Source organism: Felis catus, chromosome F1 (assembly GCF_018350175.1).
Source record: "Felis catus isolate Fca126 chromosome F1, F.catus_Fca126_mat1.0, whole genome shotgun sequence".
Lineage (NCBI taxonomy): Eukaryota > Metazoa > Chordata > Mammalia > Carnivora > Felidae > Felis > Felis catus.
The window spans coordinates 51,415,404-51,559,582 of NC_058384.1; the positions used below are offsets into that span (position 1 = coordinate 51,415,404).

General features: G+C 34.6%; 2 long non-coding RNA genes across 3 annotated transcripts; both read right to left on the reverse strand.

Annotated features, from left to right (window-relative positions):
* Nucleotides 1–45,900: 45,900 nt before the first annotated feature.
* LOC123382901 lies at nucleotides 45,901–84,425 on the reverse strand. 2 transcript variants are annotated; one of them, XR_006592040.1, is made up of 3 exons: nucleotides 84,300–84,425; nucleotides 79,451–79,597; nucleotides 45,901–46,692 (listed from the first exon to the last, which is right to left on the reverse strand). It is a non-coding gene; the product is annotated as an uncharacterized LOC123382901 (long non-coding RNA). The 2 variants fall into 2 exon arrangements; XR_006592039.1 differs by lacking the exon at nucleotides 45,901–46,692 and adding an exon at nucleotides 74,966–75,633.
* Nucleotides 84,426–125,398: 40,973 nt separating this feature from the next.
* Nucleotides 125,399–138,649, reverse strand: LOC123382800. Its single transcript, XR_006591770.1, has 4 exons — nucleotides 138,441–138,649; nucleotides 136,945–137,103; nucleotides 134,961–135,109; nucleotides 125,399–125,789 (listed from the first exon to the last, which is right to left on the reverse strand). It is a non-coding gene; the product is annotated as an uncharacterized LOC123382800 (long non-coding RNA).
* Nucleotides 138,650–144,179: the final 5,530 nt, after the last annotated feature.

A 144,179-nucleotide genomic window follows, 5' to 3' on the forward strand; every position in this document is an offset into this window, starting at 1 on the left:
ATGGTATCAACTTTACCTAATACTGTTGATGCTGGGGGCCCCTGGGTGACTCAGTCAGTTAAGCGTCTGACGCTCGGCTCCAGCTCAGGTTGTGATCTCACAGTTCGTGAGATCCAGTCCCACAGAGGGCTCTGTGCTGACATCACAGAGTCTGCTTGGGATTCTCTCTCTTTCTCTCAAAAATAAATAAAATTAAAAAATCCGCTTGATGTAGTGATCTCCTGGCTGCGATAGTGTTTGTCAAAACTGTCCACTCTAAATTTACTATTTATTTTTTTCCTATTTCCATTCTCTTTGGAAAGAAGTCACTATGTGCAGCTTTATCTTACACTTAAATAGTACATAGTTACATTTCCCCCACCCCCTTCAGTGAAATCATTTCATATATGTAATATGGTTGGATTGTTTTGATACATTTTTAATTTCTTCCTGACATCCACAACCTCCTAAATTATGTTTTTTTTTTTTTTAATTTGCATACATTAACGTTTATCCTTTGTTGCTCTAAAATTCTGTGGGTTTGGACAGATGCATAATGTCATGTATCTATCATTACAGTCTCATAAAGAATACCTCTCTGGCTCTCAAAAATCCCAAAAAGTAGATTCGGATTTTAAACAGTTGAAAAATGCATCGCTGACTGCACTTATTAGACTGATTATGTTTATTTTAAAGCAGTAAATTTTCTTCTCTCCTGATATTTAGTTGTCTCGAATTTTTTTAAATGTTGTTACAATATTTATAATAAGTCGGTTAAATTACTGCTGATATTGTTCATTTGGGAATTTTTCATAGTGCAAGTTTATCAACAAGTTCTGTAAGTTTAGTGAAATGTTAGCTAATACTTTTTAGAAAGAAAATCACATAATATTGAAACATTTCCAGACAATCATCGTAAAAGTGTTCTCGAGAGCACAAGAGTTTTCAGGTAAATGCTTTATCATCCATTATTATTATTATTATTTTAAGTAACATCTTTATCTTGTAGAAACAAGTGAGGTGTGTTTCTCTTTTCAAAAATCATTGCAAGTTACTGCAATATTGAGAACTATTTGCCAACAACAAAGTACTGACCCAAAAATCCATGACATTTTTTATTTCAAAATACTTTGAGACATTTAACAAGGAAATTATTTGAAAACAAAAGAAAAAAAAGAAAATTAAAAAGCCTCTGATCAATAAAAATATTTTCACAATTGTTCCACCTCTTTTTTAGACTTTATTTTTAAAAAAGCCTTATTAAAGTATAATTTCCCCACTATAAATTCATCTATTCTATGTATGTAATTTAATAATTTTTAGTAAGTTTACAGAGTTGAGCAACCAATCATCACTATGTAGTTTTAGAACGTTGCCATCGCCCCCAAAATATTTCCTGTGCCCATTTTCAGTAAATCTCTATTCCTACTTCTGCTCTAGACAAAAATTAATCTACTTTCTAAAGTCTAAAAAAAAAAAAAAGAGAGAGAGCATTTTTAAGTTCACAGCAAAATTAAGAGGAAAGCACAGAGATTTCCCCTTGACCACACACAGGTATTGCCTCCCCCATTATCAACATCCCCCACTAGAGTGATAAATTTGTCACAGTTGATGAACCCACATGTACACATCGCAATCACCCAAAGTCCATGTACATTTACATTAACATACACTTTTGTTGTCCATCCTATGGGTCTGAATAGATGTAAAATAGCATGTATCATCCCTATGGTGTCACACAAAGTATTCTTGCTGCCATAAAAATGCTCTGTGCTCTGCCTATTTGTCTCGCCTCAATACCCTGCTCCCAACTCCTGGGACTGCTAATTTCTTTACTGTCTCCATAGTTTTAAGTTTTAATTTTTCCAGAATGTCATGAAGTTGAAATATATGGCATGTAGTCTCTCCAGATTGACTTCTTCCACTTTAGTAATGTAAATTTGTTTCCTTTTTGTGTTTTCATGGCTTGGTGGCTCATTTCCGTTTTAGCACTCAATAACATTCTATTGTCTGGATGTATCATGATTAATTTAATCATTCATCTAACGAAGGACATCTTGGTTGTTCCAAGCTCCATGTGTGCAGATTTTTGCATGAACATAGATTTTCAACTTATCTTTCAACTTATTCTTATACCAAATCTACATCTTTTTACTTAAAAAATAATATTGTAGGGGCGCCTGCATGGCCCAGTTGGTTAAACGTCCCACTCTTGATCTCGGCTCAGGTCATGATCTCACGGTATCATGAGTTCGAGCCCCACATCAGGCTCTGTGCTGACAGCGTGGAACCTGCCTAGGATTCTCTCTCTCCTGTATCTCTGCTCCTCCCCAACTCATGATGTGCTCCACCTCTCTCTCAAAATAAATAAGCATTTTTAAAAAAAAATTTTTAAATAATATTATAAATATTTTGTTTAAATAGAAGTCAACTCCCATAAGGTGCATGGGAGAACTAGAATGTACACATTAAAAATTAGCAAATATTATTTCTCTCTTATTTTTATATAAGTAAACAATAGTCATGTTATTTTCTTTCCCCACTCAGCAGATTTACTTGTATAATCCACTGTGGGGAGCACTATCCTCTTCTGGAGTACTTTTCTAAATTCTGTCCAGGTTCTCTAACAATGTGTTATCTTGTATTTTTTTTTATCTCCTTACATAGTTTAAGAGTTTCCCAATCTTTTGAGTATTACATTTAATCCCTTTAGCTTAGCAAGTAATGGTGTGCTTCTAAAATTTTTTTTCAAGTTGTTTCTTTCCACTGACCTATCTGAAATTATCCCTTACATCTTTGACATACCATTACTTACAGTTTCCTCAAAAACACTTACAGCTCTGGGGCACCTGGGTGGTTCAGTTAGTTAAACGGCCAACTCTTGATTTCAGCTCAGGTCATGATCTCACGGTTCGTGAGTTCGAGCCCCACATCAGGCTCTGCACTGACAGTGCAAAGCCTGCTTAGGATTTTCTCTCTTTCTCTCTTTCTGATCCTTCTCTGCTCATGTACATGCTCTCCCACTCTCTCTCAAGATAAATAAACACACATAGGGGCGCCTGGGTGGCGCAGTCGGTTAAGCGTCCGACTTCAGCCAGGTCACGATCTCGCAGTCCGTGAGTTCGAGCCCCGCGTCAGGCTCTGGGCTGATGGCTCGGAGCCTGGAGCCTGTTTCCGATTCTGTGTCTCCCTCTCTCTCTGCCCCTCCCCCATTCATGCTCTGTCTCGCTCTGTCCCAAAAATAAATAAACGTTGAAAAAAAAAAATTTTTAAAAAAAAGATAAATAAACACACATTAAAAAAAAAAAAAAAAAAAAACCTCTTACAGGTCTATTTTTACATGACCTTTGTTCTGCCAGTAAACTCTTCCTGCCTCAAGAATTTCTTCATTTAGCTTCTTTTCACACTAGAAAGAGTTGTTCAGTCATCTAAATGCTTCTAAGACACATTTCCTGATACCTGCATGTGAGTTAACTGTTGACAATCTACCTTTGTATCTAACTACCACAGTTTCTAGGACATCTGCTTGGGTCAGTGGGTTAAACGTTGGACTCTTGATTTGGCTCGTCATCATCTCACATATCATGGGATCGAGTCCCCCATAAGGCTCTGCACTCATGGCATGCAGCTTGCTTGAGATTCTCACTCTCCCTCTCCCTCTGCACCTCCCCTGCTTGCTCACGCACTCTCTCTCTCAAAAAAAATAATAAACTTTATAAATAAATAAATAAATAAATAATGAATGGATGGATAAATGAATTAATGAATACAAAATAAATACTACAATTTCTTTATCCATGCACTTAGGACAGTAAGCTATACCACTCAGGTTGTTTCCATATCTTGGCTATTGTGAATAATGCTTCAATAAACATGGGAGTACAGATATCTCTTCACGATACTGATTTTATTTCCTTTAGATGTATACCCAGAGGTAGAATTTCAAATCTTATAGTTGTTCTATTTTTAATTTTTTAAGGAACTTCCATTCTCTTTTTCCTAATGATTATACCAACTTACATTTCCAACAGTGCACAAGTGTTCCTTTTTCTCCATAACTTTGCTTAACTTGATATCTATTTTCCTTTTGATAATAGCCATCCTAATATGTGTGAGGTTATATCTCATTGTGGTTTTTATTTGCATTTCCCTGATGATTAGTGATGTTGAACACTCTTAGTATACTGCTGGCCATTTGTATGTTTCCTTTGGAGAAATATCTGTTTTTTGCTATCACGTTATAGGAGTTCCTATAATACATGCATGCTTAAAATTTGCGAAGAGAGTAGATCATAAGACAGTAGGTCAATACACACACACACAAAATGGTAACTATATGTGAGGTGATGGTATGAGCTTGATTATGGTAATCAATATATATTTATATAAAAATGTAGTACACTTTAAATATATATAATTTTATTTCTCAATTATAGCTCTATAAAGCTGGAAAAAGATAAAATAAATTTAAAAAGCACTATAAATTTATTGATGTAAACATGTATATGTATATATATATTCTACATGGTATGTATTTGCAATATGGTGGAACTAAAATATATTGATATAGTGATTTTAATATAATTTTTTTATTTTTAAGTTTTAAAACACTGTACTGAATTAACTGCAGCATATTTAAACTACACAGTTATTTTTTTATCCAATTTTACCACTATTGATAAAATGATACATATTTAAATGTTTTGCTTTGATACATTGTAGTCGGTGAATTAATCACATAACTGATAACTTTTTGTCGGAAAGTTATAACTTAAAAATATCAGCTTAATCATGTAAAACTATTTCATGTCTCATGTTTGATTACTGTGTTATCTGTCATAGATGGTGGCATCTTAATTCAGGGAGAAAATGTTGTTATTGCAATTTTTTGTGTCAAAAAAGTGCCAGGAGTGAGGAGTTTTTCCTGATAAATTGAATTCTCTGTTTCTATGATTCCATGCATCATGCTCTTTTTTCACAGCTGCTGACATAGTTTGTGATAGATATTCTATTTTTTATTGTGCCTTTTCTTCTTTTTCTTTTCCTTCCTTAATACCTGTAAGACAGTTTTCCAAGCCAATGACTCATGAAACTAAAGTGTCTACTTCTGATCTAACATACGATTTGCCTGTTGTAGTCTGGCCAATTTAGTATTCATCTCTTACAAAATCCTCATGAAGAAGTCATTTTGCACACTTGAATAATATGCATCTCAGCTCTCTGTTGGCATACCTTACATCCTAACTTTCAGTGTGGAATGTAATTTGTTCCTGAGCATTAGCTCTTGAATTTTATTTTCAATATATTGGCCTACTTTCAGTAAAAGAGCAAAGTTTTATCCCCATCCCACCCCAGGAGGTAAACAAATGACATTCAGAATAAAGAGAGAAACTCAGTTCACAGTTACTACACATTCTATATTGTTTAATTCTCCAGTTAATCTAGTATTTGTTTCTGAAAATGGTACTAATAAGCAATTGGCACAAGATAATGTTACGTGACTAATACAATATCCAGCTCAGAATAACAGGGCAAATTCTAAACTGTCATAATTTTAATTAAAAAAAAATTTTTTTAACATTTATTCATTTTTGAGAGACAGAGATAGAGCATGAGTGGGGAAGGGGCAGAGAGAGAGGGAGACACAGAATCTGAAGCAGGCTCCAAGCCCTGAGCTGTCAGCACAGAGCCTGACATGGGGCTCGAACCCACGAACTTCGAGATCATGACCTGAGCCGAAGTCAGACGCTCAACCAACTGAGCCACCCTGGTGCCTCCCCGCCATTCAAAAAAAATTTTTTTTAATGTTTATTCATTTTTGAGACATAGAGACAGCTAAACTGTCATAATTTTTAAAAAGCCTCTTCTGGTCCAATCATTCATTAATGAATACAACTCGGATATTTTAATAATATATTTATTTATCCACTGTCTTATGTATGTTCTTGAAATTTTATGTATTTTATTTTTGTAACACATTTGTAATATGTTTTTAATTTGTTAAATACTTTTTCTTAAATTTAGTATTTTTTACAATAATGTTATAAACTAGTGACATCTTAGTGGCATAAAACAACCATTTTACTATGCTCAGAAAATCCATGGGTCACTTAGGAAGAACTGAATAGCTGAGGGCTGAAATTTTCAAGACCCCCGGATACACCAGCTGAAGAACCTGCTTCAGTCAAGTGTCTGTCAACGGGGCTGAGAAGGCTGAAGAGCCAGCTCAGCTGGAGTCTGGACCGCAGTACCATGTTGCTGATTCATGTGATTTGGATGTCTCACAGCATGCTGAGTTCTGAGATGGCATATTTGGAGAGGGAGCCTCCAGGAAGTGACAATACCAAGATGACCACGTGAAAGCTACATGCCATTTGTGATGTAGCCTCAGAAGTCATTTAACATCCTTCCTTTACGACCCATTTTTTTAAAGCAATAAAAAATGAACCCAGATATAGGATATGGGGCCAAGAACCCACAGCATCATGGAGAAATTTTCATATCTGTGATCTACAGACTTGAGACATTGGAGAGCTAGATGCTAGCTTTCCTTGGATGAGGGTAATGGGGCCCAGAGATATTATTAGACTTCTCTAAAACAATTGTACAAGAAAGGTAAACAGCCTCATTCAAATTCTGGTATTTATAGCTCCAAAGCCTTTTTTTTTTTTTTTTTTTTTCAGAAAAATAAGGTTCAGAGAATAGGTTTTGACAATAAATTGTCAAAAATTGCATAGATAGCATTATAACCCAGCATTACACTCACTATAGTAGCTTCCACAAATCTTTGGGGAATATGTTCCAAGACCCCAGCACATGCCTGAAATTGAAGATAGTACCAAACTATATACTATGTTTTTTTTTCTTCTATATTTACATACCTACGATAAAATTTCATTTTTAAATTGAGCTCTGGGGCACGTGGGTAGCTCAGTGGGTTAAGCTTCTGACTCCTGATTTTGGCTCAGGTCGTGATACCAGGGTTGTGCAATTGAGCCTGGTGTTGGGCTCCACGTTGAGAGTGGAGCCTTTTTAAGACTCTCTCTCTTTCTGTCTCTCTCTCTTTCTCTGTTCCTCTCTCTTTCTTCCCCTCTCTTCTGCTCACACAATCTCTCTCTCTCTCTAAAATAATTTAAAAAAGTAAGAGATCAAAAACAATAACTAATAACAAAGTAGGTCAATTACAACAATGTACTATAATAAAAGTTATGTAAATGAGTGTTTCTAAAATTATCTTATTGTACTATATTTGCCCTTCTTCTTGTGATGATGTGACATGATAAAATGCCTATGTGATAAGATGAAGTGAGGTGAATAATGTAGGTATTGTGACTTAGCATTAGACTGCTACTGACTATCTGACAATATGTTGAAAGAAGGATCATCCATTTCTGGACCACAGTTGACTGGGTAACTGAAATTTTGGAAAATGAAACCACAGATTAGAAGTGGCTGCTATACATGACACAGACACCCTGCTCATAATGATTGCTTAGTTATGCATCATGTATGTCTTGCTCCACGTGCTCAAGATCAAGACTAATCATATTGTTTTTATTTCTACAAAGTGAATTACAATGAATTATAGCTGCTAACTGCCAGAGAAACAGCAAATTCATTGTCATCCTCATGAGGATCTTCTCTCTTCTGGTTATAGATGGTTAAAATGACACGCTTATTTCTATTCCCAAAATGTGGCAGTAGCAGGGGCTCTCACTGAAGTACACCTGTCAGTACTCATTACTTCCACATAATCCACCACATAATCCATATACCACAGTCACCTTGGAACATGTCTCTAGAAATTCTGCTACCTGTTCATTCAATTGCAGCTCAGCATGGCAATTTCAGGAAGGAAAGTTCTACAGGTTGCACCCAAAGTTCGGTGCTTATTTCAAATGAAAGTACATCTGGTTTTGGCAACTCAGCTGCAAATTTTGGTCCCTAGATATTTTAGGTACTCTTCTTTGACTTAAATTCCTATATTTTCTATTTTCCTAACTCTTATTTTATTTTATTTCATTTATTATTTTTTAAGTAGTCTTCATGCCCAGCACAGAGCCTAGTGTGGGGCTTGAACTCATGACCCTGAGATCAAAACCTGAGCTGAGATCAAGAGTCAGATGCTTAACAAACTGAGCCACCCAGACGACCCTACCTGTATTTATTTTAAAAATTAAATAATAATATACTCAAAAATAAATCAAGTAATAATCTAGCTTAGTCTTTAAAGCCACATCAAGGAATAACTTTATCAACTTTTAAAACTATTTGGTTTTAAAACCAATACCTTTGGTCAAACAAAGGAAGATTAACATCAGTCAGCAGGCAATGACTATTTTATGGATGGGGATTGTAATTTAATAACATTTCAAAGTGACTAATAGATTACAAGTATTGTAGGGGAGCCTGGGTGGCTCAATTGGTTCAGAGACTTACTCTTGGTTTCAGCAGGTCATGATATCACTGGTTAGTGGGTTTGAATCCCCAGTTGGGCTCTGTGCTGATAGTGTGGGGCCTGCTTTGGATTCTCTCTCCCTATCTGCCCCTCCCCAGCTCACTTGTACATTTACTCGCTCTCGCTCTCTCTCTCAAAATAAATAAATAAACCTTAAATAAAAAAAAAATTAAGTGGGGCTCCTGAGGGGCTCAGTAGGTTGAACATCTGACTTTGTCTCAGGTCAGGATCTCAATGGCTTGTGAGTTCAAGCCCCGCATCAGGCTCACTGCTGTCAGCATAGGGCCCGCTTCGGATGGATCATCTGTCTCCCTCTCTCTCTCTGCCCCTCTCTTGCTTGTGCTCTCTCTCTCAAAACTAAATAAACATTAAAAAAGAAAAAAAACTAAAAAAAAATGATTGCAAGTATCATAACATAATTCTAATCTTCTAAAGTCTATTAACTGTGAGGAGTATGATTAAAGAGAAAAGGGTGAGGCTAAAATTGAATTTTGAAAATTCCCCTACTTTGAGTTCCCACTCATTGTTCCTTACCAATTTAGGCCTGTTTATGCCTCTTAAACTTTAATACCTCACAGATGACATACAACACTGGTTAGTACAATTTAAATAACGATTTCAATATTGAGCTCATTCTTCTTGACTCTCACTTCAAGAAAAGCCCACTTTCTTATCTGACACATTATCTAGGAGGTTAAAGATATTGTCCATTTGGGTTAAAGACTTAAAGTCCAGCACCCAGTTATTGCATTCAGCACACCCCATTATTTTCCTCCTCTATTTCTATTGGATCATCAAAAGTAGAATGCCTATCAAACTACTCTTTTAAAATCAAAATCCTTTATATGATCAAGGATAAGAAGGAGTGATAATTTATTCTCTAAATATCTGTGAAACATGCCTAGAGGACTTAAGAAACAGTTAGCATTTAGAGTGCACAATCTTTGACAACCATAAACAATATAGCATAGTCTATATTAGTAAGATATTGAAAATGAATGAGAATGATATGTTGAGAAAACAAAACAAAATTTTATATTTTATTCTGCTTTATGAAGGTTATTTCTCCCCAAAGATTCTTATATATTCTTATGGAATTTAGCTAATTGTCACTAAGTTAATAATAACCTTTAGAATAGTATTCTAATCCCATCATACGTAGATTTTTATTTTAGTTTCTAAAACATATCAATAAAATATAAATAAATAATAGTTTGTCATCATATAATGTCAAGTGATTACCTAATTTGTCTGAAATCAGATATAGGGAAAAATAATTCAGTAAGGATAAATAATGAAAAATGTATTTTAATTCAAATATATTAATCTCTTGACATTACATTCTCATTATCTCAATTTCATTCATTAAAATAAAAATATATAGGGGCACCTGGATGGCTCAGTCAGGTCAGTTAAGCATCTGACTCTTGATTTTGGCTCACATCATGATCTCATGGTTTGTGAGTTCAACCCACATCTAGGTCTGCACTGATAGCATGGAGCCTGCTTGGGATTCTCTCTCTCCCTCTCTCTCTGTACCTCTCTCCTTCCTCTCCTGTCTCTCCTTCAAAATAAATAAACAATTTTTAAAAATAAAATTAACAATGTCGTCTAAATTAACTCTGTAATATCACTCAACAATTATATCAAAGCAAGTAATATACATATTAGCTAGAACTCAGTGTTTCTTAAAGTATATTACAAGAGCATTTTCTTTATCTCAGACCATGTGTTAAAAGTAATTTTTATCTTTTCTTTGGTTTGAACCAAGCACCTCCCAAAAAAACCCTGAAAACATCAAGAAACCCTGAAAATATAAGTTTATGTATGCGTGTGAGTAGATAATTCCTTTATGTGTGCACAATCAACTTAAAAATTTTTCACAAAGCTGGGTCCTCACTCTTTTGATTCAGGATACTTGAAAATGCTTGTACTATGCCATTTTTTTAAAAACCACATTTCCAAATTTTATAAACATGCAGAGGAATAAATTAATTGTTAGAATTTATTTATTTAAATCTGGGAGGATATATATTTGAGCATATGGTGAAGACCGGTTCTGCCACATGAACACAATTAGATATGCTTTAAGGTAAGCAGACAGTTGGCATATTTGAAACCTTTCATATACAGAATGTAGGTTTGAAGCCATTCACAATAAATCACTGTGCCCTGTTCAATAAAATATTACCACTTAAAATTATACATAAAGTCACTTGCCTGTGCCTACAGAGTAAAGACGTGTATTATTTACCTCTAGAACCTAGCTTATTGCCATATACACAGTGGCCCTCAAAAATAACACATTACATTATCAACCTTAGTTATAGGATAATCAAGGTTATTAAATCCTACCCTGGTTCCAAATCAGAGTAAAACAGTCCTTTTTCTCTTATATCAAGGATTCCATGATATGACATAATATGACATGATAGTTGCCTTTGCTGATTTTATCTTGACAGAATAGCCATCATTAGGTATGTTTTTCTTTTAAAGTACAAAGCAATCAATTCCAGTCAATGATCAGCACTTATAAAATCCCCTCCCCCTTCCCTTGTGAATGGATATTACAAATATTCCTGGGCAGCTAAATGTGTTCTCTTAACATTCCTGTCTCTCATTCAGTTAAAAACTTATCCAGGTACTGAGGTGAAAGGATTTGGCAGATGAAATTGAGGTTACTAATCAGGTGAATTTAAAATAGGAAGATTAGCCAGGATGATCCAGGTCGGCCCTGCGTAATCAGTTGAGCCCTTAAAAACAGAAAAGTCGGGGCTCAGTCGGTTAAGCATCTAACTTTGGCTCCGGTCAGGCTTGTGAGTTCAAACCCTGCGTCGGGCTCTGTTCTGATGCTCGGAGGCTGGAGCCTCTTCAGATTCTGTGTCTTTCTCTCTCTCTCTCTCTCTCTCTCTCTCTCTCTGCCCCTCCCCCATTCACACTCTGTCTCTGTCTCTCAAAAATAAACATTTTAAAAAATAAATAAATAAAACCGAAAAGTCAGAGTTGCACAGAGTGGAAAGGAAAAGAAAAATGAGGCACATGGGTATGTCAGAGAGATTTGAGGTATGGCGACTTGACTCAATGTCATTGGCTTTGAAATGGAGAAAAGGACTACAAACCCAGGAATGTGGACAAGCTATAGAGCATGAGGGTGAGTCCTGGCTGTGAGGCTCACAGTTAGCAAGAAAATGGGGACTTCAGTTCTACATCCTGGTGAGGTTGGATCAGATTCTTCCCTAAAGTTTACAGCAATGAGCACAAACTTGCCTATACCTTGTGAGATCCTGAGGACCCAGCTCTGCCTGCTGGGACTTGGGATTTACAGAACTGGGAGATAACAAATATGTGTTCTTTTAAGCTGCTAATTGTTAAGTCAGCATTAAAATATAACAACACACTATGAGTGTGTATGTACACACTTAGATGAATCCAGAAAGATACTTACATACACTTTAATAGTGTATGTATAATACTCCTTTAAAGTAGTTTATATTATATAAGAAAAGAAATAGCGGGATATGCTATCTTCTTTCATGAGAAACACACTTTACACATTCTAAAAATGAAGAGGAATAAAAAGAGAAATGAAGAAACACAGATATAAAACATACTATCAAAGCAAAAACAGTAGTAGGCAAAGTTAATCGGACCAGGAAGGCTTTATTTAAGATGACTGCAGAATGGTAGACTGAACTCTACTGAAACAAAAGGCAGGATGGATTTTAAGCTTTCGACTGAATTAGTGGAAAACTTTCGGAAGATGTTAGTGGGGAGGTTGGTCAATGGGATGTGTTAAGGGATTGCAGCGAATTATTCTGATTTACACATGATTTTCTCCACAATTAGGTCATCTGTCTTTGCTCATTGATAGCCATCAAAATTAGTCTCCTATCCTCCCATGGATACTGGCAGATGGAGTCCCTATCTACTTTGATGTTTGCATTTCATAGAGATGGTTTCCAGGTTATTAAAAAATACATTTCTTGAGTTGTAAAATTATCAAGAAGGTGGGAGAAGATATACATACATTTCAAAGGTGCAGGGAAGGAATTTACAATTACCAGTTTTCTAAAGTAGAAGCTCTAAGAAAATGAGGTCAGTTTTCAAGACTCAGGAAGAAACCTATGTAAAGGTTAGTTAAATTGAGGAGAACCATCCTGATCAATAACTTAAAGTGTCAGTACTGATCTAGGCACTTAAATTATAACTATATTTGTGCATTTACATGTTATACTTTAATATAAGACAACTATGAACTATAAAATTATTTTCAGATCTAATTCTGAAAATATAACAAATGTAAAATTAGAAATTTGGGGAAATAATTCATTGCGGTTAGGTTTCCACCCCTTTTCAACACAACTGTAGTATATTACTAAATATAGTAAACTATGATGAGGCTAAAAATGCATCTGTAGTTATTATTGAAGTGTTACTGGAATGTTATCAATGAGTGTAGTCTTAGGAAAACTGGCCAAACAGTCCTACTATATTGCTGACCCAGTAGAAACAGAGTAGTTCCTGGAGGAACATGCAAGGTTCTATCTAGTCTCAGTTAACCATTCTGTTTGGTGGGTGTTTCAAATTTTTAAGTATTTTGTTTATTAGTCTTTCTAGTGACAAAAATCCCTCACAAGTTTTTATTTTATTTTATTTTAAGTTTATTTATTTTGAGAGAGACAGAGACAGCATGAGTAGGGGAGGGGCAGAGATAGAGGGAGAGAGAGAGAGAATCCCAAGCAGGGTCAGCACTGTTAATGCACAGCCTGATGTAGGGTTCAAACCCACAAAACCACAAGATCATGACCTGAGCTGAAATGGAGACCGAGATGTTTAACCGACTGAGCCAGGCTCCCCACTCACAGAATTTTAAAATGAAAGTGCTGTAAATAAAGTTCGGTACTATCAAACATGATTAAATGAACACATGCTATAAATCTGTCAAGTCAGCATTTAGAATTCAAATATGATCTGTCTTTAGAAAATAGAGTGTATTACTCTAAAATAAATGTGTGGATGTTTGTGAGCACATGAACATAGGACTAAATTATCATTAATTTAAATATGACCAGCAAACAGTTGAGTATCGGTCTAAATTCAGAAGTTAGAATTTTTGTTTTTCACATCAACATACATTAATGAACTTATTGTATTTGGAATGACTGTTAATCCAATATTATGAAATGTGCAGCGCATGAAAAGAGTTTGTAAAAAGAATACATTTTTCAAACAGTAACTGTACCTCTTAAAAATGATGCAGATGGCATTTTATTGTACTTATGGCCAGCATTGTGGATTTAATTATTGATGCTAGTTATATGTTACTATTATAACATATAACTTAGTGACATCATGTTTTGTTATATTCAGAAAATATAGCCTATAATGAAAAGCGTAATATAATCTTGTTCTCATTCATGTTATTCTTATACTTTTCCCCATGATATGTAAATCATTAATATTATTATACATGCCATTTCCAATATACTGGTAGTCAGGCATTCTTGAGTGTATTTTATGCACACATTCCAAACATCTCCTTCAACCTAAAGCTGTGCTGGTTCATCACGGTAGCCACTAACCATTTGAGACTCTTTTATTTTAAAAAATAACTTAAATTTATATAAAATTACACATTATGCTTCTCAGTTGCACTGACCATTTGACTACTTTGCAAGTGCTCAGTAGCCAAATGGCTAGTAGCTACTATATTGGGCAGCACAGATTAATCAACATTTTCTTCACTGATGATAGTTCCATTAGACAGTGTCAGTTTAAAGAATATGATTGTTGGGGCACCTGGGTGGCTCAGTCAAACATCTGACTCAATTTTGGCTCAGGTCACTATCTCACGATTTGTGAGGTCAAGCCCCACATTTGGGCTCTGCAGGTCAGTGCAGAGCCTGCTTAGGATTCTCTCTCTCCCTCTCTCTCTCTCTCTCTCTGTCCCTCCCTGGCTTGCACCCTCTCTCTCTCTCTCAAAGTAAGTAAATAAAAAGTAAAGATTTTTTTTTTAAAAAGTAAAGAATGTGATTGCCAAATCAATTTGATAGTGACCAGAAGCATACAAAATACAGCCTAACACTTTGTTTTCCATAAATATAATGCAAAACTTAATCAAAATGAAAATATAGGTGAGCTTTATTCGTGCAGTTAAACAATTTTACTGATGTTATTTTTGTTGTAAGTAAAAAAAAAAATGCACAAGAACATCTGCAACCAGTTGATACACCTATTATTCTGTGAACAACTGCTTCTGTCTGAGCAATAATCACAAATACCAGTTGTTAAACTCCCAAGAAATATATCACAAATGGAACCACTAACACTCGTATTCTCATAATATTTTTAAATAATTTAATTAACATTTCCTTATTGTTTTTTAAAACACGAAAACGTGAATTTTTGCCTATTAAATGAGCCTTCATATTTTTAATTCTATGTATCAGATCATTAAAGATAGCACATGTGATAGCATAGCTTCACTTAATTCATCTAAAACGGCAATTTAGTGAGATAATAAGCTTATATTTAAGCTTTTCTCGTCAAAATCAGCTACTTAAAATTCCCGGAAAACGCTGTGTTTGGCACTGTAGTTAACTTCCCAAATTTGTTCACCCTATGTCATGGAGTTGTAACAGCAAGATGTGATTTAGAGAAATGGCCTTGCCTCAAAGGCAAGGAAGCATGTCTTGTTCTAAGGGAATTTACATAAAGGATGCCATAATTTGTTTAAAAATACATGTGACTCAATATGGGCTGATGATGACTTTAAGGACAGATTCCTGTGATGCCTCAGAAAGTTTTCCCTTCATCTTATGAGAAACAATTGAGAAATTAAAGTGACTTTTGGGGCGCCTGGGTGGCTCAGTCGGTTAAGCGTCCGACTTCAGCTCAGGTCATGATCTCATGGTCCGTGAGTTCGAGTCCCACGTCAGGCTCTGTGCTGACTGCTCAGAGCCTGGAGCCTGCTTCCGATTCTGTGTCTCCCTCTCTCTCTGCCCCTCCCCCGTTCATGCTCTGTCTCTCTCTGTCTCAAAACTAAATAAACGTTAAAAAAATTTAAAAAAAAAAAGTGACTTTGTGACCCAAATAACCCCATATCCTTCTACTATCTGTGAGAGGAAGTGGCCTAGATATAGAAAGAATACGAGTTTATAAAAACAGAATTGACATTAAATTCATTTGCACTGAAACTCTGCCTACCAATGAACTTTGACATCTGATAATCAATGTCTTATTGTATAAATGGTTTAGTTTGGGTTTCTTACTAAAACCAATAAATAGATGATAGAAGGATACATGGATGGATAGATAGATAGATAGATTTCTCCTTGCCTCTCTAGTCCTCATTTGTTCCCTCCTGGAATGCCTGTCTAATGTCTTTTACTACTTAGTTTCTACCCATTCTTCAATTTGTGCAAATGATAATTTTTTTGGCTCTGCTTTGAAATCTATTTAAATACTTTTATCATGCTAACAGAATGTAAACAAAACAAACAGAAATATGTTTTTATTTATTTTAAAATCAATATGAATTAATAATGACTTTGAAAACACAAATCAAGAGATATGAGGTATGGGAGTTTTGAATAGCAAAATTAAAAAGAATGACTTTATACATCCCAAAAGAACAAAAGTAAGGGAGGATTCACTCACATAGCAAAACATAAAATAGTGTGCTTAAGTAAATTATTTTATAAACACATTGCATTTAATGATATTTACAAAATTGTATTTTATCTGAAGAAAGTCTGTAAATTTTTAAGTTAGAAAATAAACAAGTAAACAAATATATCCATAGGCTATGCTGTCTGCTTACAACACAGTAAAGCTAAATATCAAGCAAAGGAGCCACTTCTAAAATGTATTTATTTGAATTAAAAATAATTTATGAGTTTTCATAAATAAAGTCCTAGTAAAATAGAAAACTAATATGAGCTGCTGACTCTGTCCTCTAAATCCACAGGATAAGTCAACAAGTTAGAGGAGATTGGGGCGCCGGGGTGGCTCAGTCGGTTGAGCGTCCGACTTCATCTCAGGTCACGATCTCACGGTTCATGGGTTTGAGTCTCGCATTGGGCTCTGTGCTGACAGCTCTGAGACTGGAGCCTGCTTTGGATTCTGTGTCTCCCTCTCTCTCTACCCCTCCCCTGCTTGCTCTTTGTCTCTCTCTCAAAAATAAACATTAAAAAAAAAAAGTTAAAGGAGATTGACAGTATCCCAGAGTCTAACATAAGCACTAAAAGGCCATGTTCGCTGAACATAGAAAGGACAAGAGTCATGTACCATGGATGAGGCAAAAGATCATTCAGTCATTCAAACTTTTATGCGTGTGCCCTTCTTCCTCCCTATCTGCTACACAATTAGGTTGGGAAAGGTGTACTATCTAGGATATAGAGTGACCCCCTAAGGCATAAGTCACCAGTTAGATCACAACAAATTATAGCCCTAGAGATTTGAAACATGCAATATAGCCCTACCCTACATCCTGAATTCACTTTGAGGGTCAAGGCCAAGAATCATTTTTTACACCTTCCCGCGGGTATACATGGCCAGCTAGGAGTGCAGATGCCCCTGAAGTCATCCTTTGTACTGCTGTTTAGAAGAGCTATGTGACTGTACATATCCATGGGACAAAGCTCCAGTTCCTCACTGAGAATAAGGCAGGCTTCCTGACTTGTTCTCCAGCTCACAATTCATCCTGTTCTCGTGACTTCTCACCCTGCATTTGTGGCTACAACTGTATTGAATCCCTTTGGTTCTTAAAGGAAATTGTCTTTCTTGGTTCATTTTGACTCTTTGGACAGCCCCTCTCCTACCCTCATGATTGATGGGCTTACAGATTGCTTTTCAAAATATGTGTTCTGTGATGTCTCCACTAACAGAACTGAGGGTTCCTTCTAAGTGCATCCCTGCACCTAGTTTGTACCTCTATTATTATACCTGATAATTTTCTATAAACCCCTACAAGATAAGAGAATTTCCATAAACATTTTTTATCCCTTGTATCTAACGTAATGACTCACATGGAGTAGGTAATAAATAACATTTTTTACTGGAATGAACAAGATTTAACTCTGAAATACTATCAGAAAAAGACATACGAGGGTACTCAGTCAAATATTCCTGTTAATTTTATATACATAATCGAATTTCACTCAGTGCTTATAACACTATTTAAATTTTAGGAAATTTAAATTTATAAAATAAGTACAAATTATTATATTAAAAATAAAATCCGGGGCGCCTGGGTGGCGCAGTCGGCTAGGCGTCCGACTTCAGCCAGGTCACGATCTCGCGGTCCGTGAGTTCAAGCCCATGTCAGGCTCTGGGCTGATGGCTCGGAGCCTGGAGCCTGTTTCCGATTCTGTGTCTCCCTCTCTCTCTCTGCCCCTCCCCCATTCATGCTCTGTCTCTCTCTGTCCCAAAAATAAATAAAAAACGTTGAAAAAAAATTTAAAAAAAATAAAATAAAATAAAATAAAAATAAAATTCTTTGAATTTTAGGAAACTGAAACTCAAGAGGTAAAATTTTAGAATTATTTCTCTTTCAATGTATTTATCAACATATCCATACTGAGAATTTGTAGCTATGTTATTGATGAACATTATTTTGGATAAAATTTTCCAAGTTAGATGACTTTATACTTTCAGTTAGTAACACCATGTGAAGAATATTAACATTGTTCATCAATGTCCTGTCTGCCTTGTCACCCTGATGATTTTTCATGGAGAATCCTAATGATTTGGGTGCCCTGTTATAATTCATTAATATAAGGTGTGCAACATATAAGGTGTTCTCACTGTACTTGAAAGGTGGGGCCTGTTGCATAACAACTGCATCCAGAAAACAGACTCAATGAGGCGCCTGGGTGGCTTAGCTGGTGGAGTCCCACCGGTTCAGGTCATGATCTTGCAGTTCATGGGTTCCAACCTGCCAGGGACTCTATGCTGACAGTTTGGAGCCTGGAGCCTGCTTTGGATTCTGTGTCTCCCTCTCTCTCTCTGCCCCTCCTCCACTGGCACTCTGTCTCTCTCTCTCTCTCTCTCTCCCTCACTTCCTCAAAAATACACATTAAAAAAAAAAGAAAAGAAAACAGACAATGATGATTTACCTTTCTTTGAGCCCCACACAGAGCCCCATGTGGAGCAGATGCAGGGCCCCAGGAGGGGCCTCAGGCAGGGCCTCAGGCGGGGGTTTTCAAACCCACCAACCTGGAGATCATGACCTGAACTGAAGTCTGACGCTTAACTCACTGAGCCACCCAGGCCCCCCTGATGATTTACCTTTCTTAAACAGTACATTGATTCATTTCTGCTTTTCCCTTCTAAATTACTTATATATCTAATAACCCCTGAAGTAAAAATTCATTTAAATAAATAAGTAATTATAGTTTTTGGAATTTTGTTTTAATGCTATAATTGTTTAATCTACAATTATTAATTAAAAGATAAAATATTAGCGAAGTTCAAGATATGCATATAATAGACAGTTTGAATAAGTGAAGATACAGTGTACAATATAAAAAGAATATTGCAATAAATGTATGTCGAAACATTTTATTTGTACACTTTAGGCTAGTGATGAATTCCGTGTCCTACAAATTACTTCAGGATGAAAGACAGTATTGACTTACATTATCACCAAGTAAACGAATGGAATCTGCTTGATATGTGGCTTGACCAAGGTTCAAATTAAACGGGGTGTTCCTAAATCTTACTTGTCCTGCCGTGTCTGTCTCTTTCTTGATTGCTTGGCTCTGCTTTCTTCTACGTTAGCTTAATTCTCAAGCAAGCTTTCTCCATGTGATGGAAGTGCTCTACTATTTTTGTCCCCGTCTTTAATTTAAAAGTTAAGTCTTAGATATTTTGATTCTCAGGTAGACATTCTCTGATTTTCTATGAAAAAAAAAAAAAACAGGGAAGGAATATGTTGGCTACTAAGATACTGTCAATTCAAAGCACAATGTGTGGGGCAAGTAGCAAAGTTGCTGCAATGTCAGAATTGCCAGACCATAGGAGACTGCCCCTCCCCCCACTTGCACACGCTCTCTCTCAAAAATAAATAAAATATTAAAAAATAAGCAACCTTAGAAACTGAAAACTCAAAAATGATTGTAATGGTATTCAATAATATGATAATATCAATTAAATAAATATTATTTAGAAATGCCCTCCCTATCATTCATAGTGATTCTATCTGGAAATATATATTATTACCAGTAACCACATCTTTAATATCTTTTAAGGTCTCCTCACTTGTGCAGCTGCTGTCCTTCGCAGATTGTCTTAATTTTAACCAAGGCTTCCAAACTGGTCCTCCAAAATTCCATACTTCAACCAGAATTATCTATCACACATACTATAACCATTGCCTAGAGAATGTACTCCAAACTGCTTTATGTAACAAATTCCTTCATCCTTATTCTACTTGGTACACCTCTGTACACATCCTAACACCACATACTTCACTACAATTAGGTCTCTGAAAGTATTATGCCTTTTTCACACATGAGCATCATTTCAAATTCTGTCCATTTTGCCTGACTAGTCCTTTTTTTTTTCTTTTCCTTCTCTTCTTTCTTTCCACCAATTTTGCCATTTTCAGGACTTAATTATGTATGAGTTTCTTAAGAAGCATTCCTTATCCTTAACCCTCTAAACTGGATTAAATGACCCTCATGTGCTCCCATAGCATATGATGTTTTGTACAAAATAGCATTTGTCAACTAATGTTTATTTTCTCTTCTACTAACCTACTAACCATGTGAGGGAAGGAAGCATATACTGTACCTCACATTATATTTTAGAACTATGTTCTGCTATCCTTAACTGAAAGTGGAAAGAACAGCTAAATCAGTAAATAAATTGTTTATAAATAGCAAATTTAATTCTAATATTTTTAATTAATATAACCAAAGACTGTTGCCTCTGACTTGGATGTTCTTCTAAAAGTATTTCCTTGGAAAATTGAAATTCCTTTATATGCTGAATCTCAATATAAAACCTAATATGAGACTTACCAAAACAAATAAACAAAACAATATAATACAAAGTTTTGTAAAGGCAGAAATGAGTTTCCTTTCCAATGTACCCACTCTTGAAGTGAATATGAATTTTTTATAGAATTTAGCAGAATGCTTTCCAAGATGATTTGTTTGCATTTTCAGCAGTTTTGTGTGAGTTTGCTCCCTTTCCCATCCATACCACTACTTGTGTTATCACGTGTTTTTAATTTAGTCTTAACAAGCATAAAGAAATACCATGTGTCCACACTAATTTACATTTGATTAACTGTTGGTGAGTGTATGCATATTTTCCTATATATTAGACTTGCTTATTTATAATTTTTCCATTGAATGCTATTTAACATATGGTGGATTTCTCCAGATAGGACTTTTTCTGTCGTCATATCTTGTACTCTCGACTACTTTCGCTGTTTTCTAAAAGGACTTTTCTTTGTGAAAAGATCAGCTTGCCTCATTCATACATCTGATGTTTGGATGGTTGCCGGCTATTTGCTAGCTGGATCACTTCAGTTCTCAGGAAGTGCCTCATAAACTTGAACTTATTCCAATGGTAGCCTAAGGTTTTCAGAAGATAAGCTTCACTTTTCAAGTTCATTTCAAGTCTCTACTTGTGCCATATTTTTTCATGTCCTCACAGTCAAAGCAAGTGACATGGTCAACCCCAGAATCATTGTGAGAGGGGACCACCCAAATACTTTGTGGGAGTTGTGAACAAATTAGAACCCAATAGAGTGCTGATTTACCATAGTGAATAAGATGGAGACCCTTTGAATAACATCTGCTTCATTCAGGCCATCTGGAATGGGACTAAAGGGAAAATAATCTATACTGAGGATGAACAAAGGAGATCATAAGTGATTATTACACTTTTAGGAGAACATATACTAGGAGAGACCATAGCTTAAGTTATCTACCCTCTTGCCCTGAATCTTATTGGAGATTGAGGTCAGCAATTGAAGAAAACTTTGATTTATTGGACTTGTAGCATCAATCTTGGAGCATATGTGAGTGCACTTTTTTTTTCCCACAATAAGATAGAGACCCCAAACTAATATATTGGAGACATAAAAAGAGTGCACAAACATATCAGTGGTGTAAGGCATGGGCACGATTATCCACCACTTCAAATACTCTCTGGCCCATCAGTCTACAGAATTTAGCTACTTCTTCTAGCTCAGGTAACTGCTGTGGCACAAGACTCATAGACTCTGGCCAAGATCACATGCATACCCCAACACCTCTTCTCCTCACCTCAGTCTGAGTAGTGTATCTCTTTCCATCTGCCAGAGTAATCATGTTAATGTTGAGCTGTGACATTCAGAGGCTACACATAAGTAGCCTCTCTTGAAATACAGAGAGATTGACATAGTTTAAAGTGGCTATTTTATATGGCCTTTTGTAGCAACGTGGATGGAACTGGAGAGTGTTATGCTAAGTGAAATAAGCCATACAGAGAAAGACAGATACCATATGTTTTCACTCCTGTGTGGATCCTGAGAAACTTAACAGAAACCCATGGGGGAGGGGAAGGAAAAAAAAAGAAAAAAAAAAAAGAGGTTAGAGTGGGAGAGAGAGCCAAAGCATAAGAGACTCTTAAAAACTGAGAACAAACTGAGGGTTGATGGGGGGTGGGGGGGAGGGGAGGGTAGGTGACGGGCATTGAAGAGGGCATCTTTTGGGATGAGCACTGGGTGTTGTATGGAAACTAATTTGACAATAAATTTCATATAATAAAAAAAATAAAAATAAAAGAATAAAGTGGCTATTTTAAATCTGAATACAAATTTTTTAAATCAAATGTTCTGTGCATTATCCAGTAAATCTCTGCTGGGCCTCACTTGCTAAAACTTTGGGTTACCTTTACAACATATTGTAGTTGAATTTAAAAATATGGTTTTAAATCATATCTTATAACTCTTATAGTTTATAAAAACACACAGTATTACAGAAACTATATGAAGTCATTTAGAATGTGGCCCTGCACACAGAGCCAAGTCACAATGAAAAATTACACTAATTGTCTTTGTCATAAACATAGTGATCATTTCAGTACAAATATATGTGTAGGTGCAGGTACAATTTAAAAAGACTCTCATTATATTTTCTTTATTGACATATGTTTTTTGGTTTTGTTTTAAGTAAACATGATGAAAAGTAGACTGCATTCACGGGGTTAAGTAGAGGAGATGACAAAATATTTTGCTTGAATTTCTGTTGTTAATCTCGGCCCATATGTAATCATTTTACAGATGTAGATAGATGGCTAAATCTTAACCACAACACCCTTTTAGTTTGCAAATATGAATTAAGGGCAAATTTAGCATTTTATTATTTCCACCATTGTCCCCAAATATACTATTTTGTTGTACTACTATGGGTAAAGGTGGGTGTTGTAAATTACTTGCATGTTATTAATTAATCTAAGACTACCTGCAAATGTAAAATTATTCATTACTTTAAACCAATTGGGCCCCTGGGTGGCTCAGTCTGGTAAGCGTCCGACTTCGGCTCAGGTCATGATCTCACTGTTCGTGGGTTCAAGCCCCGCGTCCAGCTCTGTGCTGCCAGCTCAGAGCCTGGACCCTGCTTCTGATTCTGTGTCTCCCTCTCTCTCTGCCCCTCCCCTGCTCACACTCTATCATTCTCTCTCTCTCAAAAATAAATAAACATTTTAAAAATTAAAAAAAATAAAAACAATTGACAAGCCATCTTAAGCAAAATAATAGCCCAGTAAATCAAATCACAAATGAATCACCACTAACAATTAATTACAAGTTATTTTATTCAATTTATTTATTAGAAGTCAATGAAAAGAGAAACTTTGCATAATAAAGAATTAAGATTTAATTCACTCCTGTTTATCCACCTTCTTTCTTCACTTCACTCCTTTCTTCACTTAGATTTTAAGCTCTTGGGTAAAAGATCACATTTTTTTTTTCCTTTTCATTTTCTTCCCCCCCCCCCTCCTCTTTCCATCTGTCTCTCCTCCACATCCTCGTCTTCTTTCTTCCATTATTTACAGTGCCTGGCAAATATATATCTTCGTTAGATAAATGAACTTCTGGCTAAAAGCTTTGGAGGAATGAAGACTGCCATGACAAATGCTACTTTTAATTTCAATCTCATTTCCAAATCAGTGTGCATCATAATTAGTCAGCAATGATGCCAAATGCAATTTTTGCTCCATAATCATTACTTCCATGTGTTTTTTTTGTCTATAGATGAAGTACTCATCTAAAAATTAGAAAAAAAGTTATATTTGTATATCTGATTTAAGAACAAAAAGCAAATTATACAATTCAAAATGCATTTTCCAAAGAAACTGCCAAACATAATATGTCCTCTATAGTTTCTTTCAAACAATGATTGAATGTCTTTCTGCTTCTAACGTACCTCAGGTTTTAGTGATAGTTGTGTCAGGAAGTATGAATCTTCTAACCTCTTAAAGTTGCCAGCCAATATTTGCAAAAAATTACATCATTTTTACAATGATAACTGGGCAAATAGATTGGAAAAAAATATTTTGAAGCCAAAAACAACAACCACATGCATTCATGTATCTCTACAAAACTACAAATGGGATTTTTTTATGTTATTCTTTTATGTTACATTAATTATAATAAACACAACATACTTGACAAGCCTAAATTTATATTGGGAAAAACACTGATAATATCAGGGTATTATTACTAGGCTTAAATAGTATGACCTTCTACAGGGCATATGTTCTTAATGACAGGAATAGAAGCCTGAGAAATGTTAGAGAATGTGAGTCAAATTTATATTTACTGATGCAACCCACAATCAAAATAGATGGGACTTTAGTGAGGCCATTTACAGAATGTAATATGATTTCACATTTGAGGGATTCAATAAACTGGTATCTGAGTCATCAAAAGAAGGAGAATCTGGATGAATCAACAGGTGACAGTAAGGCACAACATGACGCAAAGCTTTGATCTGGGAAATGATTGTGGACAAAGAATGTATGGGAATTTCCTATGGAGCAGAAGTGAACGAAACTTAAGATAGGGCCAGAGGTATCTAAAAGAGAAGATTGGAGAGGAAATGGAAGTCTGATCAAAGTAAAAGGGAAGCAAACCTATATAGCCTGTGAAAAAGAAATGAAAAAATAGAGAGAGAGAGAGAGAGAGAAATGAAGTCTTTCTCATTAAAAGAGAGAGAGGGGTGCTTGGGTGGCTCAGTCAGTTAAGCATCTGACTTCGGCTCAGGTTATGATCTCGCGGTTTATAAGTTTGAGCTCTGCATCGAGCTCTGTGCTGACAGTTCAGAGCCTAGAGCCTGCTTCAGATTCCATCTCTCTCTCTCTCTGCCCTTCCCGCCCTCAAAAATAAAAAAAAAGAGAGAGAGAGAGAGAATAAAATATTGGTATCAGATATACTCTAAAAAAAAAATGAAGTCTTCAGGCTGAACAAAATGGCACTAATTCAAATCTATAGGAAAGAATAAGGACCCTCTCATTTATTTTAAAACTAGAATTGTTTAAAGCTATAATTATAACATAGTAACCAGGGTTTGTAAAGAATGTAAAATAAAATGTAAGTATAAATATATGATAGTAATAAAAAAGAAAGGTGAAGAAATGGAACTCTGTTAAAGTTGGTGTATGTTTCTAGAGTTAAGGCTGAATTATTCTAAAGTAGTTTGTAATTAGCTCAGATGTATATTTAATCTATAGAATAACCACTAAGAAAAAAAATATATATATAGCAAAGAAATCAACCATGGAAATAAAATGATAGAGACAAAAATATTTTCTTAACAGAAAAGAAGATTGTGAAGAAGAAATCTAAGAGCACAAAAAGACAAATCAAATAGCAAAATGGCACTATGAACCCAACCACATTACTAATTAAATTAATTAATCATGTATGGAATAAAAAGTCTAAAACGTCTGAAATTGTCAGACTAAATTAAAAACAAGATCTAACTATGTGATCCCAAAACACATAAAGGTTAACAGTAAAATGATCGAAAAATATTTACTATGTTTAGTAAGTCTAAGAGTTGGAAAGCTATTTGAATACTTCACAAAACAAGTTAAGAAATAACATTCATTTAAAATGAGAGACATTTCATATGACATTATATGTATGCATATCAGTGGCCAACTCTGAGCCAGCCTTGCTGCAGCCCCTGCATATCTAGAGGCCCTGCAGGTGTAGTGACCCACACACAGGATGTCCCCCCTGACCTGCTGTGCAATCGCACGGCCATCTCCCAGCTGCCCAGGGTCAGCAGGGTAAGCAGGCCCCCACGGAGCTGGCCCTGGAGGATGAGGAAGGGGGACCCGGGGACGGCACCAGTCTGGGCAACTATGTTCTTTATGTGATCACTGGTGCCGTCAAGGGTGTGGACTCCTCGGGGTCGTGCTGGAGAGCAGCCTGCCAGGGACATCCAGGACACTGCCAGGTGGCTCCTGACGGCTTCCAGCCCTTGCTGGGCCAGGGCCGTGTGGGGACCAGAGGCTTCGCAAGACGGCCCTGATTGGCAAGGTAAGCGGCCTCCTGACCTTCCCCAAATGCCACAATTGCTGCGTCTGCTGCCGCACTGTCCTTCTGGGCAACCAGGGAGCCCTGTGCAAATTCTGCCAGCCCGGGAGTCAGGGCCGTGTCAGAGAGAGGTGTCGCGCCTGAACGCCCCAGAGCATCGCTTCTCGTGCTCTGGACCCAGTGCCAGCGCTGTCGGGGCAGCCTGCACAGATGACGTCATCTGCATCAGTCCTGTGTCCCCTGGTCTACGTGCTCCAGGAGGTGTGGAAGGACCTGGAGAAACAGAAGCAGCTTCTGAGACACTTCAGGCTGCCCAGCCCCGAGGTCGGCTGCCCTCTGACCTCAGCGAACGTTCCATGCGGGTCCTGGTGGTGGGTATTCGTGGAAAATTAATGACGTTCAGGACTTCTGTTTTAAAAAATATATGTGCATGTATTTGGGGAATATATATGGTATATGATTATCTATATATTATCACAATTTGGTGACTTTAAATGATACTTCTTATCATCTAAAGTTCATTATTTAGAAATTTGGGATTTTTTTCTTTGAGAAGCTTGTCATAATTTATGATTGTATACATATTTGAGTGTTTATTTCTGGTGCCATACGTCTCCACTAAAAACAGCATAAAGCAGAGAGAGCTGTCTGTGGAGTTTCCACAAAGACACATGAGGGCATAATTTATATCAATTTTTTTCTCAGTGTTTGTATTCAAATTTGTTTAACATTTCATGCATGAAGACATCTCTGTTATACTTGGATTTGTACATATCTGCAAAAATTTCAGTCCCTCTTAAGAAACAGAATGTAAACATGATGTCTTGATTGTGTTTGCCCTTTACCTGTTATATAACTGTATACCCAACTTACCTAACTATATAACTACTATACCACAGTTTCTATACTGGAATAAAGGACCCCACATTCTCTTCAAAATAATATTATTCCATGATTACACAAAGTAAGCACTTGATAACTATATTGTGAAAAGATCCCATACGAAAAGAAGATAGTTAGAATTTGGGGGCACTGAATTTTCACTAATTTCTAAGTGAAACAGGTAATGGAAATGAGAATAAACTTCAGGACATGCTCTCTATTTATTCCATATTAAATGCTCTAAGTTGTTTTTTGTTGTTCACAGTTAAAATTTTGCCCACAGTTCTCAAATTCCTGTATTAAAGTGTCTAAATAGATTTACCCACCTGCATACCTATCCCTGTATTTCTGGGTTTTCATATTCCTTATTCATATATTCAAAATGTTATCACCTAGCAACTACTTGAAAGCCCCAGGCTCTCAGCCAATACATTCCATTAATGTACATCAACCTATTATGCAATAACCAAGAAGAGAATATCCATTTCACCCATGTGAGTTTGATAATCTATAAAATGTATATCTGTGTGAGAGTTTTACAGATTCTTCAAATGTTAAATGTAATTTCCTAGTTACACCACATACTTTAAATTCATGTCAATATTATTCTGGTATATATCATAGCATATCATAAATAATTTTTTTCACTGTCAAGACTTTGAAATGGACTTACAATCATCATTACACTGAGGGTAAATCCATGCATATTTAAGGATGGAAAAAATATTTTCACATTAAGGATTTAGTAAAATTCCAAAAAGTTTTCAAAATGAAATTATTAATAAGCAAACATAGCTTATTGTGATTATAGTTATAAAGATGGAATTAGTGAAAGAAGGGGCGCCACTAAAGGATGCATGTGCAATAGCTTTATAGATACTTGCAGAAACACCTGATCCCAAGAAGAAGAGCAAAACGGAAGTCAGAATCACATTATCTTGGGGAAATATGGAAGATAATCTGGATGACAGCAGCCAGTGTTTCTAATAAGCAAAGCAAAATAGTAACAAAATGATGGTATGTCAAAAGGTATATTCATATAGCAGTGTAAAGTATGCAACACATTACACATTACTTGACTTGGTTTATATAATAACTTTATAGAGGGACAAGATAGTTATTTTCAACACTCCTTAAGAGAGATGGAAAAAGAGCCATTTATCAAGTTATTGGAGGCAAAAATTTAAGCCCAAATTGTGTCAAATAACTACATGCCTACCAAAAATCCTCCCAGTCCTTTTTCTGTGGCTCTGCCGGCTGTGTGCGGACATTATCTAAGCTCTTGGAACCAACTGCCTCTTTCCGAACTGGGGCTTCTCTGCTCCACCAGCATGTTATTTCCACAAAATGCCATTGCTACTCAGGCTCCTCTAGACTGTGACAATTTCTCAGCCTTTCATGGTTTTTGATGAAGTCAGCAGTTTTGAAGACCAGTGATCTAATATTTTGTAGAATGTTCCTTGTTTGGGATTCGTTTGATGTGTTTCTTACAGTTAAACTGGGGGTTATGGGTTTTGTGGAGGAAGATCACAGACATTAAAGATCATTCTCATCACATCTAATCAAGGGCACCTGGTATAAACAGGACATCACATTGCATGTTAACCTGGATCACCTTGTTGAGTGTTTGTCACATTTCTCCACTATGAAGTTATTATTTTCCTCCTTCCTTCCCGTACTCTTTGAAAAGAAGTCATTATGCACAACCAGCACTTATGGGGTAGGAGGCTATGCTGGTCTTCTTTGAGGCCAAGTGTCTATAAAATTGTTTGCAATTCTGCATGGGAGATGTTCTTTCCTATCTATCTATCATCTATCTATCTATCTATCTATCTATCTACCTACCTACCTATCATCTATCTTCTATCATTGATCCTCTATCTATCTAAGCATATATTTGTGTTATGTGGACTTACAGACATTTGTTTTGTATTTTGGGTTATGTTACTTACTTTTTCCTTCAGTTGTTTCTGCTTTGGCCATTGGGAGCTCATTTGGTTGCAAACCATGTCCCTTTGACATACACAATTACTGTGGGATTTTTGAACACTTCTTTACTTTCTGGCACTGCAATATGTTCCATGCTCATTTTGTATATTCCTTGCCCCAGCCTGAGAATCAGCTATTTCTTCAGGAAGTCCTGGTTCCTTTTCATTGGTGAATGGTGTTAGAAAACATGATCTGGGCACTAGTTGCATTCATTGCTACTATAGTGTCATTGCTCTGAGCCTTCTCAGATGACACAGTAAGAATGTACATGTCTGTATATTCACATATGTATCAAAATTTCTATATGTCTATATCTGTATCTATATTAAGCTCAGCATGAGCTCATTTTGATATTTCTCATCTAATCCAGTACTACATGGATCATTCTAGCCCTCTCCCTTGCTTATCTGTAATTTTTAACTCCAATAATGAGAAAATGAGGAACCTGACTCCCACCACTCATCATATTTAATTATTCAATTCCAGTATATTTAGTTTCAGATTTGTTAATTCATACCCCCATGGGAAAAACTTTCCCAAGTAGAATACTACAGTGTGTTTAAAAATGGTGCCTTTTGTCATTGGTCTTAGTTTTATTCATCTCCAGAGTTCCTTAAGTCAGAATCTTTTTCTCCACCCTTGCGTCCATATCTTTGTGTGGCTTGACACTTCATTATTTTTTTTATCACTGAATAGTATTCAAATGCATAAAAGTATCACAATCCGTTTATCCATTCACCTATTTAACTGCATCTTGGTTGCTATTTGGGCAATTTTAAATAAAACTGTTATAAATATGTGTATGCAAGTTTTGCATGCACATATAATTTCAAATCAGTTAGGTAAATACCCAGGAGCATTCTTGCTAGACACTATGATAAGACTATTTTGAAGATCTTGAAGTGAACAAGACAGTGTCACAAAGCCAATAGTTGCCCTGTCCAAAATGACAATAATGATTCATTGAGAAAAAATTTGTAACCATTCTGTTTCCCTTAAAATATTTCATGAACTACTGTGTCTAGAATAGTAAAAGTCCCAAATTTTTGTGCAAGTTACAGAACTGATATAATTTTTGTGAAACATATTGCTCATCCCGGATATGGGAAAATCATACAAACATGCATGCCCACACTGAATCTAAATAGCAGTCTTAAACTCATATGTGGCAAATTGAGGCTTATTTTCCTCATTTATACTGCTGATCACTATAAGTAAAAGCATCATACTTACCGTGGCATAGTAACATCTCTTTGGAAAATAAACATCTATGATCATGAACTACAACGCGTTGTGAAAATGGCACTTTCTTTGCAAAACAAAACAAAACAAAACACGTTTTCCAATTCTTTGATATCTATTAATTTGATATACAGTTCCTTGCCTTAAACACTGTCAGCCAGCTACAAATTAATGTATACCTGAATCTTTTATTCTGTGTACAGCCTTAAGGAATAGTTGAACACGGGCCTTCCTCACACAAGAAAGAAAGAGGCTGGTGTGAAATACACCCAACTTATTTTTAACATCCTTTCAATTAATCAAAGTAGAGTTCTAGGTTATTATGTTTCATCATTGTATAGCCACAGGCTTTCATATAGAAGTTTCACTCCACATACCACTGCCTTATTTTACTCAAGTCCAGTTTATAACCGTACCTGCATTTTTAGTATTCTATTTTGTTCCACCTATTTTTCCACCTGACTGTAGCCTTGTCCCGAAAGATGTTATAACGTTTGTCTTCGGCAGCCTCATTACAGTTGCTAAAAATGTATTTCTTAATCTTCTTCTGTAATAAATGAACTTTATTTTTTCTCCTCTGAAGAGATATCTGAATGTATGTCAACTGAGTCTAGATCTAAGTACTTCTAAGCAAGCCTCCGTACTGGTGAATGACTCAACAATCTAAGCTATATTTGAGATAATCCTTGAATGTGGATTGTATAAATATTCTAAGTATCCTTGGGAAAAATATAGGCCACACTATTTGGGAAAAATATTATGTATTGTCACAATATTCTGTATAGCAGAAGAGTTTTGGAAAGGTAATACATTTATGAAGAATTATTCATAGTTTTATAATGTTAAAATAAAACCTGTTACTCAATTTCTGATTAATCAATCTGTAAAAATACTTGAATCATTATTCAGACATGTGTTGAATTTAGAATAACTTCTAAGGAAATTTTGGAGTCCATATACAGTAATCAATATGTCTTCATCATCCACTAAACTTCACTGATAATTTTCACTAATAATTATAGGCAACTCTAAGTGTCATGGGTTCAATAGAAACTCTTAAAGAAACTTGTCTACACATAATTTACTTTTAGTTGCAGATTAGTATTTAGTTCTAATGACTATAATATTTTGAGAAAATTCAAATCTTAATAAAACCAATAATAATGATATATACTCATAATGAGTATTCAATAATGATGAGTGTTCATTCACAGTACTTAAATTAAAATTTAAACATAGTAATGTTTTAGTTATCCTCAAGCACTATTAGAATTGGGAAATTATTCCAATTTAAACAATATTTAAATGGTCAGCAGAAGATTTAACAGCATTAATAATATTTACCTGATTTTAAAAGAGTGGAAAAATATAAAATCAGGATAATGCAATCTTTGACATGTAGATGAAACTGCAGTACCTAATATTAATTTTCTCTTGGTACTTTGTGTAGACACAATCCTAAAAGATTCTGGGCCTCGGCTGCTCAAGTATCAAAAACTACTGGTACTTGACAAATGAGACCATGACACTCTTCTTTACAATCTAAAGCTTTTATTTATTCTTTGACTCAGAGCACTGAAAATTCAATTGAATATATTAATTATAACAGATTTCATTCTGACATGCAACAGATCTTAACCACATGTGTAGAGGCAATGTCATTCATTTGGCAATTGAATTAGTAGTCTTGTTTGGCCAACCATGTCATTATTGGAAAGATATTTTTTGTCACCATAGCTACTCATTTCCTTTGAGTTTAGAAGGGCTATTTTTGACATTTTCCCCATAAAATTTCTTGATTTAGTAAGTTTTCATAGAGAAGCAACTCCATACTGAATTTCAACAACAAATTATTAAATTTCAAGGGAATTTTTTATATTTTTTAAATACTGGCAGAAAGGTCTATGATGAATTGTAGTTCCCGATTTGAAAACTGCTTAAGTCAGATTGACAATATCCATGTAATAAATAATCATTTGATTTGAGTAGAAGCAGAAGCATAGTCTTAACAATGTTATTTCAGGTGCCCTGCGACTCAGAATTCTTCAATTAAAAGACTAGTTAGTGGTTTTATATTGCTAAGATATTTATGCATACATAGTTAGGATAATCCAAATTCAAATATTTAAGTAATATGTTGCCCATTAAAATTTTGAATTATATGAAATGACATCTTAAAGGAATTTACAAATTAAAAGATTTGAAGCTATTATGTCTTAACACAATATGGAGTTTTATGAGATAAAATTTAAGAATTTCTAAAAGTCATAATATTTACAATACCATTAAAATTGCTTCATTTTTTCAGAAGAAATCAAAATATTCACTAGAAAAACCTCTAAAATGGTTGCCAAACTCATGTAATTTTTGTGCTATGTTGTTATATTGCCACTTCAGATTACAGTACAGCCAAACAATGATGGTTAGACAAAACTTTAGTCACCTCCTAGATAATTTTTGGCAGTATGGCTAATAAATATAAATAATTCAGATGAAACCATCTATGAAATTAGTGACTGAAGAAAAAGTTGCTAATTGCAATTAAACAGAAATATTCCATTTTGGCAGTAAATAGTTTTGAAGGTCAATGAGATCATTTTTTAAATAATTAATTTAGTATATTTTCTCATAGAAGTTCAGTGGTAGTAATTTTTTCATCACAGTAAGCTATATGGCTTTGGTGTATGTGTACTTTTTTTCAGAAATGCATATAAAATACATGAGAAATAGAAAAAAACTTAGGTATCTTTGTTGTCTTTTCATTTTTTGTTTTAAATCATAGATTGCTTCTTGCAACAGGAAAAAGCTCGCACAGTTTTTATATGTAGTCTGTCAGTAGATATGCAGTGTGCATTTAGAAAAGAAGAAAAGAACAAAAGAAGAAAAACTTTTATTTTCAATTTTAATTATCTAATTTAACTGCTTAGCTTTGCTCATATTTTTATAATAAGCAAACTGCATATGTTTACTTTATATGGGAAAAATAAAGCATATTTCTAGTCTTTTTATTTTTAATCTCATGCTAATAAAGTATTTATAATTATCAGCTTCATATTAGATTTACTCAGTCAAGTCCAATGATTTCAAAACTGAAATAAATTACAATACTATCACTATATCACATAGTCTATATATACTGGCTCACTATTGATTAAATTAAATGTACTTTGTTACTAAAAACTTTTTTTTTTTATTTTAGAAAGAGAGCATGAGTGGGAGAGAGGGGCAAAGGGAGAGAGAGAATCCCAAGCAGACTCCACGCTCAGCATGGAGCCCCACGCAGGGCTCGATTTCACACCTATGAGATCATCACCTGAGCCAAAACCAAGAGTCAGATGCTCAACTGACTGAGCCACCCAGATGCCCCTAAAAACTATATTTTAACTATTAAAAGTAGCTCTTTATTGGCCAATGAAAACTAATTTCTCTTTAAATGTCAATATTTTATCATTGGAGAAAATTGACAATGTCAATTTATTACCTAGCATTATAATAACGTGACACATTGTATTGTGAAATATAAGCTAATTGGAGTTTGTGCTCACATCTATCAATGGAGAGTGGAAATTATGGAGTGAAAAATAGCATACAAAATTGCTTGGGAGCATGGTAAGCATAGATGTTAAACGGCAATCATTACTTGTGTTGCTCTTGGCTCACATGCTGAAGTAAAAGATTGAAGTTAAATTTGGGGAATTTCAGGCACAGGGCTACCTAAGTAATTAATAAATGACTACCTAACTAATTGATAAATCTTGGTATACCTACATTTAACTGTGCAGATGTTTACATGCACGAAGACTTCAGCCTAGGCATCATGTTCAGCCAATCTTCTTTTTCTTTGCCTTTCATAGTTAAAATTACATAATTTCTTGAGAGTAAAGACATACTTTTTTTCTTGAGATTACAATTTTCCAAGACATTGGGTTATTTCATTAGCTCTGAGTTTTGCATATGCAAATTCATTTAGTGATGTTTGTTCATTTTGAAATTTTACTTGTTTGGGGGTGTTTCTTTGAGGGTTCTATATCTATCTACTCATATCAATTTATTTCATGGTTTGAGAGATGTTTTCACTCAGGCCCACAGATCCCTGAAGATAACACCAAATTTCTTTATGCCTTAGTGCTCTAGTTTGTTGAAATTGCAAATTATATCTCAGATGCAGTCCTTGAGCCGGAAAGCAATTTCACACTGGTCTCATATCCGAGGCTGCTTTGTTCCCAGTAACCACATTTCAGTCATAGAATTCAATAATAACTCCAAAAAAGAGGCAATATCACAATTTTCATTAAGGAATGAAGAAACTTGCATGAGTTCCAATTTTTACAAAGTGAGTCAAACTCCACTCCTCATGCTGCAATCAGTGCTTTAGCCTCTGTTTCTTTACAGGAATTGAAATCTGACCTATTCTCACATAGACTGTTCTCAATGCATGTAGGCAAATAAATTGGGTCCCATTTACTACTTTGTTTTTGTTTTAATGTTTTATTTATTTAATAAGAAAGACCCAATTGAATGCAACCTAAAAAAGAAACCTGAATGTAGTAAATTAAACCTGAATAAATTAAATTAAAATTTAATTTTATTTATTTTGAGGGGGCACAAGCAGACAAGGCTGCAGAGAGAGGAGGACAGAGGATCTGAAGTGGGCTCTGCGCTGACATCAGAAAGCCCCATGTGGGGGCTGAACTCATGAACTGTGAGATCATGACCTGAGCTGAAGTCGGATGCTCAATGACTGAGCCACCCAGGTGCCCCTACAACTTTGTTTTTATGTTTTGTTTCTATAGAGATGTCTGTCTTGTTTCTTGGGTGTCTGTATCCCTATCAGTTCCCACACATACACAAATAAAATGTATATAATTTTATTCTTTTTCTAATATAAGCTTTAAGTGCTATGTGTTTCCTTCAAATAAATGTGTTAGCTACTTTGGACAAATTTTGAAATGTTATGTTTTCACTGTCACTCAATACAAAATTCTTTGTAATTGTCACTTTAGTATGTTCTTTGGTGTATTGGTTATTTGGAAATGTGTTATTTATTTTCTAATTACTTGGAAGTTTTTCAGATACCTGTTTTGGTACTAGTTTCTAATGTACTTTCATGAGGTCAAAGGACATGATATATATAATTCAAAACTTTAAAATTTTAATTTATTGAAACTTGGTTTATAGCCCAGAAGAAATTCTGGGTTGATGTTCCATATGCACTTATAAATAATGTATATTCTATGACTGTTGATGTAATTTTTATATAAATGCCATTCGTTCAAGTTGGATAATAGTGTTAGTTGAGTATTCTATGTCCTTATTGACTATATATCTATGTGTTCTATTAATTTTGAGATAAAGGCATTGAACCTTCCAACTATGTTTGTGGATTTGCCTCTCGTTCTGTCTGTTGTGGGTTAAAGAGAGGCTCACAAATATACATTCAGGTGCCCTAAGCACCTGAGCTCACGAAAATGACCTTAACAGGAAAAAGCATCTCTGGGTAATTAATTTAAATACCTTGAGATGAGATCATCTTGGGTTACCTATGTGGGCCCTAAATCCAATGGCAGATGTTCTTGCAAGAAAAAAGCAGAGGGATATTTGACACACAAATACCCCCAAAAAGGCCAGAGACAGAGATTGGAGATATGCTGCCACAAGCCAGAGAATACCTTAAGCCCTAAATCCAATGGCAGATGTGGGCCCTAAATCCAATGGCAGATGTTCTTGCAAGAAAAAAGCAGAGGGATATTTGACACACAAATACCCCCAAAAAGGCCAGAGACAGAGATTGGAGATATGCTGCCACAAGCCAGAGAATACCTTAAGCCACCAGATGGAAGAACCAATGAAAGTTTCTTCCTTAGAGTCCTTGAGTTTGGAACTCTGGCCTCTAGAATTTAGAGAGAAGAAAACATTTGCTGTGTTCAGCCATGCAGTTAGTTGTAATTTGATACAAAGCCCTAGAAAACAAATAAACTCTCCTTGCTATTCAGTTTTTCCTACTTGTATTTTGAAGCTCTGTTGTGAGGTGCATAAAGGTTAGGATTATTACATCCTCTTGATGAAATGGCCACTTTATCCTTGGAAAAGTTCTTTGATCTAAGATCTAATTTCTGTGATACAAGATAGCTACTCCAGGTTTGTTTTAATAGGTGTTCACATGGTACATCCTGTCTCCATTTTGACTTGTAATGCGTATGTACATTCAGGTTTCTTATTAGGTTGCATTAAATTGGGTCTTTCTTATTTATAGATGATAATGTCTGTTTTTAAAGTAGTGCATTTTAATGTGAGTTTTTATATATTTGGGATTAAATCTACCATTTACCATTTGTTTTTGTCTCATCTTTCTTTTTTTCTTTTTTTCCCAACTCTTTTGTGAGTTAAATATTTTTTTTATGATTCTATTTTATCATTCCTGGGCTTATTTTTTTTAAAAAAATAACTGTATCACAGTTGCATAGATGTTGCATCCATGTTACAGTGACTATGCTAGAATGGTGGTATGTTGGAATTCTATATACTTCATTATCTATACAGTTTTTGGTCTTCAAATAGAAGCTAAGGATAGAAAATAAGGGTCACTATTATTCAAATAGATTAAGTATTTTTTGAGATATTTTCTTTCCTTTATCCTATGAGTTTCCAAATGTTTTTATACTTTCTTATAATGTTAATTGAGCTTTAATTAAACATATAAATTTAGCAATTATTTGATTTTTAATACAAAAATGTGCTTATTCATGAAGCAATGAATGTTGCAGCTTTTTTTACAGCTGTATTTAACTTGAAATTTAAGCAGGCACATAGGAGCATATTTTGGACAGTTTCATTTCTTCTTTACATAATTAGGTATAATATAATTTTCCATGTTTAGCTATGATTCAACATTTCCTTCATAATATTGCCTGAAGTTCTAATAGTGCTGATCATATAAATGTTATAAAAATATAGCACAATATACTCTATAAACATGGCTGAATTACATATAAATTTAAGTGTGCAAGGATGGTTTCCCTTTCTTAGTAATCTAAGAAAGACAAAGTGTGGTTTATCTTACAATTCTACCAATGTTATTCAAGTGCTAATTAAAAAGGAAGCATTAAAATAAATCCTTAAAAATTACTTCAGACTTAAAGATATTTCAGTAAGCATTTTAATCTCATTCTCAATTTTATTCACATTAGATAATTGTGCTACTTGGGTCTTTTAAAAATCTGATACCTAAAAATAAAAAGTAATTTTCAAGAAATATTGATAAATATTGGTATCTTTCAAGATTTTCTATTAAAATAGAATATTTGACATTTTTCCACATAGTCAGATGAGATTAAATATTACTCCTTTGAAGCTCTACATGCTTTCTATTTGAGCAATTAATACTTTTTCATAAAATTAGTGCTATAAGCTTCTCTGTGAAAGTAGGGTACACAATTTGGCAGGTATTTGATGCCAGGTCAAATAATTACATCCAAGATCAGGTAATTATGGTATAGAAAAGTAGAGAGGGTAGAATGGACAGTTGTTAAAGTGGCACACGTTTCCATGGTCTGGAGTTGACACTCTGTGTAATCCCCTCTCATGGACTGAAGGCTTCCCTTTCATCAACTACACAGCTTTGATGGGATTTAGGAGACTGTGCAGATGCGATTGCATAAGCAATAGTGCCCCTCTTGTCTGTTTGTTTCTGGCATTGACGAAACTGATGTTATGAGTCCTACAGCTAAATGCAGCGAAGACATTCCAAATTCTTTCAAAGTGAAGAAATCTAAAATAGTGATATCCCCAAATAATTCCCTACTTAAGGAGTCAGTCTTTTTATCAAGAATATTCCAAAACTTTCAGTGACCGTCTACATTGTTGGCTCCTACTGTTGCACTCCGGAGCAGTATTGAACACTGTATATTTCAAGATACACATGTTGCTACAAAGGTCATTAGACCTGCCTGTAAAATTTGATTACAAACAAGTTCTAACTTTGTTTCAGATGGAAAAACACTTCAGCTGATTTCTAAATTGGAGGTGATAACGGATTTAAAGTAGGAGTTCTTAGAGTTTATGAAGATGACTTTTTTTACCATGTACTTCTTTGAACTTTTTTTTTTTTTTAGCTTATGGAGGCTTGCATCAGCAGGGTTTTATTTGCTTTATCAGTTGTATTTTATTTATTCTACTTTCCCCCCCTAACAACATGTATCCTGGTATATAGTTTTTCTATGATGTCCAGAAAATTCATTTAGGAAAGTTGAGTTCTTTCTACTGATATCCCCCCTTCCCCTGCCCAATGTACTTAAGGATAGCAACATTCAAAATTCCCAGTACTTTCTTATACTTTCTAGCCAATATGCTTGTTTTTCTAATATGAATTCTCTTTAAATTAAGAATTCCTAATAATTTTGATTTTTTATTGCCATCTTTCTATTGCAGAAGCTTTCCAATAGAGAGCTCCCGGAGTCTAAAGCGCTGGCTGGAGCCATCCTGAGACAGAGTGATGAAGAATGACACTGACACCCTGTACATAAACACATGAATCAAGAGATTCCCTTACTTGGCTGTGAATGTAGCTCAAAATTACATAAAACAAGAACAGATTTGGAGGCAGATATTCTGGTGCCTGTCAACTGTCACTAACTGCTGGGAGTGAGAACATCACACATTAGTATTCTGTATCACAGTTGCACATTAAAGAATCTGAACACAGACCTGGCTCAATATATATATATATATATATATATATATATATATACACACACAAAAAATAAGTACAAAAATCTTTTCTCACTTCATTTTTTCTTACATTCATATTAAGCTGTGCCTCTGAAGTTGAAAGTCAAAGTACATCAACTTACATTTTAAAGATCCCTTGGCCCACATGCAGGGGTCCATGTGGCCAGGTTCTACTAAATTCTATGCATAATTCATGTGTGACTAATGATTTGGTGTGTGCAGCCTTGTGTATACAGATCAGTTCCTTATCTATCTAAAACCAGCTATTCACCCTGTAGTAACCCTTGGGATAGTATCTACTGACTTTTTGCTGTGAAATGCTAACTATTCTAATCATGCACTTACCTGATTCAAAAGATTCAACCTCACTCTAGACATCAAACATAATCCCTAATATGTGCATCTGAATTTAAATTAAACATGACTATTATTAAATTTATCATCTTTGTTCCTAAATCATTTAACCTTATAGTTCTTATTTCAGTTAATCCATTTTAAATCTTTCTTGAAATTTCTGATCTAATATTGATTTTATTTGAATTTATCACTCAAATCTCTACAGAATCACCCTTCAGATAAGATTATGCTCTTGTAAATGTTATGGCATAGAGATAGCAAAGCAACATGTTTTCTCTGTTCTAAAAGGACTGAACTAATTCTACCGTATTCCTCAATCTAGACTCGTAAATCCACCCTGGAGTGAAATAAGACGGGGAGAGGTTGGGGACAAGTGAGAGGTGTAAACGGAAAAGACTCCTCTTAAAGGCAGTAAAGATTTCACAGTCTCTTTCACAGCAATTGAAACCTATTTCCATTAATTGCAGTAATAAAACATTCTCATTCTATATATTTTATTTAATAAAAATTAAAATGAGTACCTAATTACCCAAGAAGAATGCTAGTATGCAAATTATGGCAGTTTGAATGGTTGAAGTTCAAGAAATAAACAACTTAGGGACGGAGAAGAAAGATTTCAAATGTAGAATTGTATTAAAAAGAGAGTGATCAAGTATCTAAAAAGAAATGACAGAAAGAAATTAAGAATAAGTTTACAGTGAGTCCTATTCCTGAAACCAATACTACACTGTATGTTAACTTGCTTGAATCTAAATACATTAAAAAAAAATAAGTTCAAAGTTTAAATGCACATGATACTGACAAATCTACGTAAAGAGTTAAAGGTCTCTATTAGCGTAACTAAATGGGTAATAATACTATTACCTAACAAAAGGAATATTAGAAAGAGTGGTTTGGGATAAAAGTAGTAATTTCAGCTTCGGCCTTGTTGAATTTGCATTAGTTACAAAAAGTTCAGTTGGGGAAAAAAATGAATACAGAAGTTTGGAATTTTTTAGTGTAGAGATAAAAGTAGTGTGGAGAAGTAAAGAATAAAGAATAGATGATTTATTCATTGAGCTTATCTGCATTTAAGAAAAAGAAAGAAAAGTAAATGATATTCTTGTAGCAATTTTCCTAATGTTCAATTTTAGAAATATAACGGATGCTATCCTATTGGCATTCATATTATTTGAGGAGATAAGACTATCATAAAATCAGTGGCTTCAAAAAATAATACTGAATTTTAACTTAATCTTGCAAACTCATTTGATAATATTCAGAAAAGATTCGCGATTATGAACAATGGCTGTTTGTGGTCAGATGTAACTTCCTATTTTATTCCCTGAAAGACTTTATTCAAGCTAATTAATCAATCCAAACGTTAGTTTTCTTTGCAAAATACATTAAAAACAAACAAACAAACAAACAAACAAAAAACCTTCCTAACTCATAGAAATTAAATGAGATGACCATTGTAGAATAATGAGTACAGTACTGGTACATTATAGTGTTGAATAATTGTTAGCTTTTTAAAAATACTGCTATTATAAAATCCTACATGAGTTCCATTAAACTAACTGTGGAAAAACATTAAAATTGTTATGCAGCTTTCGACTCATTGTATTTGATTCTACAGATACAATGAACTCAGAAATAAACAAAAAGTGAGTCTCACTTTTAAGTGGTTAGTAAACACAGGTCAAACATCTGTATTTTGATTCATGCCTGTCCAAGGAGGTATACACTTAGGCCATGACCTACATGACCAGAAGGATATGGCTTTGTAAAACCCGGAAGAAGCATTTTAGTCTCAGGTCTGAAACAATTCCAGATTGTGGACATTCAAGCTTGAAGTGGCTGAAGCATAATGAACAATTGGGGATAGAATCCAAGATGAAGTTGAGAGATAAGACTCAGGACAGATTTATGGAGATTTGTAGTGTAGAGTAAAATCCCACTGTATTTAACCGGTATATTTTGAAAACCAATAAAATAAGAATATATTTTATAGCTAAAATTATCTGGTAAGAGAAAAGAAAATAGTTGGAGCTGATTTATGGTTGTAAAATCTCACACTGGATATTGAGAATAGACTCTGGGAAAGTAAGAATAGTCATTTGCATCAGTCCTGGTGAGAAGTTATTAGAGCTTGGTCCACTATGGTGGCAAAGACAATAGAAAAATGTGTATATATTTGGTATATATTTTGGAGGTTGATTGGATATGGTGCCTGGAGACAGAGTGAAGGAAAAAATGTGGCACAAATTAAATGATCAATTATATTTACATCGTGAATAAGAGAATGAGGGGGTCAAAGATTAATCATAGGGCTGAAGCTTGACCAACTGAAGGAAAATGACACTATTTAATGATATAAGACATTCAGAGGAAGAAAAAGTTTAGAGGCTTGTGCTTTTGGTATGTTAATTCTGGATTGTCTGTTAGAAATACAAACAGAAATGTCAAGCAAGTAATATAAGAATGTAGTGTAGGAGTGAATTCAGGATTTGAAATGTAAACGTGCTAATAATTGGCATATTGTTAGATAGTCTTAAAGCATTGGATTGGTACACGAGTCCATAGAGAGTAGCTAGAGAAGAGAGTACACAGAGAGGAGAGACCACTAATAGGCAGATATTGCGGGAGGGATGTGAATAACTCTTTCTCAACGACCAAACTCCCAAGAGGACACAACACACTTCTAAAAGACAAATAAGGACCAAGGAATGTAGCAGGCTGCTTTCAGTCTCCTGGGTAGGTAAAAATGACTTCAGGTGCTTCACTTAGGTGTTTAAGGAATGAGAATCAAAAATTCACCTCTTTAGAAGACATAAAGAACACCTAAAGGATCATTTCTGCTAATTATCTGTCACCCACTGGGTGGCACTATAGCCAGCAGCAGTTGTCCAGCATATTGAGATTTGGGCCAATTCCAGATCTTGGCTGCACTCCCCAAAACTTACAAAGCTAGCAGTTAGTCCACTTGAACAACTTTCAAAATGATGCAGTGCAAGTTTTGAAGAAAGATCTTTCCCAGCATTGGCAAAAAGTAATAGTGTTTTCCTTCGGATAATTCCAATTACTAAATGACAAATTTACTTAGCCAATCAGTGAACAAAAATTGTATACTTGCTAATACGGCTCTATTCTTGCTTTCAATATATTTAATGCTTCTTCCTTAAAAACAAACTTTTTCCTCAACCTTCTGTTTAATCAATTTTCTTTTTTGTTCAATCATACCTACAATCTATCTGACAGTAGTTCTTGTCACTTCAAATAAGTAACAGTTTACAATCAATACACACACACACACACACACACACACACACACAACCATTGAGCATCTTAAGCACGGTGATCTCTATTGCAATCGAGCAGTGCTCTTTTGAGCTGTATCATCAAGAATTTTGTTTTTTAGGGGTGCCTGGGTGGCTCAGTCGGTTAAGTGTCCAACTCTTGATTTTGGATCAGGTCATGATCTCAGTCTTGAGATTAAGCCCCGTGTCCAAAGTGCAGTCGGCTTAAGTTTCTCTCCCTCTCTCTCTGCCCCACGCTGTATGTGGGTGATCTGCTCGCTCTCTCTCTCCAAAGAACCAAATCAAACCAAGCCAAAAAAACAGAAAACTGGTTTTTAAACAATACTCTATAGAAAAAACAACACAATGGGAGAAAATATTTGAAAGCCACATATCTAAGAAATGACTTACGTTTAGAATTCAAAAAAGAGTTCTCAGAACTCAACAAACAAGAGCAAACAATTCAGTCTCAATGAAGAGAATATACAGCTGTTGAATAAGCTCACAAAAGGAAAATGTAAATTATATCACAGTAAGGGAATGCTACAAGCCTATCAGAATGACTAAAAGTAAAAAACAGTGTCAACACCAAAAGCCGGTAAGGATGCACTGAAACTGGTCACTCATACACTGCTGATGAGAATGTAAAATGGCACAACTCTTCTGGAAAACAGTCTGGTAGTTTCTCATTAAACTACATACATGATTACCATACAACCCAGAAATTGCAATTTTGGATATTTATCAAAGTGAAATGAAACCTTAGATTTGCACTAAAATCTGTACACTAATGTTCATAGTAATTTTTTAAAAACTCCAACCTGGAATTAGCAATAAAAAAGGAGTAAACATTTGATTAACACAGCAACTTGATGAAACTCCAGGAAGCATGTCTAACCAAAAAAAGGCGATCCCAAAATGTTACTTACGATATGATCCCATTTATGTACATTTTGGAAAGGACAAAATTTCAGAAATGGAGGATAAATTAGTGCTTGCCAGTGGTTCAGTATGGGGTAGATGGTTGAGTGTGTGGGAGGGTCTGGTTATAAAAGAGTGACATAAGATAGGCTTGTTGTGATGGAAGTAGTCTGTAACTTTTCTGCAGTGTTTGCACAAAGTTATAAAATTACACAACTTTACGTATTTGATAAAAATATATGATAGAACCAAACATAACACATAAAAGCAGGTTGTATCAATGTCAATATTATGGTTGTGACATTATGCTATAATTTTGCAAGATGTTACCATTGGGGTGTTTGTAGTCTTTGTAAAAGTGTCCCTGGGTCTCTGAGAATTATTTGTTAGACTCAATTTGAATCTACTTTCATTTTAATAAAAACTTCATTTTAAACTTGGTTCAAATTCAATAAACTAACAGAACAATAAGTGCCTGGGTAGAAGTAAAAAGTGTGGGTTAATTAAAATGAGGTTTTAGAAATAGGCAAAGGGTCTACCATAATGACTCTGTTGATTGTGATAAGAGATTTGAATTTTACTATAAATCAATGAAAGCATATTGAAGGATTTTAAGATGAAAATTTATTTCATCCAATTTACATATGAATAGACCATGTTTCTGAGGGAGGAGAACAGGTGGATAAGAAGACAATGGGGAAGTTGGGATAAGACTGTAATAGAGTAGGTGTACATAAATAGTGGCTTGGATTAAATAGAGAAGGAGATGGATGTAGATACAGATTGGATATATAATGCTAGGGCTTCATTTATTTAAATGTAGGTAGAGGAAAAGTTAAATAAAAATGTTTCTTGGGTTACTGATCAACAACTACATGGATAATGGTGGCCTTTACTGATTTAGAGAAGACTAGATTGGGAATGGAGTAAGAGAAGAAACAAAGCAATCCGTTTTCATGTAAGTGATACATCTATCTGTATATTCTCCTTGCTTGTAAGTGCTCAATATTCGTATACTTAATTTGTTATTAGAGTTTTCATTAGCATGGCTAACATATTAATTTATACTAAATATTGCATCATTTTCTCCAATGTAAATTCATATTAATTAAATGTAATTAAACCCACTGACAGATTTTTTGATGTATTTTTTATTGAAGTATAGTTAAGAGACAATATTATATTGGTTTTAGGTATACAACATAGTGATTTGACAAGTTTATATGTCATGCTGTGCTCACAAGTGTAGCTGCCACTGGTCACCATACAACACTATTACATACCATTGACTATATATTCTATGCTATTTTTATTCTTGTGACGTATTTGTTCCTAATTAGAAGACTTTATTTTCCACTGCCCCTTACGTATTTTGCCCATCTTCCAACCCCTCCCCTCTGGAAATCTGACAGGTTAAAAAAAATCAAATATGAAGTTCTTGATTAACTTGAACTCTAATTACATGTTTAAATTATGCGGATATCATATGTAGTGATGAAAGTATTATTAACAGAAGCAGTTTTGAAAATTATCAATTATTTGTTTCATTCCTGGATTTTAAGTAAATTAAGTAGAGAACATCTGCTGTAAGGCAAACCTTATGATAAATGTTGGAAATTTAAAGACAATCTTTCCCTCAAATATCCCACAGTTTCTGCTGGACCCAGTGATTTAGAACATTTACTAGAGGGGTGCCTGACCCTCTCAGTGGGTAGAGCATTCAACTCTTAATCTTGGGGTCACAAGTTCAGGCACATGTTGAGCATAAAATGTTTGCTAGACCCAATTCTTCTAAATTTATATAGATAAAGCAGAAACCTGAGATGCACTTTTACTTTTTCCCCAAAACCTTTAGCAAAAATATTAAGAGGTCAGATTCAAAATCTCATCACCAAAAAGGAATAGCAAAACTTTAGTACAAGGTAATGGCATATTATAACTATACGACACAACAATAAAAAGCAAACAAGTAAAGGAAATCCACAATACTACTCAAAGACATTAAAACTGTGCTATATTAGGATTTTTTGGCCAGGCAACACGTGCAAAATGTTTGGCATATTTTAAAGCATGGATATTTTATTGATAATTTTTGGAAATTAGAAAATACACAAATGATTAAAATTCTGGAATTTTTTAAAGTTAAAGTGATTTTATTTTCCATCTAATATTTCTTAATTTTAAAACTACATGGGATTAATTAAAACATCAACCTTTCAAGAAACAGGGTATAGGGTGTTACACGAGAGTCACTGGCAAAATACATGTGCATAGATGCTGAATACACATAGATGTGTGAAAATATTCATCCTCAAATCATGGTGTCCAGGAAAACATGATCATTGGTTCCAAAATTTCAAATACAAGACACTTAATGGGTAGTGAACAATATCAAGTTGTAAAACTGTATACATCCTTTCAAAGGAATTTTGATAATTAAAATTTAAATATGCCTACTCATGCTGCTTCTATACATGCATAAAAATTAAGCAAGGAAAATAATATTGATTTCTGTCTGTGCAGGCACAGAATTATTTTTCTATTGCGCTAATTGAACTAGTTTTCATTATAAAATTAGTGATATTTTTGAAATCTTTTTCTTTTAATAACTGAAACTCATAAATGGGCCTGCACGTATGAAACAAATCAATAATAGGTTGTTGTTGAATCATTGGGTCTTAAGGCAAAATATGTAACAGTTTTCTGCCTTAGTTTTCTCATTCCAAATGTTGGGATAATAACCCATGCTACACAAATAAAATACCAGATTTAATTTCAAGTATCATAACAAGTATTTAGGAAGGAACTTAGTTTTCGATGGCTTAGTGTATAAGATACCACTAAAGCAAAAGTGGAAATTTGAGCTGTTAAATCAATTACTGGTTGTTTCTACATATTGAATGAGTTCATATGAGTTTCTACATATTGAAGGGGCTAGGAAAATGTTTCATGAACGTAGAATTATTTTATAAAAACCTGAGAATCATAATTAATCTTGGATATTTATCCAGTGCTAAACAAAAGCAAAGAAAAATGCAGTAACAGCATTAAAATAAACTATTATTTGTGAGTTTTTCTTTTAATAAATGCTTCTGTTTACCACATCCCAAATCCCCTTCTCTCTATATCCTTCAGATAAAGTCTGATTTACTTCTGAGCATGCTGGTGTTTCATCTACAACATTAATCACACCATTTCTTGCAATAAAAATAAACATAAATTTACTCTTTTAAAACTGTATTATTGAGAAAGAGAAAAGCAGTACCTGACACCCAGGAGCTGGCTTGATACTTCAGCTGGGCTTTATTATCTTCCTGTTGAAAATAATTCACAAAACATCAACATCAGAAAAGATCATTCTGTGACCATGAGGGATCAAGGCAAAAACTACAGCATTCTGTAATCATATCTGAACAAAAACAAATGATAAATATTTTCCAAGACACAAAATATCAAACCTCCCCTCTCACAGACAGTAGGAGTGATTACATGATGCATTTTTACAAATTACAGTTTAGCTTCACTCTAGTCTGCCCTCCCAGAGATAAGATTTGTTGAGATACTCAGTTGGAATTGTCTCTGCATCCAAACAGCACCCTATCCAGTGTGAACCCCTGCTTCTGGGGATAGTCTCCAAAATCACCCAACCAAAACCCAAATCCTACCATAAATCCTTTGTAACATTCTCTTACACAGATGACATTAAAAACCGAGTCAAATTTCCACCCAAAGGTTTCAAAAAAATTAATTTCTATACATTTGTTTTCGAAATAAAGGAAAAATATGCTATTTTCAGGGCTAAATCCATCTCTAATGCAAGAACGAAAATTCTTTGCTACTATGTCAGTATGTTTTTATAATGTTCTCTTATATTAGAATTTGATACTCATTTGCTTAAATTATGAAAACATTGTTGCTGATTTATTTTATTCCTTCTATGTGCTCACTTATCTGCTTTCTAGTAATATGGAGAAATGTTTTATGTGATCCTTAAATTATTATTATATTATAAGCTTCTTCAGCTCACATACTATATCTAATCTATATGCTTAGTAACCTATGGGATTCTTTCATTGGTATAACTGTTAACTAAACATTGGAAGTATACCATAAGAAACAGAAGTTGGTTGATGCCTTAAACTAGGAAAAATGAATGCACAGGAGACAAAGAACTATATGATAGTGTATATTCATGATGCTGACAGAAGGAAAGAGCTTGAGTTCAAGTTTGTGCAAACCTCAGAGTGACAGGAAGACTTGAGAGTTGTACAGTTGTAAAGGGGTATGAAAACTGGCAAAGTATTTGTTAGCAAAAATCAAAAGAAGAAGGGCTCTTGGGTGGCTCAGTCAGCTGTGCTGACAGCTCAGAGCCTGGAGCCAGCTTCAGATTCTGTGTCTCCCTTTCTTCCTCTGCCCCTCCCCTGCTTGCTTTCTCTCTCTCTCTCTCTCTCTCTCTCTCTCTCTCTCTCTCTCTCTCAAAAATGAATAAACATTAAAAAATTAAAAATAAAGAAAAATAAATGACAAAAATAAAAATAAAAATAAAAGGGATGTCTGGTGTTTCAGTCAGTTGAGCCGCTGACTCTTGGTTTCTACTCAAGTCATGATATCATGGTTTGTGAGTTGAGCCCCACATCAGAGTCCATGCTGATTGTTGGAGCCTTCTTGGGAATCTCTCTCTTTCTCTCTCTCTCTCAAAAATAAATAAACTTTAAAAAAAGGGTTCCTCATATTGTGCTATAATAATAATAATTAATAATAATAATAAAATAAATATGTAACATAATGTAATCACTTGAAAACAGTGAAGACATTGATCTAACTGGACCAGATAACTGGTTCATTCTATCTCTTAGTAAAGTGTGATGCTCATTGAAATTGCTGAACATTTAGCTTAATGACTCCAATGACCAGACATGATACAAAAGAGAATATTGAGTCATAACATCAAAAAGAAAATCTTAACCTATTGGGATATTCAGTCAGAATGTTTAAAAAGCAGATTTTTGAGCATAGAAATTATGTGAGAAAAGAGTAAAGACGTTAGGTAGATGATTGGAAGCAAGTATGATAAATATTTGTTGAGCATTTTAGTTCAATTTCTTTCTTAACACAGAAGGATGCCAATGAATGAAGAGGACATGGAAATAAAAAGAAATTGGAACACAATACAAATAAAAGAATAATTTATTAGCACAGCTCTCATGAAAACTCATTGTTATAATGGTTTGTTTGTTTCATTTAATTCTCATTTCCTGAACAGCTTATACCTTTAGAAACAGTATCATATATTTTTAAAACAAATTATTTACTGTTGAAAATCAAATGGAATATGTGTACTCTGCCTTAGGCAAATATTTTTGCTCTGCATTTATGCTGAAATAACAATAAAAGTAAACATACATAAACACACATACATACACAGGTATAAATATAGTTATAGACATTCATTTCCATCCATTTCATGGCTCATATGATCATGTCACTTATCCCCCAGGCTTCAATTACAAAGCAAAATGTGAGCACTGTAAAAAAATCTTTCTCATTCTTCAAATTACATACGTGAAATAGTTAATTCATCTCCACTGCCTTTTTTTAATTTTAGTATAAAATTGTGGTTTACTTTTTTCAAAAACATAATTTTGAATGTTTTGGAACAACATTGTTTACATTTCAATCATCACAGTGCTTGCTTCTCTATTTTCATTTTTCCAGTGAAATTCATGCTAATCAAATGAATGTTATTCCTGCTGTAAAGCTGACTCACATTTGAAATTACATGTAACAGGCTAATCAAGAAATCACATAGTAAGAACCAATCAATAATATTTTTAGGGTTTTTTAATCCTTTTTTAAACTTGAAATAATTATATTTTCCTATTTTATTAAATAAAATTTTTTTAATGTTTTATTTTTACTTTTGAGAAAAAGACAGTGCGAACAGGAAAGGGGCAAAGAGAGAGAGAGAGACATAGAATCTGAAGCAGTCTCCAGGCTCCGAGTTGTCATCACAGAACCGAACATGGGGCTAGAACCTACAAACTGTGAGATCATGACCTGAGCTTAAGTCAAACACTTAACCACTGAGCCATCTAGGTGCCCCAGCATTTTCCTATTTTAAGTTGACAACAGTGTATTTTACCATATGTCAGGGAAAACCTAAACTTACAAGCTCCAGTCCAGACAAGTACCTCAAACTGTTCCCAATTTTTTCTCTACAACTCAGATGATGATAAATGTATTATTTATGTTAAGTGGGGAACTACAAGACTACTTCCAAATTCATTATGCTTAAACTGAAATTAATAATGCATATAAATATATGTTCTTGTTTAGATAATTTTTAGTCTCTCCCTACTGCATATCTGCACCTCTCACACTGCAAGAAATGTCTGTGCTTTCTTTTTAGGTCCAATAATATTTGTCTTGGCAAGATCTCATCTAACAGAATTAAGATCCAGAAAGTCTGGGAGAAGCTTTTGTTATCAACCACCAGCTCTGCTCTCTGCCCTTAGGAAAGTAATTAACAGCTCAACTTTGTCTTTTCAGGTCCCTATAGAGTTTCAACTTTGGCTGAAGGCACCCCTTCCTGCTCTGTTGATTGTCCCTAAAATGAATAAGCAATTCACAGCCTGCAATTTAAGACAGATCTTACAGCTAAAATTCCTCAATGCAGAGATAGAGCAGAAGGGAAGATGTTTAATTTTTACTTGTTGTTTGAGATTTGCTTTTAATATGAAATAAAAGTCTCTTAACCTCTTAATTGATTCTGGTCTTTGAGTGTCCCAATTTTTCTTTTTAACCTTATGGGATGTGATGAATAATTATGTAGTATGGGATACTGAAAGGCATTCCATAATTTCATGCAGAGCTTCAAGTAAACTAAAGGTGTTATATTTATTTAGGTAAACTTATCAATCCAGACTAAAACTTTACTAGTAGATATATCATAACAAGTCATTTTTACCAGTTCTAGATATTTCAAGCAGTTTTAGTGTTTCCAACTTGCCACTTTAAACTGCTGAGTGAATCATTTATCCTGTGGTCCAGAAATATCAATATTATTTCAATTTCCCAATTTATCTCATACAACTTCAACCTTTCTACCAACCCACCCTACATTTGTTTTTTGTGTTTTCAAATAAGCAACATCAGAATAATCAGTAATGTCATAAATTTGTCCCTCTCTATCTGGCATTCAGTGTACCCAAGACAGGAAATAAAATATTTTGAGAATATGGAAATATTATGCTTTGTAAAGCATAGATGTCACTGTGAAGTAGTATGTATTAAAATATGCATTGTTACACTCCTCCAAATAAGTTATATCACTTTTGTATACATACATATGTACGCATGCACACATTTATATCCATATATACCCCAAATATTATGAATTTACTAATTTTTATAGGCCCTTGGTAAAATAATAAATGATCAGCTCTTTAGATGAAGGGTTTTAGAGTCATATGATTTAGATTTTGATCCTAAAGCAACCACTCACTAACAGGTATACCTAATTAGGGTTTCTGTATGTGCCAGGAACGTCCTATTTTCCTGCCAAATCATCATTTACCTTTCTGAATACTCCTGACTGCTCCCGGGAAAGTGATCCTCAAAGTGGATTCTGGGATGGGTGCTTATGTATTTGAGGAGCACAGGTATAGGCTCAAAAAACAAAAGTCAATTTCTCACTATGGTTGACATGACTACTGTCACAGCTTGAACAAACAAGCTGAAATAGCATTGGTGTTCTGGAGCTCTTACCAGATCTCGAGTTAATTGTACACCTTTTTCTCTCAGCTTTATTTTTCAAAATATCACGTTGGTTGCATGAAATCTGCAATGGTGAGGATACATACCCAAAGGAAATCAGCAAGAACTACAAATCTCACATCTCTTCCCATCCCAGAAAGCTGATTTATCAATGCACACAACTGGCCTCAGGAAGTTACTGGCTGGCAGAACGATTATATTGGATTCCTTCTGTCATGGAAACAGTAGTGTTTTGGGCTCATTTAGAAAGTTCATTTAGAAAGTAGTGTTTTGTGCTCATTTAGAAATTTTTGATCATGGATTTGGCTTCCCTGCTTGCAGACCCATCAGTATCATCACTGTGAACTTCGTGCCTTATCTCTTGCTGCCATAATCTATATACGGTGTCATATTTTATTATGAAAAGATCTTACAACAGACTTATGTAAATGAAATCTACTGCTTTTACAAGGAGCCCCATCACCCAGAAGCAACTCAAGCAACAGGTTGAGTTAATTACTTAATTACTTCCTCTATATTAGAGACAACATTCTGAGGGTTACGGTATCTACTGGCTGCTAGAATCAGGAGGTCTTAAAATAATAGCCAGCATTTGACAGAGCTCTCCTGTTCTCCAAAATACACACATCCAAGAATCAAGTAATGTCATATGTGGCCCATCTCATCAATACAACCAATAGCTACTTGAAGAATTTTGATTATTGTCTTTGTGCTTTTGGCCACAGTGAATTTGGAATGCCAGAGGTAAAATGCTTTATTTAACTAAGGACTAAGAATTAGAAGTAAGGACTGTCTTGTGGGCCTCTGATGTGCCAAACCAATAGTATGGCAAAAAAATAATGAAATTGTTGACAAGAAAGTAAGGACAGAAGAAAAACTAGTGTTTCCAAACTTGGCACTCTGTTTCTCCTATCATATTACTTAAAATGTATACGGTAATTGATATTTAACCTGCGGGAAAACTAAAACTTAGATTCGTTAAAACTTGCCTTTACTTTTTGATTTTATGGTAGATTGGATTGGAGAACATGCTATCAGTTTGTCAATCTGGTCTCTGGGTACAACTGGAGCAAAGTAATTTCTCAATAAATTTTTGTTGAATTAAGAATACACTGTTGGGGGGTGGAACTTGGGTGGCTCAGTCGGTTAAGCATCTGACTTCAGCTCAGGTCATGATCTCGTGTCTCTTGAGTTTGAGTCCTGTGTCAGGTTCTGCAACTCAGAGCCTGGAGTCTGCTTCAGATTCTGCGTCCCTCTCTCACTCTGCCCTTCCCCTGCTCATGCTCTCTCTCTCTCTCAAGAACAAATAAACATTAAAAAATATTTTTAATTAAAAAAGGAATACACTATTGGGATGCCTGGGTAGCTCAGTTGCTTAAGGGTCCGACTTCAGTTCAGGTCATGATCTCGGGTCCAAGAGTTAGAGCCCCACATCAAGCTCTGTACTGACAGCTTAAAGCATGGATCCTGCTTCGGATTCTATGTCTCCTTCTCTCTCTGCCCCTCCCCTGCTCGCACTCTGTCTCTCTCTGTCTTTCTCAAAATAATAAATAAACATTAAAAAATTTTTTAAAAAGAGTACACTATTGCTATTTTTCCAAATCTTAAAGTTTTATTAATTTCATTAATACACTGTGAGCAGCAACAAATACATTCTAATAAAAGGTAAGAAATGATTGTTTTTCATATGCTATTAATAAATTCGACCTGTAGCCCTTCTCTTTTATTTTAGACAGTGGCACAAGTTGGGGAGCAATGCTGAATTATATTAAATGGCATTTGCAGTCATCACCATGTTAGAAGCAATAATATAGGACAATTATAATAAAAATGAATGTTGCCATATTCTCACCCACCTGTTTCTCTGTCATAGCACTAGGCCACATCACATCTTTTGTTAACGTGCACAGTTTATTGCAACCTAAGGAAAAAAAATACCTTCAACTTTCCTCCAGTGGTAAATGCATAATGAAGTTGAAAATAAAATGAAGCTCCTTTCAGAGACCTCCTCACCTATTCCTAGTAGCCCAGTTCAAGTTTTTTTCTTACCATGCATGCTTTAATAACCCGATCCTGTAATTATTGTTTATCATAATTATGGGAGTACATGCTATTCTGAGAGCTATTGCATTGAGATACAAAAATGAGGTCCTGACCACCTCATTATTAGAGACCTCATGTTACAACATGTCACATAAGAGTGTTGCTCTTTTGGTCCAGGCCTGAAGCTGATTTGATAATTGAAAATCTGCTCCCTAAAACATCCCTCCCTCCTTTCCACTGGTATGAATTTTATCTGATACACATGTTCATTTAAAGGTATCTGTTTTTTGTTTTTTGGGTTTTTTTAGTTACAGAATGGTTTGCAGGGAGGGTTTGCATTAGTGTGGAAATGAGCTAGATTTGACCTAGTCTTCCTATTTGCTTGTTTCTTAATAAATTGTTTGGTGTCCCAGTAATAATGTGCAATTCATAGGAATTAAGTTTCCTCACCTAGTTTAATAGGTTAGAGTTATGTTAATTTTACGTAGTACACTAATGCAAAAAATTTTCAGTGTGATTAAGACAAAGCTTTTGTCTAATAGACCACGAAAGCAAAAACAACAACAACAACAACAACAACAACAACAACAAGAAAACCTGTGGAAATTAAATTCTGTTCTTTGCCCTAGTACTTCCCAAAGTGACATTTGTTTAATTTTAAAATTAGGTTGGGAAAAGATGATCAACACCTTATAAAGTGTTCTGTTTCTGGGTGATGTGAATAAAGATCAGAAAAATCTGCAGTCAAAATAGAAGGATTTAATAGAAGAGTAATTGAACAGAAAGGAACCATTTGGAAGGATGCTAATGAACTTGTAACTAATTGAAAACCGACACGGGGTCAAGTACGCTAATAAATTATTTGGACAAATAATCTCATTTAACCCAGTGCCAGTGCTATCATATCAATGCCATTACCCTGGGAAATGTCTTTAGAAAGATTAAATTACTTACATGAAGTCAAACAAAGTGTCAAAGACAGGACTTGAACTCAAGTCTTTCTAAGTCCCCAGGCAATACTGAGGGAAAGAAAAGATAAAAAGCCACCAGACAGTGGTGCTTTGACTTACTGCTTTGTTCTTAGTTTTGGTAAACATTTACATGAAGAGACATATTAAAGTCTTACAGGGTTTTGGCCTTTCTTGCTCATACATTTGAGGGTAATAGCTTGAGGAATAAAATCCTCAGGAATTCAATAAAAGTGGCAGCAAATCTCCCTGAACAGGCTGACTCAGGAGATGTTTTACTTTGTGATAAACATTTCTCTCGCCCGAAGCTTTAGAAGTTGTTCGCTGTTGCAGAAGAGCTTCATAAGAACGGAGGTTATGAAATTTCCACCAATTTCTCCCCAAGGTAGGGGTGAACTTTTATAACTGCTGAATTATAAATGAGGGAAAGGGAAGGGAAAACTGTCCAATGTGTATTCTATAATACATTTACAGAATTTTTAGTTATCACACTTCATTTGTATTGACAAAAATATAAAATTTCAAGTAATATTATGAAGTCCCCATTTGCAAAAGTTGAATCAAGGGTATATAATTTACCTTTTTAAATATAAAGATGAAATTATAATATCGATATGCGCTACCCAAATACATGACATTAAGTTTAAACTAAATGAGGAAGTACTCTTTAAAAATACATATTCATGTGTGTCGTGTAGGACCTAAATGCGACCTTGCAATCATGTCCTGTGATGCTGTTCAGGGAAACTAGAAAGAAGAAAATTGGCAAATCAAGTAGGAACCATATTTTTAAGATTTATAATAAATGTCTATATATTATAATCAGAGTTTTGTCTTATGATTCAAGCACATTTCAAATCATGACGTTTATAATATCCAGAGTTTTTATTCCATACAATCTATAATGTTGCATACTTAAAACTGAGCAGAAGTCTTCATCTGAAGTCAAAGGGAGTTTTCTAATTTGAGATTTTGTCTCAAGTGTCACATTAAGAATGATAACTAATATTTACAGAGCACTTACTTGTAAATATCACATATTATGGTATGACTTCAATCAAACTTCTGATTTAAGTGACTTTGGAGGTCACTTAATGTTATAAGCAGAACAATGCTACTCCTCTCCCCACACAAAATTTCATGTCCCAGTCCCGGAACCTATGAATATTTTACCTTACACAGAAAAGGAAAATTAAAGTTGAAGATGGAAATAAACTCACTAATGAGCTGATATTATGATAAGGAAATTTTCCTGGATTACTCAGTGGAATTACAAAGGTCCTTGAAAGTGAAAGGCAAAGACAGAGCCAGAATGATGGAGATTTTCTTCCAAGTCAGACAGCAGGCGTGAACGTAATAATGCCCACGTGATTCAAGCCGAGTCCCTAGTGCATTTGTTACAAATGGCCTCCCCTGTGTCTTTTTATTACTTTATTTTTTTTTACTAAATTTTTATTTTCATTCCAGTATAGTTAATATGCAGTATGATATTGCTTTCAGGTGTACAATACAATGATTCAACAATTCTATACATCACCCAGTGCTCATCATGACAAGTACATTCTTTAACCCCCCCTCCCCTGTCTTTTATAAAAGCTACTGATTCTAATTTCTCTTCCTATATGCCTGCATATCACACTTTTCATTAATTATCTCTTTACTTTGCTTACTTATTTGTATACCTCATATTGTTCACCAGTGAAAGCCCAGTGCCCTGCCCAGTAGTTGCTTCTAAATATTGCTTGAATAAAAAAGAGAAATGCTATCAGAACCAAGAGTGACATTTTACAATCTTCCATTATTGATATTTCTATTTACCTTGTGCTCATCAAGGCGACTTGCATGCTTTTGATTTTTAGTAAGATTACCAAAATAATTTTATTTCATTTAAAATTACAGTGCATTTCATTTTTTTAATATCAACATTTTATTTATTTATCTCTTTAGAGAGAGCGAGTGCACAAGCTGGAGAGAGGGGCAGAGGGAGAGATAGATCTTCTTTTAAATTTTTTTGATGTATATTTATTTTTGAGAGACAGAGCATGAGTGGGGAAGGGGCAGAGAGAGAGGGAGACACAGAATCGAAGCAACTCCAGGCTCTGAGCTGTCCTGATGTGGGGCTCGAACCCACGAACTGAAAGACCATGACCCAAGCCAAATTTGGACACTCAATCAACTGAGCCACCCAGGTGCCCTGAGGGATAAAGAGAATCCTAAGCAGGCTCCATGATCAGTGCAGAGCCTGATGCAGGGTTTGATACCATAACCCTGGGATCATGACTTGAGCCAAAATCAAGAGTCTGGTGCTCAAGACTGAGCCACCCAGGCACCTTGGAATTACAGCACATTTCTAATAAATGATCCAGACACTTCAATAAAGTTTGTGTTATTTTATTTATTTGTAGGACATATATCCCTGTATTTCAATTGGCTCTAAAACTACTAATACCATAGAGTTGAGAACCAGATGACTATCAGTGATACTTAGGGTGTGTTTGTGTGTGTATTTATAAAGCAAAAAATTAATGTTTTTTCATGTTTAAAGTTTCTTAAAATTATATTATGATAAGGAAGCATTACATGATGTTCTAGAATCTTTGATACCAATATTTTTAATGATTTGATTTTTGTACTAATATTTTTAAAGTGTTTTGAGTTTAGTTTTTGAATTACTGATTAAACTTCCATATTTTGAATGTATATGATTGTGGCTTATTACATTTATGTATCATACGTCTAAGGTTATCAGATCATGTGACCAATTATTAAAATGTGTATGTGAGTGACACTCTAATATATTCTCAAGTTCTAGCAGGAGCTTAGCCAAAACAACGACAAAATCTGGGCTTGGGGAGGGTTTGGCTCTATTCACCTTACCTCTATTAATAATCGTGTTGAAAATTATAATTATGTATTGTATATTATATATAATTACATATTACAATTGTATTTTGTTGAAATAATTTTTGTTTGAAACTCACACGCATATGTAATAAGAAACTCTAATCAAATTATCTGAAAGTGTTTAAGATAATTAATATAATAATGAGTCCTATTCAAAAGTCAGAATCTAATAAAGCACTCATTTTAATTTTGAAAATGACCTATTTGATATATTATCCAGTGGCTGTATTTTATAGTATGTATGTGGCTTTGAATAACACACTAAATTTCAAAAAAATATTATTACTCCCAACATAAAAATTGCCATATTAATGATCAAATCAATCAATAATAGTATAATCATGCATGTTTTGATTGACATATGGTTAATTTTAGTCTTATCATATTGAAATTCACACATGGTCAATAATGTGTTCTTGGCTAGATCTATAAAATTTAGAGAAATCAAACATACTTATGTTTTACAAATTTACAAAGCATGTATCCAAAATCTTCTATCATTGGGCTATAAAATATTAAAATATCACCTCAACATCCTATAGTAAAAGGAAAAAAAAGGCACAAGGGTCTAAATTTCACAAACAATTTTAGAGAAGAAAAAGTAAAGTACTGTATAACTATTTCAAAGCCAGAAACTAAACTGACTTCATTATTTCTCTTTATATATTTCTATAGTACAAGAATTAATATTCACATTAGCTATCAAATGACTAAACACAATTTTCTCTCTACCTTCTCAGGTTTGGTTATTTTTAAGTCAGTTTACTTACATAGTTTCAATGAGTATGCATTCAAAGTAGAAAAATTAATCTGGAAAGTATTGTAATATATGTAAATGTGACATCAGATTATTTTGCACATAGTAAGTACATTATTAGTAAATGCTTGTGAAATACAAATAATACAAATAGACATTGACCTTTGGAAATTAACACTGGTAACTGAACTAAACCAAAATGTTTGAGTAGTGCTTCTTATTACATTACATTCTTATTATTTATTCTTATCTTTTTATGTGAAAACATCTTTCTTCTTCTTAATTATATCCTAACTCTGATACATTGAAATGCAAATATTTTATAAAAGCTATAGAAATATCTAAAATTGAGAATAAATTTGTAGGTAGCCTTGTCCTTTAATGAAACTTTATTCTTAATACTTTTATCTTATGGTTTAAAATGGAATTATATTACAAATTTATTTTTATTTACATATTTTTGTCCTTAAGAATTAGGATGCTTTACCCTTTAAATGATTGGAATATGTGTAGAAAAGATGAAATAAGACAAAGTAAATATGAAGCATTAAGGGATCCTCTGTTGGTCTTCACTGTAGGACAGTAATTATCACTTATCCCTTCCCCCAACCAGAAAAAAAAAAAAAAAGGGTCTGACAGTTATTTTAACTCTGACTTTCAGAATAAACTCCTAGAAACATCTGACAATATGGTTATGCACAGCCCTAAGATAATCTATGCATTTCAGTAATATTATTCATTTCTTCCAGAATGAAATGAACAGTGTCGAATAAATAATGATCATTAGCAGTATGCTACTCTTTAATCTACATATTTTTAAGTCTTTCCCTGAAACAGTGAGCATTAATTCATACCAAGTTGCAATTATGTAACTAAAGGTCAGATCTTCACTAATTTAGATTGAATCCACATGCACAAAGCAGAATGGGTCTGGGAAGAGTTCCAACCATAACAATTTGTCAAAAGAATCAAAGCTGTCTGTCTACACGACAATGTGTCTGATATTGCTGATATTTATAGATTTCTGCAAAGATGTCATGATCCCTAAATTTAGTCTTAGAATATCATTCTTTGGAAGTTCTTAAATATTCTATTTTTTGAGTTTATTCTCATTTTATGATAATTTTTACAGATTCATAATTTATCATCCTAAATAAGTGTTATTTGTTACATTAAATGTATTCCAACACTCCTTGTATCGCTGTATTATTTATTCAGAAAGACTTTATCAAGTGTATCATTTATTAGCATTTAAGTCAGTAAGTGACAAAATTTGAAACAAAGCTCAGAAGCAATATGCACAAACATGTTGATCCTGCCATTTTTTCACTATTCCCCACTATTTGCTTGATCTCTCTCTCTTCCTTTCTCTGATCAAATTCCATGCTTAGCCATTATAATCATGCTCTTGCATATTGCTTCCACATTTTGCTCACTTCTCCTTTTGCTCTATTCCTTTAGCTAAATGGCAACTTTAGCAGAGAGCAGTGGTCTCACTGCACTTTAACTTCCTTCCCACCACAGTGGAAAATGGCTAGGTAAAATACACAAATACGATCATCACCATGAGAAAAGTCTTATAGTATTTCTCTAATCCATTCACTGCCCTTTACTTCAAGATAACTATTTCATACTGTTTCTTCTCAAATGCTCAGTACTTCACACGCATTCCCTGACTTTACCGTAAACGAATGACCTTGTCTCCTATTTTACTGAGAAAATCTACTCATCACATGGATCAGTTATGCTACATGGATCTGTATTCACATATTTAGCTCTCATTATCTCTATGGAAAACAATCAGGGAATATTGCAATGACCCTTCTTACTTCAGCATAACAAAGTATTCCTGTTTTCCTACTAAAGAATATTTTTGGCAATTTTCACCTCTCCTGCATCATTAATTGTTCATTCTTCTGGCATTTATCAGATTAAAAATATGGCGTTACTGCTCTAAAGTCCACCAAACCTGTTCTGATTTATCATGGTCCTGGTAAATATAATACTAATTTATCGTTTTTTAACGTATTTATTTACTTTGAGAGAGAGAGAGAGAGAGAGAGAGAGAGACAAAGAGAATGGGTCAGGGAGAGGGACAGAGGGGGAGAGATAGGGAAAATCCCAAGCAGGCTCCACGCTCAGTGGGTAATCCAACTGATGGGGGTTGTCTTGATCCCACAACCTCGGGATCAACCTGAGCAGAAATCAAGAGTGGACGCTCGATGACTGAGCCACCCAGGCACCCCTATAATGCTAATCCCTCAATCCTCACCTCACTCAGTTTATCAGCAGCATTTGGCACAGTTGATCTTTTCTTGAAACATCAGTTCATTTGCTTCCAGTCACACCCCCCTGTCCTCATTGTCACTCACCACACTTTCTAACCCCACTCAGTCTTTTTAGATGATATTTCTCTTTCTGACCTCTACATACAGGATTGCTCTGTCATTTTATTCTTTATCTCTTCTGTTTTTGTCTGCACTTTCACTCCTTCAGTAATTACATTTGGTCTCATGGCTTCTAAGCATCTCAAAATTTAAATGGCTCAATTGACTGCCTGATCTTCCTGCCCTAAAACAAAACAAAATGATAACAAAACACTTTTTCTACTGCTTGTTTCCCCAGTAACAGACACTAGTAATTGCTGTCTTCTAATTGCACAGGTCCCAAATCCTGAAGTCACAAGTGACTACCTTCCAACACCTCATGTGTAATCAATTGACACTTTCTGTTTGCTCTAACCATTAATCCAGAATCCAGATAATTCTCATTATCTTAACTCTTGCTATCATCTTCCACACTGACTTCTTTTACGTGGACTTTTACAGTAGCCTTCCTGAAGTTCTCCCTGATTGCATCTTTTTTCCCGCCCTCATCTAACAGACACTAGTCTATTACTTTTAATCGTTAAAAGTTTTGGCCAACCACCCCAAGATGCTTCAATTTTTATCTCTTTCTTACTCAGTAAGATGGCCATGTAACAACAGGGTGATATTCTTCATTAGGATGAGATGATAATTCATTAGTATCAATGTGATAATAGCCAGTGGGTCTGGAGTATGACCAAGGCAAAATCACAGTTAAAGTTAAAATTAATTATTATAGCTAGCCACAGCAAAAACAGTAAATCAATTGAATCATTTGGTAAGTCAATCCATCTTGGCCGTCAATCAGAACAGCAATACGAGACTGGAGGTGGCCAAAGCATGGCATCACAGCTTTCAAATACAAAGTAAGAGAACAGGTAAATAAGAGAAATAGGTAACCCTAAAGTTAGGAATGAATCAATCACAGGACACAACTTGAGCATCAGCAATCTGGTTTCTCAACAGAACTCCTCAAAACAATGACAAGTTCTGAACATAAATAAAGGTAACCCTTTAGCAATTTTTGATGAATAATTTAATTGTTTCCAATATAACACGTTATCATTATGTATCATTTAGTATTTCAGGTTAGTTTTACTAGTGCCGAATCTTTTACCTTATTATTTATTTATTAAGTAATGTTTCTTTATTTTTGAGAGAGAGAGAGAAACAGACAGACAGAGTGAGCACGAATAGGAGAGGGGGAGAGAGAGGGAGACATAGAATCTGAAGCAAGCTCCAGGCTCTGAGCTATCAGTATAAAGCCCCACTTGGGGCTCAAACTCACAAACGGTGAGATCATGACCTGAGCCAAAGTCGGACGCTCAACTGACTGAGCCACCCAGGCACCCCACTAATGCTTAATCTTTTAATTACTCTGATAAATATTGGAACTTTTCAAATTTGTAGTGGAATCGTATTAAAGTTATTTAAGCCCAAATTGTCATCTCACAGGTAAAGAGCGCCTTCTCTCTCTTTTTCTCATTAACATGTCACTGAAGTAAAATGTATGTAGGAAAAACATTCATGTGATAAGTTAACAGCTTACTGGATTTTCATAAGTTAGATATACTCATATAACATTCAAGTAAAAAAAATGCCAGAAATCCCTGTTTTGCTTGTTCCCAAATGCTAACTGCCAAAGCCTTCCACCACCTCGACTTCCTACAGCATAAATCAGCTCTCCTTTTACTTTACATAAATGGGGTCATAGATGGTCTGCTGCTTTTTTGTAATATTATATTTGTATCATTTGCACATTTGCATGTATTTGTGTGTTATTCATTTTTATTGTGAAGAAGTGTTACATTGTATGATTTATTTCTTTTTTTTCAAAATTTTATTTAAATTTAGTTAGTTAACATACTGTGCAATATTGGTTTCAGGAGTAGAATTCAGTGATTCATCACTTACATACAAGTGCTCATCACAAGTGCCCTACTTAATCCTCATCACCCACCTAGCCCATCCCCTACCCATCTCCCTCCATCAGTTTGTTCTCTATGTTCAATAGTTTCTCATGGTTTTTTTCCCACTCTCTTTTTTTTCTCCCCGCTCCCATATGTCATTCTGTTTTGTTTCTTAAATATGAGTGAAATCATGTGGTATTTGTCTTTCTCTGATTGACTTATTTCACTTAGTATAACACATTCTAGCATCCACATTATTGCAAATGGCAACATTTCATTCTTTTTGATGGTTGAGTTATATGTATGTATATATATCTATATATCTATATATCTATATATCTATATCTCACATCTCCTTTATTCATTCTTTTTGATGGTTGATATATATATATATATATATATATATATATATATATATATCACATCTACTTTATCCATCAGTCAGTGGATGTGGATATTTGGGCTCTCTCCATAGCTTGGCTCTCAGTTGTGTGATTATTGATTCATATTTAGCTTGTTCCCTTTGTGGGACTAGTATAGTAGTGTTATTTTAAATAACTTAGAACATATCTATTTTAATTCTACATATAACTTAAACTTCCAAACATCAGATCCTTAAAACAATGTTTAAAGTTATTATATATCTATCTTTATGATGTTCCTTTCTCCTATAAGTATTTCCATGTTTCTTTCTGGTACCATTTCATTGTTACTAAAGACCTACTTAAATATGTCATTTATTGTCATCCTACAGACAACAAAGCCACTCATTGTGGGCTTCAAATATGTTTCAGTTATATCTCAATTTAAGTAAGCAAATAAATGAATAAAATATATATGTGCTCCATTTTTATAGAGAGTTTATTTTGTTGAGCATTTAATTTAAACTAGTGAGTATTTTATTTCAGTGTGGGAGGTGGGTCAAATAGGTAATGGGGATTTAGAAGTGCACTTGTAAAGAGCACAGGGTGTTGTGTTGGCTTGGTTTTTAAGTTTTTATTTAAATTCCAGTTAGTTAACATACAGTGTATTACTGGTTTCAGGTATAGAATTTAGGGATTCAACACTTACATATAACAATCTGCTCATCACAGCAAGTGTCCTCCTTAATCGACATCACCTATTTAATCTATCCCCCCACCCAGCTCCCCTCTAGTGACCATCAGTTTGTTCTCCGTTTGTTAAGAGTCTGTTTCTTGATTTTCTTCTCTTCCCTCCACCCCCATGTTCATTTGTTTTGTTTCTTAAATTTCACACATGAGTGAAATCATATGGTATTTGCCTTTCCCTGACTGACTTATTTCACTTGGCATAATACTCTCTGTATCCATGTAATTACAAATGGCAAGATTTCATTCTTTTTGTTGCCTGAGTAATATTCCATTGTATATATGCCACATATTCTTTATCCATTCATCATACTTTTTATACAATTTGGCCATTGTTGATAATGCTGCTGTAAACATGGAGATGCATGTATCCCTTAGAATTAGTATTTTTGTATCCATTGGGTAAGTACCTAGTAGTGCAATGCCTGGATAGTAGAATAATTCTGTTTTTAACTTCTTGTGCAACCTCCATACTTTTTTCAAGAGTCACTGTACCAGTTTGCATTTCCACCAATAGCGTAAGAATGTCCCCCTTTCTCCACATCCTCGCCAACACCTATTGTTCCCTGTGTTGTTAATTTTACCAATTTTGACAGGTGTGAGATCATATCTCATTGTATTTTCCTGATGAACAATGATGTTGAGAATCTTTTCATGGGTCTGTTGGCCATCTATATGTCTTCTTTGGAAAAATGTCCATTCATGTGTTCTGCATGGTTTTTAATTGGATTATTCATTTTGGGGGGTGTTGACTTATATAAGTTCTTTATATATTTTGGATATTAACTCTTTATCAGGTATGTCATCTGCAAATATCTTCTCTTATTCTGTAGGTTGCCCTTTAGTTTTGTTGATTTATTCCTTTGCTAGGCAGAAATTTTTAATTTTGATGAGGTCTCATTAATTTATTTTTGCTTTTGTTTCCTTTGCTCAGGAATGTGTCTATTAAGAAGTTGCTATGGCCAATGTCAGAGAAGCTTGTGTTGTCTTCTGTGATTTTTATGCTTTCAGGTCTCACATTTAAGTCTAATCCATTTTGAATTTATTTTTGTGTATGGTGTAAGAAAGTGGTTAAGTTTCATTTTTTATATGCTTCTGTCTAGTTTTCCTAACACCATTTTTTGAAGAAACTGTCTTTTTCCCATTTGGATATTTTTTTCCTGCTTTGTCGAAGACTAATTGACCATATAGTTGTGGGTTCATTTCTGAGTTTTCTATTCTGTTCCATTGATCTATGTGTCTGTTTTTGTGCCAGTACCATATTGTCTTGATCACTGAAGCTTTGTAATATAACTTGAAGTATGGAATTGTGATATCTCTAGCTTCGCTTTTCTTTTTCAGGATTGCTTTGGCTATTTGGGGTCTTTTCTGGTTCCATATCAATTTTAGGATTGCCTGTTCTATTTCTGTAAAAAATCCTGGCGATATTTTGATAGGGATTGCATTAAATGTGTGGATTGCTTTGGGTAGTGTAAACATTTTAACAATATTTGTTCTTCCAATAAGTGAACATGGAATGTCTTTCCATTTCTTTATGTTTTCTTCAATTTTGTTCATCATTGTTTTATAGATTTCAGAGTACAGATAGATCTTTTACCTGTTTGGTTAGGTTTATTTCTAAGTATTTTAAAATTTTTGGTGCAATTGTAAATGGGATTGATTCCTTTACTGAATTTGTTTAACAGTTCTATCAGTTGTTTGGTGGAGTTTTTCAGGTTTTCTATATAGATTATCATGTCATCTGCAAATAGTGAAAGTTTGACTTCTTCCTTGCTTTTGGTCTTTCCTTTCTACTCCATGAGTCCTCTTTAATATCTCTTGCAGGGCTGGCTTAGGGGTCTGGGAAACTCTCTCTTTCTATTCTGAATGACAGACATGCTGGGTAGAGTGTTCGTGGATGCAGATTTTTCCCATTCAGCACATTGAATATATCATGCATGCCCTTCTGGCCTGCAAAGTTTTTGTTAAGAGATCTACTGCTAGCTTTACGGGTTTTTCCTTGTAAGTTAGGACTTCTTTTGTCTTGCTGCTTTTAGGATTTTTTCTTTATCACTACATTTTGCAAATTTAATTACAATATGTCTTGGTATTCCCTGCTGTTGTTGATTTTGATAGGAGTTCTCTTGCCTCCTGCATCTGGATGTCTGTTTCCTTCCCCAAACGAGGGAATTTTCAGCTATTATTTCCTAATATAAATTTCTTGCCCTCTTTTCTCTCTCTCTTCTCCTGGTACTCTTATGATATAAATGTTATTATGTTTGGTGGAGTTACTGAATTCCCTAAGTCTATTCTCATGTTCCTTAATTGTTCTTTCTCTTTTTTTCCCCCTTTATCATTTTCCATTAGTTTATCTTCTATATCACTTATCCATTCCTCTGCTTCTTCCATCCTTGTGATATTACATCTAATCTGTTTTGAATCTCAATTATTCCATTTTTCATTTCTAATTGTTTTTTTTATCTCTATTATCTGTGCAGTAAGGGTCTCCCTGAAGTCTTCTATTCTTTTCTCAAGCCCAGTGAATATTATGGTTGCTTTAAATTCTCCATTGGGCATATTACTTATATGTTTCACCTAGATCTCTGGCCTAAGTGTTTCACCTTATCTTGTCCTTTGATTTGGGATAAATTATTCCATCTTGGCATTTTATCTAAGTATCTGCCTTCTCTCTGTGTTGGAAAAGTCCATTATTTTTCATGCCCCTAAAATTAATGGCTTTATGAAGAAAAGATCATATAGTGTCCAGGGCCTGGAGCTTCAGGGAGTGACTCTGGGGTGTGCTGTGTCCACTGGGCTGTGGTTTTTCGCCTGCTTTGTGCTTCATGCCAGTTGTTTGTGGAGGTTCTTCTGTCCTGCAGTGGGCAGTGTTTGGTCCTTGGGCAAAACATAACAAGTGTTAGCTAGGTGTGTTCTGGTCTGCTTGTTAAATGAGACCTGATACTACTTGCACTAGAACTAAAGTCCTGTAGAACTTTCTGGATGGGCGATATGGTGTGGGCAAGGGTTTCTCCTAGTCTTCTGGGGATGGGGCCCACTGTGCTGGGCCTGATGCAAGCCTGACTGAGTAGGGTAGCACTGCTAGAACACAGGGTCATGGGACCTGGTGTAAGCAGGGTAGGCAGTCAGTGTTGGTGCTGTGCTGCTTACTGCAGGTGGCTCTGTATCTATGCTGAAGAGTGGTGCAGGGAAATGGCACCAGCCACCAACCTTGCCCCCAGAGAAGTATCTCCATACTCACTGCCTCTCGGGGAAGCACTCTGAAAACAGTGAATAATCTCCCCTGTGTGTCCCAGCTGTTTTCAGATCACTGTTTCCATGTCTGTCTCTGGGTTGTTTGCCTGCTTTCTCTCCTGAAGCAGTGCAGTGCTCTCCAGACTGCATCCCAGCCAAGCTTGCTTTTAAAACTCCAGGTTTTAGGAAATTGGTAGAGTGGGAGACTACAATGGTGTTCTGAGGGAGGGCCTTGTTGAGCTGGGACTTAGGGATGATTGGCCAGGAAGAGCAGTCGCTGCAGAGCACTGGGGCATGGAACTTGGAGCAAACATGCTAGGAAGCCAGGATCAGGCCTAACTGCCCTTGGAAAGTGGTTCTATGTTTATGCTGAGGGGCAGGTGAGGGAAATGGTGCCCACAAGTTCCTTTGTCCCCAGAGAAGCATCTCTGTGAACACTACATCCCAGGGATTCACTCCAAGAAGAGCAAACAATCTCTCCACTGTATGTCCCAGGAATTATTCAGATTGCTGTTTCCACACCTTCTGCTTTCAAGTTGTTTGCCTGCCTTCTCTCCAGGAGTAGAGCAGGACCCACAAGGGTCTATACCAGCCAAGCCTGCCAACCCCTAAAACTCTAGTCTTCAAGCCCTGCTAGTTGCAAGAACCCACAAAAATCAGCCCCTCTCATTTCTCCGGCCAATAGCTTTGGGGAAGTGTTCTCCTTGTGTGTCCCGCTACGTGCTCCTCTCTCGTCTTTCTTCAGGACCAGGGCTCCCTCCCCTCTGCAGCACCCTATATCCCTTTCTCCCCCAAACAATATTTCTGCACTTCCTGACTTTCTCATGGTGGCCTCTTCTCTCCTTCTGGTTGTGGAGACTGTTTAGTCAGTCCTCAGGTCAATCTCTGGCATGTTCAGAATGATTTGATAGTTATCTAGCAATGTCCCAGAGATCAGGCAAGCCTAGGGTCCTCCTACTATGCCACCATCTTAGCTTCTCCCCTTGAAGTGTTGAATCACTATATTATACACCTGAAACTAATATTGCACTGTATGGTTCTAATTGGAATTAAATAAAAGCTCAAAAAATATAAAGGTATCATTCCATTGATTTTTATTTTCCATAAATTCTGTTACTAAGTTAACTGTTAATTATAATTTTCTTCCTTTGTGTGGTGTCTAAATGGCGTGTCTCTTGTTTGGATGAGGGCCCCCAAATGTGAGGCAACCATCAAATGGAAGCCAGTGGGTAAGAAATGAAATAATTCATATAAGGCAGAACAAAGGAGATGGAAGTTTATGGAATATACTTTGGGATATACCTCATATTATGGAATATAAGGGAGCAGTGGGAAAGAAAGCAGAGAAGACGCTATCTGCAAGGAGGCAGTGGGTGAGAGCTGTTCTTAAAGGGGGAAAATGAGGAGGCATGGCAATGCATGGATCTTCCCCTTTTTGGTAACTGTGCCTAGCTCTAAGTAGCCCATTCGTTAATTAGGGCATATGAATATTTTTGACTGGGTCGCCTGACTCCCTGTCTGTATTCAGCCTGGGGAGTAGCTGTGGGCCCTTTCTACATTCCATCACTCAGGCCTGTTTGCCTAAACGTGGCTTCTACACTTTGGAAATAATGCATCTTTTTCTAGACCAAGTTCTGAATCTCAGTTTCTTAGCCTATAATTAATTAAGCCTAAAACTACAATCTATAAATACCTGAAAGGTAGACATACAGCTGCTAATACTTATATCACTTATTAATGGTTCAGAATGTTTTCTATTTTCTAGTCCCTATAGTGTTTGATTCTATAGCACTTCTACTTTTAAAATTGGAATTTTGTAATATATTTTGCTTTCTTAGTTGTTCTCATTAGGGACATTTGCATGTTGCAAACTATTCCACTCTATGAGTATGCAGACTTTATATGTATTTATGTAGGGAGAATCTGTGTGTATTTGCATATATGTGTTATCTTCCAGCAAGGATAAACTAAAATGAACATCCATTATTCTTATTACTCCTTCCCTATTCACCTCCTTCTCATAATCCTATTATAACTTTCTTCTGAGGAAACTTCCATTTATATAAGATTTCAGTAAAGTTTCATACAACAGTTACTTTCACTCCAAGAGAAGAACAGATAACTTAGACCTAAACCAAATAATGTATCTGAGATACAAGATTTTTAATGGAGTTTTGGAGGAGAGATTCAAACTCTTAACTGTTAGATCTAAGTTTGAGCAGATAAGATTCCTGAAGCAGCAATATCTTTTTAGCACATGATGTTGGAAAGTGAACTCAGCACAGCAATGAGACAAGAAAGAGAAAGGAAGTAACAAGATCTTGATAACACCATTTGAGCTCTAGATCTGAGAATCCCCATCCTTGGAATTTTATTCTTATTAGACTCAATATACTTCCTGTTTTGTTTGTTTGTTTGTTTGTTTTTTGTTTTTTTTTTCATTTCTTTTACACAGTTTGAGTCAGATGTTCTATCACTTTCAACAGAAAAGGTCTTAATTAATTAATGCAGTCAATACACAACTTTTTTTAAGACACTATTATTTGGGTGTCTTTAAATTTTTCTACTTTGAAAGTAAATACTATCTTCAGGTTGGATTTTCTAGATTCATTATTTTGCTAACAGTGATTTAATTAGGATTCTATAAATGTTTATAATAATAAATTTTTCACCAGAATTAAAAATAATACAAAGGTAAGTAAGAAAACATGATTCATTTTGTAAATTTGTTTCTCCTGTGATAATTCCTACAGATAAGTATAAAAGTCAGGGACTATTTCCTTATAAATTTATAACATAATGCAACTTGTAATTCCATAATATATTTTTGTAGGAGAAATGTGCTTATTCTGAGATTAATATGTATTCACATTGATGGTCAGTAACCATATATTATGGATGTACTAATATTGTAATTAGTTTGGCATATCTTTCTGAAGACTTGTAATTCTCTTTAACAATATTTTATTTACAACTACTTACACATGTATGTTAATTATTTGAACATGCAAACAGTCTTCATAATGAGGTTCTCTGCAGTGATTAGAAAATAATTTGAATAGGCTATAAATAATTAAAGGGTAATCCCTACTATTTTAAATGACATAATTTTTTGACCATTAAAAGCACTGAGGGATGCCTGGGTGGCTCATTTGGTTGAGCAGCCAACTCTTGATTTCAGCCATCATCTCAGGTCATGATCACAGTGTCAGGGTCCATGCTGAGCATGCAGCTTTTTGCTTGGGAGTTTGTTTTTCTTTTTCTTTCCTTCTGCCCCTCCCTTGCTTGTGCTCTTTCTCTTTCTCTTTGTCTCTCTTTCTTAAATAAATAAATAATAAATAAATGCACTGCAAATACAAGGATATTTTGAACACAAAGACTGAAAAACAATGAACATCTCTAAACTTCGACTACCCAAAGATCTTAAAAATTTTAAGTTGGAAAACAGCACAAATTAAGGTCTCTGAAAAACCATCTTGAATATAAAACCAATTGAAAACCAATATATCCTAAGTATCTAAAAACCATATTAAATTCCACTGAGTCCACATAGTGAAGTACAAATGTTTTCTTTAATAGAAATCTATTGCAGAGTAAATTTAATCTCACTTTTCACATTATGCACAGATTTAAAAAAAATATTTTTCCAAAAAAATGATGAATTTGATGCGACTTTTGTTAGTTCCACTTCTGTGCTATATTGGAAGGCTACGATAAAAGTCTTTAAATGAGTCAATCTTTTTTATAAGCATTAATCAGATTTACCTGAAGATATTTTTAAATGTGTAAACATGGATATCTCCATACACTTTAAAATTCAAAAGAGAGTTTGGAAGTCATGATTGGTTGTAAACCTCTGATTAAGCTATTGATTATTAAGACTGAGTTTCCAAACAGTGAGCTATACTGTCCTTGGCTATTAAAAATAAATAAATAAAAATTGGGCATTCGAATACTAACTCTGGCAAAATCTATCTTCACTTTTGCTTACATTTCCCCCAGCCATCTGTCCTGACCTCTGCAGGAAGAAAGTGTCTATTGTCCTGTGGTTAAGAGTGCAAACAGTGGAGCCAAATGTCTAGTTTGTGTAACAGTCCTACTGCTCAATTACTATGAAATCATGTGTGAGTTACCAAAACCTCTTTACCTTTCAGTTTCTTCCCCTGTATTTCAGTTTAGTAAATGGCACCTACCTAATAGCATTGTTGTAATGATTCAATAAGTGAAAAAGTGATCAGAATAGTGCCTCCCATGCAAGGGCACAATAAATTAAGTGTTGAGATGTCTTTGCTTGATAATTACTGATTTCACCCTCCGACATTTACATTTTGATTTCCTAAAATCACGACATTAAAATTTCTCAAAATATTTATTTGATTGAAGAACTTATGCTAGTTAATTATCCTCTAATTGGTATGAAAATATGTTTTAGTAAAAATCTCTTATACTGTACCTATCCCAGACACTAGCTCTCTTTTTCCAAAATTACTATTCAGGAAAGTTAAGTAAGGCAGAAGTGCCTAATATAATAGCTAGTAGACATTATTAATCCTCTCAATAATTGGTATTGACTCCATCCTTAGAGAAACTCAAAGGAAATAAAGACATTAAAGGGTTATAGTTGGAGGTAGCAAGGAAGGAAGGCATAGGGCATATGAAATGTGTAAAAATGCAACACGGGTAAAGTGCCTATGACTTCACCAAACACTGACATGGATCAATGGTAAGAAAATAAAACCAGGGCACCTGGGTAGCTCAGTCAGCTGAGCGTCCGACTTTGGCTCAGGTCATGATCTCGTGGTTCATGAGTTCCAGCCCCGTGTCAGGCTCTGTGCTGACAGCATAGAGCCTGGAACCTGGTTTGGATTCTGTGTCTCCCTCTCTCTCTGCTCCTCCCCCTCTCATGCTCTGTCCCTTTCTCTCCTTCAAAAATAAATTTTAAAAAAAAATTTTAAAAAATGAAATAAAACCAAAACCAGGTACCAAACAAAACACAAGACACATATATTCAGGATATTGCCAGAAATTGTCTTATGTTAAAATGTGTGAAGGTGGGTGGAAGGATAGAGTTAACTTGTGACTAGACTGTGGTGGTTCCCAGCTTATCACCAGGGATGCCTGGAACTCTGGTGTTGACCCGTGGCCAGGAGTGGGATGAAATACCAGATAGTACTTACAAAATGTTGTTTATGCCCAAATTATTCTCCAAAATACTCTGAACCAGCTCATATACATCGTTTATTGAAAATGTATAGAGGCAACTAGGGGGCTCAGTCAGTTTGGGTTCATGGGATCGAGATCCGCATCAGGCTCCTTGCTGGCAGTGTGGAGACTGCTTGGGATTCTCTCTGCCTCTCTCTCTGCTCCTCCCCTGATTTACACGCATGCTCTTTCTCTCTCTCTCTCTCTCTCTCTCTCTCTTGCTCTCTCAAAGTAAATAAATACACATTAAAAAAAAAGAAAGAAAATGTATAGATCAATGAGGGCTTATACCCTGGCTTAGCCAGTAACACAGCTTGGTTTTGAATATGTGGTCAGTGGAGCATAACAGGCTGCTGGGTAAATTTAAACCTTGGCTCTCTGTGTCAAGTATCTCTAATATAACTTGGTGCATCTTATTCTACTAAGGAAAATCCTTGTAAGGTGCACCTGGAATTCTCAGACCTGTTTTTGTGCTTTCTCTTTCCTTCCATACAGTATTCCTGACTTTGTGAGAATATTTAAGGAAATTCAAGAGTACTTTCAATATGCCAACCTGTGTAATTATTGTAGTTATTTGGACAGGAAAATTGAAATGAACTTTAGGTCCATAATCTACATGATGGCTAGGACTTTGTTTGAGAGAAAGAATGATGAATATCCAGGAGATGAAGAACCTCAGATGCCAGACAATAATCTAGGCCATTATGGTGTCAAGACATTCAAACATTGTGACCACGGGTGGAAGGATAAGCATTTCATGGAGATTTGAGGTCGATCCAGAGATAGGAAAATGGCTAGGCGGATTACTAAAGAAATTCAAACAGAGCAAAAACCAGCCAAGAACGTGGTACCTTGGCTTCTTTTGGCACCTCTGGAAAAAATTAAAGTAACTTAGAGCCAAGAGCTCCCAATCTACCAAATTACACCAATGATCCTATCAGTAAAGATTATTGGAATGGCAGGACATGCCACTAGGCACAATCAAAAGAAGGATATACTCAATCAAAGCTGCTTTAAGTCAATTTGTAAATGATATGAGTTACTTCTTAGTGAGACTCTACTGAAATAGATTTTTACATTGGCGAGATTACTCTTTCCCTTTCATTTAATACCACTAAATGAGGGGGGATATTTGACTCACTCAACATTCTCAATTAGCAGCATAACTGAATAAGTAGACAAACAAAATGCCAATCTATTGAGCTGGATAAAGTAGGAAAACCTTTCTTTGAGGAGTTTTTTATTGTGTTTGTTGCAGCACATATTAGGTCAGGAGTTGGAGAGAGAAAGAGAGGCAGATAAAGCAAGAGAGATGTATATTGCTATAATGCATCTAATAACCAAAGTGGCTTATGATGTCTTAGGTTTGGGTACTTCAAGCATTCCACGTGATTTAGGAAATAGTATGAGTGACAGCAGAGAGAAGGTGTGGTAAGCTGAGATATAGTAAAAGTAAATATAAATGTACGTATTACTGCAAAATAACTTTTTATATTATGCTAATGAGATTGGAATTTAGTAAAATTACCGAGGAGAGATATTTAAAAGCCTTTTAGTAATATAGTGATAAAATTCGAATTGTCCTTTAAAATAAATGGATGGAGGGGTGCCTGGGTGGCTCAATCAGTTGAGTGTCCGGTCATGATCTCACAGTCTGTGAGTTCGAGCCCCGCGTCAGGCTCTGTGCTGACAGCTCGGAGCCTGGAGCCTGCTTCTGATTCTGTGTTTCCCTCTCTCTCTGCTCCTCCCCTGCTCATGCTCTCTCTCACTCTCAAAAATGAATAAATGTTAAAAAAAATTAAAAAAAAATAAAATAAATGGATGGAGGGTAGAAAGTAGAGAAATATTGACAGGAGGGGTATCAATTATCAAACTACTGTAATATTTCAGACCAAAAGAGGAGACAGAAAGTATGTATTTAAAATAGTAGTCGCCTGTAAGGAAAGTTTAGACAGGTACTGTGAGTGTACGAACAATGGGGATTGGTGTTGAGGGGTATGGAAGGAGAGAGAGAAAGTAAAGCCAATTTTGGGGTGCCTGGTTTGGATAATAGAGAATTTGCTAAACAGAAAGTAGATTTGAAAGTGTCATTATACACGCTTAATTAATTAGGCAACTAAAGTTTAAAAGTTTAAATTATTAGTTTGACACACATTTAGTAAGGTTTAATAATAAAGAGTGTAGTTCTGTTAAACTACAAATCCTATGTTTATCCAATGCGCCGGGAGGGAGAGAGCTCTAAAAAGGAGAAACAGCTAAATTTTAATGGGATCCTTTTCTCAAACATCTCTACTCATGTTACTTAAAATTTATGATCTCTGAATTTTTTCATTTTTTAGAATAACAGCTATATTTGAATTTATAAGAATCTCCTTGTAATATATAAATATTAAGTAGTTACCATGTAGTTGCCTGTTTAAGTAGTTACGATGTAGGTGCCTGTTAATCTGACTTAGTTTATTTAAATAGCTTTATTTAGATCATTTAGGTGATATGAGATTCTCTATGAAAATTGGAATTGAAATTATCTACAATGGTAATAAAGTAACGTGCAAAATAGGCAAATATTAAACAATGGAGAATGTGATGGCAGAGTAAGAACTTTTATCCATCTATATTGGTACAGTTCAGACTTTATAATTTTCTTTTTGTTTAGACTTTTTAAAAGTTTATTTATTTATTATGAGAGAGAGAGAGAGACAGTGTGAACAGGGAAGGGGCAGAGAGAGAATAGAGAGAGAATTCCAAGCAGGCTCCTCAACTCAGTGTGGAGCCCATTGGCACAGTTGTGAGATCAAGACCCGAGACAATACCAAGAGTCCGGCGCTGAACCCACTGAGCAACCCAGGCTCACTGAGACTTAATGTTTTTCTATATTTTCCCTTTACGCCATCCATGCTTGTTTTCACCTTAAGATCTTTATGTTGTAAGTCCTTCTGCCTAGAAAAATTCATCACCAGATTTTCACATGAGCTAGCTAAAGGTGGGGCTATAGTTATAGTTGAGTTTCAGCTCAATTATTGGTTTCTTATTACTCAAACCAAATCCACACCCACTGCTCTCTTCTTATGCCATTGTAACAACGGCACCTACAAAGATGCTAGACTAACACAAAAATCTTAGTAATTGTTGAATAATTGAAAAAGAGAAAATTATTTTTGTTTGCAAAAATAATTGTCATTTCCTGATACCAAGAACTCAGTGAATTTTGGGTGATGTGTTATTTGCTATTTTAATATGCCAACATGTACTCTGAGCCTAAAAAAACATCAAGAAGCCAGGCTTTGGAAATTTATATATTTAGGACAAAATATTGGTTGTAAAACATGACGCGATTATATAATTTTTTGGAACTCAATTTCCGTGCCTGTAAAAAGGGAGTATTTGACAGAAGTTTTGTGATAATTAAATGAAATACCTGACAGGGTAACTATAATGGCCAAAATGCAACTAACCCTAACTTTAACCCTTTCCATCTCTGACTCAAGATTGGACAACTATCTCTAATTTAAAACAATGCAGCTGCAGGAAAATTAACCTTTAATTTAAATTAATCAGTCTTAAAATAGATTTTGTAATGGTTATTTTGAAATGGTGTTTTTCAAAATTTAACTTTCTATGCCTTTTTATAATATACTTCCTCAAAACTAAAATGATCTTTTCCCTTTACCATTCTTCCCTTCCAAGATTTTATAAATCCATTTATTTTTCTCCTGGGATAAAATATTTCTAATGTAAACAGAATGGGATCTCTATACTGTCAGTTTAATGAAACAATCATTTATTAAGTTTAGCAAGTGTATTAAAGTTTCTTAGTTAATTGGATGTTGTCTATGCTTTGGATTTGGACTTGGAAGGTGGAAGGGTGAGCGGCTCCCCGAGAAGTGTAATTAATTGTGGCGCTGGGTCTTCAGCTGGAAATTAATGCGCGGGTTCAATGGTCAATCTGTAACAATCTCAGGCACCGGTTTCAATTTTCTTTGAATCACCTATAAATTAAAGCACTGGTTCTGGTTGTTTGTACATGATGAAGATTTGTGAAATTATTTAAATAATTATTACTGAAGTACAGTTCAATTATTACTTGATGTACACCATGATTTGAGAGAAATTCTTTTAGAAAATACTAACTGAATTAATTGGAAAACTGTCTTTTCCAGTTTAGGACCCTGGGATTTAAATCAAAAATAAATAGTGTGTTTTACATTTGTAGCAGCTTTATGTCCTCTAAACCTGAAATATAATGATTCCACTTACTTCCATAATATTTGCAAATACACTTTTTAGACTTTTTATACACTCTCTAGGGAGACGGCACAACACATCAAATTTTAAATGTACAGCTAAGAATCACTGTCAGGGTGAACCTGTTATGGATGAATCGTATTGATTCTTTCAGGTGTGCACGGAGAGTGTTTAATTATTTTGCCATTGTTAAGCAGTAAAGCAATAGTACTTCAATTTTTAAAATTTTCACTATACAGGTTAGTATTATCATTTCTAATTTGTAAAACAAAACAAAAAACAAAAAAAATTACAGTGCTTGTTTGACTGTCCTAACCATACCAGATATCTCTTGTCCTGCTTACAGAGTTCATTGGATTTAATTTCTGAAAGAATGATCAGAGATCTTTTAACAAACAGCACATAAGTAGAAATAAATTAGATAAAGAGTTGTCTAAGATATGATTTTTCTTTCAATAGTAAAACATGAAATCACAATACACGCACAAAGGAAGCATTTACATTTTAAAATAAGTCATAAGTAACAAAACCAAGGTGCTTTATGAAATAAATAGTTGCATTTACACACTTGTCTCTCAATTTCAAGTTTGCCTTCTTTATTGATTTGTTTGTTTATGTGTTTGTTTACTTATTTTGAGAGGAAAGAGCAGAGAGAGAAGGAGAGAATCCCAAACAGGCTCCGCACTGTCAGCACAGAGCCCGACATGGGGCTCGAACTGACAAGCCACGAGATCATGACCTGAGCCAAAATCAAGAATCAGTTGCTTAACTGACTGAGCCACCCAGGTGCCCTGAATTTGCCTCCTTTTGACATCACAACACCATCATCTGCAGAATTCTTCTGTGAACATGATAGTTTCAACTCCACAGGTGCAGAAATAGCAATGACTCACTACAATTCCCACATTCAATTGACAATTTTATATTTTCTGGTTCTTAGTGTGTTAAAGCTTGATTAAAGAATATTAGACTTGGATCATACCACAGACTACATAAAGACAAAGTAATTTCTTTTTAAATTTTTTTCTGATCAAGAGTTCTTGCTCATTTCATGTTTATTCTAAATGTTTGCATTTTCTGACAGAGATCAATGCCCTTATTTTTAGTGAATGCACATACCAAATGCAAATTAGACAATTCAACAACTTGGAATACATCTAGTATCTTAGATACAGCATTCTTTATGGAAATATATAATTCCAGGGAATAAAAGAAAAACAAACATGAAAATATCAAAAGGTAGTTCACCATGTCCTGGGTGCATTTCCAGCAATTGCAATCTCTTTTTCTTTACTTTTCTGCCAATTTTTTAGTAGGAGTACATGTACTTCTAGTAAACACAATAGATTAAACAAATATTTATGCAATCTGCCTCTCACAAAGCCCCACTCAAATCATAAAGGAATAGTTAATGAATACATGCATAAAGATAATGGAAATGGAAGAGTGAATGACAGCAACAAAATTTGAAAGGCAGGAAGAAAATGGACAAGGTGCCATTGACGAACAAGCTATTTTGTCTTGTGGGTTTGGCTGAAGGAGGCAAACCCATGTTGCAGAGTTCTCCATACAGCTCAGTTCTGAAGGCACCAACTACCTCTAGAAGCTGAATATAGGTCTACTGTCCAAAATAATATTTGAAAGTATGTTTCAACGCTCTCAGATTTTCAGATTTCTTTCCTGACAGCACAAATGAAAGGCATAAGCCTCAATTTGCCCTCTGGAAGAGTTGCACCAGGGAGGCTTGGGACTCTGACATTAGCACAGCAGGGAGGTCACGCTGAATAAAGGGATGTAAGTTAAATAAAATGTTCTATCCTGAGCCGAGAACAACCCTTCTCAACTCCAGTCAGTCTGAGAAAAATCACAACTACACTTGAGCCTCCCAAAGTGGAACACTGGAGAATTCCTCTGGAAAATTGAGCACCAGAAATAAAAAATTAACAGATTTTCTTAGGTAAGTTCCTCTCAAAAACATAGATCAGACATGCTGATATAGAAGCTCGTTAGTTGGCATGTTTTAAGTAAAACCAAGGAATACTCATTTACTGTTTTGTTCCTCACAGCTAAATATAGTTAGCTAGCTAAGATACATCAGATATTTGAGGATAGTTAATTACCAGAAAACAGAAACCAAATGACAGGTAGGAGGGGTAACATTCATGGAAACCAGACAAAACATAGGGGGCCAGGAAGGAGTAAATACAATGCATCCATGTATCTTTGAGTACTAGCCTCAAGGAAGATACTTTATATACAGAAAAAGAAAAAAAAGAATCTGTCATAGGAACAATAAGTAAAAATACTTTAGAAATACAGATATAGACACAGATATGGTTAAAGAACATAAAGTTCTCAGAAATGAAAACTTCAATGGGATGGTAAAATTAAGTTAAGGGTAATTTTCAGATGCTATAATAGGCAAAAAGACTGAGTAAAGGAGAGATCAGATATGAAATAAAGAAATCACTTCAGGTAATTCCAATATCTGAACTTTTATTCAGACAGAGATAAAAGACAAAATGGAGAAGTGGATTATCAAATATTTCATCCAGAATATTTCACAGAACTAATAGACTTGAAACACAAAATTGAGAGACCTACACAATGCCTAGAGCAATGAACAAAAAGAAATTCTCACCAAGGCACATTAGCATTAAAATTCAGAACACTGGGATAAAGATACATTCCCCCATCATCTCAAAAGAAAGAAACAAGTCTCATAAACAAATGTTCAGAAATCCAAATGCCATTTGACTCTTAAAAGAAACAAAGAAATCCGTAAGTCAGAAAGGAATGCTATCAATATGCTAAGAGGAAAAAAAATAATTACAATTTAATTTCCATGCCCAATCAAATTAAACATCAAGCATAGGTATAAATAGATGGCATTAGAGATACTCAAGATTTTGTTGTATTTACCATAATCCATTCTGAGGAGGCTACTGGCGGGTGTGCTCTATCAAAAGACAATCTGGGGCCCCTGGGTGACTCAGTCGGTCAAGTGTCTGAATTTGGCTCAGGTCATGATCTCACCGTTGTGGGTTTGAGCACTGGATTAGGCTCTGTGCTAACAGCTCAGAGCCTAAAGCCGGCTTCTGATTCTGTCCTTCTCTCTGCCCCTCCCCCACGTGTGTGTGTGTGTGTGTGTGTGTGTGTGTGTGTGTGTGTGGGCGCGCGCGCGCGCGTGCGCGCACGCGCATGTGCTCTCTCTTTCTCTCTCAAAATAAACAAACATTTAAAAAAATTTTTAAAAAGAGGAAAAATATGATTCAAGCAAAGGGGCTTCATCACAGGACAACTGATGCTTAACTTTGTACCAAGTGTCATTTACAGACTGGGTGATAGCATATGGGAGCCTTCAGAAGGGTAAGCAATGTTCTGTACCTTGATCTAAGTAGTAGGTATGCAATGTTCATGGAAAAACAAAATTGATTATGCATTAAGATTTAAGCATTTTACTGTATATTTAGTTATATCGGTATAAAGTAAATAAAAACAAAACAAAAACTAAAGTATAAAAAATGACTGATTAAGATGAAGGATCCAAAAGGTTCTTACTAATATGGTGGTGTCTCAGCAGGGTAGGTGAGATGCTTAGCTATGATGGACTTCCCTTTCTTCTCTAGCAGTTCTTAACCTCCAAAATTTCTCTTTGTCCATGTGATGTCTCCATGCACAGTACAGTCAGGCAGTTGGTTACCAAAACTGTGAAATGGAAGCAGAGAGACCTAGACTTAGGGTCACACAATGGCAGTTCCAATGAATATTTCTGATAAGTTGCACATGGGGCCAACCCAGATTCAATGGGAGAGGGAATAGACTTCAAGTCTTATGAGAGAAATGGTTTGTAAATAAACTTAAAATCAATAACCAGGAAATTGAGTATATTTTTATATGTTTAGTGACTATTTGTGCTTTCTCCATGAAGAAACTATTCATGACCATTTTATTTCCACATGGATAACCAATTTTTCAGATTCCCTTTGTTGAACCACGTATCCTTTCCTACTGGCCTATTATGACAGTTCAGTCATATTATAATGTTAGCACATTTAAATAACAATGTCATGTATTTATTTATTTATTTATTTAAAGATGTAAGGAGAAATACAAATTAAAAATGAGAGGCTTAAATCTCCCTCTTGAGGGGTGCCTGGGTGGCTCAGTCGGTTAAGTGCCCAACTTTTGCTCAGGTCATGATCTCGTGGTTTATGAGTTCCAGCCACACATTGGGCTCTGTGCTCACAGCTCAGAGCCTGGAGCCTGCTTTGGATTCTTTGTTTCCCTCTCTCTCTGCCCCTTCCCCCGCTGGCATTCTGTCTCTCTCTCAAAAATAAATAACATTAAACAAAATTGAAAAAAAAATCTTCCTCTTGAAAATAAGGGAAGGGGGCGCCTGAATAGCTCAGTCGGTTAAGCATCTGACTCTTGATTTCAGCTCAGGTTGTGATCTCCAGGTTGTATGATGGAGTCCCATATGGGGCTCCTCACTGACAGCAGGGAACCTGCTTGGGATCCTCTCTTTGCCTCTCTTTCTCTCTGCCCCTCCCCTGCTCATGCGTGCACTCTCTTTTTCTCTCTCTCTCTCTCTCTCTCTCTGCCTCTCAAAATATAAATAAGCTTGAAAAAAAAGAAACAAAGGGAAGATTTCCCTCCTTTCCTTTGTCCCAGAGAATTTACTTTTTCTAAGGTAAATTCTTTTTTATCTCTTTGAAATGTATAAAAATCCTTTTGAAGATTAGATAGTTCTTTTGTTAGCTTTGTGACACAGGACCATCTTTCTTATGCACATGGGACCTTCTCTTTGAAATACACACATCGAGGGAGATAGCACCCCTAATTCCCAGTTTCTGTGGGAGGACAGGAGCCTAATTTTGTGGATGCTTTGCTCCAAGTTCCTCTCAGAAAGATATGAAGTTTGTTTCTTCATGAATAAAGCCAATGAGCTAATACAAATGGTCACCCCATTACCAGGTAATGTAGATTAAACTATGTGTGACAAATGGTGCTGTCAGGTCCTCTTATTTGAGGACCTGTTATTGTCTATCTTCAGATCATGTGTATAATGAGTTCTATTGCTTGGCTATGGAGAAGGGATGAGATTTCTTTCTGTCTTGCTTTCTCTTAGTTCAGTGCCTGTGATGCACTTCATATTCTGTTTTAATGCTTATTCAGTAATAAGAGTTTTCTTTCCTACCTTTGTAGAGAGGTTTTGGGGGAATGGGATATGAGTTTGTTTGTTTGTTTGTTTTTTTAATTTTTTTTTCAATGTTTTTTTTATTTATTTTTGGGACAGAGAGAGACAGAGCATGAACAGGGGAGGGGCAGAGAGAGAGGGAGACACAGAATCGGAAACAGGCTCCAGGCTCCGAGCCATCAGCCCAGAGCCTGACGCGGGGCTCGAACTCACGGACCGCGAGATCGTGACCTGGCTGAAGTCGGACGCTTAACCGACTGCGCCACCCAGGCGCCCCTATGAGTTTGTTTTTAATTGCATTTCTTTGACAAAGATATCTGTGGTACCCTGCACAAAACAATTAGAAATTAAAAGAAGTTTCGATATATGATCTATTAATATATGAGGCAATTTCAGTCATTTCTCTCTCTCTCTAGTTCTCAATGTCAGTTAACACCATTATCAGAAAATGAGACAAGGAGCATAGTGAATTTATACCCATTTTCAGTTTCTGAACTTTGGGAACTCAGGAATTACAAAACTTTAATGCATGTATTTTTACATTAGATATATGGTGACTGAAATACATGCTTTGTGCTACATTTTGATAACTTTTTTTGTGAAGGCATGGGGTTAGGGCACCCATAACCCTAAAAAAATAAAGAACAAGAGCTGAAAAATGATAATCTATCCTCGATTTAATTTTTATTTTACTTTATTTAAAAAAATTTTAATGTTTATTTATTTTTGAGAGAGAGAGAGAAAAACTGTGAGTGGGGGAGGGGCAGAGAGAGAGGGAGACAGAACGTGAAGTAGGCTCTGCACTATCATCGCAAAGACTGACATGGGGCTCGCATCCCAAACTGTGAGATCATGGCCTGAGCCAAAGTCAGATGCTCAACCAACTGAACCCCTCAGGCACCCTTCCCTGACTTAATTTTTTAAAAAGTGTTATTAAAACACAGTTAGGCCCATTTATTTAAATCTTTTCTATGGTACTTTTCCTCTACCAGGGCAGAACTGAGTAGTTGCAACAGAGACCATGTAGCTCAGACAACTTAAAAAATTTGCTCTCTGGCCTTTCCAGAAAAGTTTCTGCATCTCTAATATAGAACATTATTATCATTCAAGAATGTTTCCTCATGCCCCTTCTGGGCAGTACCCCGTCAAAATACAATCACCTCTGTTCTGATACTTAATCACAGATTATTTTCCCTATTCTAAAATTTTATATAAATGGAAACATAGAGGGGGACCTAGGTGGCTCAGTCAGTTGAGCATCAGACTCTTGATTTCAGCTCAGTTCACGATACCAAGGTCGTAGAATCAAGCCTGGTGTTGGGGTCCATGCTGCTGCTGGGCATGGAGCCTGCTTGTGATTCCCTCGCTCCCTCTCCCTCTTCCCCTCCCTCATTCACAGACACGCACACACTCTCTCTCCAAAATAAAATAAAATCTTTAAAAATACATGGTATCATACAGAATATATGTTTTTGTGTGCAGAATTTCTCACTAAGTAAAATGATATTGGTAATAATTTCTTTGCTGTATCAATAATTTATTTCTTTATGTTGCTATGTAGGATTACATGTTAGGAATATACCACAACAATTTTATCTGGTCCTTTGAGATGTGATACTGTTTTCAGCTCAGGCCACTATTTGTAAACTGCTATAAACATACATGTCCTGATGTAACAGTAAATTTACATGTCTATTGTGCATGTCCATGCTATAGAACAGCTAATTCAAAGAATGAGTTACTCTTTGCCAAATCATTTTTCAAAGTAGTTTCTCTTTTTTAACCTCCTATGGATGCTGTATAAAAACACCCAAAATATAATAATTTTTCAAAGGAAGAAAAAGTGTTTACTGGGTATCACTGGAACCAGTTGAAACTCAATAGAGAAAACCAAGTAAATGCAATGAACACCTGAACAAAAGCAATGGAAGAAGGGTAGATTTGGAAGACAATAAAACTGGAATTGTTTTGAAGGACAGTGAGGCAGATTATCTCTATTGATATGGGAATTAATTCCTCTTTTTTTCCAAAATGCATAGGAGTGTGCACTTACGATGACACCATTTTTCCAATAGATACATTAAGCCATGATGTTCTTTGTTCAGTTATATTAATCCCAAAAAAGACTAATAAAAAAATTTACTCTTACTCTGCCATTAATAAAACTCTGTGTTCTTTCTAAATGCCTGGGTTTTCACTTTCAATTATTTTGCATACAGTTTTACAAATGAGTGTGTACCACTAAGGAAATTAAAAGGAGACCTAAATTAATGGCAGACATAATATGTTCCTGAAAAGAAATACAATATTTGAAAGATAAAAATTTCCACTCAATTAATTTATAAATTAAATATAATTTCAATTGACATACTGTGTTCTAATTGCTAAAAATTCTTAAATCATCTGGAAGAATAAAAGAGTAAGAACAGTCAAGAAAAATTAAATGCTAAAGCAAACTTTCCCTAACAAATATTAAAGGTTATTAAATATGCATGATGCTAAATATAGTGTGTATCTGACATAGAAATTTTGGATAAATGGAATATATAAAAATGTAAAGAAATAGATCCTGTTTGAAAGAAAATTTATTATGTGGAAAGGTGATATTTCAAAATAAGGGCTAGATGAATCATCCAATAATTGTAATGTGACAAGTGACTAATTGTTTGGAAAAATGATAACCTCATTATTACTGAAGTGGATGGATAAATCACTCAATAAATGATATTGAAACAAGTGATTAATTGTTTGGAAAAATATAATGATAACCTCATTTTTAATTAATTCATTATTAGCTTTGCTAACTACTATAATAAACATACAATAAAAGTATAATGACCTATATAATAGCCCATATAATTTTTCCTCATCAGAGAGCAGCTTTCTTCCTGGCTTTAGCTCCACTAACCTCTGCCATATACAAAGACTTTTAAGTGCTCCTCACCAGCAAACAAATAGAAAGAAAATCCCCTAACACTGTGGCTTGCAAGTAAGATACAGTAATTTGAGTCATATTCCATTGGTGAGGACGTGAGGACTAGTCTCATAGTTCAACTTGGATGCTAATCATAGCGTAACGCGTAATCCTTGGCAGAAAATAGAGGATGAGAGACATGGACTTTGATGAATAGCTGGCCCTATATGTGTCATATATTGTGCACCAAAATAAACAACATACACATTACGTATTTAAATATGAAATTAACTTACCATACATATATACATATATGATGACGATGGTTTAGCCAGTCATCTATCAATGAACACTTGGGCTGTTTTCATATCTTGGCTATTGTAAATAGTGCTGCAATAAACATAGGGGTGCATATTTTTTTAATTAGTGTTTGTGTTTTCTTTGGGCAAATACCTAGTAGTAGAATTAGTGGGTCATATGATATTTCTATTTTGTTTTGTAAAGTTCATTTATTTTAAGAGAGAGAGAGAGAGAGAGAAGGAATGAGTGGGGGAAGGGCAGAGAGCGAGGGAGAGAGAGAATCCCAAGCAGGTCCTGCACTGTCTGCTTGGATCCCCATGTGGGGCCCGATCTCAAGAACTGAGAGATCAAGACCTGAGCCAAAATCAGGAGTCAGATCTTTAACTGATTGAGTCACTCAGGTTCCCCTGGTATTTATATTTTTAATTTTTTGAGGATTCTCCATAGTGTTTTCCACAGTGGCTGCACCAATTTATATTCCCACTAACAGTGCACAAATGTTCCTTTTTCTCCACATCCTTGCCAACACTTGTTATTTCATTGCACTTATATGTGAAATCTAAAAAAACAAAACAAATAAGCAAACAAATGAAAAGCAGAAACAGACCTATAAATACAGAGAACAAACTAATGGTTGTCAGAGGGGAGGAAGGTGGGGGAATGGGCAAAATGGGTGAAGAGGAGTGGGAAATACAGACTTCCAGTAATGGAATGAGTAAGTCATGGGAATGAAAGGTACAGCATAAGGAATATTGTCAGTGGTGCTGTGATAGTGTTGTGTGGTGACAGATGATGGCTACACCTGTGATGAGCACAACGTAGTGTAGGGAGTTGTTGAATCACTATGAGGTCCCTGAAACTAATGCAACAACATGGGTCAACTATACTCAAATAAAAAAATAATAAAATAAAAAGTAAAGTTAAAAGATTGTCTTAAAGATATTTAAAGTAGCCTTTAAAAAATAATTCAAAAGGTAAGCCTCAAAGGAAAAACAACTCAGGAATTTGAATAAGGAAATATTTTTAATGTATGCATATGAAACAAATCAAAATTCCATAAACAAATTGAAAGCAAATTAAAAAGCAAAAAAAATCCACATATGGAAAAAATATGTAGGCCAGAATGCTTATACATCAATTAGAAAAATCAGTGCAAATACTATTAAGAGAATATGCTAAAGAAATAATGTAAATGATAAATATGTATATAAAGAAGCATATTATCCATTCACATTTGTAAAAAACTTAAAAATATATAATACCTGGAGTTCCCCTCTCAAATATGATGAAGTACAAAAACTGTACTTCAGTACCAACAATAAAAACTAGAAACCTTGATGAAAGATATGAACATTTACTTTCAAACATTTAATGACAAGCAAGCAGAAGAATGAAATCCCAGAGAAAAGGAAAACAAATTAGGAGAGTACTACCATTGTCCCTTTCTTCTGTTGGAGGTAATTTCCAGACAGTTAAGGGAACCACAGACCTCTTGGTCTTACTGGAGTAAAGAGATGGAAATCAAAATATGAAAAAGCTGAGATGCCTGGAAGAGGTGGAACAGTTATGGAAAGAAGGATGATAAGTAGGGAAAGAGCTCCAGACATCTGCTTACACATTTCCTTGAATGTATTAGGCTGTATATGCTTAGAGTGAAATTCCACAAATCTAGGCAAAAACCCCAAATTGGGCGATGGAGTGGAGAGACAAGCTCAAAAATTTTCAGAGTTCAAAAAAAGGAGTCATATTTGTGCCAGAGTCAACAGTCCTCAGTGATCAGTAGGTGTATTTAGTGAAGGCCTGAGAGATGAACTTTACACATAGTGAAAGTTACTCTACAACCAAAAGAGCAAAGCTTAATAAGAGACCTACACAGATTAAAATGATCGAGAAGAAATGTTAATTCTTGCCAAAACAAAACTCTCTACCTTCTGAGGGACCCCAAAAATATCCATAAATATAACAATGCAATACCATGATGTTGAACATCTAATAAATATTACATGATGCTAAGTGAAATCAGCCAGACACAGAAAGGCAAATGCTACATAATCTCACTTATTTGTGGAATCTAAAATTATCACTCACAGAAGCAGAGAGTTGAACGATGGTTGCTAGGGGCTGAGGAAGGGGGAAAAGAAGAGGTATTAGTTGAGGGTACAACTTTTCAGTTATGCAAGATGAATAAGTCCTAGATCTATTGTGCAGCATGGTACTTATATTTAATAATATGTATCATATACTTAAATTTTGCTAAGGTAGATCTTATGCCAAATGTTCTTGTCAAAATAATTCATAATAATAAAGAGAGCAGGAGGAAACTTTTGAAGGTCATAGATATCTTTAGGACATAGATTATGGTGATAGTATTATGAGTGTATATTTACCTCCAAATTCATCAAGTTGAATATGTTAAATATTCACAGCTGTTTGTATGCTAACCATACCACAAAACAGTGGTTAAAATAGCATGCATTTAAAGGAAAACTTGGTCAGAATATGGAAAAAAGGACATTATTAAAAAAAGATCAGGTGGAACTTTTATAAATGAAATATTATTTAAAAGGAAAAAATATGTGATATGGAAATTAATACCATCTGAGAAAATGCAGAACTTAAGATCATAGTAAAAATTATTATATAATGTATTAAAAATGAAGGATACAGGGGAAAAACACTCAAAAACTTAAGCTGGGTCTTATTGACTGCTTAGACCTTCCCTTGTAGGGAGAGATAGAGGCAATTTGAGTCCCAAAAGGAGATAGTAGAAGAGTAAATATTTGGAAAAATAATGGCTAAAACTTTTCTAAATTTGACAAAACCTATAAATCCATAGATTGAAGAAGCCCAAAGACCTCCAAGCTTAATAATAATCATAACCCGAATCATAAAGCATCTTCAAAACTTAAATGTCAAACTAAAAATCTCCAAAGCATATCATTAGCAAAAAATTGATCATCATTTATAAAGAGAATCTAAAAGTAGCCAGAATAGGCATTTGACAAAATTCAATGCCACATATGATTAACAAAGTCATTGAACCTAGGAATGGAATGGAACTTCCTCAACCTAATAAAGAGCACCTGTGAAGTACATGTAGCTAATTGTACTCAGTGTTTAAGTTTTAATTCCACCCCTCCCCCTTCTATTGGGAATAAGACAAGAATGTTTACTCTTACCACATTAGTTCAAAATAATACTTTATGTTCTAGCTAGGGCAATAAAGAAAGAGATAAATAAAAGGCATTTATATTGGAAAGAAGTAACTCTCCAAATGCTGATGATATGATTATGCATGTAGAAAATCCTTTTTTTGGAGGGGGGGTATTTATTTTTGAGAGAGAGAGAGAATGAGTGGGGGGGGGGAAGAGGAGGGAACAGAGGATCTGAAGTGGGCTCTGTGCTGACAGCAGCCAGTCCAATGCGATGCTCAAACTTACAAACTGTGAGAACATGACCTGAGCCAAAGTCCAACACTAACCAACTGAGGCACTCAGACACCTCTGCATGTAGAAAATCCTAAGTGAACAAACCAAAATAAAAGTGACTAGAAATAATCAGTGAGTTGAGCAGGCCATAAGACACATGATCAATATTTTTTAAAAAATCTATTTCTCTATATAAGCAATACCAATTGCAATCTGAAAATATAAAAATCATTTGTAATAGTGTATGTAATATTAAAATAATTAGTCTATAACATTTAAACTACAAAATACTGGTGAGACAATTTTTTTAAATGCCCAAACAAATGGAAGCTAGGGTATACTAATGGATTGAAGGCTCAATATTTAAATTGATTCTCTTTTTCAAATTGATGCATGAATTCAGTACAATCCAAACAGAAAACTGTGTAGGCTATATTTTTTGTAGACATTGAGATTATTCAAAAGTCTATGAGTATTCAGAAGACTTGGAATAGTCAAAACAATTTCTTAAGGGAATAACAGACTAGGAGGGTTTATATTCTGTAATCTTAAGACTTCAAAATCACGGTGATGGAGACTGTGTGGCATGATATGAAGACAGATGACTGAAATACAACACAGTGCGCAGATAAACTCACACATATAGGATCAATTGATATTTATCAAACTACCCAGTAATTCAGTGGAGAAAGGGTAATTCTTTTCAATAAATATGATTCCAAATGTTGGCAAAAGGCTGGAACTCTTTCATGTTGCTGCTGGGAATTTTAAATTATGCAACTACTTTGAAAATTATTATGGCAATTTTTTTCCCTTAAAGTTAACCCTACATGTCCCATATGACCCAGCAATTCCATTTCTAGATACTTACCCAAGAGATATAAAGACCTTTAAACAAAGATTTGTGTATAAATGTTTATAGCAGCTTTTGCATCATAGCATCAAACTGCACAGAACCCAATGTCTATCAGTAAGTTAACAGATAGACAGATTGTGGTGTAATCAGCAATAAATATTAACAAACTATTGAAAACATTACGTTGAGTGAAATAAGCCATGGAGAAAAGGATATGATTCTATTTATATGTGAGTCTAGAAAAGATCAATCTAGTCCTTAATGACAGAGAATCAGTGGTACCTGGGGCCAGGAGAGGAAAAGGAATAAACCGTGTAGAGACACAAGAACATTTTCTGAGTTAACATAGGATTTCTATGTTTTTATAGTGCTGGTGGTCTACAGGAGTGTTTTTGTGAAAGTTCATTGAGATACATATTGTATATAGGTGCCTCTTACTATATATGAACTGTACTTCGGTAAGGATGATTTGAAAAACAATAATTTAATTAACATCTATTATTTTATTTTCCCACATATTTACCATTTACCATGTGCTGGGATCAAAATGATTCTTTTGGGATTTTTTATTTTCCCATCTTTATACTTTTTGGTTCTAGTAGAGCCCAAGAAAGATTATCTCCAGGCCAAAGAATGGGTACCTACATCTACAAATATTTATTCAATCTGTCATTAAATTTTCCTTTATTTGCCAGTTCAGGACAAGGACTGTAATAAAGAATTAGACAATTAGATTACTTTCCTGGGCACTTTCAAATTTCTTCTTGTAAGAATAGCACTCTTCCATTTGGGGGCATAAATTATAAAACGTGAGTCTGAGTGTCGTATGCCTTTGTCATATGCAAGTTATCCTGAACTGGAGACAATGAAGCTGACTCGGAGAGAAAAATCACCCATATCTGTTGTGGAAAAAGGTGCAGGAGCTCTGGATGAGGGGTTAAATAATTAGATGGAAAGGTAAGCAGGCTATTTGGGGGGGGGGGCTCTGGCAAGTAATCTTCTATAGATAGAAATGATAGATGATTGATGGATGGATAGATAGATAGATAGATAGATAGAAGATATTTATGAAGGCAACCATGTTGAAAGTGTAGAAAACCTTAAGGTATGGCTAGTAAAAGGATTTGGATAATAATAGACAAACGTAAGCACACACAATTTATAATGTAGATTAATCTTTGAGTTGTAGAGTATGCCTGCCCTTTGGAGCGCTAGCTCATTGCTAAAAATATTTCATTACTACTTCATTGCTAAAAATATTTCATTACTATTTCATTGCTAAAAATTGCCCTTGGAAGTGCTATTTCATTGCTAAAGTTTATAGGTGTCAAGATGAACAAAAATAATTGGATGATATGGTTTTCAAAGTTTCTTTCCAATCAAAATATATTGATTCCTTGATGAAATAGACATACTAATTATGGGTGTTATAGAAATGGAAAACTTTCCTTCCCTTCTAGGTTCTTCAGCTTGCCTAATATTAAATTGACATAAAACAGATTAACAGGAGAAAAACAAATTTAAGTTCATGCATATAGAAACTCCATTAAAGAAAAATGAGACTCAAGTGAGCAAAGCAGGCAGGTTTGACACCTTTTAGACAATAAACAATAAATTGTTTAGACAATAAACAATAAATCTGTGAAGAATTGACAAGTAAAAGGGGTTAGGGATTAGGGTGTGAGATTAGTAAAGAAGACCAAGGGACAAGGATTTCCTGTTTTCAGGGGGACAAGGAGGGTCAGTGCCTTGCACTGGTTGTGTCTAAAGTAACTTTAATATAAAACAATTAGTATGCCAAAATGCATATTTTGGGGTGGCATATTCTGCTTCCCTTTAATGTATATATGTGAATATCTGATGCATATATCATACACACATATATATGTATTTTTTTACAAACAGAATTTATATACAGTACAACTATGCAGGGCAGCAAAATCTACCTGGCATCTATTTATATTTAGAAAATAATTAGGTAAGTGTAGCATTTAAAATTAAAATCAGATGTTACTGATGAAAACTGTCAATCAAACACTAAAATTATCACATTTCTAATTACTTAAATTATGGGGATTGGTGCTTGAGTATCTATTGATTAAAACTAAAGTTGATTCTTTTAAATGCCAAATATGTATCTTAAATTCCAATCAAATCTCTGCTTATGTTCATGTGTTTTATATGAAAATCAGATAAGTAGAAATAATAGAATTGAAAGGACTTGAGTTTAATTAGAAGCATAGGATGTAATCCCAGAGAGTTCAACCTAATGTTGTACAAGCACATTTCATATTACAGAGTTACATGGAGGAGATCGACTTTTTGCTGGTTCATTTTGCTCGCAGGTTTCTCTTGTGATGACTATTAAAGAAAAATTTCTGGAGTCTCTCTGTTTTAGTAAATTAAAGCTGGTTGTCTCCTTCATCTTTCATCTGCAAGTCTCCTATGCATCAAACACTGTAGCATATGCTCAGGATATAACTATAAATATGTCACTTTGTGTCTTCAAACAGGTTACAAACTCTGTGGATTATGCTGAAGTGAAAAGAAAATTTACAAGATGGTGTGGCATGTGTGAAATATTGGTGTATGTGACAGAAACCAAAAACAGTTCCTGGATCTAGAACTAGGCTAGAGAACTCATAGGAAAATGTAAAAAAAAAAAATGATTTTACCAAATGTCAGAGTAGACTATTCATAGGTATGAATGGTTAAGAAAGAGAGAGACTCTGCCCCTCCCCACTCACCCTGTCTCTCTCTCACTCTCAAAAATAAATAAATAAAATAACTTAAAAACATTAAAAAAAAAGAGAGAGAGCGAGAGCACAAATGCCTATAAACCAAAAATATAGAATTGAGGATCTGCAAGTGGTTCTATTTACTTTAAGTAAATTGATAATAAGGTCAACAGGAGGAAATTTTGTCCAGGTTTGTTTGGTGTAGAGAGAATAGAAGAGAATGTTCAATATTATTCTAAAACTCCTCCTCATATTCAGTGTTATTTTATGTATCCTTCCATTTTATCCATAAACATATTCAATCATTGACAAATAATTATTTTTTAGAAAGTGAGACACCAAGGTCATTCTATGACACTCGAGTGGATTTTATTTTTTGCCTGTAAAATGGACATGCAGGACTTATATTCAGCAAATAACCACTTCTGGAGGATATTTATTGTGAAATTACAAACATTTGATACAATTTGAATACTATTTGAAAATTCACCTAGGCCAGGGATTTATATAAAAAACAGATAAGAAGTCATTTAGATAGAACCATGGAGTGAAAATGTCAATCAAAACCTTGATATACAAGTTATTTTAAGATGGGAATATGTGAGGACAGTAACTCTTTCTGATGTGGTGAAATAATAGAAACATTCATTACTTAATTGATTTGTTTTAAAGTATTATGAAATGTAACACAAAAGCCTAATGCAGTGTTTAATTTGTTTCTGTATGTAGACTTTTCTTAACTCTCATCTTTTTTTTTTTTACATAACTGAATTGAAACCAGAATGATTATCAGACTATAAACATTGGGAAAACATCAGAAGTACCTCTTATGCTTTGTACAGAAACATGTGGATGTTTCCAAATTCATTAAATTTAAATAAAAAGTTTTCTGCACAAAAAGCAGGCAATATATGATAAACAAGACATTGATATTCCCATTTCTAACTTGCTTTTCTTACTTAAAAGTAAATCATGAGCAATCTTCCAAATACATCATGTAAGTGTAGGTCCTTATTTTAAACTATGTCCAAGTTTTCAATTATATGCTAAATACATAGAGCATTAAGAACATAGACTTCAGAACAGACCGCTTATATTATCATCCAATCTCCCCACTAATTTTGTGACCTTGGATATGTTATTTAAATAATCTTTGCTTTAATTGTTCCATCTATAAAATAGGGATAATAATGCCACCTAACTCTTACAATTGTAAAATGCTTAGGAAAAAGCCTGGCCTATTGAAGGTGCTACCGTAATTATCAGTACTATACATAAAATGGGATTATGCAACTATAGCCCTGTTGATGTGCTTTTGAATTCTCCCTATTTTGAGGTTCAACTCTGAACAGTATGTTGCAACTACATTTGTACTTGCAAGTGTATATAATTATCATTTTTTCTTTTTGGTTCTACAAAATGCAGCGTGGCAAAACACATTCCCACCAGGAATTCATGAGAATATGCACTATACTCCATCCTAACAAGAACGTTATTATTCCCAGTCTAGAGAATTAGAAAACTTAATCTGCATATTCTTGAGGACTAGAGGTGTTTGGAGTATCATTTCACAGACTTGTCGTATGGATAATCCTTCTATAAATTGAGAATTTTTAAAAATTCCTTAAGAAAGCTTTTAATTATAATTCAGGAAAATTATTTAAACATTTGCATATTGACATGGTACCTCTCCTATGAATTGAGAAAGAAGATCCATAAAATGGGCACCCACTCAATGTCCTTAAACTTCATCGTGAGCAAAGATGATACATGTCCTAATTGTTCAGATATCTCTGTGTCCTTTTATTGTTTTGAGCATTTTGCTATGCTGAGTGTTAATTATATTAAAGATACATATTTTCCATGCAATATTTTATAGCTATTTTTCATGGCCATTAAACATAAGCCCACACGGTAAATTTCAAGATTCTTTTAGCACTCTGATTTTTGACTTGGACACTGCATTAACACCTAATTTCTAGCTTAGTGGAAGTTTCACACCAACTTGTTTTTATGTCTTGGACTTGTAGCATTTTTGTAATTTTATGTCATTTTTATTTGTAATCTCTTTTGTATTTGAATTTTAAATATTTTGCAAACATTCATATAATTTTTTATGAAAATTATCTTTCCTGGATTATCAAAAGCCTCGCATTGGACAGATTCAGATCTTTGTTCAGATCAGAGAAATTCTCCTCTCTTGTTGGTTTTGTTATTTTTTCATATCTGTCCATTCCTCTTCTGGAATTCTTATTATGTGCATTGTATCTTCTGTGTCTTCCGTTTATATTTTTAGACATTCTTTCATTATTTTATCATATTTTATTTTCAATGATTATTATGTTTCTTCATCTTCTAAGTAATTTTATTTTCAAAAGTGGATATTACTATTTTCAATGCACCTAATACATTTTTATACTGGAAATGTTGTTTTTGGTTCTAAAATTCTTTACAGTCGTTATGGTGCGTTTGTGTTTATGGGTGTGCACCAATTAAATCAGAATAATTCTGTTATTTTGTCCATTGTTCTTCTATCTGGCGAGTTTATTAGTTTCACTTCAATAGTAGGCACATGTTCTAGACTTTTCAGTGCTGCCATCAACCTTTGATTCCTGATTTTTTTAAATCAGTTTTTCCTCTTAATGATATTCTATACCCTCTATAGCCCATTGAAACTGTTGGTCTCATTTGAGGTGCTACATGCCAATAATTATTAAATGGAATAGTATTTGCTATCATTACCGAATATCTATAAAGACATGTGCACAAGAAACAAATATTTTCCCTGACAGCCAGGTTGCTACAGATGCAGAGTCTTTTCCCGACTAATGCTGTCTGGAAAACTTGACTACAAATTCAGATTGTTCTTAAGCATCAAAGTCAGGAAGTCTTTCTCCTTATCACACACAAATATGCTGGTACAATCGTTTCCTAAGGTGACTCAAACGTATTCTCAGGTCCTTAGGTAAAAAATTTGAGTCCACGTTCCAGATGGAAGAACAAGCCAGCTCTCTTATGTCACAAAAACAATCTGCTCTACTTTTTCTTCATATTCTTACAATAGAGTCCATGACTTACACATTCACTGCAGATTCTCCCAGTTTACCTACACTGACTTTGTTATTCCAGACACATCTTGAATGAGAATTGATATGTAAAGGCTTTAAAGAATCAGTATCAAGATGCCATCTTTTTAGGATTGCTTCCATTTTCTTTTGTTTTTCTTTGCTTTCTTTTTTCATTAAGAATTGAGAAGCAAAGCAGAACAAGTTGATGAGGGAAAGACAGCTGGATCACAACACAAAAAAATTGTAATCTAAATTATTTTAATCAGTCTGTTGTAATTAAAGCTCATTTATTAGTCACACATTGTTTGAAAAAATGTGCATTAATGTCTTACATTATTAAATTCATTCATTCCTATTTCGAAATCTTTAAAAATTAATGTCAATTGATCAATTTTTCACATTTAAATCCAAATACTACATGCTATAATATTATATGTTCTCAGATTCCATGTGTATTCAAATTATAAATACTTTATTTTGATGGACTAGGATTTTATCAGAAAATGTCAAATTAGCTTGAATATGTGTAACTAATTTTGATTTGATATGTCTGTGTATATTGCACATTTGGCTGAGTGCACTTATCATGGGAAAAATCTGGCATAAATGTTTGTGTGTATGTGTGTGTGTGTGTGTGTGTGTGTGTATGTATATATATATATATATATATATATATATATATATATAATCTATCTATCTATCTATCTAATCTGTGTGTATATATCTCTGTATATATAACTTTAGTTGATTATTCAAAGCATTTAAAATAACAGACACCTCAAATTCAAATCTAACACACCTATTTAATTATCTTGATATTTGGTATTTTGTTTTTAAATTTAATTGAATTTATTTCCATATCTGATCACTGGTTTAATGGTGATATACTCTATCATTTTCAGATAAAATTAACACTCTGTGAGAAATGTACAGACTGACAGTTTAAATGTCAGTTAGAATTATGCTAATGCAAATTGGATTTTTAAAATAACCATACTGTGATGAGAAAGGCCATTTGGAATTATGTGGCATGTAGTTATTTTTAAATGAAGCTCAAAAGTGTAAATGGGATCCAGTTATAAATGTCATAAGGTATAGAATTTGCCTAAAAAGATTCTTAATTTTTTCCCTAATCCTTTGGAATTTATTTCTCTAAATATCAATTATATCATTAACATTTAAACAAATGCCTATCCTTAAAAACAAAGCATTTTATTTCTTAATTGCCTAACCATTATCTCTCTTAAAAATTGAGTTTATAAGGAGATCTAGCTGGAAATGAGGAAACAATGCCCATACCTATGTGCATGCAAGTCAAAATGCTGCTTGGACCCCAATTATCTCATTCTGTTTCTCTTATCTCAGTATATACCTATGGCCACATTAATATTATTTTTCTCCAAGGGTCTCCCTTACTAATTCCCCACCTCTGCCATTTGCCACTTTAAGTTGAAAATCCTGTTAGATTTTGCATTGCTTCTTCTCTCTACATCCCTCAAATATCTTAGTTTCATTATCCCATGGTAAATTTCATTCCCCATCTCAGTCCAGTCTCATCATTTGCTTCAGGACTATCGCCACAATCTGCAGCTGGCCACATAGGTCATCTAGTCTTTATATTCTTCAAACTATTTAAACAACATACTCCCTCTCACCTGAAGCGCCCCCAAGTTCTGATTTTGCACTCGAGGCCTTCTATTTCCATTACTCCCACAGTGTACCTATCACCCACACAGTGTCAGAAAGCAACCATTCTGAATTCTCCTTTGTCAACAGGGAATATTTATTTTAGAGACTTCATGCAAAGCTAAATTGCTAAACATGTATACAAATAAACTATCTAAGTGTGAACTCTCTTGAGATTAAGTTTAGCTAGATGACTCATGTATTTTTAGAGGATACTTTTTGTGGGAAAATTTGATGGAAAATCTAGAGAAGAGAGTATCTTGATTAATTAATTTGGTTGATTGATTTTGGCCACAACCAATTGATTCACCTTATTTTTTAATGTTTTTTTGATCTTTAAGGACTTGAAGATAGAAACAAATTTCTAGTTGCTGTGACAAGTATTCACAGTTAGGTCTGAATAACAGAAATATCACTTAGGCTCTCAGCAACTTCTCATATACCCAGTTTGCTTTCCACTTTGTATGAGACTGACCAAATGGAAGTTTTGCTCATAATTAAAAAGCATAAGAATTCAATCATCAAAAAATAAGAAACAGAGAAAACCCTTCCCTTATCCCTCCTCCTCATCCTTTTTTATTAAAGATATGGTACTTATCTCAAGACACACTGATGAGGAAATATACAATGAAATTTATTTTTATTCTAAGAAGAGTTGTCTAAACCCTGATCTCTCTGAAAATTGCTAATCTACGAAATCATAAAAGAGCAAGGTCAATCTATCTGTAAGAGATCAAAAACCTCCATCCACGTGACCTGCTACATAAAGGCCTAATGTTCTTAGCACTGGTCACTTTGACAAATAATTTACAGAAAAAAAAAATCTCTCAAAATGTTCTGTTATTTTTCTAGAACAAGAGATATACATTTTGTGTGTTTTCTACACACTGTATGACTTGCTAAATATCTTTATTTGTAGTTTTTTGTTTCTTATGTGTCATTATGTACATATTGCTCCAAAACAGAACATCTGAACTGACATTGTATGGGATCCATTTTATTTTTTTCTGTCTGCCTGTACACACAGTCACCATATTCTAGGCCTCATTTCATAAAAGTTGCTTAATATTTGACTAATACTGACCAGCATGTTCACAAATGACATGTCTTATAAGACAGAATGCTTATATATAACAATCTAACACAAACATATTTTAAGAATTGAAAAACAACCAGGTGAAAAGTAGATCATTGGGTCACTTTTTTCCTTTTCTATTCACTAAATATTTAAAATCCATTACAGGATATAGGGGAAAAGGAGCTATGACAAATAAGATATTTTTCCTTCTGCTTTAATTTTTAGTTAGCATAAAAAAATTTCTTCAGACATTTAATGAGAAGTCAAACCTTTAAAGATTGTTTGGGGCACCTGGGAAGCTCAGTTGGTTATCCCACTCTTGATTTTGGCTCAGGTCATGTTCTCACAATTCATGGGCTCCAGCCCTGTATAGGGCTCTGTGCTGACAGCACGAAGACTGCTTTGGATTCTCTTTCTTCTCTCTTTCTGCCCCTCCCCCCGCTTGTGTGTGTGCACTCTCTCTCAAAATAAATATATAAACTTAAAAAAAAAGAAGTTTAAGTCATGATGCAGTAAAGAAAATGGAAGCTACATCATTTATTAACGAAGAGGAAGTAATATAAGGAACTCATTACTAGTTGTTCGTCAACAACTGAAAAGCAAAAAGAGGACTATGGGGTAACACATATGGGGTAATATGGGTAATCACTAGAATCTAGTGATTCTAGAACTTCTTGGGCAAACAAAGGAAAGACTTTTGTCCTCTAGAACCTAGAATCTTGGAGAAGAGGTTCTGTGGAGCTGAGACTAGACCCTCTCAAGTAGGAATGCTGCCAGCTGGTGCCGGCACCCCAGAAGTAAAAAGGGGGCTGCATTTTCAAGACACTTACTGATAGAGTATTACAGTGTTGGAGTATCTATCTGTAAGGGAGCTTCTGGGAGTAGAGAAAAACTGGATACAGGACCTAAATGCCAGGGCAAAGAGCCATTGTTAAGTTCACATTAGCAAGACCAAGTCAACACTAGGAAAGGACAATACCTCTTCCTCCCTTCTCTTGGATTCCAGGACAGTTCTCTAGTTCACTTACAGACACCTGTCTCACTGACAAAGGAAAGGGATGGGCAGAGTCTGAACCCCAACATCACAAAGCAGAGAAGGATTAGTTTTGGAGCCTGACAGATAGTAAATAGTAATGCTAACCAGTACAGACAGCTAATTTATTAGTAGTCCAAATTTATACCCTTATTTAAATTTTTTTCTCATTTTCAGCACACACACACACACACACACACACACACATATATGTATAATGAGTGAGTGAAATATGTTAGTGAATTATGAAAAGGGCCTGAGTTTCTTTGAGGAGCACTTCCTAATGAATTTTATGTGCTACTAGACTACAAATGCCACTGCTCTGCAGACTAATGACTATTTAAAAGTATCATATTGAATGGTATTTCATGATAATATATTCCTCCTTCTGTTTGATATAAGAATACAGGCAATCACATAAAATTTCCTATGGATTTATGACATTATGAAATATATTTGACTCCAGGGAAAATGTCAATGAAGAAGTATATTTAGGATGAATTCATCTTAAAAGTATCTATTTATACTAAAAATATTATTGAAATTAATCTTTCCTAAATCTGAACTGTTTTTATATTTTATCAATATTTTACAATTCCTTTCGGGATAGACTATTTAGAACAACGTTACTATAATCCCTGGCACAAGTACCTACATTTGTAAAACTTCCTTCAGAGTAGTATTGGCATAAGGGGCTCAGAATAAATTTGAGTGACATAGTTTGGGAAACTGATGCCAGCAAGTTAACAGTAACTCACTCTTGGAAAGCTCATCTGTCACAATACCCTTAAGAGAAAATGATTTAAAAGAAAATTGGCATGTCACATTACACAGGGAAAATACAGCAGCTTAAAGTCTATTTTCCACAATAAGCATCACCCAACATTAGAACGCTTAACAAAGAGTCTTTTGGATTTATTGCTAAAATGATCTTCCTATATAACATTTTCTGCCATCGTGGTCTGAGCCGTGTGCTGGTTCAAGGTATCTTCTGTTTGACCAATGATAGTCTATATAAAGCTCTTATCTAACCTATGTAATACTCTTGGAACATAAGGGCCACTCAATAGTATTATTATTGTGAATGTTGTTATTGTTGTGTCAGAACTTGTCGGAGAGTAGGACTTTCACGGCATGTTCCTCCACTTGCCACCATGTGCATCACAAGTGAAACTGCATCTTGAGAGGGGTCTGAGTGCAAACTCTCAGGTTACTGGTTTTATTTTGCAAAGAATTCATGCTAAAGAATTCATTACCCAGAATTTATCTCCCAATGATTTAGATACCAATAATAAACTTATGATACTTCAGGTAACAGTCATAAATATATTAACTGATATAAAGGAAACATCATTATATTCTTCTTTTCTTTTTTTAAGTTTATTTACTTTGAGAAAGAGAGAGTGTGTGTACGTGTGTGTGTGTGTGTGAGTGGGGCAGGGGCAGAGAGGGAGAGGGCTCCATGCTGTCAGTGCACAGCCCCACGTGGGGCTCCATCTCATGAACCACAAGATCAGGACCTGAGCCAAAACCAAGAATTGGAGGCTTAATCGACTGAGCCACCCAGGTGCCCTGATATTCTTATTACAGCAAGTTATATACATTATTGGTTTTCATTGATTGTAAACATAAACTATTTACTTCACTGCTTTCTAAACTGCAATATATAAAATGGTGATATCTGTTTAAGAACTATGTAATCAGTACCTACTATAACTGCTTGATTCTGATGGTGTGTGTCTGATTGTGTGTGGAGTGCATGTGCAATTTTGGTAACTTGCTTCCCCAGACATCTAGGAAATAATGAACATTGGTTTTTTTTTTCTTCTTTTTTTGCCACTTCCACCTAATTTTGACTTCCACTACCCATAGTTCTTGAGACCCACATATCTTGGTTGTTGCCTTCTACCTACCTCTTCTGTCTCAAGCTTAAACTGGTAATTCTCTTTTACTCTGACTAAATTCTAAAGATAATAATGACATGGAAATACAGTCAAGTCCCCATTGCCACACCAAAACAAAGAAAAATGAGTTATATTTTACTCATAAAATTTACTTCAGAGATAGAAAAATCATATAATAATTAAGATATATGCCATTTATTAAAGATCTGCAAGCTTTTTTTGGTAAATATTTTAGGCTTTACACACCATTTGTGGTCTCACTGCTGTTTCTGCTTCTTCCTATTCTTTCGTATGACTTCTTACATATGTCCTGTAATTTGGCCCTTGAGCTGTGTAGTTCATGGATCCTTGCCCATATAATATTGCTTCTTTTGCTGCTTATTACATTTTTGGAAGTTAAATTTAAAAATAACTACTTTTAAACTTAGTAATTGGTTCTCTTCCATTTATTTAATAATTTTAAATGTCTATTAACATATATTCTGGTAATTATGTTATGAGCAATAATGTCTTTCTTGCTTCATCTTCCTGCTCCCAATTTGTTCATTTTTCCATGTTAAGTATGTTTCCTGGGGGACATGGGATCTCCCTATATTGACAATGAATTTAATTTTTCTGCCTATAATACTCTATTATACAATTTTTTAACTCACATATTCAATGTACTTGTATAAGCATAATTGATTGTTATAAGGAATTTCTTTTTGAAAACACAGTAAATTTCTTATCTATCAAATTACTTTTCTTTGCCCTTAGGCAATTTAGTCATTAACTTTCTCATTTTCTTTTTTTTATTTTCTTTTTTCCTATTTTTTTTTTTTTTTTAGCGTTTATTTGTTTTTGAGACAGAGAGAAAGAGAGCATGAACGGGGGAGGGTCAGAGAGAGGGAGACACAGAATCTGAAACAGGCACCAGGCTCTGAGCCGTCAGCACAGAGCCCGACGCGGGGCTAGAACTCACGGACCACGAGATCATGACCTAAGCCGAAGTCGGATGCTTAACCGACTGAGCCACCCAGGCGCCCCAACTTTCTCATTTTCAATCATGAGTTGTTCATAGCTTTACTTACTCATCAGGTTAAGGGGAAAGGCAGCATTTACACATTTCTTTTAGGATTTTGTTACCTCATACATTCTAACACTGGAGAAAATATCTTCTATAGATCACAAATGTGGAGAAGCAGCTATAAATCTAAAATTTTAAAAGACAAAAAGAAAACTATTTAATTGGAGAAAAGGAAGGAAAGGAGACATAAGTTTTACAAGGCATAGGAAGAAAATAATCAAAAGAAACTGAGAGTGAAAAGCCATAGTAGGCACAAGATAAACAAAAGAGAGACCTGTCAGGTATGAGTGACAGTATTACTATCTTCTTTATGCTCAATTACTTAAAATTGATATTCCATTTAATTGTACATATAATGCCATAAAGAAGAACTTTTTATTCCAATTTTATAGGTGAAGACAAATTCACAGATCATATGGAAGGGCAATAGGAATTAAATCCAAAGTCTACTTTAGACCAAAGTTCACAGAGTATATTACTCTACTATCTATTTTTCTACAGTGTATTTTCAAAACAACTCATGTATTTTCAAATTATGACTTGGCAGTTTGTAGTCTCCATATGTGACATCCTCATCTCCTCTTTATCTGACAGATATACTTCATGCATAAACAAAATAATGAATGAATTTATATTATTTTCTCTGGTTTTGAGATAAATGGGTGTGTTTTCAAGAGAGATAGGTCTTTGTTATAGTGTCTTGATGGAAGTTTAAAAAATTTTTTTATTTAACTTCATGTGTGAAACAAGCATTTTACAAATAAGAACTACCTTTATCAGTTACTTTACATATAATATTTAATTTTCATAACAGCTTCTGAAGGTTTTACTATTATTACTGTTGTTTATTAAGTGAAAATGAGCCTGGAGAGATAAAGTAATTTGATAAGATTCATCCAATTATGATTCAAACTCAGAACTATCTGGCTTTAAAGCTCATATTCTTGGATGCCTGGGTGATTCAGTCAGTTGAGCGTCGAACTTCGGCTCAGGTCATGATTTCCCAGTTCATGAGTTTGAGCCCACTCAACTAGGGGGCTGGGTGCTGACATCTCAGAGCCTGGAGCCTGCTTCCATTTCTGTGTCTCCCTCTCTATTTTGCCCTCCCCCACTCACACACACTCTCTATCTCACACACAAAAAAATAAACATTTGAAAAAAATTTTTAAATAAATAAAGCTCATATTCATACTATTTCAGGAAACTTACAAGTGTAGGGACAAAAAAAAAGTGACTGGATCTGAGAATTCTTATATTTCTTATTCATATTATCATTTCATATGAGAGTAACAGAAAAAAATAAACTAAGGTTGCCAGATTAACAAATAAAAATTACAAAATGGCAAATTATATTGGATGAGGTGTATTTGTACTAACAATTGATTTGTTGTTTATTTGAAACTCAAAATTAACTGTCATCCTGTATTTTATCTACCAACTGTAAGAAGAATACCAATAAATAGACATGCTCAGAAATTGAGGACTAACCATTGTTAGATGTTATCAAAGTATGAGAACTGGGCATTAATTGTGTACACACTTTTACAGTGGTGAAGTTACTGAATCTTTCCAACTAAGGAAATTCAAGAAAAAAAAAAAAGATTAAAAAATGAAGAAGGAGTGCCTGGGTGGCTCACTTGGTTAAGCATCCAACTTCAGCTAGGTCATGATCTTGTGGTTCCTGGGTTCAAGCCCTGCCATCAGGCTCTTAGCTGATGGCTCAGAGTCTGCAGCCTGCTTCAGATGCTGTGTCTCCCTCTCTCTGCCCCTCCTCCATTCATGCTCTGTCTCTCTCAAAAGAAATAAACATTAAAAATTATTTAAAAAAAAGAAAAAGAAGGAATAATTAGGGGAAAAATAATGAAAGAGGAAGGGAAAAAAAGGGAAGGAAGGAAAAAAAGATGGTTTGAAGAAAAGGATAGAAAGAAGAAAGGAAGGAAGAAATAAAAGAGAATAAAGAGACAAAAAGAGCAGTAAATGAGAGTATCATTGAAAATAAATATTAAAAATGTATCCAGGGGCTCCTGGGTGGCTCAGTTGGTTGAACTTCTGATTCTTGGTTTCAGCTCAAGTCATGATCTCACGGTTTGTGAGTTCAAGCCATGCATCGGGCTCTGTGCTGACGGTGCGGAGCCTGCTTGGGATTCTTTATTTCCTCTCTCTCTCTGCCCTTCCCTTGTTCGTTTGCTCTTTCTCAAGGTAAATAAACTTTTTTAAAAAATTTAAAAATATATCCAGTGTTGACACATAGAAATAATAGTTTCTTAGTCCACATATCTCTGTAAATGTTTAATAAATTATAAACCTAAAATATTTGACCCACCCGTAAACTGGAAATTAGCCAACACTCACATTTTTCCACATTTCTTCCATATCCCTCACGATTGTTGCTTATTATTTCAACTACTCCCTTTCCTTGTTATAGTATGTTATTGCTATGTTACTATCTGAATCACACCAAGTCTCCTCCTTGGCAAGGATTTGGATTAGCTTTTTGAATATTTTTGTGTATGTGGATCTCAATGTGAGGTCTTAGATGATTACATGGAGATTTTCTAGCTAAAACATAAGATAGGTGGAACAATTTTCAGTGTAATCACACTAAAATCTTCTCCTTTATATCTTATGAGTCTGCTAATAATTTTTTTGAAATGTTAAAATCACAACTAAGTAAAATGCATTACATGCTTTATACCCTGCTAATCTAGACTATAGAAAAAAATTTTAAGTTAATAATTTTGACAATTAAACAAATATATTTAAAAGTAATAATTAATTTATTAGAATTTATCAGTACCTTTCCCAATTTTTTGGTTTGAAAAAGAGCCTTATAAAGAAAAGTTAACCTTTCTTATTATAATCAAAAGTATAGATTATCTCCTTTTTTCCTTTCTGGAAAAAAGTTGGCTTAGATTTGCACCATTTTGGAATTATTGGGTTTTTATTTTGCCTTATACTTAAGTATGTAATTATCACAGAGATGCTTCTAGAAAAATTTAGGATTCAGGGCATTGAATTTAAGAGTCCTGTTATGCCGTGACACGAAGAACAACCAATAATTTCTATCAGCTGTGTGATCCTGTATCACTTGTTTACCACTCCTAGGGCTTTGTTATTACATCTAAGAATTAGGATTTTTGAAGTAATTGGTTGCATATTTTCTTCTCATCTCAATTCATTTTGAAAGATGAAATTATTATACTTTTGACATTTTTTGGCTTAATATAGTCAATGCAGTTGGAGTCTCACATAAATTCATTCTAATTGTGAATTTACCCGCTGTATCTTCCAGTAAGGCAAACTACGTTTAATAGAGAGCGAGGAGACCTTGGAGAAACTTTAAATTCCCTGGCTCTCAGTTTTCTTATCTTTAGGTAGCTTTGGTTGTGATGGAGTTAGACATCCAAGTTCTCTTCTTGAGCCATAAATAAAATAGACCAAATATGTAGTTGCCAAGTCACCACTTTATTTGTGATGTATAGACGCAGTCATTAAATAGGAGCGCAGTGAGAAAGAAATGATCCACACGGAGGTGAGGCAACCCACCTTAAATCTGAGGAAACTGCACTTTCAACAATGAAATCTAATAAGCTTGAGGTTCATAAAATGACTGGAGGAAAGCCATGCATTCGAGCAGACTAGCAATTGAGACGTGGCCAATTGTGGATGTGGAGCGTTTGCACACTGGACAAAGAAAATCATTACGCAGTAGCATAAAACTTCACCACCTCATAAAATGCTACTATTTTGCTCCTGCAAACAGAAATTTCACAACCTCCCCCCTCTTTTTTCTGTGTATTTTATGGCACGGACTCCTTTATGGTGCCAGATACATTTAAATCTAGTTTCTTTAAAAATTTTTTCTAGCCTTTATTTTTTAGTATTTTGAGAGTACTACAGCTCACAGTGGAATAATCAGTGTTGCTGAAGCAAAATATACAATGTAAAGTATTTTAGAACAAAAGAAAATGTATTTCTGTTCAGTATAAGGCGTTGTCATGATGTTTCGAATATAATAATGAGATTGATATTTTACTATTTATTTCTTCCATAAATGTTATTTTTGTATTGTTTTCTTTCAGTTGTATTTTTTTATTTGCTACTGAGAGGGTTTGTACAAGGTCCTCTCTTTAATACAGAAAATACCACACACACGCCCACCCCGCCTTGCTTAAGATCCAGTTTCTACTAGCATTGACAGTGTGATCATTCTTTTTTTTCCTCTTTTATCTTTCCATCCATTTTTTTCTTGTTTCCAGAGATCACATGCCAATATCACGTGCATAGCTTATTTCTGAGACTAAGTTTTTTTTGGAGGAAACTAGCTAATATAGCTCCCAGAATGCATACTCGAATGATGGCATTCCAGAGCTAGATCAATCAGAATCAAAACATTGATTATATAACCATTGCTAATCATAAACTGGGTGGGTGAAACTCCTAATGTGCAGTAGCACCACAATTATCAAGATTTTCATTGGTGAAAGGTTGGCTTACATAGTAGTGGTGGTACTAATATAGGAATGGGAATATGATAAGAGTGGAATTGATTGGAAGTTGTTAATGGCCCTGGAAAGTATGTATGTATGTGTATGTGTATGAAAAATACCCATAGCTAGGGGCAACCAGTGTTAACCCCTTACTGTACAATTCTGGCTGTGGGTATATGTTCTGTTTTACTAAATTAGAATGATAACCATTTTACAACTTCATTTTCTATTAAATGGAAAATGATAGCATCTCAAAACTTCAAATATACTAAAAGAACACTATCTCATAGTTTTTGGTGGGTCAGGATTCCAGGGACAAATTAGCTGAATGATTCTGGCTTAGGGTCTTTCATTAGGTTGCAATTAATCTAGTCATCTTCAAGAGAAGGCTAGAAGCAAGATGCCTCAAATTATTAGAAGTATTTAAAATAATATGCAGACTAGATGTAGTGAATTATTTTAGTGCCATTTGAGATTTATTGGTTTAAATGTTATACATAGTGTAATAATTAATGGAATATATCAGAAAATTAAGCCCAGGACTTGGAAGCATACATGAAAAGTTCCAATAGTTTTCTTTGGTTTAGTCAACATTTTAAAAATCATGCCTCTTTTTAATTAAGGAAATTATGGAATGTGTCTTTGAAAAAAAATTGTGGCTACCTACTCTATACAGGTTCTAATCTACATTTTGAAAGAGGTTTCAAAGAAATAGATGGTATACTTTTAACTCTCATAGTAACTTGTAATTAGGTAGCAGATTGCATATAAGAAATAAGCATGCTATTTTTTTCTTAAAGAACTGAAAATACATAGAAATATATATCAATCCCATCAAACTTGTATTTGATCAATTAACTTATGAATCAAAAATAGTCTATACTTTTGGATTATAATTTTGAACATTTTGTACAAGTATATCAAGTAAATGATAGGCTAGCAATGAAATAAAGAGAAGATTTGAACCAAATATCTAATTATCAGCACATTCATTACCACTGTTACATAACAAATCACCACCCCATTTAACAGCTTAAAAAAATGGTCATGTTCACCTCACGGTTTTTGTGGGTCAGGATTCCAGGGACAAATTAGCTGAATGATTCTGGCTCAGGGTCTTTCATTAGGTTCCAGTTAATCTTTCATCTGGGGCTGGTTTATATGAACCTTCATTAGGATTGAATAATCCACTTCCAAACTAAGGCACATGGCAACTGGCAGGCCAGAGTTCCTCATCGCTTAGATGTCTGCATAGGCTAGATAAAGAAACCTTAACGTGGCACTTGGCTTCTCCCAGTATCCTCCCAGGACACTCACGTTAGTTCTTAATATGTTTTTGGATTAAGATAAAAATCTTAGAAATGATGCTGGCAATATCTAAGTGATTTGTGTAGCTCATCTTTAGTGTGTTGGGGCAGATCCACACATAACCATTGAATCTTTAACTCTGAGTCAAGATCTTCTTTTATCATGTTGGTAAAACAGAAAAAAAAAGTCTCTACAGATAATCAAAATCATGATACATTTGGTCAACAGATTGATGATTTCTTTCAGAAACTTTCTCCTATGTGAATATTTTTTACCATTAGTAACTATCTGCATATTTTCTTTGACATTTATTTATTTCAGTTTTTCATTTCTACCTTATAAACAGACTTTATACCTTTTACAAAAATGTACTCAAATTTTTTTCCATACATTTATCAAAATCCGTAGAATATACAAGTTCAAAGAAAGGAGTTCACATTTTAAAAACTCAAGTACTTTTAAAAATAATACCACCTCCAAATATTTATTCTGAAGAGTTTACACTGTCAACATAGGAATAATGTTCCCTCAGAAAAACAAGAACTCCTCATGAATAAGTAAATGATTAGAAAAATGTTCAAAGGTGGTTTTCTATTATCCAATACATTTCTAACACTATAGTTGCACTTTGCCTAAAAATATGTTTTTTAAAATCTCTGTTTTTATCCCATTTTTTATTTTCATTCAGTCATCAATTTTCAATGAGGGAAATGCATTTTCATTATATCAAAGAGTCTTTTCACAAGAAAAAAAATCTCAGTTTTTTTGATGATGGTTTACTATGTTCTACTTATATATAATATGTCATCAATAACAATATCACCAAGATAATAGAACTCTTACTTGTAAGACCATCTGGCTTGTCTGGACATGTGCCTCTCTTGGAGATGACCAAAGGGTAAGAAGGAAAACAGAAACAATGTTGTTTTGACCTGGGCACAGGACCAACAAGTTGTAATTTCCATCTTATCCTATAGGCCAAATAAATCACATAACTCAGCTCAAAGTCAAAATGAGAAGAAAATGGAAAGCATAGCAAATGTTGAAGAAATGGGGCCATTAATGCCATCTACCAGTCAACATTAGAGACAAATTAAAGAAACTCACAAAATAAAATTAAGTTTGATCTAAATTTTCCTAAAATTAAATACCTTAGTTCTGTTAAGTGAAAAATAATTATATTTAATAAAGTTGGATATGGATATTAAAAGGATACAATTTTAAATCATAAGAAAACAAATCCATAATAAAAAGACAATTAGTTAAACTTCACTGGTTAGAGGATGCTAAATCACAGTTTATAGAGAAGTCCTTACAGACATCCCACGGTTATGCATTTTCAGAATTTTAAGATAAAAATTTGTTAATGAATAGCCAAGAAAGGTAGAAATCTCTCATTTATGTCTACAGGATATAAAGAATGAATAATATTTTCTAATGAGGCTATGTTATAAGACCATGAAATGTAATGCTCTGGAATTCTTCATAAAGAAATATTTCTGTTAAAGGTCAGAGGATATATTAAAATTTCCATGAGAAAAATATTATAAAGATATATAATATTTGAATGAATATTAATAAATAAGCAATTCTTCACTAATATAGGTTTGCATATTAAACAAAGTATATTTTCAAGTGGTTACATATATAGATATATACAAGTAGGAAAAATATTTTATCAGTCACCAAGTATTTTATTAAAAATATTTTTAGTGTAATCATGAATTGGTTATTGTAGCCAATACATGCAGACAAAAATAGTTTTTTATGTATATAAAATAACTGAATGGCCAATTTCTTTAACAGCCATTACTCATAATTGATAATGTTTAATTTAATACAAAATTAATTTTGTCAAGTGATAATTAAAATTTTACTTCTGCTATAATCATGGAATCATTTATATTTATCTTATACTGCTTTTTACTTTGATCTTTTTAATATAGGAAGTGATAATTTTTAAAATGCAAGAATATTCAGTAAATATGAGTGTCTACTTGAAACTTGATGCCCTTATCTCCATAGCAACTATTTCAGTGTTATTTTATAGATTTATGCATATGTATTTTACAGATACATAATTTTATATATAAATATTCATATACCTAAAATTATAAAATACTTAAAAGGCAGCTCTACACCTGAGTTTCCTTTCATGAAAAAATGTATCTGGGCGACCATTTCAAGTCAGTACACGGACATTAGCCTAGACCCCTACTAATGATGCATTATTAGTATGGCCATTTCCTTACCTATGACTTTTTAATATTCTATAAATCTTCAAAGATGAAATGCACATAAAAATAATATCATGGTACATTTAACTCAATAATGAAAACATGGGAAAAAACTGTACATTTAAATATCTGGATGTGAAGATGGTTTGTTTGGGGGCAAGTGCAAGGGACTGATTCTAAACTATTCATGTCTCAGAATTTAGCAAGATTTGTAACCAGAGTCGTTAGGTAACTTCATGAAATCAGATTATGAAGCAGAATTCTGTTAGAGTCTGTAAATCTGTTAAATAAACCATATGTGACAGTTCTACAGTTTGTCCAATCAACCCTTTTGTATTTAGAACATTTTTCATCATTCCTCTTAATCATCAGGATTTTACAGCAAGAAATAACCTCCACCTGGATGGATGTTAAATTGTGTGTGGGGGGGGGGGGACAACTAATCGCTGAAGACCTAAGAAATCAAGCTATTTATCATCAATAATAATGGTTATACACTATTCACAGGGAAGAACAAAGAGCCTGATAGTTTATTAACCTTTGAGCTACTCATTTTTTTATCATCTCTTTATTGTGTTTTAAGATATTCTTGTTGTTGGCCAGTAGATTTAGGTATGAGATGTTGATGGCTAAAACCCATCTAAGAGTATGACGTTGGTTCACGTAATTCTGTCAAAGTGCACATTTCATCGTTGTTGCTACCATGGTGTGATGGACAACCTGTAAGGGCAGTGCCAACTTCACAGTGACCCCTGCCTCCTCTTACTCCACAAACTGGTGCAGCGTATCTTCCTAATTGTGAGCTGTATTTGGTGACTTGCTTCTAATCAAGAGAATATGGCAAAAGTAACAAAATACCACTTTTGAAAAAGACTCTGGTTTTCCTTTTGCTTAACCCTCCCTCTCCCCCCAATCTCTCTCCCTCCCTCCTTTTCTCTTTCTCTCTCCCTTCACTGTGGGGGAAGTAAGCTGCCATGTTGCTACAGAAGTAATGTTAGAGAGATAAATGTGACAAAGAACTGGTATCTCCATCAAACAGCAAGAAATGACCTGAAGCCTGTCAACAGCCACTTCAGGGAAATTGAAAATGAATCCTTCCTTAGGGGACCTGTGCAATGACGGCAGGCCAGCTGACCCCTAGTCTTGTGAGTGGCCCTGATCCACACTCAGCTAATCCTTGCCTGAACTCCTGACCCACAAAAACTATGAGATAATTAATGTATCTCTTTTTGAGCTACTAACGTTTAAGGAAAGTTTGATACAGCAAGAGATAACTAGTATACGCGATAAGAGTTATGCTGACATTCTTTAGGAACAGTATATGAAAACCTGTAAAGTGACCTCTTGGTCATGAGAACAACATAAAATATAAGACAAAATTATGTGTAATAAAAACACATAAAATATCCATGCTAATTCGGAAAAAAAAAGACATCTATAAGAATAGTTTTTAGGTCATTGAAATACTATAGGATGAAGTGAAATAAAGATTAAAATCAATAGAGCTAGTCATCTCACTGAAGTTAGTTTTAATCTTCCTAGTCCAGTGTCTGTGAAAACCCAGAGAAATCCAAAGCCAACCACAAAATGCAGAAATAGATTATGAATATCTCAGTTAGGATTCAACTTATAATTTGAACGAGTTCTTCAAAAGAGAGAGAGAACAAAACTTAAGAGAATATTTCTCATTTACTAACTAAATTAAAAACTGTCCTAAAAGAGTAGAATCCGTACATAACAGAATGCTCTGCTCTAAAAAAATGCAGCTTTTCTTTGGAGACACCCCATAATCTTTCTCGTTTATCACAAATTTCTGTACAATAGGTTCCTGGAAATCAATGAAAAATCAACACTGCCACCGTGTACTACATGGCATCCATAATACGTTCTCTATTTACATACAGAGAGGGATAGACCTGAATATTTTCTTCTTTGTGGGGCTTTGGAAATGATCTTTTATTTGCCTTGAGTTTACCCATCATACAAGCAATAGTTCGGAAGAAAATTATAGATGATCTAATATGTTGAATGAAGCCACAAGTGTACATACTCCCATTAAGTTTTATGTTTTGTAGCAACGTGGATGGAACTGGAGAGTGTGATGCTAAGTGAAATAAGCCATACAGAGAAAGACAGATACCATATGTGTTCACTCTTATGTGGATCCTGAGAAACTTAACAGGAACCCATGGGGGAGGGGAAGGAAAAAAAAAAAAGAGGTTAGAGTGGGAGAGAGCCAAAGCATAAGAGACTGTTAAAAACTGAGAACAAACTGAGGGTTCATGGGGGGTGGGAGGGAGGAGAGGGTGGGTGATGGGTATTGAGGAGGGCACCTTTTGGGATGAGCACTGGGTGTTGTATGGAAACCAATTTGTCAATAAATTTCATATATAAAAAAAAAGTTTTATGTTTTTATAATTCTTTTGCTGCTTTTTTTTTAATGGGACTAAACAGCTCAACTTTCCTAAAAATATAAAGAATAGAGTCTCTATATATTTTGTTCATTATTAAATGTTTTTTTTCAGTATTGTTGTGTTGATTTTCAGTTGAGTATATAATAGGTAATATAACTACATGTTTTTAATTGACTTTCACCCTGGCGCACAATAAAATACATTGTGATTCTGGAAGGGAACACCCTACATTTTACACTTCCATACAATCAGCAGTGCGTTTTAGCATAGCAAAGGCTCCATAAAAAATAGTACATACACTGTTTTCAGGTAGACACTATTACCCAAAAAGTTTGTTTTAGTAGCATCATTCTTTAAGAGTCTAACAAACTTTTAGATGGATGTGAGAAAACTAATACTTCCCATCGGAAACAATCTAGTATCTAATTTTCAGTTATGAATTATGAGGAAACTGTCACTACATCTATTCATTTTGTATCTTCCCTTTGTTAGAACACCCTCTTCCAGCACCTAATGTGTTGCTGTGCACACAATGAACAGTAAATGCTTATAAACCAGTCCTCTCTAAGATGCTTTATCAAAAAAATAATTGCATTTTTGCCACTGTATTGATACCATTAAATTAAGAGTGGAGAAAAAAATGAACGTGGTCTTAAGTGAAGGAAACATTTTATAATTATCTGATAAACATGAACAAAGTAGATTTTCAATTCCACTGTTTTCAGCTCTAAATTAGGTTTTAGTTCCTAATCTAATTTAGCATTCTATTTCTGTAGAAATTTTCTAGATAACATTTCAACTCTCCACTTCACTTAGTCTATCAGTTCCCAATCTTATCTGTGTAATGAAGACCAGACCTATTCATGTACGTCGGATTGGGCAGAATAATCTTTCCATTTTGCTACATGTCTACATGACAGCACCACTCAGTAGGGACCAGTAATTCTAATCGTGCAGTTCATCCTCTTGTAATATGAAGTTAAAAACTCAAATTTAGGCAATGCTTCAATAAAGCTAATCTGGCTGCATTTGTAGAGATAGTTCCAAAATTAACGTAACCAAGAATATTGTAACTTTTCCCCAAATATTCCCTTATTCTTTCTTTCCTTTTTAGTGTAGAAAAATACCCCACTTGACTAATACCTGAACTCACATTTAATCTTTAAACCTGCACTGCCTTGACTACTTCTATACTGATCCTTCTTAAAGATATTTCAGTTTTCCAAAATCTCTGCAGCTTGTAAATGTGATTAAATTTTATTCAACTGTTTGAATTTCTTTTTTTTAATGTTTATTTATTTTGAGAGAGAGAGAGATAGAGCATGACCAGGGGAGGGGCAGAGAGTGGGGAAGAGAGAGAATCCCAGGATTTGAACCCACAAACCCACAAGATGATGACCTGAGCCAAAACCAAGAGTTGAACGTTTAATTGACTGAGCCATCCAGGCATCCCTCAGCTGTTTGAATCTCTTATTGTGACATGTTTAGGTTGTGTATTGTACATTTGCAATTTCCTTTGGGAGATTTCCTCTACTGTATACAGTGTCAGTGAGAAAATAACTCTGGCTTTTGGGGTGGGTCAATTTTTCTTCTCTTCAGCATCCTTAATACAGGTGAGTTGCACTGACTTATGCTTGCTTGACAAAGCAGACTTTTGCTTTCTCTCTGGGGACTTTATAGCCTGTGCTAGCAGCATAAGGACATGAGGGAGAAATGTAGATCATTCACTGTAGTGGTAGTGAAGTGACCAGACTGTATCATTACAAACTTGTCTGCTCTATTTCCTATTCCTTACACATGAGAAACTCCCTTCCTAATTCTCAGACTGAAACTCTAAACCCTCCTCTAGCTTTAGTTCCTTGTGCATATAATATCCAGTTTGTCAGAGGAAATAACTATTGAATTTAACCAAGAAACTATTGATTTAGAATGTAGCTTTCTTCAACATACTTTAATACCATAAATGTCCTATTTTTTCTTTACTATGAAGGAAAGTTGAAATTGTGTATCACATCCTGATTAAGATAAAGACCAAAGTTTTGTGAATTTTAGGGAACTGATTTTTAAATATATGATTAGGAGAAGATTTAACATCATAAATTAAGGGGACTACTTCTATGACATGAATAAAAAGGCTTAAAATGAAATAAAGTAAAATAAATATCAAAAATTCAAATACTTGGGACACCTGGGTGCTCAGTAGGTTAAGTGCCCAACTTTGGCTCAGATCATGATCTCACAGTTTGTGGATTCAAGCCCCGCATCTGGCTCTGTGCTGACAGCTCAGAGCCTGGAGTCTGCTTCGGATTCTGGGTCTCCCCCTCTCTCTGCCCCTCCCCTGCTTGCACTCTGTGTGTCTCTCTCTCTCAAAAATAAATAAACATTTAGAAAAATTCAAATACTTGAGGGGCACCTGGGTGAGTCAGTTGGTTGAGCCTCCGACTTCAGCTCAGGTCATGATATCACGGTTTGTGAGTTTGAGCCCCACGTTGGGTGAGCTCGGGCTCCACTTCACATGAGCTCAAGACTAGTTCTGGGCTCCACACTCTCTCCCTCACTCTCTTCCTCTCTGTCTGCACCTCTTGGGATTCTCTGTTTCTCTCTCTCTTTCTCTCTCTCTCACCAGCACTCTCTCTCAAATAAATACAAATTAAAAAAACTTCAAATACTTGAAATATATATTTTAAATAGGCTAGATATTCTAATTGTAGATTAAAATAAAGAAAAATACGTGTGCAGTGGGATAATAAAAATAGGAAATAGGAAGTACAATATTTAGGTAAATACTTGAAAACAGATTTAGCTTAATGAAGAATTTCCATCACTTCTCTTCATTTCACTTATAATTTTTGCTCCTTACCTTGACAGAACTGTATGTCCATTTACATATAGTTCAGAATTATTTAAATTAAGGTTTAGGTTTTATTTACAATAAATGAATAGGACTATTTACACTAAATTTGTATTCACCTATATTCCTGATATATGCTTTTTGAAATCTTAAGTTTGCAAAGTCTATTTTTGTTTTTATCCACTGTAGTTATTCATGATGTTTGCCTATTTCACTGTACAGAGAAAATACTTGAACATGCCCTGTTAACAATTTAAAGTGTAAATGCTATTAAAAACATTATGGATCAATATTTTGCTATTGATATTTTTTAATTTGCTTAAACCTCATATTATTTCCACATATGTTGCTTTATGCTTTTGCTCTAAAAAATAAGGAGAGTTAAAAATATTAATTACCTGGGAACATAATTATGTCAAATCATTTCGTAGAATTGATTGTGTCAAACACAGACAATGCTAGAATGAGGTTTTGTTTTTTTTTTACAAGCTTTTTACAATAAATATCAGGGAGAGATTTATTAACAAACAAGTTGTTTAGAGTAATTTGTAAATCATTTGTATCTCACATCACTCCATGTGACTAGTCAATGCTGAAAATTGTGGTTTTGCTTCAATTCATCATTTAATTTACAAAGTAATTATTTAGCTTCACAGTAAAATGTTTTAAATATCAAAACCCTTTTCCTGCTTAAAAAATTCATATAAAAACTAGAATTTCCCATGCAGTGGGAAATGTGTATTGCAAACTGGATTGAGTCGAAAAACAGTGCTCAAACTGTTCCATTTTATCAAAGTTGGTGTACCCAGCAGTGAACTTCTCCCACAAAAACTGATTGTATGATGGAGGCTGGTTATGAATTAGAAAAAGGAAAACAACTGTTCCTTCATAACAATACGAATAAACTAATGGTTTATTTTTAAAACATTTCTAGGCAATTTCAAGAACTGCAGTGATGTAAATACACAGAACACTCTAGAATGTCTGTCTCTAAAATGCTACAGAATCTGTAGCACTCCACACACACACACAAAATGTTTTTTTTCTGTTGTTCACTATACCAAATAAAGCAAATGTAAATAATGTATTTTCCTACTGAAATAACTCTCTAGGGAATTAAGTTTCTGAAACACCATTTATGTTAGTACGAAAAAGAACACATTTTTTTTTTCATTATGTCCTCCTCAATACATAGGCATCTACTTAGGCTTCTATAGATTTAAGTACATTTGAAAATCTCATGATTGTGGATTACATGTGGTTAACTATTTCCATATGTAACATAATCATTTGATTTTTTTTTTTATTTTTTTCAACGTTTTTATTTATTTTTGGGACAGAGAGAGACAGAGCATGAATGGGGGAGGGGCAGAGAGAGAGGGAGACACAGAATCGGAAACAGGCTCCAGGCTCTGAGCCATCAGCCCAGAGCCTGACGCGGGGCTCGAACTCACGGACCGCGAGACCGTGACCTGGCTGAAGTCGGACGCTTAACCAACTGCGCCACCCAGGCGCCCCTCCATATGTAACATAATCATTTGTAAGAATTCATTACATATTTTGGTTGTAGCTTCTTTTTTTTGTTGTTGTTTTAGTTTATTTATTTCTTTTCAGAGAGAGAGAGAGAGAGAGAGAGAGCGAGCACATGAGCAGGGGAGTGGCAGAGAGAGAGGGAGAGAGAGGATCCCAAGCAGGCTCTGCACTGTAAGTTCAGAATCTGACATGGGGCTCAAACTCATGAACCATGAAATCATGACCTGAGCCGAAATGAAGAGTCAGATGATTAACCTACTGAGCCACCTAAGCACTCTGGATATGGCTTCTTATCAGGTATACAGTTTATGAAGATTTTCTCCCATTCTGTAGGCTGATGTTTCACTCCATTGGTGTTATGCTTTGCTGTGCATAGTTTCAGGTTTTTTTTGTTTGTTTGTTTGTTTTAGCTTTTTAGTTTCTTGTCTACTTTTGCCTTTGTTGCCTGTGCTTTTGTATTCTAGCCAAAAAATCAATGATCAATGTCAAGATCAAGGTCAAAAATCAAGATCAATGTCAAGAAACATTTTTCCTTTGTTTCCTCCTAGGAGTTTAACAGTTTCAGGTCTTACATTTATGTCTTTAATATGTTTTAGTTGATTTTTTACATAAGGATATGACACAAACATCCAATTTCACTCCCTTAGAGGTGGATATACAGTTTTCCCAAAACCATTTATTGAAGAGACTGTTCTTTCCTCATTGTGTATTCTTGGTGCCCCTGTCAAAAATTAGTAGACGGTAGGTGTGTGGGTTTATTTCTGGGGATCTTGATTCTGTTCCACTGATCTCTGTGTCTATCTTTATGCCAACACCATAATGTTTTGATTACTGTAGCTTTGTAATATAGTTTGGAATAAGGAAGCAATAGCTCTAGCTTTGGTCCTGATCAAGGTTGCTTTAGTCATTCAGAAGTTTTTGTGATTCCATACAAACTTTAGTATTGTTTTTTCTATCTCTGTGAAAAATGCCTGTGGAATTTGATAGGGATTGCTTGAATATGTAGATCGTTTGGGTAGTTCAAAGATTTCTTCACCTCATACCATATATAAAAATTAGTGTGGAATTTATCATATGAGTAAGTTTAAAACTAAAACTATAAAGCTGTGAGAAGGAACTTAGGAAAAATATTTGCAGTCTCAGGGAAGACAAAGATTTTATATGGAGCACCAATAGTAATAATAATAAAGATATAACAATTTGGCCATCATTTAAGAAACAAACACCTGCTCTTTAAAAGCAAAAAAAATACTGGGAAAATATTACATATATGTTATATAATATATATTATAAGGCATATCTGGCTTTATTGCACTTGACTTTATTGCACTTTGCAGATGTTGTTTTTTCACAAACTGAAGGCTTGTTACAGCCCTGAATTGAACAAGTCTGTCGGTGCCATTTTCCCAGCAGCATTTGCTCACTTCTTGCCTCCGTGTCACATTTTGTTAATTCCCTTAATATTTTAAAGATTTTTCATTATGATTATATCTGTTATGGTGATATGTGATTAGTGATCTTTGATGTCACCATGCAGTTGTTTTGGGGAATCACAAACTGCACTCATGTAAGACAGCAAAATTAATCAATAAATGCTATTTGTGTTCTGACTGCTCCACTGACTAGCCATTTCCTTTCTTTCAGGCCTACCTATTCCCTGAGACATAATGCTGAAATTAGTCCAATTAATTACAATGGCTTCTAAGTGTTCAAGTGAAAGGAAGAGTCACACATCTCTCGCTTTAAATCAAAAGCTAGAAATGATTAAGCCTAGTGAGGAAGGCATGTCAAAAACCAAAATAGGCTGAAAGCTATGCCTCTTGTACCTAGTAGCCAAATGGTGAATACACAGGAAAAGTTCTTGGAAAAAATTAAAAGTGCTATTCTAATTAACACCCAAATGATAACAAACAGCTTTTTGCTGATTGGAGAAAATTTCAGTGGTCTGCATAGAAGATCAAGCCAGCCACAATATTCCTTTAAGCCAAAGCCTAATCCAGAGCAAGGCCCTAACTCTCTTCAGTTCTGTCAAGATGATGAGACGTAAGGAGCTACAGAAGAAAGGTTTACAGAAGTTGGGTCATGAGATTTAAGGAAGTAAGCCATCTCCATCACATAAAAATACAAGGGGAAATGGCATGTGCTGATGTAGAAGCTACAGTAAGTTATCCAGAAGATGTAGGTAAGATAATTAAGGAAGATGCCTATACTAAACCACAGATTTTCAATGTAGACAAACAGCCTTATATTGGACTAAGATGTCATCTAGGACTTTAATAGCTAGAGAGAAGTCAATGCCTGGTTTTAAAGCTTCCAAAAACAGGCTGGTTTACTTGTTAGGTGCTAAGGCAGCTGGTGATTTAAGGTGAAGCCAATGCTTATTTACCATTACAAAAACCCTAGGACCCTTAAGAATTATGTTAAATCTACTCCGCCTTTGCTCTACAAAAAGGACAACCAAGCCTGGATGACAGCACATCCATTTACAACATGGCTTACTATTTTAAATCTACTGTTGAGATCTACTGGTGAGAAAAAAAGATTCATTTCAAAATATGACTGATCATTGATAATGTAGCTGATCACCCAAGATCTCTGATGGAGATGTACAATGAGGTTAATGTTATCTCATGTTTGCTAACACATCTATTCTGCAGTCTATAGATTAAGGAATCATTTTGACTTTCAAGCCTTATTATTTAAGAAATACATTTTGTGATGACTTAGTTGCCATATATAATGATTTTTCTGATGGATGTGGGCAAAGTAAATTGAAAACCTACTGGAAAATATTCCCATTCTAGATGCCATTAATAGCATTTGTGATTCATGAGAAGAAATCAAATGATCAATATCAACAGGAATTTGGAAGAAGTCGATTCCAACCCTCATGGATGATTCAGAGGGCTCAAGACTTCAGTGGAGGAAATACCTGTAGATGTGGTGGAGATAAAAGAGAACTAGAATTAGAGATGGAGAGATGCAAAATCTGATCATTTTATCTGGGGACAGTATTTTTGCTGAGGAATTAATCCCACTTCTGCATGACCTTGCCTTCATGTGTATTTGTAGGATCTGATTAAACTGGAAAGAGAAAGATTTCTTATCAATAAAACTCATACACTGGGGTGAAGCAGGTGGGTCAGGCTGTACTATAAAGAACTATGTGAGAACTGAAAGGACATTACTTAGTAATGATGACCTGTAGTTTAGGAATTGCTTGAAGGGATTTAACTCTGTTAATCTTTACTTCAACATATGGTATAAGAAGCTGCAGGAAGGAAACAAAGCAGAGGAAATAGATTTCTTTTTCTTTTCTTTTTTTTAACATTTTTTAAAATTTATTTTTGAGAGACAAAGAAAAAACAGAGCATGAGAGAGAAGAGGAGGGCAGATAGAGAGGGAGACACAGAATCTGAAGCAGGCTCCAGGCTCTGAGCTGTCAACACAGAATCCGACCAGAGGCTCGAATCCACAAACCATGAGATCATGACCTGAGCCAGTCTGATGCTTAACCAACTGAGCCACCCAGGCACCACATGGACTTTTTCTTAAAACAAGCAGAGATGGATATTTTATTTTTTGTTGTTGTTGAAAAATAGAGTAAAAAAGAGTATATTTGGAATGTTGTTTATACTGGAGTTTTTAATACACAATTTCATTAACTTAATTTTAATTACAACTATTATTTTATGTGCTGTATCTTTTTTATGTATGTGGTTTTATAATGGAGTAACTTATTTCATGTTTGTTTCCCTTCAAAAGATTGTGTCTAAGTCATCAGTTTGCCAGAAACTAAACAAAACAACAACAAAAACTAGTAAAACTAAATAAGAAAATCAGAAATATTTGCAGAACAATTTATCTTCTTTCATTTGGTATAGCTTTTCAATTCTACTATTTTCCTGTCTTATTTTTTGTTCCTGATTGCAACTGTGAGATTCATAACCAACTTCTTACTGAATAAAGAATGTAATTAAGAACTTTTTGTAGACTTAGTTGTAGCTTCCTGCTGAGATTATTCTCTAAATAGTGATAAAACATATGTGACCAAGGCCATTGAGTTCTGCAGGATTTCCACCGCTTAGGAAAGATGGAACATTCTTTAGGAAGAATGTACACATTTTGTTTTATCGTTATTCAAGCAATGGGTGTCTTCTAAATATCTGATTCTCTGATACAAACATGTACAGTACTGTTTACAAAAAAAGACCTATGTAATTATGGTCACTAATTTGCTTTAGAAAGGTAATCCTGGTGAACAATGTTCCTGCTAATGAGTAGTTGTGAAAATACATAGCTTATGAATGTAACAATCTGTATGTTTTGCTTAAAATATTGTTGTAATTCACAATTATCAATGTTAGAAAATGAGCTTCAATAATTCTTCACCTCATATGCCTACAGTTTTGTTCTAAAAATAAATAAAAAGGTTAATCTTCAACACATGAATGACTGAAAAGAGCAACTCCTAGGAAATAGTCATCTATTATATAATGTTTTTATATTTTTAAATTTTATATTTTTAAATCTTTTTAAAATATTTGTTTATTTTTCAGAGACAGAGAGAGAGACAGAGCAGGGCAGATGTGGGGCAGGGAGAGAGAGGGAGACACAGAATCCAAAGCACGCTTCAGTCTGCAAGCTGTCAGCACACAGCTGGACACGGGATTCAAATTCACAAAACATGAGGTCATGACCTGAGCTGAAGTCAGAGGCCTAACCGACTGGGCTACCCAGGTGCCCCTACATTGATTTATGATAACTATTGTGGACATGTTTATTAAGCTATGTTTTTCTTTAGTGAAAAAAATCAATTGAATCATGTATTCAATAATACTTGGAATTATTTCTCAGAATCAAACTAAATCGATTAATGTTGTTTTTAAATTGCAGTTAGGAAAATCCACTTATTCATGTATCTTTTTCATTAGCATCAGGTAAGTATAATTATGAATCTGAAGCCCTAAATTTACAAAAAAAGAAAAAAAAACCTTCACAAAATTCCTTAAGTTTTTAATACTAAGAATGGAGAGTTTTATTTATAATGATTGCCATTTTTATTATTTATTGATCTATCTATCTAATTTAAAAAATTTATCCAAAGAAAGCAACTGGATTGTGACCTATGTAGTCATAGCTTAATATTGAACAATTTAATTAAGGGGAGCTCTATACAGATTGTTCTTTCTCTGTGTTGCATCCTAAATTCTGTTAATTTGCTCCAAATACAGCCACATCAGCCTTCCCAAATTTTAATCCTTCTTCTATTAGCTCATTGACATAGATGCTCTGCCTGAGTTTCTTCTCTCTGTGCAGCGATGAGGAGATTGTCACTGTAGGATTAATGTTTTTTTTTTCCCCCAACTTTTTTTTTCAGGTATCACAGTCATGTGCGTGATCTACTTTCGAAAAACAGTCATATAACTGACATAACAGTCCAAAATAACTGATATTTTATAAATGCATACCATGAAGTTGAACCATAGATGAGGCAAAAAAAAAAATGCCAAGCCATATATAAAATCACCAAAGAAACATTGGGAAAAAGTATTTAAAAATGTGCAGAGAACGTGGTAATAAGATGAAAATGAAACAAGAAAAGCCAAGAGTTCATGATAAAATAGACCATGGATGATAGAGAAAAAAGCTGATTTGGCTCTGGAGTCAGCCAGTTAACATTCACTGTACTTCAGACCACACATATTATTACAATAAGTTCATTTTCCTTCGTGGTTGCTTAGGTGAATCTCTGTTTTGTGTGAATAATTGTGCCTGCTTTATACAGAAATGTTATTAGCCTTGTGATACTCTTTGTCATACTGAAATCATAGGCTACTAATTATATCTCAAAGAGGTAAACAAATTTATTGCTTGCTAAGCAAAACAGAAATGTAATTTCAATGTACAGATTCAAACTAAGTAAGATTTAATCTAAAATATATCACTTAGAGAAGAATATATTTAGGCATTTAAAGAAGCAAGATTGTTTACGGATTGGCTGATTCACCACAAATGTAGATTTAATGGAAAAAAGCTGTTGCTTGGCGAACATTCGGAAATGAGGTGTTGTCACTGATTAGCTTATTTTACGAGGTATGCACTGTTCAGTAATTCTACTGATTAATTAGTAAAAGTATAAATCTCTCTCTTTCTCCTCTTTCCTCTCTTCTATCTCTCCCTCTCCCTCTGTCTCTTTGATTATATGTTGAATGTTTGGAACACTGGACAAAGAATTTTAACTCTGGACTCAGTCTTCTCCTTTATTTTAGAAAATATTTACTGTTATTCTTGCTCCCTCCACCCCACTTTTGATAATTCCTTAGCAAAGGTGTCAGAATAAATAATCTGGGGTTTTCTAGAACTTCCTCATTTTATTTGATTCTCTTGGAAGGAAAGGTTGAATTTGAAGAGGATTGACTTTTGGCTTCAATGTTTCTCAGACTGATTTCATCTTTTTTTTTTTTTTTTTTTTAATGTCTTGTTGAATCATCTTTCAGAAGAGTAGCTTCTCAGAAACATTACAGTCTCGGGATCATAGTCTCCATAAAAATACTGCACAAAACTGGATAAATTTCTATCAGAACTGACAGGCAGGTGGTCTTGAACTATGTCCCAAGATTTCCATGATTGACCAAAAAGAAAGTCCCTGAGGTCACCTTAGTCTATCTTAAATAACCATGCTTCTTTTTTCTTTAGTTTGGACATAGATAGTACTACTTTACTTATGGTATTAATCAAGATTAACGTTTCACAACAGGTCAGATTACCCTATTTGGCCACATTAAATTCCGTTTCTATTCCATTATATGTTGCTATTTTGTCTGAAGTTTTTAAATTGTTTTTGATCTCAAGGACATGAACTTTTTAAAATATTAACTCAGCCAAAAAGAAGAACTCATTTTTGCAAAAGTCATTGATTAATCATACTCCTATGATTGGTATAGCTCTTTTGTTTGTCTGTTTTTAGGTACACCTCCTGGAAGACTTTAATGTTTTGGAGACTTTCTAAAATTATATTCCATTAACATGATAAATTGATGCAGAGATATTTGACAAAATCAAGCCTCCATTCATGCTGAAAAACTTTTAGCAAACTAGAACTACAATGAGGTTTTCTCAACTGATAAAAAAATTATCAAAAGATCTTAAGCTAACATCATACTTATGAGTGATGCTTCTCCTCTGATAATAGGAAAAAGGTAATATTGTGCTTTCTTACTTCTTTTACTCAACATAATACTGGAAATTCTAGCTAGTGCAGTAAGACAAGAAAAAGAAAAATTTTTATGAAAAGGAAGAAATAAAACTGTCTCTTCATAACTGTCTATTTTAAAACAAATAATCTATCCAAGAATGCTACCAAAAAATATTGTACCTTTCAGGTGAGTATAGCAAGTTCCCAATGTAGCAATGCCAATTGCTTTCCTATATGCTAACCATTAACAATTGGAATTTGACATTTTAAAAAGCAATAGCATTTAAAATATTTCCAAAATAAAATGCTAAAGTATAAATGTAACAAAATGTGTCCAGAATCAATAAGAAGAAAACCACAAAACTATAGTGAAAAAAATAAAAGAAGATCTAAATAAAAAGAACTATTCCATGGTCATGACTGGAAGAGCTCAGAAACCAACACAAAAATTATAATCAACTGCTTTTTCTTTTTTTTTTTAAATGTTTATTTTTTTTTGAGAGAGAGACACAGAGTGCGAGTGGGGGAGGGGCAGAGAGAGAGGGAGACACACAATCTGAAGCAGGCTCCAGGCTCTGAGCTGTCAGCACAGAGACCAACGCGGGGTTCAAACTCATAAACCCTGAGATAGTGACCTGAACTGTAGTCTGGCGCCTAACCGACTGAGCCACCCAGGTGCCCCAATCAACTGCTTTTTCAAAAAAGACAATTGTTGTGCCTTTTGCACAAAGGCAGTTTAGTGGAGAAAAACAGTCTTTCAAAAAAAGGAACGAGAGCAATTGGATGTCCATATGCAAAACCAAACCGAACTAAAACCAAAAAGTGCACTTAGACATGAACATTATACCTTAACAAAAAGTAACTTAAAATGGAACAATGACCTAAATTTTAAGGTCAAAACTATAAACCTTCCAGAAGAAAGGTTTAGGAGAAAAATCTATATGACCTATGTTGAACATGAGTTTTAGCTCCAACAACAAAAACATTGTCCCTGAAAGACACATTGACAAATTGAACTTTATTAAAGCAAAAAACTAGACTTTGTGAAAGACACTGTTAAAACAATGAACATAAGTCACAAACTATGAGAAAATACTTGCAAGATTCTAATCTGATAAAAGAGTTGTATCTAAAAGTGCAATGAACAATAAGAAATCAAACATCCCAAATTAAAAATAAATGGGTAAAAAATATCAATGAGACACCTCACCAAGAAGATATACAGAGGGCAAATAAACACCTGAAAAGATACTGAACATCATTTGCATTAGAGAAATGCAAATGAAAACAAGGATGAGGTACTATTCCATGCCTATTTGAGTGGCTAAAATCTAAACATCTGGCAAAATTGATTACTTACAAGTATGTGAAGGGACAGAAACTTTTACTAACTGCTGTTGGGAATTCATGTTGGTACATCCACTTCAAAGACAAGTTAGCAATCTTTTGTAAAACTAAACATAGTTTTGACATATGATCCAAGAATCATACTCTAAGTATTTACTCGACAGACTTGAAAATTTATGTCCACACAAAAACCTACATGTAAATGTTTATAGCCGTGTTATTCATAGTTGTGCCTAACTGAACCCAACCAAGATGTTCTTCAATGGGTGAATGGATAAAAATCACTGTACTACATCCATTCAATGGGATATTATTCAACAATAAAGGAAATGAGCTACCACATCACAAAAATACACAGATAAACTTAAATACATATTGCTGAGTAAAATATCCATATAAAGACAAAACACTTAACTTTTGTGCCATTCTTGAAAAGGCAGAACTAAACAGGTAGGTAACAGATCAGAAGTGGAATGGAGTTTAGGGTGCAGGATGGCTGAATATGTGCAGCACAAGCCATTTTTCAGGGTGTTGGGTCTATTCTCTGTGATACTGTAATGGTGGAAATATGACATTCTTCATTTGTCAAGATCCATAGAACTTGACAACACAAAGAGTAAGCTTCAATGTAGGCAAATTTTGAAAAATCATTTAAGAGGTTATGGAGTCTCAGGATGGAATGCAGACTATAATAAAAGACTAACTACAAATGTTTGAAACATTCTTAATGAACACGGTGAAGGAACATTTGCTAACCTAAGTAACTTTGGAAATGAGAGAAATCTATGAGGCTAAAAAAAATCTTTATGTAAGTACTTTACTCTCATTGATAAAGTTTTATCCTATAGGGGTATGGATTATAAATTCTGATACAGTTTTTTTTTTTTGCATACCAGAATTAAATAATTAAGTGAATGGATGGTAGGTGCTGGGAACCAGTAGTCTTACTATTAGTGTGGGTCATTACAAATTAGCAAGGAGGAAAGACCAGAATGATTTAAATGATACTTAATTAGATTTGGAAACATTAATGTGGACTCATATTTTTCTTACTATGGATACAGATGCTTACATGGAGAAGTGCACATATAGGGATTAGTATACACACATGTAACCCCTTACTCTGTCATCTGGGAGGTTTTAGAAGCACTGACATCCAAGTGAGCACACTGAGCACCAAGATATTGCTTTCTGATACCATTTGCCAATAAGCGGAACCAAGCCTCCTTGGAGAGATGGCTGATTCTAGGACTGGAGAAGAAAAGACACAAGATTAGCTTCAAGCAACTTGTAGTGTTAAAAAGTAATGAAGTATTTACAACAACAACAGAACTCCTGCAGTGGGGGTTGAGGGTATGCCAAAATTAAATAGGATTCAACTGAAACAGAATCCAATGTCCAAAGCTGGAATTATCTGAACACAAAAATAATTAAAATAGTATTAGCTCATAACCAATTTTATTTTTTATTTTAATTAAATTCATATTTTATTTTTATTTATTTTTTCCAGATATTATTGAGTCTTTTCCAAATAAGTTTTATTTGAAAAATTATTATTTTTATTTTATTTTATATACAAATTCTTATTTAAATTTTAGTTAGATAACATGTGGTATAATATTGGTTTCAGGAGTAGTAGAATTTAGTGACTCATCACTTACATATAACACCTAGTGCTCATCATAGTAAGTGCTCTCCTTAATACTCATCACCCATTTAGCCCATTCCCCACTCACCTTCTTCCATCAACTCTGTTTGTTCTGTTGTCATAATCCAATTTAAAAATTACCATCCATAGGTCCATACTGATGAAAATTTTAAAAATTAAATAAATAAATGACAGAGAATGACTAAATCTCATATTCAGTAAAATTCCAAGTAATTTAGATAGATACTCTGCTCTCAAGGACATGGATCATAATTCTCCACTCTGTAAGTGTGGGTTGCACAAAGTGATTTCCTTCCAAAGCTTATGGTATAGATAGGGCAAAAATTAGTAACTTTAAAGTGGAAAAACTTGACAAACATTGCCTTCACCAGGTGATCAGCTGAGATGAACATGAAAAGTGATAAATCAGGTTGATAGTATATACCTTTGATAGGATATGATAAGAATATCCTTTTTTTCTGTGATCTTATTTCCCCCAAACTCATAACCCTGTCTAATCATGAAAAAAATTAGATTAACCCTAATTGTGATGCAGACATTGTATGAACACCCGACCAGTACAACTCAAAACTGTCTGGGTTAGCAAAAAGAAAAAAAAGAAAGAAAAAAAAAGTCTGAGAAACTGTCACAGTCAAGAGGAGCCTTGAGAGAAATGACAATTTAATGAAATGTGGTATACTCCATGAGATTCTGAAATAAAAAAATTAAAGTTAGGTAAAAAAAGAATGAGGAATTTTTAGTAGTAATAATATGATATGCAAAATGATAGGTATGATAAATACAAATATAAATATTAACAAAAATAAAGTTATACTGGGGCACCTGGATGGCTCAGTCAGTTAAACATTCAAAAAACATTTGTCTCATGGTTCATGGGTTTGACTCCTGAGTCAGGCTCTGTACAGACAACTCGGAGCCTGAAGCCTGATTCGTATTCTGTGTCTCCCTCTCTGCCCTCTCTTATTCACATTCTGTCTTTCTCTCAAAAATAAATAAACATTAAATTAAGAAAAAAATAAAAAATAAAATTATAAATATATAATCTTTTCTTCAGCAAATCAGTAAAGACAAAAAACACAATGAAAATGATATATACAAAAGTATTACAAAGAGAAAGTACTAATCACTGTTTCCAGGTATCCAGAAAAAAAATATTTTTCTGCTGTCCTTAAGTGAAAGTTATCTACTTTATTATTTGCTTTTCCATGGTTGTTGGGTCAGCAGTCAACTTCAATGTGATAACTGCTTCTGGAGGTTTTCTAATTAAGATACTTAATGGTTGTATCTTATTCATTCTTGCTATTTGAAGATAGCTGATGTCATTTCAGTTGCTAAGTGTACATCCAGAGATAAATGTTGTTTAATTTAACTGTTAATTAAGACAGCCCCATGAGATATTTTACACTGAAGATCAAAAGCAATATATCATTGATCAAGGATTCATTATGGTCATGTAGAATAATTAGATAGACAGTTGGAGAGTAAAGGTAGCCTGTACCTATTCATGATTACAGGGATGATAAGAATGATTACACCTCTTATATTTTCTACATATTTAGATAGATTGAAATGTAAAAGATTAGAATAAGTTATAAATACAGATACTTCTAGTGCATGAGCCTACTTGTGAGTGGTTCTTGTCTCTAAGACTTCATCAGAGATAAGAATGCAAGGCCATGACAGCTAAGAAAATTACTTAAAATTTTTTTTAAGTTTTATTTATTATTTATTTTGAGAGACAGAGAGAGAGCATGAGTAAGGGAGGGGCAGAGAGAAGGAGACAGAGAATCCCAAGCAGGCTGCACACAGTCAGTGCAGAGCTTATTGTGGGACTCAAAGTCATTAACTGTGAGGTCATGACCTGAGCCAAAATCAGGAGTCAAACGCTTAACCGACTGAGCCATCCAGGTGCCCCAGGAAATTACTTTAAAACACAAGATTTCGAAGTTACTTGGTAGCTCGTCTGATTTATGTTTTGCTTCATTTGCTCTTCATATGTTTTATTTCATTCGTTCTTTCCTTTTTTCAGTATTATTGGGCATAATCAATACAATCAGGTTCCTGAGTAAGGGGCGATGCCTTGAGTCATTTATATCTAACTTCCCTAGTAAAATGTCTTTCTTCTATATGGAATACGTAAATCAGAATGGTCCAGGCATTGTTATAGTTTTTTAAGACGTGAGTGTCATAGCTTTTTAAACAGGCAATTCTTTTTATTTAAGCAGGAATTCAGTGTATATTCATTGATGCATTTTCATAACCCAGAGAGGGAGACAGTAATAAAATTCATTTAGAGATGCCCAAATCTTCCCTAGGATGTGGTCACTGTCTATGTGCCACTTTTCCAGCTTTTCCAGCAACATTAAGGTTACAAATGAGTCATGAATTGTTACAGCAGAAATCCAGCAGTGTTCAACTCTATTTTTAAAAGGTTGTCTAATGAAGTGCTTTAGCAAGTGTCCACTTGAGGCTATCTGGTCCCAATACACAATCACCTACCTTAGCCAGATTCTTTCCTCCTTGATCTGACAACTTAATTTTTCCAAGATTTTTTTTCAGACTTAGCAAGTGGAGATTGTGCATCTAAGGTGAAATCTATAAAACTTTTCAAGGATTTGTCTTTGCAAAAGACTTTGGGTAGAACAATTTATTTAGCCTAATAATTTACTAAAGCATTTTCTCTAACACCTATATTACCTCTTTCATAGTAGGCCAGTGCCCTTATTTTGAGTGTGTAATAATTTTGTGAGTAATATCAAGACATGAAGTAATTCATAAATTTATTATCCATTTTTTAAACTCAGTGTCTGAAGAAGTTAACTAAAAATGTTTCTAAAGCACTCCATGAATTGAATCAAAAGCATAGTGAATATCTGTATATATTTTTAGCCTTGCAATTTCAGCAACTTGTCATGTTCCAAGTTTGGTCACGTGAAATTTGATACTAGATTAGATTCCAAGAAATATGGATTAGTTATTGCCAAACCAGATTGAAATTGTCCATTATTTTTAAGATGACATCAGTCAAGAGATGAAACTAAGTCAGGAGGTACTTAACTTCAACTGTATGCTAAAGATCTATTCTTAATATTATTATTATGAATTTGCTCCTCCTTAGGTAAGCATAATAGTATTTTTGGAATGAGAGTGTTACATAAGTGGAAAGAAATATGAGAAAAAGTGTAACAGCAATGATCAGTTAATAAACTGTCAGGAAGATAGCTATTAGGGACTTTCCAGTAGCAATAGGAATCATACCACATTTGATAATTCTCGTTTGCAATCTGAAGATGTCTTGATTAATTTAGCTGAGACTGCAATTGTTCTGAGGCAAAGATAAACCTTGGAATCCTTGATATATGAAATGCTGTTGAGATGGCACGCATAGAACGTGGCCTAACTTTCCATTACATGAAAATGTGGATAGGGAGTTGTTGAAAGCATATTTTGAGATCATTTGGGAGCCTTATCGGTTTCTATATTCCATGGGGTGGATTTCAATATCTTAATTGAGTCAAAAATATAGAAGCATTGCTATTTCTGAAAAATGTGACACTAGTTGCCTAAAAATATGTTTATATCAGAAACTCCCTTATGAGTTTTTTAGGGGTTGGTCTTGAGAAATTTGGAATTGTTATCTATCCTTAGATAATATTCATCCTTTACTTAACAGATCATGAGATAACACAATTATTGTTTGACATAGAGGCTTTGTGTCACTTTTCAGACTGACCAGAAAAAAAAATGTACTGAATTGTGGTAGACAAAATGATGCTACCAAAGATGTCTACATCCTAATATCCAGAACCTAGAAATAGGTTGTCTTACATAGCAAAAAGGATTTTTGCAAATGTGACTAAACTAAGGATTTTGAGATGGGGAGATTACTGTAGACTACCTACGGGTTTGCAATAAAATAATAAGGGTTCTTGCAAGAGGGAGACTAAAGGGTCACAGTTCTAGGGAAGAGAAGTTGGTGCTAGAAGCAAGGGTTGGAGTGATGTGCTTGGAGGAAATAAGGACGTGATGGAGGAAATAGGTATAAGCCAGGGAATCCAAGCGCCAGGTGCTGGAAAAGGCAGAAACTGAAATTTTCCCGAGTCTCTGAAAGTAACCAGCCTTTGCTGACACCTTGGTTGTAGCCCAGTGAGACTGATTTTGGACTCCTGACCTCCCAAACTGTGTCAGAGTAAATGTGTGCTTTTATAAACCCAGTTTGTGGTCATTGTTACAGCAACAATAGGAAACTGATACAAGAACTAGACTTAGATTTATCCATATTAACACAACATTAAGAGAGGACGTGTACATATATTATCAGAGTATCCCCACAAGGGTACTGCATCTCTTTACAATTCTGGATTTAGGCTTATGATACGTATCACTGAGTTTCAGTAAGTCTTTGGAGCATGTTTGCAATATTTATATAGTTTATCTTTCATTTGTTCCCTCCTAACACTTAGAGAAAAGAAGAACTTTAGATTTTTTGGGAGGGAAGAGTTATGTAACTTATGAGAGTTATGTAAGATCATTAGTCCCTTTTAAACAATAACATTTTTTTTCTAGGGCTCTTTGAAAATATTCAGGCACATATAGGAGACCTTCTAATTTAGTGATTTCCTTTTCCAATATGTTTATTAATTTTCCTGACCAAATTTCCTATTTCAAGCCTGGAAGTATTTCCAAAAATAGACCAGAAATTCCCCTTTATCTTATCAGTATTTTTTATAGCAGAATATCGGGTATAGTTTCCCAAAGTCTAATTTTGCTCCTTTGATTTATATCTTTTTATTGTAATTTTGAATATTAACCAGTTTACTCTTAAATAAAAGCTTCTGAAATGCCTTTATGCTGTGTATTATGCTATGCATTTGTTACTTTTCTTGTGCTATGAAGATTTTTTTTAATGAGGCACGGTAGGACATATTCTTTCTCTCCTATTATTCCCTACCTTGTTTTATTTAAATACTGTTCCTGAGTTAATAAATAATGAAGTCAACGATGTTGCGTAAATCCTATTGTCTAAGACTAAAAGGCTCTAGCAAAATCCTAAATTCTGAAGCAAGATTTTAAACTTTTTTTTTGTTTGTTTTTTTTGCTTTAGGAAGAATCTTTAAATACAAGATTAAACATCATTTCAGATAGGGTTTAAAGTCAAATCCTATAGATCTCCTTACTGGACTCATAATTCTAAGAAGTTACTGTGCCATTATATGACTTTCTTTTTCCTAAGGAAAAAAAAAAGCTCAAGATATATTTAACTCATTTGGCTCATTTTGTTTAGGAGAAGAATCCAAAGAAACGGGATCTTCATAAGCAGATGAGTAGCTGGGCAACTTAAAGCTGGAGAAAGATACATAAAGCTGGCAAAAGTATATCTATAATGTTATATACACATACATTATACATATATATATATATATATATATATATATATAGAGAGAGAGAGAGAGAGAGAGAGAGAAGAGAGTTGGTTTCGGAAGATTTGAGGTAAAATTAAATTTTTTATTTGTTTTTTGCTTAGAAAATTTTAGAGAGGGACAATGCTACGTTGAAAACATTAGCTTACAAATCAAAGGAATTTGATCATTGAGTGTTTGGTATTTAGTGTTTGTACTCTTCTAGAATGTTCTTACATGCATTTTTTGACAGGTCATAAATTCACCATAATGATAATTATAATTTAAAGTCAATTTTAGTGACTTTTTATCATTTGTAAAAAAATTATATGATCAGAATTATAGTAGAATATACAGAAGAAACCAGAAAATGCTGTTTATGGCTTTGACACAGGCAAATCCATGAGAAACATAACAAGTCAATCACAACTTTGTACTTATTAATGGTGTCTCATGATCCCAACCAAACTGAGGGTATGAAATCACTGCATAATCAAAAAGTCTAGTAATCATAGACCCCAGATTATAAACTAAGCAAAGTGACTTGAATGGTTTTCATTGCTTTTTTTTTTTTCTATTGTACTTATTATTTTGAGAACAATCTAGTTACACGTTGTGATGTGCTACGGTGAACATACAATAAACTTTGAACTCACAATGACTCAGGTTTAAATCCCAGGTAGGTTATCCAAAGCTAGGTTCCTATGTGCATTCTCAATCCTCTGTGAGGAAGATTAGTGAATTACAATGATGCTACTAATAACCATGTCAAAATGACTATATTTATTCAACTAGTTAAAGAATGTAAAACACCTATGAGCAATTAGCTGATAATTAGCAAGAGTTTTCTCATTATATATTCATTTCTTAATCATTTAGGTTAAGGTATGTACTAAGTTAAACATTAAGTAAATAGTCTAATAGGAATAATAACTTTTTTTTTCTGACTAGCAAATCCATCGTTTTCTTTTAGACTATACAGGAGAGTTTCCATGCTTTCTTTTTTTTTTTTTTTAATTTTTTTTCAATGTTTTTTATTTATTTTTGGGACAGAGAGAGACAGAGCATGAATGGGGGAGGGGCAGAGAGAGAGGGAGACACAGAATCGGAAACAGGCTCCAGGCTCTGAGCCATCAGCCCAGAGCCCGACGCGGGGCTCGAACTCACAGACCGTGAGATCGTGACCTGGCTGAAGTCGGACGCTGAACCGACTGCGCCACCCAGGCGCCCCAGTTTCCATGCTTTCTTGAGGTATCTTGAATACCTGAAGTTATTAGTTTTGTTTGTAGTGTTTTCTATTTTAGCTTTGAAAGCCATTTGATATTGGTGCCTTTAAGGTTTAACTGACAGACCCAAATCTCTCCTCAACACTTTCTTCCTGAGGATTTAGGTTGCTCTTACGCAAATGAATTTCCACTGGCCCACTACTGAATTACTCTTGAATGGGAACATAAATAGAAACAAGAACCTGAAAACATAGGTAAATAATAAAGCATTAAAATGAATGCTAATAACTTGGAAAAATATAAGACTTGCAAGAAATATATCACAAAGAAATTGTCACTAAATGCCATTATTCAAAAAATTTAATTTAAAAATCAGTAGCAATGAGTTGTAGGACACACATGCATCTTTTCCTTTTTTTAATGTCTATTTTATTTTTGAGAGAGCGCAAGTGGGGGAGGGGCAGAGAGCAAGGGACAGAGGATCTGAAGTGGGCTTTGCCCTGACAACAGTGAGCCCAATGTGGGGCTTAACTTCAGCAACCGTGAGATCATGACGTGAGCTGAAGTCGGATGCTTAACCAACTGAGCAACCCAGGTGCCCCAGAACACAAGTGCATCTTACAATAAGTGTAGCATCAGGAATTTATAGCAAATGAAAGTGATTTTTATTGGGGCGCCTGGGTGGCGCAGTCGGTTAAGCGTCCGACTTCAGCCAGGTCACAATCTCGCAGTCCGGGAGTTCGAGCCCCGCGTCAGGCTCTGGGCTGATGGCTCAGAGCCTGGAGCCTGTTTCCGATTCTGTGTCTCCCTCTCTCTCTGCCCCTCCCCCGTTCATGCTCTGTCTTTCTCTGTCCCAAAAATAAAATAAAAAAAACGTTAAAAAAAAAAAAAGAAAGTGATTTTTATTAATCACAGCAACTGAGCTCAATTTTATAATAAAAATATATTTTTTAATTTTCCTTCTTTGTTCTGCATGATGTTTGTCAGTGAACTAATAAACTTAGGAAATTATTGGTGGTTATGAAATTTAAAGTCACTACAGAGAGATACTATAGAACTAGTTAGTAAGAATAGCAATCCCGGGAGGTCCTATCACTCTCCCAACTATTCTGATGGCTTATGAAAGAAAAAGAAGGGGAAAAAAATGCTGCATCCTCACATTAACAAAAAGAAGCAGTCATTCTTCTTGTAACTAAAGATCTTTCCCTCTTCTATTCTTTATATCCTTTTTTTTAACTAAACAGTTTTAGTAGTTGTGGGTGCTCATCCATCTGCCATTTTTATAAGCCTTAAATAGTTATGTCAAAATTTAAAATCACAGGCCACTAACATCACTTAACATAAAGCTTGCCAGCTTTCAAGAGATAATCGTGCTGATTTGTAAAACTAAAACCAAGGTGTGAACAAAATGTTAAATATATTGTGTTAAAAATTATTTCTAAAAGTGTAAAGGGAATATTTATGCTCTCACTTATGGTCTCAAAGCTATACATTTAGATTTGCATAGAATGAATAGAATCAAATTCTGCATACTCTAATAATCTACATCTGAAAAGCTCTCATCAGATGGTAATATTGTACCAAATTATTCATGTATTCTGTGGCATAAATTACTTAGTGCTTTGTCTTTATATGAGCAAAACACTTTCTGAAGAAAAGTTTTTCTACTTTTAAAAAAGTAATATTTGGAAAAGATAAATTAAAAATAAAGTCGTATTTGGAAACAATAACGATAGTTTAAGAATCTATATGCTGATTTCAGACTCCTGAGGTATGAATATAAGTTGTTTGTTTGACCCTAGAAAAATTACTTAACTTCTTTAATCCTCATTTTTCCCATTTTTAAAATGAGTATTGTAAGCTCCTCTTCAGGTTTCTCTGGACATGGATTTAAAAATAAAATACGCAGCAAATAGCAAGGTATCTGGCACATGACAATCATTCAGTAAATATAAGAATTTATTATTATTGTTACTAGATCTGTTTTAGCAGGTTGCATTTTCCGGGAAGCAAAGTCTGAGAAGTTCAGCATTCAGCATGATTACTTAAGAAAGCTCTTGGGCCCTAACCAGAGTAGATACAGGCAGGGGCTGAGCTGTAACATAGGCTTAGTGTCAAACTCTGTTACCTCATTAGGAATTCTGGAGCTGAACTGGCCCTTTTGAGCTATTCCAAGTCAGACCTTTACTCTCCCTCCTCAAGCAGTCCTGGGATGTAGTTCTCCTGGGAAGACGAGTGGTCTAGGGCAAGGTAGCTTTCAGTGTGCATTCTAGAGAGCTGAAGGATGAATTAAAAAAAAAATTATTTTTGAGAGACACAGAGAAAGAGAGTGAGAATGGGGAAGGAGCAGAGAGAGAGAGAGAGGGAGATGCAGAATCCAAAGCAGGCTCCAGGTTCTGAGCTGTCAGCACAGAGCCTGACACAGGGCTGGAACCCACAAACCATGAGATCACGACCATGAACGGAAGTTGGACACTTAACTGATTGAGCCACCCAGGTGCCTCCTGGATAACTTTTAAGAGCCCTCTCTGCAAGTGGGACAACAAGCCCTTTGTGCATCATATGACAGCATTCACCACAGTTATTGTATTATATCAGTATTCTTTTTTTTTTTAATATAATTTATTGTCAAGTTGGCTAACATACAGTGTATACAGTGTGCTCTTGGTTTTGGGGTGGATTCTTGTGATTCATCCCTTACATACAACACCCAGTGCTCATCCCAACAAGTGCCCTCCTCAGTGCCCATCACCCATTTTCTCCTCTCCCAGCCCCTCCCCCATCAACCCTGTTTGTTCTCTGTATTTAAGAGTCTCTTGTGGTTTGCCTCCCTCCCTCTCTGTTTGTAACTATTTTTTCCCCTTCCCTTCCCCCATGGTCTTCTGTTAAGTATCTCAAGTTCCACACATGAGTGAAAACATGATATCTGTGCTTCTCTGACTCACTTATTTCACTTAGCATAATACCCTCCACTTCGATCCACATTGCTGCAAATGGCAGGATTTCATTCTTTCTTATTGCCAAGTAGCATTCTGTTGCAAACTTACACAGCTGCTCTGGAAAACAGCATGGAGGTTCCTCAAAAAATTAAAAATAGAACTACCCTATCACCCATCAGTAGTACTACTAGGAATTTATCTAAAGGTTACAGGAGTGCGGATTTACAGGGGCGCATGTACCCCAACGTCTATAGCAGCATTTTCAACAATAGCCAAGTTACGGAAAGAGCCTAAATGTTCATCAATTGATGAATGGATAAAGAAGATGTGGTTTATATCAGTATTCTTAAGTGCATTTTCAGTAACATCAATATTACAAAATCAAATCACTATAATTGAATTCTCATATTCCAAGTCTCAATATTGATTGTATGTTGAATTAATATATAATATATTAAATTGAAATTTGAATTGAATATGTAACATATTGAAATGAAAATTGAATATGTATAACATTGAATATATATATTGATTATATAATGTTGATTCCAAAATCAGTTAATCGTGATGCAAATTTTATAAAAGTTAACATTCATTTATATCACAGGTATCTTCACCCTATTGGTTGGTGGTACACTTGAATAATTGACAATCCCACTTTTTCACATAAGAGAAAATTGTGAATGAGTCATCAGGCTAGGTTTCTCTGCTCCTTGGAAAAAAGATAACATTGTTGAAACTTGTTAATATACCCAGAGACTTTGTGAGAACATAGTGAATTGCCTGCATCTAGAGGGAAGTGAGGTTTAAGTGGGGTCTAACCTACCTCTAGGCTTTTGCTTCCATGCATGCTAGATCTATTCCGATGCTTGTTAACATGGCATGAAAAATCAGTCTTTAAAAATAAAATAACTTTGTTGAAGGTGAAGCATGTGCCAGGCAACACTAAAGCACTCTACATGCTTGATCTCTTATTTTAGTCTGTAATAATTGACTCCCATTTTGCAGAGGAGGAAGCTGAGTTGTGGTTAAATAACTTTCCAGGATGATGTAAATGGGGAAAGAATTTGAACCTGGGCAGTCATATCTAAATCACAAGCCTTTCAACAGACTGTTGTTGGCTATTTTACATTCCTGGATTATAAAATCAAAAAACCAAAGCACCACACTTACATGTCTTATTCTTGACTGCAAGTGCTTTTTTTCTCTCTCTTTTTGCTGCTAGTGCTTTATTGAGGCATGATTTATACACAGGAAACTTCATGAATCTTAAGTGTATTTTGTGATGGAATATGACAAATGTATTCAGGCATGTGCTGGTAAGATGACTCTCTGGGAAAAAAACAAAAACAAAAAGCAAAATATATATATTAAAAAGCCTGATTTTTAATATTTATTGATTCTCATGGTTTAAATCCTCCCACCATGGCCGATTTCAAGCTAGCAATGGTTTAACAACTGGCTCACAAACTTGATTGTGTAAGAACTGCTTCTCAGGAGTATGGGAGCCTCAGTCAGCCCATTGTTCATGTGTAATCATCTCCCAAACCAAGATTCAAAACATTTTCCTGGCTCCAGAAGATTCCTTCATGGTCTTTCCAGAGAATCCATCTAATCACCCTGCCTTAGACAACTACAATTCTGAATTTATTGCCATAAATTAGTTTTGAACTTTATATAAATGGAACTACATAGGGTATCCTTTTATTTGTGGCTTCTTTTACACAACTTAGTATTTTTGAAATTTTCATCCATGTTTCAGAAGACACTGCTTTAAAATCATTGTGTTTTCCTATACATCTATTATCTGTGTCCTTGTAGAGATTGTTGGTCCATTACTAGAATAGAATCTATACTTTAAACCATAGTTTTCTTTCTTTAAAACTCCTTTTTCTTGTTTACTTCCTCTAACTACTTAGTGCATAACATTAGCCAGACAGCACATAAGATGTAAGAGAAAGCAGAAGATTCTTTGATTCTTAGTATTTCAAAATTTCAAATCACATATTTTATCAAAATAGTAATGGATGGGGAGAAGTCATAGAATGTCATCAGAAGCTGTACCCCAATTTAATTTCTCTTTTCATGGTGTGTGTGTGTGTGTGTGTGTGTGTGTGTGTGTTATGTGTTGTGAAGTCTCTGAATATGGTTACAGCAAAACCTGGCCACAAGATAGTATACGCCAGCCAGACTCAAACCCAAAAGAAGCCTGAATTTGGCGCACCAGGTTGGAGAGGCTAGGCCCCAGGGCCCGAGTGCAGGAGCTCTCCAGATAAACTGAGGAGCCTGATGGCCCTGGTGCTCTTTACTGTTACTTGTAAGTGCTTTTTATAAAATGATTTGTGCATGTGTGTTTAGGGAGGGCTTAATTATCAGTGCATACATTTAAATTTTAAACTCAATATCCATGTTATTAAAATTCTTTTTCACCATCTCATCACAGAGCATTCCCCAAGCCTTTTATTTCACTAAAGCCTCAGATTTATCTTTTTGTCTTCCTTTCTCTGCCACTGTGGATTTAACCCAGATTTCTTTCAACAGCTTTAAATCAAAAGAACAGAATACCAAATCCCACAAATTCTTCAAACTCTGCCTTGCAGAGCAATATGGAGGTGTGTGTGTGTGTGTGTGTGTGTGTGTGTGTGTGTTTACGTTGCTTAATTTCTTACCTAAATATACTCTAGTCTTTCAGCATCATCCTTAGGCTACTTATTAATACATTCTTCACAGTGGTGTTCCTTATGAAGAGGGCTTTTATTCAAGCTGTTAAAAGACATATTTCATCTCTTACCACACATTTAGTACAAAATCTAGTGATTCTTAAGGCTTTATTTAAATGAAAAACTCTCATTAATTCAATTGTTCATATCCTTAGATAATCAACTAACTCTCTGATTTGGGGCAATTTTCTCAACCTTGATGGAATTTCAATATGCTAGATTTGACCCATAAACGAAATGGGTTGAAATTAAGAAAACCTAAGGCCTGGAAGCTCTAAAATTATACAATTTTAGAATGAAGAATATCTATTTGGTAGATAAAATTAAAGTTAATTTTATGCTAGCCAATACATAATCAACAAAGTTATGATGCTTCGTTTTGTTTTCACTTACTTTCACAATAGAGTAAAATCAAATTTCGAATTACTTTTTATTTAAATAAACGTAAACATAACTTGGAAATTTTGATTATAATAAATAACAAATCCAAAGTGATCAAAATTATCAGCTCAAAAGCATAATAGTCACCTGGATTCACTTTGAAAAATAAGTATCTTGGGGCACCTGGGTGGCTCAGTTGGTTAAGCATCCGACTTCGGCTCAGGCCAATGATCTCATAGCCCCGTGTTGGGCTCTGTGCTGATGGCTCAGAGCATGGAGTCTGTATCAGATTCTGTGTTTTCCTCTCTCTCTGAACCCCACCACCAACCTGCACTGTATCTCTGTCTCTCAAAAATAAATAAAACATTTTAAAAAAGAAAAAAATAATTATATTGATAAGACAATAATGAAACAAAGACCAAACATTGACAGAATTATTTTAAAGTAAAATTGTTAAAGGAACTTGAAATTAATACAGTATCCAACATTTTTGTTTGTTTTTACTCAAATAACCGCATCTAAAATGTGAATGCATGTTTTAGTAGTTTGATATGTAAAGGGATTTTTATTAATCTCATAGATAGTGGCTTGTAGAAGTTAACTTAGTGCTTATATTTTAAAATTTAACAAATTCTCTAACCATCATCCTACTCCCTCCATGCTGTTACCCTTATTTCTGAAGGTGCAAAGTTCATAATTTCTACATATTGAAGCACTCATTTAGAACTACCAGTTTGGATAAGACTTATTCTCTAGACTAGTTAAAAATACTAAGAGAAATTGAAATAAGATTTTAAGTTAAAAAGTCTTACAGGGCTTGTTCAATATGTAAAAGAAATTCCAATAACTTTAGTGGGTGCATTAGAAAGAATAAAAAAAAAGATGCTTTCATTCATGTACATTTTCCCCTGACTTTAAGAATAGAAGTACTAAGAATAAATGAGACAAGATGTGTTTCCCTGGCTTTAATGTCAATTTCACTTTGTTTAATATGAGAGAAAAATTCAGGCTGAAACCTTAGGGGGAAGATGAAGTAGAATGAGGTATTCAAAAGCATAAGAAGTAAAGATCAAAAAGTATTTTATTGCAAACTCATTTTTAATAAAATCTGAAAATATACATTAGAAAGGAATTGTAATAAAAGATATTCTTGCAAGCCTATCTTCAATGATATCTACTTTTTTTTTAATTCAAGCTAATGCAATTCAACCTTAAAAAAAAGAAAAAAGAAAAAAAAGAAAATCTTTACCATATCCCAGGTGCCATTTTAAAGAATTATAGGGATAAAAGCCGGATAGACCTTTTTAAAGGGATTTTTTTTAAGACACCTGACCGACTGTACCTCTCAAAGCTCTTCTGTGCTACCAGTTGAGTCTTTATTAAGCACTCCAGAGTCAGTCCATCCCCTAGGCTCTGCAAGACAGTCTTGACTCAAGGTTGACTTACATCAGAAGGAATTAATAAATCCTAGGTTACCAGGAGAAATAGTCATTCTTGCGGACATTCAGGCACCATCTTTATACCCTGATTCTAGTAATTGGTCTTAGGCTTTGTTTTGTTATTAATCCAATTGTACAAGAGAAGAACTCATTTAAGTTCTTACTCTTAAAATTTGGTCTACATAAAGTGTTCCTGACTATCTCTTGGAAAACTCTGAAATAATGATATGTGACTTAAGTCCTCCAACCAACTGATAAATATCCATAATGTTAAGCTTGAACTTATCTGTCTGTTCCTGCATTACCTAGTATGTTATAGCAGATAGCATCCCACCTATCTCCACTGACAACCATGTATTTAACACTTCTTGAACACTCTTAATGCTATCTATATAGATCAAACCTTTCTTCTATCAACCAGCAATCTTTTTTTTTTGTAGTTTCAAGTTTTTATTTAAATTCCAGTTAGTTAACATACAGTGTAATATTAGTTTCAGGATTAGAATTTAGTGATTCATGGGGTGCCTGGGTGGCTCAGTCGGTTGAGCGTCGGACTTCAGCTCAGGTCACGATCTCACGGTCTGTGAGTTCGAGCCCCACGTTGGGCTCTGGGCTGATGATGGCCCAGAGCCTGGAGCCTGCTTCCGATTCTGTGTCTCCCTCTCTCTCTGACCCTCCCCCGTTCATGCTTTGCTTCTCTCTGTCTCAAAAATAAATAAAAAAACGTTAAAAAAATTAAAAAAAAAGAATTTAGTGATTCATCACTTACATAACACCAAGTGTTCATCACAAGTGCCCTCCTTAATACCCATTACCAGTTTAACCCATGCTCCTACCCACCTCTCCTCTAGCAACCCTCAGTTTGTTTTCTATAGTTTAAGAGCCTATTTATGGTTTGCCTCTCTTTTTTTCCCCTATGTTCATCTGTTTCATTTCTTAAATTCCATATATAAGTGAAATCATATGGTATTTGTCTTTCTCTGACTGACTTATTTTGCTTAGCATAATACTCAATAGCTCCATTCACATTGTTGTAAATGGCAAGATTTCATTCTTTTTTCATGTCTGTGTAATATTCCATTGTGTATGTATATCACATCTTCATTCACTCATCAGTCGATGGACATTTGGGCTCTTTCCATAATTTGGCTATTGTTGATAATGCTTCTATAAAACTGGGGTGCTGGGGTGCCTGGGTGGCTCAGTTGGTTAAGTGTCCATCTTCAGTTCAGGTCATGATCTCACTGTTTGTGAGTTCAAGCCCCACATCAGTCTCTCTGCTGTCAGGACAGAGCTGGCTTCAGATCCTCTGTCCTCCTCTCTCTTTCTGCTCCTCCCCCACTCATTCTCAAAAATAAATACACATTAAAAATTTTTTAAAAACATTGGGGTGCATGTATCCCTCGAATCAGTATTTTTGTATCCTTTGGGTAAATCTCTAGTGCAATTCCTGGATCATAAGATAGTTCTATTTTTAACTTAAGGAAGCTCCATACTGTTTTCCACAGTGGCTGCACCAATTTGCATTCCCACCAACAGTGTAAGTGGATTCACCTTTCTCTCCCATATCTCCAGCATCTGTTGTTTTCTGTGTTGTTAATTTTAGCCATTCTAAAAGGTGTGAGGTAATATCTCATTGTAGTTTTGATTTGTATTTCCCTGATGATAAGTGATGTTGAGCATCATTTCATGTGTGTGTAAGCCATCTGTAAGTTTTTAGAAAAATGTCTATTCATGTCTTCTGCCCATTTCTTAACTGGATCATTTGTTTTTTGGATGTTGAGTTTGATAAGTCTTTTATAGATTTTAGACACTAACCTTTTATCAGATATGTCAACTGCAAATATCTTCTCCCATTCTGAAGGTTGTTTTTAGTTTTGTTGATTGTTTCATTCACTGTGCAGTTTTTTTTTTATCTTGGTGAAGTCCCAATAATTCATCTTTGCTTATGTTTTCCTTGCCTCAAGAGACATGTCTAGTAAGAAGTTGCTACAGCTGATTAATTTTTTAATTTTTAAAATTTTAATGTTTTTAAAAACATTAATTTTTCTTACTTAGTTGGTAGAAATCAAGAAGCACATATATGTGAGAGGGGAATGGAGACAGTTCATCGTGTCCTGTTGAGTTCTGCCACGATTAGCCTGGAAATATCTTCAGAGGAATCAAACTTTAAGTATTGAATCTTGTGGATGAAGTAAAATATGTTCCTAAGATATTAAACTGTTCTAATTTAAATCATGATAATTTCATTCAAAGATTTTCCTAAGAGTGAACAAATAGGTAGGAAGAAATTTAAATAAAATTTAAATATTACCTATATCTTTGATGAAGGGTCTAAAATGATAAGAATTGTAATTTATGAAGTTTACGTTGACTTAAACCAATTTGGTAGTCTCAGATGATTACGGGTAATTGAAATTTTATATATCCTTAGTGACATATTATAGTAAACATAAGTATCAGACCAAAATTTGCCGTGGAAAGCCATACAGGCTGTTTCTTAACTTCTACAAAGATTTTTGTCTTTCTCTCATCTTTTTTCCCCATTATTTGTCAAGATTTTACCTGAAAGTTTCATTATAATACAAATGCAACATATTCTGACAGCAGAGTTAACCACTTTTCTAGGCAGATCAGGTGACAAAAAACTTAAAAGGCAGAAAGGAAGATCAAACATAAAATACAATCCAAAAGTTGTACTCTCCACTCATCCTGGTACAGAGATGTGTAAATCATCTTTAATCAACTGCAAAACCTGGTATTCAATCCAATGATAAATCATTTTAATACGCTTTATGATAAATAAAGTTTATTTTGTCAAGATTTTGGTATTAACATTAGTATTACCTTATCAAACTCTAGAACAAGGGCTTCTGAATATGTAATTTGCAGCTAATTTACAACACTAAATATGCTCTCCTATCCCTGTGAACATTGGGTTTTTTTTTAAATCAATTCCAAACTTTGCAACATTGTCCAATATGGGAAGGGGTAGACAAGAAAGAAACTAGAAATAGAATAATAAGAATATTATAATTATTTAGGTTAGAGATAGTGAGAACTCCAAATCTGGGAGTGTTGGGGAAAGTGCTGATACAGAAGTCAGTGTGGGTGAGGGCTTATCTGATGAGGGAAGTTTTGGTGTCAAAGAGTATTCTGATATGTGGATCTGGACTAACAGAAATAGAAGGCAAAACAAATGAATACGAAAAGACCGTTGGGAAGTTAATAAGCTCAGCATGGGTCTGGAAGATGAGACTGTTTAGTCCTTGAGTACTTTAGTGGTATCACTTGTTTGTATCATAAAATATTCCACAATAAATTTTTATTGATCTTCTCAGTTATGGCAATAGTCCTAAAATGTTTGTCCTATATTGTTTGTTGGTATTAATCCAACTTTATTATTCATTTATTTATTTCTGGCACCTATTCAACACACAATAATGGTAAAGGGAAATTCTCTTTTTCTGCATCTGGTCATAACTTTCTTTTAATTGATTTCATTCTCTCTTTAAACCGTAGATGGATTCATGCTGTCCTTAGGTAAACACTCTTTTTAGCTTTACCACAAAAGCAATGCTTTTGATAGATTCAACTTAACCTTAAATTTGAAAGTTCACGTACTTCAGGGGCGCCTGGGTGGCTCAGTCGGTTGAGCGTCCAGCTTCGGCTCAGGTCATGATCTCACAATTCACGAGTTCAAGCCCCGCATCTGGCTCTGTGCTGACAGTTCAGAGCCTGGAGTCTGTTTCGGATTCTGTGTCTCCCTCTCTCTCTGCTCCTCCCCTGCTCGTGCTCTGTCTCTCTCAAAAATAAATAAACATTAGGGGCGCCTGGGTGGCGCAGTCGGTTAAGCGTCCGACTTCAG